Source organism: Gnatocerus cornutus, chromosome 8 (genome assembly GCF_029298725.1).
Source record: "Gnatocerus cornutus isolate USDA-ARS CGAHR chromosome 8, icGnaCorn1.1, whole genome shotgun sequence".
Lineage (NCBI taxonomy): Eukaryota > Metazoa > Arthropoda > Insecta > Coleoptera > Tenebrionidae > Gnatocerus > Gnatocerus cornutus.
The window spans coordinates 8,331,149-8,453,044 of NC_142240.1; the positions used below are offsets into that span (position 1 = coordinate 8,331,149).

The 121,896-nt window shown below is 36.8% G+C and overlaps 14 protein-coding genes and 3 long non-coding RNA genes across 25 annotated transcripts; 9 read left to right on the forward strand and 8 right to left on the reverse strand.

Annotated features, from left to right (window-relative positions):
* The first annotated feature begins 7,702 nt into the window (after positions 1–7,702).
* On the forward strand, positions 7,703–8,542 carry LOC148169440 (uncharacterized). The gene is made up of 3 exons (XR_015770615.1): positions 7,703–7,789; positions 7,841–8,404; positions 8,452–8,542. It is a non-coding gene; the product is annotated as an uncharacterized LOC148169440 (long non-coding RNA).
* Positions 8,543–8,627: 85 nt separating this feature from the next.
* Positions 8,628–9,873, forward strand: mRpL14 (mitochondrial ribosomal protein L14). The gene is made up of 2 exons (XM_088043221.1): positions 8,628–8,931; positions 8,975–9,873. The coding sequence occupies exons 1-2, from the start codon at positions 8,721–8,723 to the stop codon at positions 9,226–9,228; spliced, it is 465 nt and encodes a 154-aa protein (XP_087899347.1). The 5' UTR covers positions 8,628–8,720; the 3' UTR covers positions 9,229–9,873.
* Positions 9,874–14,829: 4,956 nt separating this feature from the next.
* crp (transcription factor cropped) lies at positions 14,830–37,693 on the reverse strand. The gene is made up of 3 exons (XM_088042775.1): positions 37,450–37,693; positions 27,758–27,926; positions 14,830–15,758 (listed from the first exon to the last, which is right to left on the reverse strand). Exons 1-3 carry the CDS (start codon positions 37,527–37,529, stop codon positions 14,925–14,927), a joined length of 1,083 nt encoding a protein of 360 aa, XP_087898901.1. The 5' UTR covers positions 37,530–37,693; the 3' UTR covers positions 14,830–14,924.
* On the reverse strand, positions 17,397–17,822 carry LOC148169443 (uncharacterized). The gene is made up of 2 exons (XR_015770539.1): positions 17,752–17,822; positions 17,397–17,693 (listed from the first exon to the last, which is right to left on the reverse strand). It is a non-coding gene; the product is annotated as an uncharacterized LOC148169443 (long non-coding RNA).
* LOC148169444 (uncharacterized) lies at positions 29,001–30,493 on the forward strand. Its single transcript, XR_015770538.1, has 2 exons — positions 29,001–29,549; positions 30,326–30,493. It is a non-coding gene; the product is annotated as an uncharacterized LOC148169444 (long non-coding RNA).
* A 3,258-nt stretch (positions 37,694–40,951) lies between the features above and the next one.
* Sfmbt (Scm-related gene containing four mbt domains) lies at positions 40,952–46,766 on the reverse strand. 4 transcript variants are annotated; one of them, XM_088042674.1, is made up of 8 exons: positions 46,677–46,766; positions 44,496–44,698; positions 44,203–44,446; positions 43,044–43,978; positions 42,276–42,987; positions 41,806–42,092; positions 41,593–41,757; positions 40,952–41,543 (listed from the first exon to the last, which is right to left on the reverse strand). In XM_088042674.1, exons 2-8 carry the CDS (start codon positions 44,688–44,690, stop codon positions 41,373–41,375), a joined length of 2,709 nt encoding a protein of 902 aa, XP_087898800.1. In that variant the 5' UTR covers positions 44,691–44,698; positions 46,677–46,766; the 3' UTR covers positions 40,952–41,372. The 4 variants fall into 4 exon arrangements, with proteins under 4 accessions (XP_087898800.1, XP_087898801.1, XP_087898799.1 ...); XM_088042675.1 differs by lacking the exon at positions 46,677–46,766 and adding an exon at positions 45,324–45,410; XM_088042673.1 differs by lacking the exon at positions 46,677–46,766 and adding an exon at positions 44,985–45,129.
* LOC148169446 (serine hydrolase-like protein) lies at positions 45,405–46,572 on the forward strand. Of its 2 annotated transcripts, none has more exons than XM_088042679.1 (2): positions 45,405–45,563; positions 45,657–46,572. In XM_088042679.1, exons 1-2 carry the CDS (start codon positions 45,509–45,511, stop codon positions 46,502–46,504), a joined length of 903 nt encoding a protein of 300 aa, XP_087898805.1. In that variant the 5' UTR covers positions 45,405–45,508; the 3' UTR covers positions 46,505–46,572. The 2 variants fall into 2 exon arrangements, with proteins under 2 accessions (XP_087898805.1, XP_087898806.1); XM_088042680.1 differs by having other exon boundaries at positions 45,448–45,563; positions 45,635–46,572.
* Positions 46,767–46,821: 55 nt separating the features above from the next.
* On the forward strand, positions 46,822–47,884 carry LOC148169447 (serine hydrolase-like protein). The gene is made up of 2 exons (XM_088042678.1): positions 46,822–46,903; positions 46,979–47,884. The coding sequence occupies exons 1-2, from the start codon at positions 46,849–46,851 to the stop codon at positions 47,827–47,829; spliced, it is 906 nt and encodes a 301-aa protein (XP_087898804.1). The 5' UTR covers positions 46,822–46,848; the 3' UTR covers positions 47,830–47,884.
* Positions 47,829–50,431, reverse strand: LOC148169448 (protein arginine N-methyltransferase 9-like). The gene is made up of 3 exons (XM_088042677.1): positions 50,199–50,431; positions 48,274–50,136; positions 47,829–48,227 (listed from the first exon to the last, which is right to left on the reverse strand). Exons 2-3 carry the CDS (start codon positions 50,134–50,136, stop codon positions 47,910–47,912), a joined length of 2,181 nt encoding a protein of 726 aa, XP_087898803.1. The 5' UTR covers positions 50,199–50,431; the 3' UTR covers positions 47,829–47,909.
* Positions 50,432–57,943: 7,512 nt separating this feature from the next.
* On the forward strand, positions 57,944–61,075 carry Alg7 (Alg7 dolichyl-phosphate N-acetylglucosaminephosphotransferase). Its single transcript, XM_088043712.1, has 4 exons — positions 57,944–58,149; positions 58,206–58,320; positions 58,367–58,812; positions 60,474–61,075. The coding sequence occupies exons 1-4, from the start codon at positions 57,965–57,967 to the stop codon at positions 60,958–60,960; spliced, it is 1,233 nt and encodes a 410-aa protein (XP_087899838.1). The 5' UTR covers positions 57,944–57,964; the 3' UTR covers positions 60,961–61,075.
* On the reverse strand, positions 58,847–60,464 carry Mgat3 (beta-1,4-mannosyl-glycoprotein 4-beta-N-acetylglucosaminyltransferase). The gene has a single exon (XM_088043713.1). The coding sequence runs from the start codon at positions 60,227–60,229 to the stop codon at positions 59,015–59,017; it is 1,215 nt and encodes a 404-aa protein (XP_087899839.1). The 5' UTR covers positions 60,230–60,464; the 3' UTR covers positions 58,847–59,014.
* A 774-nt stretch (positions 61,076–61,849) lies between the features above and the next one.
* On the forward strand, positions 61,850–66,075 carry Rsph1 (Radial spoke head protein 1). Its single transcript, XM_088042780.1, has 5 exons — positions 61,850–61,921; positions 61,969–62,134; positions 62,179–62,373; positions 62,421–62,636; positions 65,806–66,075. Exons 1-5 carry the CDS (start codon positions 61,850–61,852, stop codon positions 66,066–66,068), a joined length of 912 nt encoding a protein of 303 aa, XP_087898906.1. The 3' UTR covers positions 66,069–66,075.
* On the reverse strand, positions 66,062–75,116 carry LOC148169452 (uncharacterized). Of its 2 annotated transcripts, none has more exons than XM_088042779.1 (4): positions 74,921–75,116; positions 74,515–74,870; positions 74,143–74,469; positions 66,062–66,264 (listed from the first exon to the last, which is right to left on the reverse strand). In XM_088042779.1, the coding sequence occupies exons 1-4, from the start codon at positions 74,962–74,964 to the stop codon at positions 66,131–66,133; spliced, it is 861 nt and encodes a 286-aa protein (XP_087898905.1). In that variant the 5' UTR covers positions 74,965–75,116; the 3' UTR covers positions 66,062–66,130. The 2 variants fall into 2 exon arrangements, with proteins under 2 accessions (XP_087898905.1, XP_087898904.1); XM_088042778.1 differs by having other exon boundaries at positions 74,143–74,475.
* On the forward strand, positions 66,391–73,365 carry LOC148169453 (uncharacterized). 2 transcript variants are annotated; one of them, XM_088042784.1, is made up of 2 exons: positions 66,391–66,492; positions 72,862–73,365. In XM_088042784.1, exon 2 carries the CDS (start codon positions 72,865–72,867, stop codon positions 73,231–73,233), a length of 369 nt encoding a protein of 122 aa, XP_087898910.1. In that variant the 5' UTR covers positions 66,391–66,492; positions 72,862–72,864; the 3' UTR covers positions 73,234–73,365. The 2 variants fall into 2 exon arrangements, with proteins under 2 accessions (XP_087898910.1, XP_087898909.1); XM_088042783.1 differs by lacking the exon at positions 66,391–66,492 and adding an exon at positions 72,643–72,813.
* LOC148169454 (BOS complex subunit TMEM147) lies at positions 75,070–76,156 on the forward strand. Its single transcript, XM_088042782.1, has 3 exons — positions 75,070–75,270; positions 75,318–75,450; positions 75,497–76,156. Exons 1-3 carry the CDS (start codon positions 75,194–75,196, stop codon positions 75,968–75,970), a joined length of 684 nt encoding a protein of 227 aa, XP_087898908.1. The 5' UTR covers positions 75,070–75,193; the 3' UTR covers positions 75,971–76,156.
* On the reverse strand, positions 75,957–78,578 carry LOC148169455 (DDB1- and CUL4-associated factor 8). Of its 2 annotated transcripts, none has more exons than XM_088042777.1 (8): positions 78,467–78,578; positions 78,069–78,359; positions 77,441–78,023; positions 77,217–77,392; positions 76,996–77,161; positions 76,641–76,943; positions 76,356–76,589; positions 75,957–76,308 (listed from the first exon to the last, which is right to left on the reverse strand). In XM_088042777.1, exons 2-8 carry the CDS (start codon positions 78,350–78,352, stop codon positions 76,174–76,176), a joined length of 1,881 nt encoding a protein of 626 aa, XP_087898903.1. In that variant the 5' UTR covers positions 78,353–78,359; positions 78,467–78,578; the 3' UTR covers positions 75,957–76,173. The 2 variants fall into 2 exon arrangements, with proteins under 2 accessions (XP_087898903.1, XP_087898902.1); XM_088042776.1 differs by having other exon boundaries at positions 78,414–78,578.
* A 4,241-nt stretch (positions 78,579–82,819) lies between these two features.
* On the reverse strand, positions 82,820–121,685 carry LOC148169456 (uncharacterized). Of its 2 annotated transcripts, XM_088043472.1 has the most exons (9): positions 121,072–121,685; positions 117,787–117,831; positions 98,487–98,594; positions 87,645–87,704; positions 85,305–85,420; positions 84,090–84,341; positions 83,981–84,040; positions 83,524–83,827; positions 82,820–83,466 (listed from the first exon to the last, which is right to left on the reverse strand). In XM_088043472.1, exons 1-9 carry the CDS (start codon positions 121,532–121,534, stop codon positions 82,913–82,915), a joined length of 1,962 nt encoding a protein of 653 aa, XP_087899598.1. In that variant the 5' UTR covers positions 121,535–121,685; the 3' UTR covers positions 82,820–82,912. The 2 variants fall into 2 exon arrangements, with proteins under 2 accessions (XP_087899598.1, XP_087899599.1); XM_088043473.1 differs by lacking the exon at positions 83,981–84,040.
* Positions 121,686–121,896: the final 211 nt, after the last annotated feature.

Sequence of the window (121,896 nt, forward strand, 5' to 3'; positions counted from 1 at the left end):
AAACGGATTATTCAGGGATTTTCAACTAAACTCTTAGCGGAGCGCACTTTTAAGGCGTGGGAGTGTGTGGCGTATGCAAATATTTTGCCAAGTCGAGAAATGGTAAAATATAAGAGAGTTAGTATTTTACCTGTTTTTTATACAGAATGTTCCAAAATACCCACAAATAACATACAGCAAAGTAAACTTATTCCCCGAAAAAAAAGTTCATTTTTGTCTTTTTTTAAAAGTTTTACTTTCGTATTTGAGGAGCTGAAAATTTGTTGAAGAAGTTTAGAACCTCTTGAGATCGCCAAAAATGTAAAGCAACTAGAAATCAAAAGATTTAAATAATCAAGGGATCTGAAAGATCTCAAATATCTCAGAAAGAAGCTCTGGAATATTTTAGAAACCTAAAAAGTAAAGATAAATTAAAAAATTTAATAATCCCTTTAAAAGGTACAAAAAGTATAGCGAAATCTTAAAGAATTTCCACTAATTAGCTCTTTGAAGCTGTACAATTTTAACGATTAAATCGTATTGATCACATTGAAACCACTATCGAAATTTTGTCGCAAAAGCGAGAAAATCAACTAAAGTAGGTCAATCTAAAAGTAAATGTGATGAACATTTTTACATTAAATCAATTATAAAATTTCATTTTCAAGAATTACGAAAAAAAAATCGTAAAATTGTTAAATCTAATTTTAAAATCCTGTAAAATAGAACACTCAATAATCGTTCATCAAGAAAAAAATTGTCGAATTTTATTATTATAGAAGTAACATTTGATGAAAATTTTGAAATTTTTAGTTAATCCTAGAAATAAAATGATTCTAAACTTCTTATTTCTTTTCTTAAAATTCCTTAATTTGGCACATTCAACAATCGACTTTAGAATAAGAAGGTCACCAAATTTCATTGCTCTAGGGTTAAAACTATTAAAGTTACAAAATTTATTAAAAATTTTGAAATTTTTGATTTGTCCTAAATACCTATAATATCTATAAACAACTTCCAAGTTCTTACCTTTTGTTAAAAAAATTTCTAATTTAATACACTCAACAAACGTCTTTTGAGTAAAAAGTCCACCAAATTTCATTCCTCTAGGATTATTTTTAATGAAGTTGCAAAAATTATTGGAAATTGTGGTATGTTTAATTTGTGTTAAATATGTACTTATTTATACAGGCTGTCCGGAAAGTCGCGCACCACCGTGATATTGTGTTTTCGTACAATACCATAGACCACCTGAAGAATGGTAAAAAAAAATCCATGTCTTCAATTTTTACATTAAATCAATTCTAAAATTTCAAGTTGAAATTACGAAAAAAAAACGTAAAATTGATAGATCTAATTTTAGAATCCTGTAAAATAGAACACTCAATAATCGTTCATCTAGAAAAAAATTGTCAAATTTTATTATTATAGAAGTAACAAAATTTCTTGAAAATTTTTAGTTAATCCTAGAAATAAAATGATTCTAAAATTCTTATTTCTTTTCTTAAAATTCCTTAATTTGGCACATTCAACAATCGACTTTAGAATAAGAAGGTCTCCAAATTTCATTGCTCTGGGGTTAAGACTGTTAAAGTTATGAAGTTAATTAAAAATTTTGAAATTTTTAATTTGTCCTAAATACCTATAATATCTATAAACAATTTCTAAGTTCTTAATTTTTTCCTATATTTTTTTTTAATTAAAATACTCAACAATTTGTTTTTTTTTTAACATTTTTTTGATACTCTGAGGAACCACCTAATTATCCCGTTGCAAAGTGGTGCGCCGATTTCCAGACATTCTGTATAAATAACCCTAAAATTCTTATTTCACGTCCTAAAATTCTCTAATATAGTCAACTCAAAAAACCTCTTTAGACTAAAAAGTCCACTAAATTTCATTACTCTGGCTTTAAAATTTTTAGTTTCTTTATTAAACAATTTTGAATTTTTAGGTTGATTTAAAAATACATATTTCTGCATTCAACAAACGTGTTTAGAATAAGTTTACTAAATTTCATTACTCTAGAGTTAAAATTTATTAAAGTTACGAAATTTATTAAAAATTTAAAAATTTTTAGTTCATCCTAAAAATAAATATTTCTAAAAATTTTACTTTTTATTCTAAAATTCTCTAATTTCTAAGTTCACTTAACAAACGTCTTAGAATAAAAAAATCTATCAAATTTCATTACTCTAGCGTTAAAATTATGTTTAATAAATGTCAATTTTATCGAAGTAAAACCACAAAATAAAATTCTAATTTATCATTCTATGCCAAATTTGAAACATTGTGTATAATTTACAAATGTCAGAAACGCGATTTAATTTCGAAATAATAAAAATTCTTATTTCTTGTCTTAAAACTCTTTAATTTAGTCAACTCAAAAAACCTCTTTGGACTAAAAAGTGCACCAAATTTCATTACTCTGGCTTTAAAATTTTCGGAGTTTCTTTATTAGAAATTTTGAAATTTTTAGTTTGATCTAAAAATAAACAATTCTGTAATCAACAAACGTGTTTAGAGTAAGAAGATTACCAAATTTCATTGCTCTAGAGTTAAAATTCATTAAATTTATTGAAAATTTAAAAATCTTTAGTTCCTAATTTATTATTTATCCTAATTTATCATTCTTTGTTATACGAGTATTTTGCGCAAGTTTTGAGACATTCTATGTAATTCACAAATGTCAGAAACGCGATTTAATTTCGAAATAATTAAAAAAAAAGTCTTCTTCTTTAGTCTCTCTTCTAGAATCTCTTATATTTCATTTTCCATTATCTTTGTTTCTTTCAATGTTCTCGAAATTCCGTTTGATTTATTTTCTTTCTTCACCTCCTTTGTTTCTCTTTGAAGTTCTATTTTTATTATTTTACTGAAGTTTGGTCTGTATTTTAAAAAGTTGGAATTAAAATAAAGTAAGAAACAAGAAATTCTAATCGTTTTAATAAAAAAACTCCAAGTCAAGCAATGGCTATTTATATAAGAAATTCATACTTAATGTTTTTGTGGGCGAGTCTACAAAGCATAATTATATACGAATTACGTACAAGACTTTATTTTCGATTGTAGTAAGAACAATTTTCTTTCTAAAGAATGAGATTTGGCGTTAATATTTGCTGTTTTTAGTGGTTTGGTTACGAATTTTGTTTACATTAAAAGTGCAATTGTATTAAACCCATTTGTATTTTACCAATAATTTATTTATAATTACTTAACTATCTGTATCATTACAGAGCCGTCCATAAAGAGCCGCTTTATGGATGCTAAACAATATAATAAAACATAGATTATTAAACAATCGGACATAAAAGTCATTTTAAAGCGGTGGCCGTCGCTCCAGGACCGGCCCACGATTCCCAACAAACTTTCATCGCTCCCTCGACTTGTCCTCGTCATCCAAATTCCTTTAATTTTCTCAAAAATCCAGATTTTTCTCGTCTCCGTGAAGAAACCATTTATTTCCTCTGATTGAAATATTTGTTAAATATGCCCATGACATGTCATTTATGAAAGCTTCCCTTCGATGCGGTGGGAATACGTGCCTGGGCAAACGGGTTCCGGTAATTTGCGAACAAGTAACTAACAATGTAACAAAGTTAATAAACGCCATGACATACGCGTCCTCTATATAGAAAATTCGACGACGACGCTACCGTCGCAACGCTAACTACTTTCCTGCTGTGCGACACACTGCAGGGGGCAGATGTCACCAAGTGCCCAAATTAACTGGACAAGTTCGATTTAACGAAAAGCACGTTCTCGCAGGAATTAGCTGCACGATGAGTATTTAGTTACGCAAATGGGAAAATGGAGATGCGCTTATTAGGAGTGGAGAAATCAAAGATAAAGAAGATTTTCTGTTGAGTTCAATGAACGGCTGCGACATTCCATGACTATGTTGTCTACAAATCATAAAATCTATGATTCTGAATCCAATTAAAGCTCGTTAGTTAATCTGGACGCCGCATGTGGAAAGAGGCAATACTGCAGCTCTAATTATCTCTAATTGTAAACCCTCATTATGAACTTACCTCCTCCAATTCTGCATTCCTGGATTTATGAAAAAGCGCATTCAAGCATGCGGACGTATGGAATCGTGAAAATCATCGAAATTTCATCAATAATAATAATATTCAAACTTCTTGTCCTAAAATTCTCTAATTTAGTACGCTTAACAAACGTCTTTAGAGTCTTTAGAGTGAGAAGTGGACCAAATTTCATTACTCTAGCATTAAAATTATCGAATTTACGAAGTTTATTGGAAATTTTACTTCATCCTAGAAATAAATAATTCTAAAATTTTTACTTCTTGTCCTAAAATTCTCTAATTTGGTGCACTCAACAAACATCTTTAGTGTAACAACCCTACCTAATTTTATTACTCTAGCTTTAAAATTATCAGAGTTACAAAACTTACTTATCTTGGAAAAATATAAGTCTAAAATTCTTAAATCTTGTTCCAAAATTCTCTAATTTGATACACTCAACAAATGTTTTTAATGTTCAATAATTGTCTAAATTTGTCGACTCAACAAAGGTCTTTAGAGTAAGAACTCTACCAAATTTTATTGCTTTAGTGTTAAAATTATTAGAGTTACAAAATTTATTGGGCAATTTGAAATTTTTAGTTCATTCTAAAAATAAATAATTCTAATATTCTTACTTCTTGTCCTAAAATTCTCTTATTTAGTCTACTTATCAAACATTTTTAGAGTAAAAAGCTCACCAAATTTCATTCTTCAAGTGTTAAAATTGTTAGAATTACAAAACTTATTTAAAAATTTTGAAATTTTTAGTTTGTCCAAAATATTCGTACATACATATAAATAATTCTACAATCCTTACTTCTTATTCTAAAATTTTCTGATTTTGTACGCTTAACAAACGTCTTTAGAGTAAAAAGTGGATCAAATTGCATTAGTCTAGCATTAAAATTATCGAAGTTACAAAGTTTATTGGAAATTTTGGAATTTTTAGTTCATCCTAAAAATAAATAATTCTAAAATTTTTACTTCTTGTCCTAAAATTCTCTAAATTAGTGCACTCAACAAACATCTCTAGTGTAACAACCCTACCAAATTTCATTACTCTAGCTTTAAAATTATCAGAGTTACAAAAGTTACTCATCTAGGAAAAAAATAAGTCTAAAATTCTTAATTCTTGTTCTAAAATTCTCTAATTTGATACACTCAACAAATGTTTTTAATGTTCAATATTTGTCTAAATTTGTCGACTCAACAAAGGTCTTTAGAGTAAGAACTCTACCAAATTTGATTGCTTTAGTGTTAAAATTATTAGAGTTACAAAATTTATTGGGCAATTTGAAATTTTTAGTTCATTCTAAAAATAAATAATTCTAATATTCTTACTTCTTGTCCTAAAATTCTCTTATTTAGTCTACTTATCAAACATTTTTAGAGTAAAAAGTTCACCAAATTTCATTCTTCTAGTGTTAAAATTGTTAGAATTACAAAACTTATTTAAAAATTTTGAAATTTTTAGTTTGTCCAAAATATTCGTACATACATATAAATAATTCTACAATCCTTACTTCTTGTTCTAAAATTTTCTGATTTTGTACGCTTAACAAACGTCTTTAGAGTAAAAAGTGGATCAAATTGCATTAGTCTAGCATTAAAATTATCGAAGTTACAAAGTTTATTGGAAATTTTGGAATTTTTAGTTCATCCTAAAAATAAATAATTCTAAAATTTTTACTTCTTGTCCTAAAATTCTCTAAATTAGTGCACTCAACAAACATCTCTAGTGTAACAACCCTACCAAATTTCATTACTCTAGCTTTAAAATTATCAGAGTTACAAAAGTTACTCATCTAGGAAAAAAATAAGTCTAAAATTCTTAATTCTTGTTCTAAAATTCTCTAATTTGATACACTCAACAAATGTTTTTAATGTTCAATATTTGTCTAAATTTGTCGACTCAACAAAGGTCTTTAGAGTAAGAACTCTACCAAATTTGATTGCTTTAGTGTTAAAATTATTAGAGTTACAAAATTTATTGGGCAATTTGAAATTTTTAGTTCATTCTAAAAATAAATAATTCTAATATTCTTACTTCTTGTCCTAAAATTCTCTTATTTAGGCTACTTATCAAACATTTTTAGAGTAAAAAGTTCACCAAATTTCATTCTTCTAGTGTTAAAATTGTTAGAATTACAAAACTTACTTAAAAATTTTGAAATTTTTAGTTTGTCCAAAATATTTATACATACATATAAATAATTCTACAATCCTTACTTCTTGTTCTATAATTCTTTAATTTTGTACACTTAACAAACGTCTTTAGAGTAAAAAGTGGATCAAATTTCATTAGTTTAGCATTAAAATGATCGAAGTTACAAAGTTTACTGGAAATTTTGGAATTTTTCGTTTATCCCAGAAATACATAATTCTAAAATTCTTACTTCTTGTTCAATAATTGTCTAAATTGGTCGACTCAACAAAGGTCTTTAGAGTAACAACTCTACCAAATTTTATTTCTCTAGTGTTAAAATGATTAGAGTTACGAAATTTATTGGGCAATTTAAAATTTTTTAGTTCATTCTAAAAGTAAGTAATTCTAATATTATTAGTTCTTGCCCTAAAATTCTCTAATTTAGGACACTAATAAATGTTTTTAAAGTAAGAAGTTCACCAAATTTCGTTGTTTTAGTGTCAAAATTGTTGGAATTACAAAACTTACTTACTGAATTTTTTAGTTTGTCCAAAATGTCCATACATGGGTACATATAAATAATTCTACAATCCTTACTTCTTGTTCTAAAATTCTCTAATTTTGTACGGTTAACAAACGTCTTTAGAGTAAAAAGTGTATCAAATTTCATTAGTCTAGCATTAAAATTATCGAAGTTACGAAGTTTATTAGAAATTTTGGAAATTTTAGTTTATCCTAGAAATAAATAATTGTAAAATTTTCATTTATTGTCGTAAAATTCTCTGATCAACTAATATTTTTAGAGTAAGAAGCCCACCAAATTTCATTGCTCTAAAGTTGAAATTTTTGGAGTTATGAAATTTATTATAAATTTTGGAGTTTTAAGTTTGTTCTAAGTACATATAAATAATTAACTCTTGTTATAAAATTATTATCTAATTTGCTCCAGTCAACAAACGTCTATAAATTAAAAAGTTTACCAAAATTCATTGCTTTAGTGTTAAAATTATCGAAGTTTCAAAATTTATTGAACATATAATTCTAAAACTGTTACTTTTTGTCCTAAAATTCCGTGATTTATTAAAAAGCGCATTCAAGCATCCGGACGTATGGAATCGTGAAAATCATCGAAATTTCATCAATGGGACACACTATACGAGTGCATAATACCTCGAAGAGAATGTTTGTGTTTAGTATTTAAGGATTTCATTGTGTAAATGTCGGGTCCAATCACCGGTCACGGCTGACAGGCATTGAAGAAGGTGTGGACGGACTCTGAGGACTTGTCAAACACGACGTCATTCAAGCCGAAAACATGCACTACTTCTTGAGACCGCAAACAGATCGCTGGATTTCTACTTGTGGGAAAAAGGCGGAAGGCCGGAATTCGAGCCAAGCACAATATAAAATTACAAATCATAGATTCTTCTGTCTGTTTCTCTTCTTACTTTTTCGCCTTGTAGTTCTTTTTAGTCCTCTGAAAGACTTGAACTTGGCGAGCCTTGGCAATTTGTAATTCCCGCTCCTTCCTTCATCTAATAACGTGTTCGTCCATGAACTTTGTCTTCCGAACTAAACCAGAAAGGTGTGAATAAAACGAAATAGTTTCCCATGATTGACTCTGCTGTTTAAGGTAAGTCTTAATTAAATAAATTACTGAAATAATTTGGCTTCACCAATTTAGGTCCGTGAATCCGTTCCAATATTTGCGCTGTAAGATAAATCCCAATATTTTAATACAACTTTAGAAATCAACACATTCCAATCAGAGATTATCTCCTTCCTATCAATCACTGCAAAATCACTTCAAAATTGGTGATAAGAGCCCATGCTGTTGATATTTTTTATCATTGCATCACAGAGCTTTCTCCTTGACTTCTTTTCTATTCATATTCATATCTCAAAGATTGAGCGTCGCAACAAAAATTCATCAATCTAAGCGGAACCTTGAAAGTTTTTCCGGCATTCAAGATTAGCTTTATCGGATGTGTTGATAAATCTTACTTTGCGTTTACTATTCACTGAGCTCAGTTTATTTACGATGAATCAAAACGCGAAGCTTTTAATCCTTCATTTCACTGTTATAATTCTGTTGTTGACAATAAGTGACGCGCGTTGGGTCAGTTTCGACGATTATTTGGGGCTGAAAAATGCGAAGAAAATACCCCAAAGTGCGAATATTATTAGAGTACCGTGTCAGAATGGCTATGGACGAGTTGGAAATTCCTGTCGACCAAAGTTTCGTTTTGTAAGTTCTCAGTAAGTAAAAAATGAAAATTAATTTGTATTTTGCAGTGAGGGCCCGAAGAAAACCTCCAGTTAATTTGTCGAAATATTATCAATATTTAATTGTACTTATATTATAAATACAGACGAGATTATCATTTTTCTTCGTTTTATTTGTTGTTTGAATACCGCTGAATTGTCGGCGCGCCATCTATAGTCACACTATTTCAAAGCAGCCCTCTGGTGGCCACTAGTCGTACAAAAAACAAATTACAGATTTCTGTTTTATCTCCTTCAATCGAACGCGCCTAACCTCAAATTTCTAGAAAAAACTAAAAATGTTCAATCCGCAATCCTTTCTGAGGATATCCCCGTTGATGGTGCCCCCATTCTCGAAACATTTTCACATTTCTGCAACATGTAACGAAATTCGAAAACTCGCAAGACTTCGAGTCGTGGACAACAGTGAAATTGGGAAAAGGGCCATGGCTGAGGGCAAACCACCCCGTTGCATCCACGTTTATAATAAACAAGGAGTTGGATTTATAGGTATGTCAAAAAAATAGTTATCTGGTTTTTAGTCAGTTTTTAGGAGATAAAGTCTTGGTTGCAATCAAGGGCGAAAAAAAGAAGGCAATTTTAGTGGGATTGAAGCAAAAACAGAAGACAAAGGTCCCCAAGTTTGATAGTAATAATATCGTGTTGATTGACGACACTGGGACTCCTTTAGGGACAAGAATTCACGTGCCTATTCCTACAATATTAAGGACAATTTTGAAAGAAAAAACTCATGCGAAGGGGGCTGACTACACGAAATTATTAGGAATTGCTTCAAAGTTCGTTTGAGGGGATAATTTTGTATTAAATTCAAACGTAGAATAAATTTTAGGGGTAAGAGCACGACAAATATAAAGATTTTCCCAATAGAAAAACCCAGACTGATTAGTTGTTAATCAACGACAAATTTAAATAACTGAACGACAGAGTATGAACGATGAAACAGGTGAATGTCAGACATAAATAATAATTTTAACGACAAAAAAATATGTGATCGACAAATATTAATGTTTTCAACGACTGTTATTGTTTTCTTTGACAGAATGGCTAAAATCGGCGACAAACAAATTTCACCTCACAACCAGTAAATAAATTACCAGTCGTGCAATCTATTAAAAACGGCAAACTAATGTTTTCCAACTGTAGTGCAAGATATTTTCAAAATTTGTTTGTCTGATTTTGAGTTTTTTTCTATCTCCTACGTTCGGCCGTTTGCTGGTTTTATTTTGTTGTTCTGCTGTGCCTGTCGAGAAATTAAAATTTGTCGTTAAAAAATTGTTTAGTCTGCCATTGTTGCATTTTGTCGTTGAAGTTATTAAACAACCAGGTGGAATCAATTAATTGCCTGGAGAATATCTTTATTGTCTTGATAAATATAACTTGCCGCCCGATTTTTTTTATTTTACTGGAAAATAAAATTCGTCCAATCTTTTATTTTGTCGTTCTATATAAATAGTGTCTTGCAACCAGAGATTTGGAAAATAATAGATCCGGTCACTATGGAAATCTGGACATACGTTACACAAAACATGAGTATTGTCTCTCTCGCCAGGATGGAACCAATCAGGGATCATGACGTAGATCGTTACTCGAATTTCAAATGGCAAATCCAAATTGTCATAGCTAATGTCAATAAAGAACTTTCAATGCAAAATTTTGTGAATTTAAAGGTTTTAGACGTTATTTCTTTTGTATGTTGCTAAATTTTGTGACAAAGTTCTTTCATCACTAGTTTGATTTCGTTTTGCTGTCTTTTATTGTTGAAACTTTCATTCCTTAATAGGCCGAAGCTTCTCTACATCAAGTGGAGATTCCCGCGGCAAAACTGATCATTTATAGCTCCACAATTAAACGATATTGATACAATTTTTAGTGTGCATAACATCGTTTTCAATAGGTTTAAGATCAAACACTATTGACAAAATCAGAATTACCAACGTGTGACTAACTTTTCTAGTCTGACATCAGAAATCTGGCAAAATGGAAAAGCTAATTCAAACAGCTTAGACTAATTGTAAGAACATAGAAAACTTCACATTAGACCCAGACTTCTGAAGAAGAAAATGCAGTAGGTGCCTTTTAAGATGTATTTGCAACTATTAACATCAATTTGATTTTGTTCCTCGTCAGAGTGTAAGAAAAGAGCGCAGTCTTCTCTCGGACTGCCACGATCTTCTTTTACTCTTTTCGACTCATTGTCAATCTTTTCGCGTCTGTCTAAATCTTAAACATAATCTTATTTGCTACAATGCCACCTGATTTCCTAGCGTGTTTCTCTTTCTTTTCTTACTTGTCGTCAGGAATGTCTATATTTTGTTAACCAGTTCTGAGCTTCATATTCTTTTAGTGTTCTCAACAATCTAATTGTCCATTTTTAATGTATTTTTCTACTGCTTCCATTTATATTTCTTTAATACCTTGAAGTTGAAGTGTCTCCATTTATCCAACTTAGTTAAGTTCACCTTGGATTTTTATTAACTAGGATATCTCTTTCCACTGAATCTTGCTCTTTTCTCTCTTAGTCAAAATCCATGTTTTTCTTCCTCTCCGTATGTTTGGTGACTTCCGTTGTATTATAAATCATTTGCTAATCGCATAATAATACACTTTCTCTGCACTTTGTAGTCTATGGTTGATTTTCATACAGTTCACCAAACGCTCTAGTGCGGTTATGGCTTTGACTTTTTAAATCGTTTACAGCCACCTTACCGCAAACCCCTATAAACATAAAAACATCAAGTGGTTGGGTCTCATCTGCCTTGAAATGAACCGTAATAAATATTTTTACCCAGCTGGTCAGTCTTACAAATCGAAACAATGAAATTCCTCAAAGTAGCTAGCGTTTATCATTCTGATAGAGCAGTTATTTGAAACTTTAGGTACAATTACAATTATTTTTAATCATACGAATACAGGATTTTTTTTTTAAATGTTTCTATTTCATGATAATTCATTATCAACATTAATTTATATAAAGCGATGAATGATTATAAATTATCATTAATTTTTGAAACTATCTGATTTTAGACGTCTATTTATTGATTGCTATACTTAATAGAGCTGACCGATAACAATAATCAAGACACAACATTCACAACACGTCTAGGAATTCTGGATTACCGGAAGTTTCAATGTTTTTTCGGCATATTTGATCTTTGACCCGCATAAACTGCAAAGAAAGGGCTAATGAGGGGATGAGATTTTCTTGGACAGTGGATAAAAATGGATGATATAATCTGATTATCTCAGGTATATAAACTCACCAAGACGCCAAGTTTTTGGGACTTTCCAGTTTCTTTTATTATGTCGGTTTAAAATTAAAGTAAAAGGGCAAATGTGGGGGTGAGAGTTTACTTTAGTGCTTACACTTTTGAAAAGAATCAGTTTCTAGTAAAATTCAGCTTCGTCAACGTGTGTCTTTTCTTTTTTCTGTATTTTTTTTGGTTCCTGAGTTTCGAGTTCGAATTTCAAACAGTCTTTCTCAAGACTAACAATAGCAGATCTTTATTTTCATAAAGGTATGTTTTATATATAATTAGAACTACATTTATTATAATTAAAGAATCATTATGTGGAGACATTGGAATTACAACGAATTTGATCTTCAAGAAAATGGCGACAACATGGAATTTATCGAAATCGATGAGGTGGTTCAACCACAGGATGAGAACTTTAATGGAGATGTTGAAGTAATTGGCGTTGAAGATGTTGAACCCGAAGTAGATATCGGGCCTCGTATGTCTCGTATGCATTTACCATCGGAAGCTAAAGAAATAGTTTTAAATGTATACGAATATCTTAAAAATAAATGAAACAGAATAATTGGCTAATTGGCTATCTTGTTATAGTTTACGTGAGATAATAAGATTATTCCACAAGTTTACTGTGTCAATCAATCGAGTTATAAAATAATTATTATAATTTTATTTGTAAGTTTCATATAATTGCACTTCAAGTCGTATTTTGAGGAATTTCATTGTTTCGATTTGTAAGACTGGCCAGCTGGGTAAAAATATTTATTACGGTTCATTTCAAGGCAGATAAGACCCAACCACTTGAAGGTTATTATGTTTATGGGGGTTTGCGGTAAAGTGGCTGTAAACGATTTAAAAAGTCAAAGCCATAACCGCACTAGAGCGTTTGATGAACTGTACCTTGCTTCTCAATTCCTCCACAGACAACGACTTAGTTCAAAAACATGCCAGTTGTAATATTCCATCAATTTATATTTCACTAGTTAGTCCTTAATTTGTACCATTTATATTCTTCGCTTATTACAAAATCTGTTTCGACAATTGTCGCACTAATTTGTTCAAATGCGTCTTGAGCCAAAAATTCCTCTTTGAACTCACTTTCTGTCGTCTATAGTATGCGACGTCGGTGGTTTTATGGTGCTAAAAGAACTTGTGTTACAGTACGTTGGATTACTCATTTTGCTGTGAACTGTTACACATCACAATTTTTGTCAAGTTTTAAAATTAGCCAATCAAAAACTCTCCATCCTGGCGAGAGAGATAGGTATACATTGTATCCAGTGAATGCGTGCAACAGACAAAGACGAAAGTTGTAAAGTTAGTCGTAGATATGTTTCTAAGACTTTTGACTATGTCCCCCCATCTATTAATTCCCAAATCTCTGCTTGCAACTGATAATTTGGTCGATTTTTCAATTGTTTCCATCGTAAACACTTACTTTAATTTCATATTATCTGTCGTGCTGAAAAATGCTGCCCTAAATTTTAAGAGATGTGTATTGTTGGTTGCCTAGCATGTGAGGTCGGTACAGAAATGACAAGAGTGCGGTGGTTTTTAGCGGTAAATTTGAAATGTTGATTGGGGGCAAAGACGAAAAAATATTTGTAATGTTTTATTGAAATATTTCTGTTTTATACAAGCGACACAACATAATGATCGAAGCACATAACCATAAGTTAATGTGTGCAGTGATTATTTTGTCGGAGCAGTTGGCGAAACGAGCAAAGTTACTGCAGCATACAGGTTTGCCATCGAAATAAAAAGAAGTATATGTTGCAATAACGTTGTAGCTTCAACAAAAGACGCATCAGTGGTTGTTCTTGACATAAATAGTATGTGAAGATCAACCGCTGGTAAATCATACAAGTTTATGGAGTGCTGTATGAAAAGCAACAGTTTTGAAACAGATACAAGCCCGCAAAATAGCCTGTGGCTAGTACATATACTAAATTAGCATTATAATGTTATCAATTTTATATAAATACAATCACAGTAATAATGGGAACCAATGAAAGAAACGTTTAATTTAGTTTATCAACTTACTTTACATCCATCCAATAGATACAAAGTAGACTTATGAAGTACATCTATATAATTATTATTACTATTTCTACACCCAGTCTTGCATAAACTCTGTAAATACTTAGGGTAATGATGAGAAAGCCTTGCCCTGTCGAAGCGAAAAAATGACTGATTAACGCGTATAAAAGTAAACAGCCACGACTGAGTGCAAATATTTTCCTAACTTTCGATTGGATGATGCAAGTAGACATTCAACTCCCAATAACGCGACTGTGGGTGGTCACCTTCCACTTACAAACCCCCTCAACAATTTCCTACTCGGTAAAAATATACTACTATAACAACGGCCACCGCACGAGTCCTTTCCCAAACCTTAGCTAATCTAAATTTATTACTCATGTTATCGCAGTTACTCAGAATTTCAGTACTGTCCCGAGGCAAGCTTGGAACTAATTAGTTCAAATTTTAGTATAAAAAGAAACTCAGCACACACCATATCCAAATGTACACACTCATGCAGGTAATGACAGAAGTTACAAATTCACAGAGAGGCAACAAGTTACAAACGGGATTTTGCCACCACATTATTACTACGCGAATGTGTTCGGCATGTGCCCTGATCATCGGAACTGAACGTCCATTAGCTACTATGTAACGAAAAACGATCATTAGTATTTTGAAACTTCATTATACGTATACTAAGTTCTTTTAGTATATACATCAACGCAAAGTTGAACGAAATGACAACTCAAATAAACAACAAACGATTGATAAAATGAAACATACATTTCTTAGTAGTGCTACGGTACAACTATCTCTAACCGCCGCTAACGGCGCTCCCCTAAAAGTAAAAATATATGTACAAAAGGAACACAATTTCACTACAATTTCTAGTTATGATAAATATATTTTTGGCGTTTCAAATAAAGAGAAACTTTCCTTTTTTTAAGTAACAAAAATTCGTAAAAAAACCGTCATTAAAATCTGAATTTTCAAAGAAAAATGGCCGGCCGCCGTCCTATCCCTTCCGACGTACAAAATTTAAGATGTAATCAACATAACAGTTACTAGGAACACAACGTCGGCATTTCGCGGCAGCGGCCCGACCTAACACTGTTTGCTTTTGCTGGTGGGGACAGATCCCGACTTCCCTTCCGGGATTGGCGGCACGTTGCAGGCGTGTGAACGTGCAAAGTGGATGATGCGGGATCACGAGGCCTGCTTAACCACAATAACTCCCGGTCGCGACTGTTGGCTTTGCTGTACCATCGCGGCGCTGAATTCCATCAGCGTGTTCATCCTCTCGTTCTTAGTCAACGCCAACGGCACCTCCTGTGTGAGAGGCTCGTCGCCGAAGAGGTGATCGCCTTCCAAGTGTCGGATGGCCTCGACGATGGTCTCGAGATTCTGCCGCGACGTGTTCGACGCGTATAGCCTGTTGGGGGCGGCGTCCTCGTGGCCGGCGTTCGGCGACGGAAGACGCTCCACCTCCACTTTGGGCTCTGCTTTGATCGCCGCCTCCAGCACCGACGGTAGCCGTTGCTCCGGTTCGGGACTCGGACTGCGTGAATGCTGCGGCGAGCACACCACCGTCTGCGTGTGTCCCACCGGAGGTAAACATTCCGCGCTCACTAGCTGCAGCGACAGCTCTTCCGACCCCTCCACTTGGTAGATCTGCGTTTGTTGTTGGTGGTAGATTTGGTTCTCAAACTGCCTCACTTGCTCTTCCAGAACCAGACGCAGCCCCCGTTCGCGTTCCAGCTGCCGTCGCAGCTCCGCGGGAGATTCATTCCCCACATTCACGCTGATGAGACTCACAGGCTCGGGGGACATGGAGCCTAAACCTTCATCGGACGACTCCGCCGACAACGTGGGCAAAATTATTTCAGTCTTGCGCTTCTTCGGAGGCAGCTCGCCGCCACCGCCGCTTCCACTCTCATGTTGGCTCACTAGTCTTTTCAGTTGGCAGTTTTGCGACAACAGTCTCGTCTTCTCCTGCTCCAACGAATAAATATATTCCGCGGTTTGCTGTAGGATTGCCGCCTGGAACAACAAATTTTTCGTTAATAATGCACTCTTGGAATTCGGTGCCCCCATTCGACGGCCCCCGCACGACCCAAACGACGCAGTTTCTCGCTCCAATGTCTTTGACATTTTCAAGGTAAAACGGCGCGTACGTACATGTGATCGACCAACCGGCGCTAGGTGCCCCCGTACCATCCGAGATATAAATTGTTTTGACACCAGTACTTACGTAACAATAACATGCATCGAATTTTACAAAAAAAAAATTACGTAATGCGGTTTCAGTGTGAGCAAGCTTTCCAATTTTAATGGCAAGTTCTTGGAAAAACAATTGCGGGCGTTTCTTTTACCGTGAAAATTGTAAGAGGTCGTCAATTGCTGGAATTTATTTGAGGTAGCATACTTGATGAGCCTGCATTATTAAATCGGCGATAAAGCATTCATCAGAGAAATTATTTATCGCGAAAAAAACTCCTCCACGTGAACAGGAGTATTGTTTTATTAATTAACAATCTCGAATAAGGCAAATTGGTACTACATAATAGTATATTAAAAAACGTGTTTTATAATGGCCAATTTGGTCCACGAGTTCCCGGTGTATGGGGCGAGTGCACCAATGCCATTATAACACAAGTCCTTTATACTATTTTTTCGAATTGGCACCCTTTTTTCAATAAAACATTTAAATTTTCCAATTCTAGGACTTTTCGTTTTACGCGATTGGTAATGGTTTTGTAACCACGACTTGCCACTTGATTTTCAAATTCAATTTAAAATTTGACATTTATTGAATTTCACTATCACTGAATTTTGACTTAACGTAACCTAACCTCACATCTATTATATTAAGGTACAATTATTGTTGGCCGCAAAGGACAAATCAATTATATTGATACATTTTCCAAATTGACCAAGATCTTGACAGGAAACAGGTGACAGCCAGATTAATTAGTTCTGCAAATTCTTAAAAAACAAAATTTCCTACTTTGAGTTCTTTTCTAGATACCTATTAAAGCGGCAAATTCGAAAAAGTCCGTTTTTAAACAAAAAAAACAACAACACCGCAATTTTCCTCTGCATTACAACCGGCAACGTTGCCTAGGGAGATTTTTAGTGAGAAAATAATTGTCAAATTTTTGACATTTCTGAAAATTAGGCAATATTTCCGTTAAAAACGTTTGTTTTGGATTGCAAATCAAAGGATTTAATAGTGAAAAGACTCGGCACAGCCTGAAAGGCCGTTTTGTGTAATCAAATTGTCAATTAGGCAGCTAACCTATTTGATTTTATCACCAAAAAGTCACCATTGACGACGTTGCCGGTTGTAAAGTGGTGGCAAAGTGCGGTGTTGGTGGTTTTTAAAAAAAAAACGGACTTTGCTTATAGTTTACTATCGAATTAATGGAATGTCATAATCCCAAGACAAAGAACGAGTTAAATTTAGCCTCTTCTGTTGAGAGTCACAAAATAGTCAGTCTTTAACCTTAAAGGTGAAGGGTTACAGTCTGGGGAACTATAACTTTTATGACTGTAACTTCTGGTTTTGACGAGTCGCCGCTGATACGAATTTTTACAATCAAGTCAATCAGGAAATTTGTCGTTAATCTCTACTCGACATAACAAAGTACTGCAACGATGTCAACAAGGTACTTCTGTGTGTATTAAATTCGCGTTTGCAGAATTTCCATATTTGGAGCCAAAACAGGAAAATAAACTTCCCTCCGTCAACATATGCCGAGCAAAAGATTCTTCTTGTGCTGCAGCAGCTGTCGTGTTCGCTCAATGGCATTGTTCAAGCCCCGATGGTCGAAAAACTGTGTTAACACAACAACATTGCAGCTTTTTTCCCATCTATTGTGTAACCATAAAATAAACATCGTCGCTAGAAAAAAAACCATCTCCGTCTTCAGCGGTGCAAATTACGTTGGTTTGTAACTACTTGCATCGTGTGGTCTGCACAGGTAAAAAAAGCGGTAAGGTAAGTCCGTTCTATAAATAGCAACAAGCGTACTCATGTTCGATGGACGGTGCTGCCATCAAGCGGTGTGTTGGAATGTGGAAGCACCGAAGACAACGTGAACCATCCACGCTCTTGTTAAGGACGTGCGAAACCACGTCGTTTCGGATCTGGAGCCACTTCCGTTGCCGGATCTGGAACCGCTTCCGCTGCCCGCGGCCGTTTCCGCTCAAAAACCAAAAGCAGCTTTTTTCCGCGGAGGTGCGCGGAAATCTATTTTAAGAAGCGCTTTTTCATGTTATCACGCGGCTAATGCGCTTAACCTTGGCCGCGAATGGCGCCAGTCAACGGCTGGCTATTATTTTCCTATGTGTCAGCTGTTCGGTTAGCTACGGATTTGCGTTTTTTAAACGAACGGAAACAGCCGGTGTATGAGCTTCATCGTCCATCTTTGCCTCCAACGAAAGGTTTTTTGTCGCTCCGCGTTCGGAATGCAGTTTTCAAGGTCACGGACGACGCTCGCCCGGTTTCCCGCCATTTTCAACATGGCGTCCATCGACTTCTAATTATAAATTCGCATTATGCGATACGGCTCCACGGTCCAAACTTCTAGACTTATAGCAGAGTGTCGAACTACCGAGCAGCTGTTAGAAGGTTAGAACGCAGGTGAAAGACCCTGATGCATCCGGCATCGGTCGGTGCGGGACAAGCGGAGGCGTTTAAAAGGCACTTGCCTATGCACAAATTCGAACGACAGCCTCCGCGCGGGAAAACGCCTCCAAAGCCGGCAGAAAAATTCGCGTTTTAAAGAACCACCCCATAATTTAATGCAATTTTAACTTATAAAACGGTTAATTCGATAATAAAATCGTGTTGAACAAAAAACTGTCAACGCAGTTAGATAAGCTTAATAAATCAGAATTTGCAAGCGATTAAAATCGGACGCAATGTTCAAGTAACGACTATTTAAAAATCACTTATTTAACAGATCCTTTGTGGGGCCCCTCCACTGTCGTTGCACTGGGGCCCGTAAATTCTCTCGGCGGTCCTGATCAAATATTTTCAACTCGACTCGGTCTAAATCCAGAACGCATTTGTCGATATTAAAGATTTAAAAAGATGATCAATGTTTTCCAATTCAATTATATCAATGAGATGCCGCTGCTCTATAATAAAAACGTCGATGAGGGATTCCTTGAAAATGGGACCATAGCAATCAATAACTAACAAGCGATGGTATCAAAATAGCGGCGTTTGAATTATTAATGTTGTGCAGCGAGTTTCCTAGGACAATTATTTATAACAAACACCCAAAAACGGTGGAAAGAGGAAACGAGGATAATATAAAAACTTAAATTCGAGTCGGAAATGCGGTCCTTGCAATATCCTGAGGCCTGGAAAAGATTGCCTCGGATATTTTTATTTGTATCAGCAAATATTTCCACGTTTGATCGAGAATCTAGACGCTGGTCGTCTTTATTTTCAAAGGTAAAAGATTTCTCTGTTCTAAAAAAAGTTGGAAAGACCAAAGTTGAATGAATTAAATTGAACTCTCAGAACGTGCTTATGTTGCAGAATAGTTGATACTCATATTCCCGCATTTCTATTAATTGAAATGCCATTAAACTTTCAAGAACTTTGTCCCCCGTCGTCATTTCGAAAGAAATCAAGTTAATCTCCCATCAAGCAGTTTCGTCGCCATCGTCTGAAGAAACGAGTACATTTAACGCCGTGAAAGATGAGGAGAAAAACATTCGCAGATAATTGCAAAGAGCGTCTAAATTTATGCAAACCGATAAATTCCCTCGGCCGTAACAGTAAGAACCGTTCCGCGAGCAGGAAAGTGGCAGTTTCGGATGAGATAAAAGAGGAGTAAGAGGGCAGTTCCGATGGCGGATTCGTCCAAAGTAGAACGTTAACCCCGTGACGTCAACGGTGCGGGCCGTATATCGAGCGTCCCGGCGCGTCGTGACGTCACTGCGACATCAGCTGGGCGTGGCGCCGACCCTTGATTCTTCGACTCGCCGAAAGAGGACGTGACGACGAAAGATGGCACATTTTAGATCGCACTTTTCCAAAAAATGCAAATTGGCCTAGGTTAGGTTCTTGATGGTTTACCGTTTCCATTCATCGGGTTTGTTGTTTTTATCGGATTGAACTTTGAACTGGCGGCGTCATAGAATTTTATCATGTTCCAAGACAGACGGGAATTAAGTGCGTTCCTGGTACGTCGAATCAAAGAGGGGATTTATTTAGAAGGTAGTCGACGGACGTTTCCGGTTTAAAGTGCAGCTGTGAAAATAAACATTTACTTGAAGGCTCGCGTCCACGGCCGCAGCGCTTCGAACGAGTTGAATAAGGACTTTTTTGGAAAACTCGAATTCCGAGAACGAAAATAAAAGTTTGTTGTTAATTCGTGTGTTTGCGTGAGCGGTGAGATCAGCCCGCTGCACTATTCTAGACTTGCACCTTTTGTGAGGCCCGTCCCAGAAAACAGCTGATGTCGGTACCGCTGCTGACATCAGCTGAGAAAAATTCAGGTCGCACCGTGCATTCCTCTGTCTCTTCGTGGAAGAAAAGCTTAGAAATTTAAATTTCTGATCCAAGGCCGACCGACAAAAACCCAATTCGGGCACACACGCTTTCAAATGCAAAACGTATGCAAGGGGGAAGAAACTCGTTAGAGCTAATACAACAAGCCTCTCGCTTCCTTTGATTACAATGAAGCTCTTTGTACCTAGGATGTGTCTCTAGCACTTGAAGTGATATTAATAGAGGCACCGATCTTCCACTTCCATCCGTGCCAGGCACTGGCGAGGAAACGCGTCCGTGGCGACGGGGGCCAAATCCAGGCGCTTATTTGTAAATAAACCTGTCCTTTCGCAACACTTCCTTGTGGAAAAACAAGGTGGATTTTGGCAACCGACGACGCCAGATATGAGATCAGCTGTTTGCTGTTTACATGACTTAATAATTGTTCCGCTTGTTTGCTCCGCAAGCTATCGCGTTTATTTTTAGATGACACGGTCGCGTAATTGCAGTAAACAGCTGATTATAATCTGCAAAATCGCCGCCACACAAACGTTGGTGCGGCCGCCGCATAAATTCGCTCATAATTACTGTGAACGTCTAACGAGAGGGGGCCTCTCTTGTCTCTCGACCAAGTTTATCGATCCCACGGTGACCCCTCTACGGACGCATTCCTTCGCTATGATACAGCTAAAAATACGCCGTGGCGGATCAGATGGCGGCAAAAATTGCTCTTGTCCGCAACCTCGCCAATAAACGGATTTTTAATGGGACGAGGAGTGTAACTGTGGCGATAACAATCTTCCAATCTTTTAAACATCAACTGCAGGAATGTTTATCCATCCAATAGGTAAAGTACCGCTTCTAAGCCGTTTACGACGTCCACAAAATGCAGCATTCCAGCATGAAACAGCATTTTAATTCGGTCTTAATTGCCGCATTTAAAGTCGGGATTACGACATGCGATCGAGTTAAATTGAACTCGAATTTCTATCGGAACGTGTAATTTGGGTTATGATTGTAAACACATGTTTTCTCGTCAAATTACGAAATGGGTCTGTTATCAGGCTCCCAATTTTTTCAAGCGTACTATCGAGCTATTACACTGTTTATGTGAGATTAGATAATCGGATCCCACCTATTTCGCGGCACGAATATAAACAGGCAAACAGGTGAATGGCATTCTTGAGAGTACCAGAAAATAAAATGCTTAGACGTTGCGCGCAGCGTAGAATTGAAAAAACCACCTTGGCATTTCAATTGGCCGTGTCTATGAATAGGTCAATAGCTCCTGAAGAATCAAGGACAACTGGCACGTAAATTCAAACGAGGAAATGTCCTTCTTTGCACAGGTGTCTTCTATGCGATAATGAAGAAGCTAATTGTCGTTACACATGAGATGTGCGCAAAATCCGTTCGTTCGTTCGAGCACCATCAATGATGGCAAAACAAGAAACATTCCAAGAATGCGTGACGTAACCGCCGTGCAACGTGTGACCGAGTGGTGCACACCTGGCATTCCGCAGGAAAAGATAACGAAAACCTCGATCGCTGCTCCCGCAGGACTAATCCAAACACTCTCACAATTTCGTCCTGACAACACTAATCTGCCTCGGCTATTAGCACTTCAAAGGTGCTAGAACGTGCCCGTTTGCCTTCCGTGTAAAAGGAGACGTCAGGAATGCCGAAGCACGACCGTTGCCGTGGCAACTAGCGGACGCATCAGATATCGTAACCTTGGCCAAAGAACACGAAGCGGCGCATCTGAAGAATGTCGTCCTGCAACGACTCGCCCGGTGGCCACATTGTCGCAATAAACGTGGGAGGAAGTTCTCCTGCAGGGCGAAAATTTCCTTGTCGCAGCAGGAATTAGCCGAGAGCGAGCGACGGCGGTGAAAGTCGGCGACATGCGAATAATCGGAACGCTTTCTTAGGTGCACCCGGAAGAGGCAGGAACAAAAGGCGAAAGAGGAAATAACGAGGACTGCTGTCGAGAACGCGGCGGCGGGTTCAGGGCTGGTCACGACGAAATGGCGTGGGTATCGATCGAAACACTAAAACGAGGACGTAATAACGCCGCTACGCTCCTCTTCGCCCCGAGGAAAAATCAGAACGGCCCATCAAACAACGCTTCCAAAAAAAAACAAACCGCTTTTGTTGTGTTTCATATAACACAATTCACACGTCATTTTAACAATTCCCAACTTTGTATTCCCGCCAATAAATTTTTACGATAAATCATCACTTTATTTCGATGCTCATTATTATCCAATTAACACCCAGCGGCATATTTACAGCTTGGACATTCATAATTTGAAATCGACCACGCTTTACTAGTCGCTCAGATATTGTAAATCAATTAAACTAGTTATTTATGGTTTTTGTTTGGCTTCTAAATCTACATATCTATAAATAAAACGCGACGTGGGCATTTTTCATATTTTATTTCGATTTAATTAGCGATCGTACTTTTTTTCCAATTAGAATTACCGAAAGCGACTGTCATTTGGTTCAACCTCATTATCTCCTCCAAATGAAAATTCAATAAATCAATACCATCACACACAGCGGCTCCATCAGTTGGGCAATAAATCAAAACCCATGAGCAAAAAAGTGGTTTTATTAATATTTATAATTACCAGCAACTTGAATGAATATCTCTATTAATAAAATGGGTGAAAAAAAACTCAATGTCGTTTCAAACATTAAAAATTGTATGAATTGTAACAGTTTCTTCCTCTCGCCACCCCACTCGTGAAGCTAAAACCGGGAAAAGGTCAAAGTGCAATCGGTCACAGGATGCAAACTCGGTTCCGGGATGGAAGAGAAGCGCATTGTGCAGTATAAATGCATTTGCTGCAAGTTTAGTTCCTCCGTTTTCTTTTCTAAACGAAGGCAAAAGCCTGATTCTTGAGGTGGTTTGAAAACAAAGCATTCAGCTGATTATGATTATCGTGAAATTGGTCCTCGTCCGGGAACCGATGACGCATTGGTCTGAGCGCGGGGGTCGAAAAGGGTAGCGTCCCGGCGCTGGCTGCCCTTGAACAGAGGGGTGAAGTTGGAATTGTGGCGACGCAAAGTGCGATCGGCCTTGGACGCCGCCCCGACTGCCTCTATCGATCCGGACAGGGTGGCGTTAAAGGTCATATGGCGGCCTGGCTGGCTGTCCTGAAATCATCGAACGATCCATCTCGACAATTTCGCGGCGTCTGGGTCACACACCTGATCCCTCGAAAAAAATCAAAACAAATCGCCTTTTCCAACATAAATCCCTCTTATAAATTACCAGGAGCGCTCGTCGGAGTCGGCGAAAAGTTGCCAGGATAAATTACGCCCTCATGACGACGAGCGAGCTCCAGATTCCAGAACCCGGCACTAATTAAGTTAACGTGTATGTGTGTATACACAGTGAGATAAACACACGTACGTACGCTATGTATCATCAGCGTTGTTGGCTCAGCCGCCTGTCAGTGGTGGGCGATTGCGAGGGTGGTTTTCCAAGGGGTGTGAGCGCTAAACGTGTAACTATGGCAACGGAACGTGGCGGGAATGTCAGACTCTGTGGAGCCCCTCTGCCAACGAACAACGACCACACCCGAAATCCCGTCGTCGCAGCACGTGTGCCATATTATCTTGGAAAAGCCGGCCGACGACGATGGGAAAACCATCACAGATCAAATCAATTTCATTAGAACGCAACAAAACCGAAATGTCAAACGCACGATCCAGAAATTTTTGCCTCGTGGACGAGGCTTGAATGACTATACAATTTGCATCTATTGTGCACTGGTGACCTTCCTGCACGAGGCGTGGGCGCCAGCAAATCGATTTTATTGCAATGCATTTTGTTGCCAAGACGGTCACTTTAATGATTTACGCTGATTGCATTCGAAAATGACGCAACCAATATTTTTAATCGTGCTGGTTGCAGAACTTTACACCTATTTTGCGCTCGTTTTTAAGTGCCCAAAGACCACGCCTTGTGGTCGTGGAATTCCAGATAAATAAGCATTGACAACCCGTGAGAATGTGCGGTAGTACTAGCAGCGTGGGTGTCGCAACTCCAATAAGTGGACACGCGAGTAAAATAAGAGTTGCGCCACTTATGGGTTTGGATGCAGCAGAAATGGGCTAATGGGAGGTGCGAGATGTAATCGATGACGATGTTACCATACCAACCAATTTGCTCTGACGTCAAGCGTCCGAAGTCGAAGAGTTATAACAGTAATGGTAGTAAAGAAAGGTCGCCGTTTTATATTGTAGTTGCGATTATCCTGGTAAAATTAAGTTTGCAAAGGACGAATCCTGCCGCTCCTGCTGTCGTTTTGGCGGGAGTCCAAGCCAGACGTGACGTCACTGGCCCGCATCAGGGAGAGAGACGGAGTCGCGCGTAGCAGGATTGCCACAACTATCGGTTCGTCTCTCTCGGGTGTAGCGTAAAATGCAGCGTACTACTGCATACATAAATGCATCGGGTAGTCAATAGGAGCTGCAGTGCGCAAGGTGAGCGCGCACATAATCCAGTGTACTTGGACGACGTACGCGTACGTTGACATTCCTGAATCGAGTAAGACGAGTAGGTCTTGCACGACTAATTGGGAATAAAAAAGGATCCAGGAGTCCCATTCATGAATGAGCGACCAAGATCGTCCCATGCGTTCAATACAGCACTGTCCCACTTTAAACGAAATCCAAGACAAAGCCACAGACTGAGGCTGATGAACTTTACGTTCGAAACCTTGATGGCTTTACGACGCGGTGCGTGCGAAAGACTACGTCCACGAGAAGAACGACTAGACCGTGAAGGTCTCGCCTCGCTGAACGAAACAAACGAGACCTCTTAATGAGTGAATCTTCATAACCCACTCACCTGAGAAACCCTGCTCGCTCGAACCAAATTAAATTAACAACAACGTCCCCTTCCAAGAAGTTGAATTATCCAACGCGACCATGAAAAAACGGTAATGAATGGATTTTAGTTAACATATTAAAGAGTGTCAGGCGACAGGTTACGAAAGATAAACGACAATCGGATAACAACAAAGGTCGCACTGATAAAAAACGACATGTCGAGTTTTATGATGGAGAAAAACGTGGAACCAAAGCGACCGAAGGCTGCGCATACAGACGCAAAAAAACCGCAGCGACCTTGCCAAGCGGAATTGGTTTTGGCGGGAAACGACCAAACGAGAACGAGATAATAAATGAAAGGCAAGACGAGACACTGTCTGCTTGCCAAACGAAAACGTTACGTGTAACGATCATTAATTAGACAGACGAAGAACAAAATAACTGAGCGAACAAAGCCCGCAAACCCGATGAATCCTTTCGCTCTTCTTGGTCATTTCTCTTGGAAAACCACTCTAGAAACAACAAAGAATTACGATTTAAACAATCGGTTGACCTTTCTAGGCCTTGACGAGAGAAACTACCATGGAAATTTCTTATTATTATTTTCTTGAGCGACCAAACCAATAAATCCGCGTTGTGAATTTTAAAATTCAGGTCGATTTTTGAAAGCTGTTGAAAAACAAGAACTGTCTTCCGCTGCGTATTAACCAACTGCGTAGTTATCATCGGTTCGATACCTGTCAAGGAACAGGTAAAAAAACTGTTATTACAATTAATGGTCAAGGATAAACCGAATCACATGGTAAGCGGCTACGCGTTAAAATTTCGATCATACAGAGTGCACCTTCCCCAGCTCCTTTGTCTTCTCGTGGAATCAATAGATCAAAACGAACGGTTCGAACGCGTGTGTAGCAACAGCTGAGAGTGAACGTGGTAGGCGTTCGACCTAAACAAGGCGATGTCTGGATGTGGAGAGGCCTAGTGAAGGCTGTCTACATAAAGTGAGTCACTCCGACGAAGCGTCAAACGCCAGAGCATCCATTTAAGTCTTGGACAAACAGTTAGTTTAGACATCCATTTTCGGTCACATGGGGTGGATGAAAACCTGGCCGTCCAGTCTAGACGTCGAAAATCCTCGCAGGACCAAGTTCAAAATCGCAATAAACCAGTCGACGAACTCAAAGATGTTTAATCGGATTTATCGTTACGTGACAGGGGCTAATTGGAGTTCGAACATTCAGCCAAACTAAATATGAGAAAGCCTTCACTAGCCGCCGTGGACCTCTACGTTTAACCCAAATGGAGTTCATTCATACTCGACCTACCGTAATGTACATCGTACGCACCTATCGCAGACTCGTACCGGTCGCATTATCGTATTCAGTCGCGCATAAACAAACAATTCGACATTAGTATCCTGATTTGTGATCATTTCCCACGTGGAGAAGATTCTAGTCTTGTTTTCCCTCGCGGACGCTGACGAACCGACTCCTTTGTGCGATTTCATTCATGGCTTGATGAATTCAAATGTAACTTTTACAACAGATCAATTAATTGGATTTTCCCAAGGCTAACCGTCATTCACGTGGCGAACGCAGTTGCATGCCAGCCAGGGTCGTCACATTATTTAGAACTATGTAATCGATGACATTACACAACCACGCGATTCGCACCCTCCCGTCGAACCGCAAAACCACGCACGAGATAACCCATCATTTCAGGGGCCTTGGCTTGCAGACACATTTGTAATAGGCTTCAACAACAGACAAAGCCGACCAGACTGTATTAAAATACCCTGACCCAGTTTCTGACAGTCTGGCGACCGCTGAAACGCCGAGAATAACGAGCTACGCCCCGAAAATTCTGAATATCAATACCAAAGGACAAAAGCATTGTTCTTGCTCAGGAAGAAACAAAAGCGGGCCCGCGACGAACCCCTGCGGAAACCTTGGAAGTGAAGGAATTATCGGTTAAATATGTGACACAGCAGCCTCAATGGAGCAGTTTTTGTCGGCGGAAGCTGTGGAGCGCGTCACCAGCACAACGCAGCTGGATTTAAATGTCCCGGACATTTAAACCACCATCAGCAGCGTACAATGTGCGTCCGGCACGATGAGCAACATCCGTGAAGCGAAGCATACATACAATCAGCTGGTGGCCGTGCTTTGTGATTTCGTCGGCTCTTTAAACTTGTTTGTCTTGATGTTTTCTGGCCAGTGACCTTCGATGTAGTACCGCCACCAGCAGTCGGAGCCGTCGGAGCTGTTGACCACGTCTAATCGTTGTAGTTTTGCACCGGATTGGCCGACTTATCGAGCCGCCACCTGTTCTAATTTACGACAATTACCACCGGCCATCTGCTTTTTGAATAATTATATAGTGCGAGATCGATAACGCGCTTTTTGCGTGGTTCGTGTGCCCAACGGTGTGTATATATTATTTAATAGATGGTCTAACACTCCGAAAATAACCACGTCTAGACAGCACCGGCCGTGAAATACCAACAGTACAACAGACGCAATCAGATGATCGCCTATTTTTACACTTTCAGATCAGCTGATGCGCAACCGAATTAATTGCAAGCGTGGAAAATGAGGAAAAAGTCGCGACCTCTTGGGTTTTCTAGATAACGCGCCATTGAAGCAATACGGTGAGTTTTCGTGACAAGACAAGAACCTACCTTGCTTAATTTTTCTCCCTCATGATGCGGCAACAAGGATCTGAGTGATTGAAAGCCATTATTTATGCTCTGCATTCTCCGCCTTTCGTTGCTGTTGGCGATTTCTCTTCGGATTCTCTTTTCTGCCTCCATCGTCGCCGTGGGTGGTTCACCGCCCTTGTTTATTCGACTGAAAAGAATTCAACCAACGTTAAAACCTTGACGAGAAAAACACACACGCTGTAATCATATACCTAATGAGATGTGGAAGTGGCACTCTTTTGAGCTCTTTTTATGAAAAATCTTTGTGTACGTCACAGCTGCTCCAGTTCTCGCATTAAATTTTCAGTAAGTTTGGAATTGGAGCAAGTGACGACGGCCTTCTACTGGCATTAATAAATAAGCCTCTTTTATGAAACTTTCTAGCCCCGGCGCATCCACCAAATGACAAAGTTAAACACATGTGACGCAACGCTACAAGAAATGCTTTTATGAACTCGCAATCGATAATTAGGTTGTCAGAGTAACAAAAGTAAAATTCTACGCTGCGATAAACAGAAATTATGCTGTTATGGATCGATCGTAACCCGCGTGACAAACGAGAAGATTTCGTGCGGACTTGTAAAACGGATTGAATGAAACGACACTATGACGTTGCGCAAGTAAAGAATTCCACGTAGAGCAATTAAAAATGCTCGCTCCTGATTTACGTTATTACGAAAGAAGTTTATTTAGAGAGATTTATACTGATCAAGGCTTATCGAACTCAATTAGAAAATAAAACAGAAATAGCGAGGTATTTTGGAAGTGGCGCCGGTGGGGGCGAGCCGACGCATCCATCTGGCGATCCAAAAATTATGACGAGGTGTGAGGGCAAAAATAGCAGCATGGCATGTCGGTGATCAGCTGATTGCCGGCGATATGGGTCGACGTCGCCAACTCCCATATCGCATGCCACGCAAAGGGTCGTACATCAAAAACGAAACTTTCTAATCGGACAAGGCCTCAAATACCACATGCACCCATTACGGTGCTAATGACATCGTAAATTTCTTTGACGTATCAGGCACGATTAGAAAATTAGTGCCAAACACATACATTTTACAAATTACAAATGGTACGTCGTAATCGCTGCAACTAACAGCTGACACCGATAAGTCGAATGATTAATTTCGCACGTGAAGACGTACATATGACACGGATCTACCATCGTCGGTCTAGACCGAAGTCATACAAATAAGCACAAAGTTAGTCGGGCGTCGCTCCGCCGACGCTCTATCATATTACGGAGCGACGCGTCGTCTAAAATTAGCTCAAGGTCTGCTTTAATGCAGTACCGCCGAAGATTAGCACGCCAGACGGCAAACAACGCTCACAAAACGCCCATGTTGTGTTCGGTGAACCCCCAGAGGGGTGGGCCACGCCGCCCACACGTACAGAGTGACACACTTTGCAAACTATAATGTATCAGTGCCCTTCGAAATTTGCATTGCCACGAAAGTTGATTTTTCTGTAACTAACGAGTCGGCCGTCGCTTCGGAATTTATGAAAACGCGTCCAAATCGATACCAACCCGACGTACTACGCAGTAACGAGACACAATGGGCATGTCCTAGTTAAATAGAGCGCACAGTGCGAGTGGGTATGTCGGTGGGCGTCATAAGGGGGTCACGACGCCACAGGGACGCACGTCGGTTTCAATTCCAGACGCCCACGGTCTTTGCACGACTTTCACACCTGTGCCTTGCAAGCGGCGAAGGCGGCCAGACACTCGAGAACTTGGGAATTTCTTCAGTTCTCAGAGGTTTTGCAAGTAACTAAACGTAGATCGTTTTGAACCTCCTCTTTCCGGAAAGACATCAATTACCAAAGTTTGAAGCATTATGTAACTCTGGCATGCAATTACGAGTTCGTGGTACAAAAAACTGTAGTAGTAACCGTGGGTGAAACCCGAATGAATGATTTATCACAAAGCACAACCGTCCATTATTTAACTTTGTAAATACAGGGTGTCCCAAAACTTCTCATAAAATGTTTCCTTGAATTCTTCACACAAAAATTTTGCTTTAAAAATTGTGTTCATTAATGAGAGATCTTCTTAAATTAGTGTGGCAAGGTATTTTTGCGTTGCTATGTAATGTTTAAAAATAATTTTACCTAAACATTTGAGTGGACCACTTTTATCGTAAAATTTTTTGACATTTGATAAGTGTTATTTAAATTGTCAAAATGTTGTATTCTGTGGGTGAATATTGTGACATGTACGCAGTGTTGGGCGGTTGTAATGGAAATTTTACCGCTGCAAGTAGAGAATATGCAGAACTTTACCCTCTTCGTCGATTACCAGACAAAAATGTCTTTCAAAGACTAGATCGTTGTCTAAGGGAAACAGTTATTAAAAATTACAATTTATTCCCAAACACCAAATTTCAACAAAAAATGCTGACGCGCGTTTCGATAGCAATGCTATCATCATCAGAGCGATGATTAAACTACAGCATTTTTTGTTAAAATTTGGTGTTTGGGAATAAATTGTAATTTTAATAATTTGTCAACATCAAGAATTGATCCAATAAATTTTTTTTTAAGGGAAACAGGACAAATACGTCCACGATATGAAATTGGTCGTCCTAGAAGTACAAGAACGCCCGAACTAGAAGAAGCTATTTTGGAACATGTTGAGAATTTTCCTGGCCAAAGTATTCGTGGTATATCAAGAGTATTTGGAGTGAACAGTAGTTTGGTTGCGAGAATACTGGAAACTGAACGGTACCATCCTTATCACTACACAAGGGTCCATGCGTTAGAAGAAGGGGATTATGAACCTCGTGTATAGTTCGGGGACAGAAATACCGTGTTTATGACTTAATTGGGGTACTCGCTGCTCAAAGAGGCGAAACCACAAGATAAAGAAATCAACAACGGTGGTGGTTTCGTCCCTTTGTGCAGTGAGTACCCCAATTAAGTCATAAACACGGTATTTCAGTCCCCAAACTATACAATATTGTCAGTGGCTTCTGTAGCTCAATGACAACTTTATTAATCAAATTCTTTGGTCTAATTTTTAATATGCATAACAATCATTATTGGGCAATCGAAAATCCGCATGTTTTTAGAAGTAACAGGCATCAGGGTTTTGGAATCAATTTGTGGGCAGGCATAAGTGGCAATAGACTAATTGGACCTTTTGTTATACCAAATCGTATGAACCATCAACATTTATTACATTTTTTTAATAATGAACTAGAAGATCACTTGGATGAATTGCCACTAGCTTTACGAATAAACATGTGGTTTCAACTGGATGGCGCTCCTTTTCATTTTGCTGTTGGCAATCGTTGGATTGGTCGAGGTGGACATGTTCATTGGCCGGCTCGATCGCCTGATTTAACTCCGTTGGATTTTTTTCTTTGGGGACATTTTAAAAATCAAGTGTATTTTACTGCACCAGAACTACTGAACAGAGTGAGAATTGCTACTGATTCTATTACACCAGAAATGTTAGAGCGTGTTCAAGGGAACATAAGAAGACGTGCAAACGGTCATAACTTTGAACACCTTTTATAATAATTAATTATTATTTTGTGATGTCCGTGTCGATAGGTTTTTTGTTTAAGTATTATTTATCGTACAATCTTTATGTTTGCCTTTAGTTGTTCAATGTGTTGCAAATAAACATCTACCTACTTTATTTTTTTCTTGTTTGCATAAAATTGATTTTGTGGAGTTTAAAACTAAACGAAAGCTTTTTCAAAATTCTTCCGACTTTTTGATAACAATAATAATTTAGGAGAAATCGTCGATTAATTGTGTCAGTAATGACAGTTCATTTCTACAATGGACCAGACAAATTACATGAGAAGTTAACACGATAGTAAGTTAAGTTACCTTTTACTTCTTTTATGAATGGCATTGGTCAAGTTTGGAGCCCTACTATTTGGAAACTATTAATCGAAACAAAATTATATTTTCAGTTTTAAGGATGCCAATAATTCAGCTGTCGTATCTTGAGAATTTAGTGCGCACCTTTTGGGACACCTGTATTTAATTATGGGACAGTGATAATAAACATGCGATCTATTCGCGATGAATCACGTCGCATTCTTTCGAAGTACACATGTATAAAAATAAATAAATTGTGGTGTGGAAATCACCTTCGACGGCCTTGCAGTACGTATTATTCAACAATAAAACGCTCTCTTCTTTTTGTACTCTCCATGCATCGCGGACCATTCCGAGGCGAAGAATGCGGCGGTATTTTTACTTGTCTCGGTATAATTACGAGCCAAGGATTTCGCCGAGCTGCTTATTAATATGCACTTAATAACCGAACAGGAATTCGAAACATCTGCATATGCCTTTCTACAGCGCCGATCAAGCTTGAATTGAATTCCTGCGACGCCCTGACGTTCTCGAGTGCTTACTCATCGACACATGGCACCAGCGGCCCTTTAAAAGCTGTTCTCTATTTGGTCATCTAAGCGCCTTTCCCGTGACTCAACAAGTGTTGCAATTTTAGCGCTACTTTCATCGGCAAAAAATCCCATTGGAAACGGGGAACAATCCTCTCTCGCGCCTTTCATTTCACCAACATTCTTCAGGTTACCAAAAACGGAACTGGTAAAAACAACCTCCATACATGGTGTTTCTAGCCCGGCCGGCGACATTTTAAGTGACCGCTCACATTTTACCCTCCTTAATTTTTTCCTAGCTATAATCAGGTCAAATGACGCAACGAATCGATACGACTTATCAGAATTACGTGATAAAAAATTCGATTCCGCAAAGTTTTGAAATAGAAATTGGGCGATTGTTAAAGGTGGCTCGCCGAAGCACCTTGCCCCTAATTTTCCTGTCAATCACACGGGCACAACCGCTTACATAATAGGACGGAGGTCGAGTATGCGATTGGTATTATTTATAAACAGCAACAGCTGAGATTATCGATAACTGTTTTAAGGTGAACGATTCGTGCTGCGATAAAATGTTTTCTAAATACAATAACTTGCGGCGATGCCGATGGAATGCGGGCGAGTACGAATAGTCTTCATCTAGTCGGAGAGGTAAGATTTCGGTTGTTATCGCTACAAGAATGGTGACGAGGCAATTTTCATCTGGCTGTTTACCGAAGATTGCATAATAGCGTCTATTGTCGGACCCGGGCCCCTTTTAATGCCTTTATAAACTGCCTTCCGTTTCCTTGCGATAACATCGCACCTGGCTGCGTCTCCACGACAAATCTCCCCTTTTCCTCACACCATTGCACCTTACCAACCTCTGGGAAGAAGAAACATGTATTTTGAAACCAATCTCTTCACCTGGACCGAAACTTTTTCATAATACAAACCGGACCAGGTAAAAATTTTACAATCGCGACAAAAGACTTGGCCTTGCACGACCCTCCTAACAAGTTTAAAGTTGCAGCTTGAGTCCCAGTTCTTTACATTTGAAGCACGCATAGATTCTACCTGGGGTCAATACGGTCCACGTGGAAAGAACAAATCGAACCGATCGTGGGTGTGAGAACTTTGATCTTCATTAAGATCTCAACGCCTTCTGCTTCCGAATCTACATATCAGACTTTATAATTACGAGTAATGGAAAAAATTTGCATTAGTGTCGTTGGCATCTGATCGGGCTATAAATAAAACCAAACAGATAAAACCGGTTGATCTGTGAATTTTTGAATATGCAAAACCACATGCGGACACTTATCGTTCATCGCTCAATGGAAATTCGAAGCCTCATTACAATTTTCACGTCCTCCTACTTAACTCTTCGCTCCAAATTTAAAATTTTGATTGACGCATCTAAATCAATCACAACTACTTTAGCGTCACGGGAGCGAAATTTTAGCAAAGAAAATAAACCCGATTTTGGCACACGTTCAAAAGTATTGACGAAATGCGCACTGTTTGTTTTTTCGGGTAATGAACCTCGTCGAATTTATCACTTTTACCTCCAACACGACCATCAACAAAGAAATTACGCATTAGAAGTAATAAGTGTCATTTGCTTCCGGTAATTTCTACCAATTTCAAATAAAATTAATTACGTGTATATACGCTTCCTTAGGTCGTTTACTTGACGCATAACATCAACAATTCAATGCTTGTATAATTAATGTGACGAGGGGAAATTGTGGAACCAAACAGCAACATTACTTGACCACCGAGAAAATTGATTATCGGAAAATTACACAAGCACGTAAGAATCGATGAAAATTTACGCAGTACGTGGACCCATTATTGTTTTTGAGCAACAGGCCAATTATAGAAGTTGCTATGATCACATGACATGGTTCTGTACGAAGACGGCGGTGTCATTGGTCCACGTTGGTAGCACGATTAGGCAGTGACTGCGCTTTTTTTCAGAGGTCAAACTTCTAATGACAGGGCGATAGGAACAAAGTAACAAGTCCACTATGAATCACAGACTTTCCGATGAGAAAAAAAATTAAGACCGTTAAAAATGGACACTTCTACACGCAACCAGAAAAAAAACTGTCCCGACAATTTGGTACAAATGTTGGCTAAGTTTGCGAAGCAGTAAAACTTTATGACGGTTGTGAACATCGCCGATAGTCTAAACACGACTTTAGTAAATAAAATTAATTTCGAAATGTAATCAGTTGAACTGCTCATTTCGGAAAAGGTTGATAAAGATGTTAAATTATAGTGGTTCAAAGATAAAGTGCCAAGTTTGGCGTAAACATAAAAACCTTTGCCAATTGATAGTTATGACAGGTTCAATGCCAAATTTTACTGCAAAATAACTTTCTGTGGGTCTTTCTGTTTATTTTAAGAGGCTCTTAAAATTTGTGACCACTCAAAAGTCCTTTAAATAAACTGACGCTCAAAAAGTGATAGAATTATCAGACTCCTTTTCTGATTTTACAAGCCCGGATAACTGAAATGCATGGTTTATTTTCAAAAATCGCATTTAAAAAATTCTATTTTGTTGCTTTGCTTTTGTTTACTAAATAATCTAATTTTTCTACAATAAAGTATACCGATCATTTCATTTTTCAAAAAAATATAATAAATATGCAGGCTCAAGTGCTTATCTTACATTATATCCTATACAGGGTCCGGCAACACTTGTGTCCACCCTCAAAATCGTCTTTAATTTTAAAGATTAAATTTTGAAAATTTGCATACGCTCAAAGTTGACAAAGTTCTTGACGCAAAAATTTGTTTTTATCACTGATAGTTTTGTCGTCGCGACGCCTTAAAAATGTAATTTTTAGTTAATTGTGAAGGTTTGTGATATCAACCCCTAATTTAATTTTTTTTCAATATAAATGCGTTAAAAATATCTCAGTTGTCAAGTTAGTTTCCAATTTCACTACGTCACTACGGGAACTACGTTTACACCGATCTGTCTACAACATGTGTCACAAATGACATCTATCCTTTGGTTCGCTTTAGATTGCAACAAAAGTCTCAACTGGTGAAAATGTCGCTTTGTCGATGTTAATTAACGATTTCTGGTGTCCATAAAGTGCAACATGCCCATGTTAATCAAAAATTAATCTTTATGAGAGTGAACGAAGTGACTTGTGAAATTTTGGTGTAAACGTAGTTTGCCACTACGCCGTCATAATTTTGAAAACTAACTTGATAAAACAGCGTTTTTTTCGCATATTTTAAACACAATTTGCATTAGATTTAAAATACAAACACAAATATTTGTATGACAGTTACGTTGAAAAAAAATTTAATTCGCGAATATTTCCGCAAAAACTCAAAAATTGATAAAAATTATACTTCTTAGGCGTCGCGACGCCAACCAAACCGTGATAAAAAACAAATTTTTGCGTCAACTTCTAGAGCTTTGTCAACTATGAGCGTATGCAAATTTCCAAAATTTTATCTTTAAAATTAAAGACGATTTTAGGGGTGGACACAAGTGTTGCCGGACCCTGTATAGACAATGACCTAAAGATAAAAAATAGCCAAATTATACACCGAATATACACAAAATAACCAGAGAATTTACCAACAGAAGCAAAAAATTATTAATAAATAATTAAAAAATGGGGGACAAGATAAAGAGCATAAACAATAACAAAAGGGGTATAAACTAAAAAAATTACAAAATAAAGAGAATTTCTGACGGTATCTCAATCAAACAAAGAGAGGAAAAATAGTAAAAAATTATTATTAGTGTTAGTAGACAAACAACGAAAAATTAACAATAAAAGACAAGATACAAAAATTAAAGAAATACCTTGCAAATACAAATATAGAAAACCACAAAGATTGTCAAGAGCAACAGTAAGATAAAACACGAAAAGGAAAAAACATGGAAAAAATTTAAGAAGAAAATAGCAGAAACATTTTTCAGAACGATGATAAACACTGTCTCTTCTGCTTTTACATCTTTAACCCGGTCATTTTGATGTGATTATATCGAATGACAGAAACTAAATTAGTTGACAACATCAAATCGAATGTTCACTTCATTTTTCATTTTTCATTTTTTTTTAACATTTTCTGCTCTGCACGGATAATCCGCCGCCAGGATAATCGAGGTCCTACTGTATTGCCATATTTAAGAATTTCAACTCTGTAAACTAATTTGAGCTACCAAATTACTTCTTTGAAAAAATGGTAATTATTAAAAAAAAACAATAAACAAGCAGGCCATGACTTCAATGAGATTTTGGTAACCCTGAATAAACAATCGATGACTGATATTCACATTTGAAATATCAAAGATCCTGAAATTTCCCCAACGTAAAAAATGGGCGCGCAATTAACTTTTTGTAAAAATTTTGGATTAGATATCCAATTTTTTCACCTAAATCCAAGTTGTCGGAAATCGTTAAAAAAGCGCTAGAGACCTGCAAAATTTCCGCTTGGTTGTTACGAAACGGACCTGCCAACATGTAGAAAAAAGCAAAGCCCACTGCACCCTGTTTTTAGGTCATTTGGTTGGCAAAACTAGACCCACATAAAATCAAGTATGCAGCAATATAACCTTTTAAATAATTTTTTTAATGATGGAAGTATTAATTATGAATAAATTCAATATCGACGTTATTATTCTGTAGAATAAAATGGAATGAATGGGCAATGTCCCATCGTAAATCAGCGTCCCAAGCGTGATAAATCTTTTTTTCCACCCACCACCCATGAGCGCAACCATCGCATCGCAGCCTCAGATTTGACATGAATGAAAACGGAATACGCAACTTCCTTTGCGTAAAATGTAAACAAATCCGCGTTAAGCAAGTGTCACTAACCCGCGATTTCCATTTTGGTCTGAAATAGTAATAAAAAATGCATCGATAGAAGCGGGGGCCGTAGAAAGCGTCACGGGCGTGGTACATTTGCATCACCCACGTGGCTTGAATAACACAACCTCAATCTGATTCACGATCTGTAATTAACCCGAACCCAATTCGTCAGCTGTTGGTTCAGATCACGCTCCATCGCGATCATATGTTCGTCTGAATTATCTATAAACACCTACGTAATCGCGGCTAAAGGCCGGTGCACAACGCTGCAAGGTGCACCAAGATGGGCACCGACGCCACAAAATGGCGAACAGCTGAGCCGGCGTTGCACGCGAAATTTCGATAGGCAGCGTGGAAGCGCTCGCTAGCGTTTGTTGTTGCAGTGCATAACGTTGCCACTCCACGCACCATCAAAGTCAAAAAGTACACAAACGTCAAAATCATGTGTCAAGAAAGGCGGTAAACTCACCTGGACGCGTTGCCCGCAACTTCTTTCTTCTCTTCAACACTTTCGTACACTACCCTCTCGTCGTCGACATAAACGGACATAATCTTCACTGTTGTCACTGACAATGCGATTCGTGATTTTTTTCAAACACTGTCAATTAATTTATACCTCCACTAACAAAATAGTACGCTGCAGCGCGGGATGACAAACATACGCTACGCCTCACAGCGGTTTTCTGGTAGCGGCGTTTGGCGGGAAACAGCTGAGGCCTGGTTGACGCCAATGTAATATTCATACGCCGACTGAAAATCACTGAAATTCACAATCTTTACTCGATCACTACACCAAATCACATTAGATTCACACACTAGATGCACACGAGTCACTGATTTACCCAAATTCATTTTACAAATCGATTAGGGCTCATTACATAGTGGCACTATTTACGACGCGGAGGAAACGGAGTCGGGAGCTGATGTTCGTCTGCCAGCTGGCGGTGAGGCTCCGCCCATAGAGTATAGACCACAGCGTTTCTACGCTACGTCCTTCCCGCCAACTCTACCGCGAGCACCAGTGGCGGGGCGCAGGCCGGGGCCACGAATTAAACTCAAAAAAGCGTGCTTATGCTGAGCCCATTCGAAAAATTGACATCTTTTTAATGCATTTTCCTTTTTTTTGTCCTGTGCCAGAAAAACTAAAATTTAATTTAGAAAAAAAAAGCAACTTCTAGGTTTCCTGTCAATTTCATCTCTTTAATATAGGAATATCAATACAATTACATATGAAAATTGAACTACAACGGCGGACGGACATTTTTTTCCAAAATTAAACTCAAATCCACGACAAATTTTTCAAAGATGCTAAAATTCACAAAATTTTAATTGACAGAATTAAAAAAACCGAAGCTTTATTTAGAAAAAAAACAAAAAAAAGGTTTTTTTTTAAACCAAAAATTAAATTTTTTTTACACAAAACGCCAAAATTAACAAATTTTCAAATCATTACAATATTTAAAAAATGCGGGTTTTTTGAAAATGTACCAAAATATGTAGTGTCAAATTTATTTAAAAAATATTAATAGAATTATGAAAAAGTGTAGAATACGTAGTGCCAGTTATTTTGAAACTGTTTCCAAAAAATTCACAGACATAATTAACAAAATCAAAAATTATGTCAAATTTAAGTTTCATATTAAAAAATTATTAATCAATTTAATTAAAAAATAATAATTCTTGATTACAAAAGCGCGGTGACGTTTCTCTGCTTAAAATTCCAATAGTTGTCGCAAATTACGTGTAATTTATTCATTTTGCCTGCGATAAAACTAGAATATAATTTAGAAAAAAAACACACTTTTGAAAAATTAATTAGTCAAAAAGCAACTTTTGGTCAATTTCTAGAATTATTATCGATTCATCTCTTTAATATTGAAATAATCTTTCGATTATCCATAAATTATTATAAAATTACAATTTCTGAAAAATATACAAAAATGGCGGGAGCGCATATTTTGACTCAAAATTCACGATAATGTTTCAAGTTGTAAAAACCGACGACTTTCTAAATATTCACATAGTTATGTTTATTCAACAATAATAAAATTTTCAAAAATTGTAGATGCGCCAATCTTTTTTAATAATTTTTTTTGTTACCGATTGCTGCGATTTCATGCATTTCGACTCTTTGCCCGTGGATTTAAAGTAAAAAAATCCCATCAATAAAATTAAAATACAGAAAATTTAGAAAAACAAAAAAACCTTGATTTTACAAAAAAAAATATAAATTTTTCAAATTACATTATTAAAACAATGCGGGTTTTTTGAAAATGTACCAAAATATATAGTGTCAAATTTATTTAAAAAATTTCAATCGAATTTTGAAAAAGTGTAGAATATGTAGTGCTAACGTTATTTTGAAATTGTTTCCAAAAAAATCACATACATAATTAACAAAACCGAGATAAACTCCAAAAATTATGTAAAATTAAAGTTTAAATCCAGTTTAAAATCCATAGAATTGAAAAATAATTCTTAATTACAAAATCGCGGTGACGTTTCTCTGCTTAAAATTCCATCAGTTGTCGCAAATTACGTCTAATTTATTTATTTTGCGTGCGATTGAAAAACTAGAATACAATTTAGAAAAAAAAAATTTTTGAAAAATTAATCAGTCAAAAAGCAAGTTTTGGTCATTGTCTAGAATTATTATCAATTGCTGCGATTTCATGCATGTCGGTCTTTGCCTGTGGATTTAAAATCAAAAAAATTACATCAACAAAATTAAAATATCCAACATTTAAAAAAAAAAAAGCGTTAGTTTTTCAAAAACAAAAATATCAATTTTCTTACACAAATCGCCAAAATTAACAATTTTTCAAATAATTACAGTATTAAAAACGCAATTTTTTGTAAAATGTACCAAAAATTGTGTAAAATGTGTTTAAAAAATCCATAGAATTACAACAAAAAATATTTTTTTTTAAATTGTTTCCAGATATTTACATAACAAAACCGCGATCAACTCCGAAAATAATGTAAAATTAAAAAGTTTCGTAAGACCGACCCAAAAATTGCGAAACCGCAAAAAAAACTGTAAAACATCAACAAATCCACAGAAATAAAATAAAAATTCTTAATTACGAAATTGCGGTGACGTTTCCCTGCTTAAAATTCCAACAACTGTCGCAAATTACGTGTAATTTATTTATTTTTGCGTGCGATTACCCGTTCTCTTGCGTCAACAAACAAACGACTCGGAATATTCCCGAACACGCACCTCCATCCACGCGCTCTCGCTACGCCACTGGGCGCTTCCCTTCCCTCCAAAACTACAATTTCCAGCGTCTCTAATCAGACGCCAAACTGAAGCGGATAAAATTCTTATCAAAAACTCCCGAAAAACGCAACCGCCGCCAATGATTTCGAAGCATTGTGACATTTTCTGTTTAGTAAAGAATTTCGCAACCCATTCATTAAAAAAGTATTCATGCAGTTTTTTTGTCGCGTACTTTCATTCAACGTAAATCTGTCGCAGTTGTATTATTTAAAATAAGAGAAAAAATGAGGTTCATTAATTTCAGTCGGCGTTACGCGACGGATTGGAATCAATGGAGATAAGAATTACCGGGTGATTCTTATAAGAACGACCATCTTGAATCGCCGCGGCTTAAACGGTTGTGTAATGTTAATGTTAGGAATGCAATATTTTCATTTTCAAGTCAATAACCCGCGAAACGTTAGATAATATCGAAGATACTGTACTAGTTTGTTTACTGAAGGTTCAAAAACGAGAAACTCACGCGAGCAGTTTTATAAAAAGTGTAATTCTGAATGATTTATTTTCCGACTTTAATTACGATAGCAAACACGTCTTTTCAATTACTCAAACGAAATGACTTTGTTGTCATAACATCTAGGGTTTATTAGCGTTAGAAGAGATATTAATAGGACTTACCGGTGTAGTTTTGCTGATGAATCCATTTTCCGTAACTGCGCCTGAAAATGAAGAGGACACGGAAAAACGATTTTTTTTACGATTTTGTATTTCAAATTTTCCCTAGTCAATATCAGGTTGGTTCACAATGTTGAATTAATATTTGTTCTAGTAGTTTTTACACAAATAAGTATCCACCTGGAAAAGCAACATAAACACCTAATTAATGTGAAAAGCTCGTCGAAATAAAGTGTTTCGCCTAATTCATTTAATATGAACCTGTAAAAAGTGAACATGCGATTTGGCTGTACAAAAATACATGAACTTAATAACTCTTTGTAACTAACCACAGAAAGTAGAAAATACAGTTCCAAGATATATAAATAATTTCTGGTAGTGATCTGGTCAACACACACACAAAATTTAAACTAAGAGATAAATACCAAGCTTATATAAAATATTTTTTTAAAACCTATTTTTATATACACACAAACTGTCAACAGATTTAGGCACTATAAGAACTTTTTGATATTTGCTTTCATATGGCGATTTTGCGCTGGATTTACTTTAATTTTTAGCTGTTGTATGAGATCGAAAATTTTAAGCGATGGTCCTACTTTACCACCGGTGTAGTCCAAAATATCCTCTTTACTGAGATTCATCATGGTCTTCCCATCGACTTTCTGTAATCATACGATCAGTACCACCACAACCCACCCATTTCGATCCCACCTGTTTGCTGAACGAATCGCAATAATTAGCGCAGTCATTCACTCTTAAAAATTGAGCTACATCGAACACGTTCCATTCTTCCGGGCAGAGTTCGCTCGTGTCACAGTTTCCTCCTGAGTTATCCACTAAACGAGGTATTAGTTTTGTACTTATTGGATTAGTCGTCTACAAAAAAACGCGTTACAACTCGTTCAAACTTAGATGATTGAGTACATTTATGTAGGATGTTGCTTTGCGTTCCGGTGGTGGATTTGCATCTGATGAGATTGGTAAACTTTGATCTGGACCAGCAGGTTCTTGACCTGCTTCTGGGCCTTGATTGTCATCGACCACTTCCATTTCTTCCCGATTCGACGAAGGAAGTTCTTCAGGATCCAAAAGCTCGGTTTTGATCGCTTTGGGCACTGCGGGGGGTTTCTGAGGGACGTCTTTAATTTTCTTTTTTCTTCCTCGCTTTTTCAGACCTTCAACAAATTTATTTATAATAAACTTGCCTGGCGCTGAAACGGAAAACGATAATTATCGCTGTTTTTAGCAGTATTATTATTCCGAAGTTTTTTCCACTTGTTGTCGATGTAATTGAAATGCTAACAAGCGCGTTTAAATATTTATTGACAGATCAATGATGTACGGGAACCTTTGGAGTTTGAAAGCATTTCAATTACACCTTCGGCGATGTTTACCTTTCGCAATTTTCACCACGGGCGCCGTGGGCTTGGAAACCACCGGCGGTCCTTCGAGTTTATGCCCGACACTTTGGCACCACCCGACCGGGTAAATATCGGGACTTTCGCAGTCTAGCCACTGGTCGTATTCCTCCTCCCAACCATCAAAATGCACCTTCAATAACCTTCCCGCCACTTTCGCAATAGTTGCCACACAAACTAACCTAGGATCCATAAGATCAGCAGCCTCAATTTTCATCCCTGGAACGAAGCCATGCATCGGCACAAAAGAACTAAACAACTCCGGCCCCGCAGCCACATTATTAGTTTCAGCGAGATAAGTTCTCCAATTGAACGTTTCCGGATCGTAACTTTTCGGTGGTGTCAATGGAATTCCGTGCTTTTCGCAGAAACCGACCGGAAAAATGCACGGGGATTTCACGTGGTAACAAAACCAATCGGCGCCGGTCATGTCCGATTCGTAGGTGTCTATTCGGATCATAATGTAGCCGTGACGGAGGACGTTCATCACCGTCGCGACGCAGATCGAAGATAAGTTGAGAGGGTCGATTGCTTCGAGTTTCATTCCGATGCAGAAACCGCCCTCACTGCGTTCTTTTGAGCCGATTTGGAAAGGGGTGAAGAGCTCGTCGGTGGCGTCGTCGTCATCGAAGATGTTGTGGTTGACGCGCTCTAGGTAGTTCACTGGAGCCACCAAATGGTGCCCGACCTAGAAGAAAAAACACAGTTTATCAGTGTTTTCTTGTAGCCCTGTTAGATGCTCACCTTTTTCGCCCATCCGACGGGGTGCAGCAGCGGCGAGTCCTCGTGGCACCAGAATCCGCCATCGTCAGAGGGCAAGTCGAAATATTTAACGTTGAGCCTTTTCCCCACAATTTTGTGAACAATAGCAACCTTAACTTGCGAAATCCTGTTCTTGTCGACGACTTCTAGATTAAGGCCGCATTGAAATCTGGACTTGAGACTATCACTGGCTTTATTGCTAAAATTGGAAGGCAACGTCCGCGCCCCCGTTAGCCTCTTGCTCAGGAAATCCTTCCAATCGCCGTACTTATCCTCTATCGTCTTTGGGGGGATAAGCGGTTTCCCTCTCGTGGCGCACCACCCCACAGAATGCACCTGATTCGAGCATAACGACACCCAAAAATCCTTCGAATCGTTGGACCCAAACCCTTCATACCGCAGCAACGCTTTATACCCCACAATCTTAAGAACAGTAGCCACCCAAAACGAGTCAGGGAAAGCCTCAGAAACATTATCGCAATCGGTGTTCTCAACTTCGACTTTCATTCCCACCATAATATTCTCCCAAATGTCGGACATGGGGGCATGCTTAAAACAAGTCACGGGAGCGGCGACAAAATACTGGTCATTTAACTGCGAATCCCAGTCATGGGAGTTGGCGAGTTCGGCGGATTTCCGACGAATAAGAGGTACGGTTTCGTCGATGGGGGGCAAAACTGGTGGAGGCGGCAGTTGCGGGAGTTCATCCGCGATGGTGTTGGTAAAATCGTCTTCGGTTGTCAAGGTAAAGCGGTGTTTGGCAAAGTGGTGCGTTTCGGGAGATTGTTGTTGAGAGAGCGGCAGTGGCTCGGGGATGAGACCGCTGTAGCCGCGGGCGCAGGCCATGCTGCAGAAGCGGCGCTCTCTGGTGTAGAAAGCGTGCTTCACGCCGATGGCCCCGCATTTCTCGCAGACGGCTGGAAGCAAAAGCACACAATTGAAGGGCAAATAGTTCCAAAAAAATTGATCAAAAAAGACAGTTGTTTTCATAAAGACCGGTAACGAGAATTACACAATTTTGAACTTGCAAGTGAAGGGTGATTACAAATTTACCTTACTTTCACTTAGAAACAAATTAAATTTTGACAAATTACACAATGATAGTTTTAATTCGCATTTGTATGGACCACAGGTTCCTTACCAATGCCATCTTTTTGTATTGGTATCACTGATGGGTCTGTATTGCTATGATAAGCTATTGGTGTTTTGAGCACCAACCCAGGATGCTTGATTGGTTTAATTTTCCTTGTGGGACATGGTAAAGTCTGTGTCGCCGTCGTTATCATATATACAGGATGTTGACTGTCATCATCCCCATAACTAGAGTCATTACTTTCTTGCTTCATATCAATATAATGCATCATATCCAAGTTTTCCATTCCATCCTGTAAGTCAAAAGTGTAGTAATTGTTTCACTGGAAATAGAGAGACTACCGTCTGGGAGCTGTGTATGGTGTGGATATCATCCATAGACTGATTAGACATGCTGTGTATGGATGGAGTAAAGTAAGAATTGTCTTGTTCCAACAACATGTCTGGATTTTCCCCTGGCATTAGTTCCATGGATATTTCAGGGTTGGGTTGGCCAGCCCCCATCCAGACCATTCCCATGTCAGCTACCCCCGGCATCGTGTACACTAGAATCAATTTTATAGTGTAATTATATAACCTACAATTGCAACTGCATGAAAAATCAATCAACGTGTAATTTATTATTTAAAGCTGCTTTACTCGTCAAATAAAATTTAGTCTTCAATCAATAAAGAGGCAGGTGGTACTGAATTACTTTAGGAAGAAAAGCGAGCAGCAATTACAAACAAAGAATGTAAAGTAATTAAGAACGAGAATAATAGCGTGCAAATTGCGACAAGCAAAAAGTTTAAGCATTGAGAACAAATTTGGATTGGATTAGGAAGTAAATACCGTTCATTTTGTTGTTAGAAACTACACATTTTCATTTAAAAATTCTAGACAATTTCGCACTACGGCTCACACTCAAACGCATCATTCGTGATTTTTGAGAACACTCGCTGGAGAGTTGATACCAACACAATAGAGGTTTTAGAGAGAAAAGTCCCTAGATTTATGACGTAACTTGACAGCGCTCTGGCGCCAAAGTTTAAACGCAGTGTATAAAAATTATTCACTGGATGAGTTTAAAAATTAGGCATTTCGCGTAGTTTTAGATTCTTTTTACATTTCTGACCACAGAAAACAGCATCTTGACCACAGAATTGAAGAATTTCTGAAAAATCAAAGTACCTTATTTCCCAGTGAGGCAAATTCCAAGCACCACCCACTTAAAACTTATCTTTTGAAGTTTGTCCTTCTAGAAAATGAAATGCTATCAATTATTGGTTTGTTGCATAATACTGCTCATCATTAAGTATGAGTTGTCAATTTAAAGGTTAGTTATAAGATGACTTAACAATTCATTAGCAAACAATATGGAGCTCGTCGTTGAGGAAATTGAAATTCCGGTGCCATGGGGTCATATAGCAGGTAAAAAGCATTCAAATCACTTATTATTATTCATGTTTTCTTCAATTTAATGCATGACGTTTAAAACCTAGGTTATGTATGTTTTGTTTACAGCCAAACAATGGGGTTGCATCGACCACCCTGTAGTTTTGGTAATTCATGGAATAATGGATAACGCAGGGTCTTTCGATCGGCTAATTCCACTTTTACCCCGTTCATTTTGTTATATCTGTATTGATCTACCAGGACATGGAAAATCCAGTCATTTTCCACAATTCTTGCCAATTTATACAATCAATAACGTTATAGTCTATAAAATTATACTCCAGTACTTCAAACGCGAAAAGTATATCATCTTGGGGCACAGTTGGGGCGGGCAAATCGCATTTCTTTTCGCTCAGATCTACCCGGAATACGTTGAAAAACTAATCATGTTAGACACCATCCACCTCTTCCCCATAACTACCGGTCAGTTCCAACCGAGTCTCAGAGACAGATTCGATGCTTGCATACAACTAGAAGAGAAAATCAGAACCGGAACTAAACCAACGTACACATATCAAGAGGCGCTGCAAAAGTTGCAGGACCAGAGGAGCACAGGCCACATTACTCGCGAAGCTGCAGAGGCTTTAATTCATAGAAGCATATCTCCAGTTGAAGACGGACGATATGTCTTTACCTTGGACCAAAGAATCAAAAACTGTATTAACCCAATTCACGATTTTCGGTACATCCTGGACACTGTTAAAAAGTTTCCGGTGAAATGTCCAGTGCTTATGGTACTCGGCCGTGCTTCAGAGTTACAACAGATTTACATGAAACCGATCACCAAGTTGTTGAGGAAGTACAAAAATGTAAGGATCCAACAGGTGGAGGGGCCTCATGATGTACATAACAATAATCCAGAGGTGGTGGCGCCGTACGTGACGAGATTTTTGTTGCCCCGAAGGGCCAAACTATAGGCAATGTTTGTTTAAGAAGAAAAAATATATTTTTTTACATATTTTGTTGAATAAAATTTGGTTATGGAGCTCGTCTCGTTCCTTTTCTCCCTTTTAATGTCTGACGCGAATGTTTTCGCACTCGTTACATAAAATATTGGAGCATGCGACAAAAATATACAAAAAAATCTACCTAATGCTGATTTTTGGGTTCTCTTTCTTCAAAAATGGGGGTTACATCACTGTCCCGCGTACTTTAAGCAAGTCCTTGAAGTTTGTTCCCTTAAATAACTGTAGTTTAACTGCTTTTTTCGACCATTGAACTGTGAGGTTAGCTGGTGACTAAACATTTTATTAAAAAAGTAATGGAGTTGAGCGTTAAAGAAATTGAGATTCCAGTCCCCTGGGGCCACATAGCAGGTAAAAAATCGAGTTGACACTCTCGTTTTGTTCACTTTAATGAGCCACAATAAAAACTATAGGTTACGTTTCTAGGTAAACAATGGGGCCGCGCCACGCACGACCCAATCGTTTTGGTAATTCATGGAGTAATGGATAACGCAGGTTCCTTCGATAGACTAATTCCGCTCTTACCACGTTCCTTCTGTTATATCTGCATTGATTTGCCCAGTCATGGAAAATCGAGTCGTTTCCCTGAATTTTTCCCCATTCAAACAATCAATAACATTCTAGTCTACAAATTGGTACTGAAGTATTACAAACTAGAGAAATGTATAATAATGGGGCACAGTTGGGGCGGCCAAATTGGTTTTCTTTTCGCCCAACTGTACCCCGAATGTGTCGAAAAACTGATAATGTTAGACACCATCCACATTTATCCTGTCACAACAGGTCAGTTTAAGGACGCCCTCAGAGACAGGTTTGACTCTTGTGTAGCATTAGAAGAGAAACTGAAGACTGGAAACCGACCGACTTATTCGTACGAAGAGGCGCTGCAGAAATTGCAGGATCAAAGGAGGAGCGGATCTATTAGTCTAGAAGGTGCAAAGGCGCTGATTCCCAGAGGGATAGAATCTGTGGGGAACGGACGATACGTTTTCACTTTAGATCCTCGAATGAGGAATTTTATGGTTCCTCTTCATGATTTCCGCTACATCCTGGACACCATTAAAAAGTTTCCGGTGAAGTGTCCGGTTCTGGTGGTACTAGGGCGGTCTTCAGAGTTCCAAAAGAACTACATGAAACCGGTCCTCGACCTGTACGAGACTTATAAAAATATAGAAATTCACGTAGTGGAAGGGCACCACGACGTTCATAATGACACCCCAGAAGTAGTGGCACCTTATGTAAAGAATTTCTTATTAACACAAAAAGCGAAACTATAGACGGTTTGTTTAAAATATATTTTTGTACATTGTTGAGTAAAACATGCTAGAGGAACTTCTCTTTTAATTTAAAAACTGGACTAATCACAATACACCTTTAACTGCCCTTCATATCTCAAGACGTGGAACTGAACAACATCGTACTTGTTAACATGCTTCCGGGGATGTAAAAGCATGCAATAATTCTCAGCGTAGACACTATTAAACATGCTGTATCTCGACTCTTCGTTTGTTATCTGCAGTTCAAACCAGTAAAGAATCCCATTGCAGTCCGCATCTCTGGTTGCAACACCTTCAGCGTGGAAATCAATTTTGTCAAAGTCGGAGATGTCGAATTTCACCACGTCGGAGCAGAGGTCCTCAGGGTTCGGGTTCTCGAAATTCGGGTGTTCAGTTCCCTGGAATCAAAGTCAGTTGGTAGCACTGGAAATAAAGTCGACTTACTGAATACTCGTTCATAACTTCTGCGATTTTGTACCCAAAAGCATTGCTGTCGTCGACGCGGTTGCAAAAATCTAAATACTCTGAACTGACGAGTTGGGCGTAAACGCAGAGCTTCCGGGGCAAAAACTCGCAATTCAACGACTCCTTGTGAAACGTAAACTCTTTTTCCCACGTCTCCACGTGAATGAGGTCCCTAAAAATAATGTCAGGCTTCTCCACGTAAACCATGTAATCCTGAACGGTGTCTTCGTGGACGAAAACCATCTTGTGGTGAAGCAAGTTGTTGGCAGCTCTGAGAAAAGTGAAGAGATTCAAGTCGTTTTCGTCCTTGTAGATATTAAAGACTGTGGCCCCCTTCTTTGCCATGAGAAAACCAAATAGAGGGAATGGGTTTAGATCCAAGACCTTCAAGTTGTCGCAGTTGGTATAATCCTCTGACGCTTTAATGACGCTTTGGATCAAATCCTTATCGTTGAGGAACGTGATGACCTCTCTGTTCACCTTGAAACAGTCTTTGCAAGTGGTCTTGGGGCTCAACACCTCGAAGTTGAGGCGACCTTCCACCAGCCGAGGCTTGACTCTTACAGTGTCACCTTCATCCACTTCTATGGGATGATCCAAATAGAAAACCGCTTGTTCCCAACACTTGTTCTTCTCATTGTAAGGATGCGTGGAGATGACAGTTTCGTCGTCCAAGAACAGATCAAACCACACCGCTAACGAGTAAACTGTCCCTTTATTCGTGCAGACTAACTCAATCTCTTTCATAAAGTCGTCTTGCTCCCGGATCTGCGTCAAGTGGTTGATGTCGTACAACCGCAGGGCTAGAAACTGTCGCGACTTCGTCAGCGCTCTCACGTCTTTTCGCGGCTTTAAAAAGTCAGAATCGTACGGTTCTTTATCGGCATCTATTATACACATTTCGGGGAGTCCTATCTCTGGAAGATCTCCAAAAACGCGCACTTTCTTCGCCAGTTGGAAGCTCTCAAATCCCGTGACGAAGACTTTAACAGCCGCTGGAATGATCTTGATTTTGCCACCTCCAAATTGTTTGACCGCGTGATGTATAGTCTCTAGACAATCTTCGCCAAACACTCCAGCATCGAAAACTTCCGTGACGATGAGCTCACATGGATCCGGAGGGTCGTTAAACGTCCTCGAGTTCGCAGTGAGCAACTTCACTCTCTCGGAGACGTTGTTGAGTTTGAAGACCTTCGTCGCGACGTCGCTCAACGTTTTGTTCTCTTCAAAAGCGACAACTTGGACGTCTTCATGGGCTTTCAGCGCAATTAAAGACAGCAGTCCAGCACCTGCTCCTATGTCATAGACGTGTCTGAAACCGCGTTTTATAGCTTTCGTGATGGCTTTTTGGTAGTACTCATTCCGGTGTCGGTCATTGAGCATCCGGAAGTGCCACCGCGGGATCAGATGCCAAATGACATGAAGGTAGTTCTTCTCGCCGGGTAAAAACCCCGCATCAGCTGCAGCTTTCAGGAATTTACGTGAGGCGTTGTATTCTCCTTGGGAGAAGAGAATGGCGCCGAAAGAGTTGGACAAAAGCGCGTTTTGGGGGTAGATGTTGATGACTGCTAGGTAGCACTTCATGATTTCTTCTTCTATCCCCTCAATGTTGCTGTTTAGAAAATCATTGAGGGTCATTACTAATTTCGTTAAATTGATTTGCTCATCGAGTTTAATTTCTTCGGGGTTGGTCAAGTTTCTAATGTACTGAATGTAATGTTTGATGGCTAAGCCCCCATCTCCGGCGGATATGGCATCGTGAGCCAGTTTTAGGTAGTGTTGGGGCCTCACTCGAATGGTGAGCGCTTTTGGAAGTGGGGGCACCCTTTCATCGTCACCCATCTGGAAGAAAATGGAAAAAACAATGTTTTGGGAGATTTTGGGTGACAAACAATATAACCTACCTTTTTATTGGGTGCGAGCGCTGCGATCAGCTGATCGGACGTTGGAGGTAAAACCAATCTCACTTTCCACTAGGAAATCATTTGAATATATTTTAGTTTGTGTTTTCAAGTCCATTTTACAAATTTTACAACTAAATTATGGACAAACTAAACTTTTTTTAAAGAAATTAATAATCCGTGAAAATACTGCGCAACATGAATGCCAAGACCGCATTTTTTTTTGCGAAAATCCATGGTGCAAATCGCTTCTCCATATCTGTCGTATTTCCGGAGATATGGAGCATTGAGTTCATTCCAGAGGTGCAAAATTTTAGCCCTCTGGCGACACCCCGAAAGGTTAATCGTCCACAACTCAGTTATTTGTCGACGTAGGGAAAAAAATATTACAGCTTTGGATTTTGCGTGAAATTTTGCGTAAAATAAGTACAATAAGCTTAAATTGGCTTCACTAATAAACGAGATATTGACCAAAATGGGTTTTCAGGTCATTTTGGGTTGATTTTCAAAAAACTTTTCCAGAGCGAAAATCACGTTTAATACAAGGTGTTTATAAATGTTTCTAGCATCAAGGGTGGCTCTGGAATTTCTGTGGGACACTACTTTGCCGCTTTGTTTTCATAGTGACTATAACTATTTTGAAAATTATTTATAATGTTACTTATGTCAACGACGTTTCTGTTACGGTTTTGTGTCAAAATTTTTGATTTTCGGGTTTCAAACCACAACTAGAACAGTTTTCTCCTCAAAACTAACTTTGCTCTATGATTGAGGTTAACTACAAATGTCAGTTTAAAAATCTAAACTCACATTTATAAGGAGCGGCAAATTTCTTTGACATTTCATAGCCACCCTTGATGCTAGAAACATTTATAAACACCGTGCACATATTTTTAGCATCTGCGATTTTGTTTCTCAAAACGATAATATCGGCAGTCATAAAATATAGTCTTTGTCTTTTGCATTTAAAACTTGTATTTTTGTCCTTGTCACTTATCACTTCGTCACGTATCGTTCAGAAACAAAATCGCACCCTAGATTTCAGATCGATAGGACAAGTAGTTTATGAGAAGCCGTCAAAAAACGAAAAATTCAATTTTTTTGTTCAATTTTTTTTCCAAAATATCGACCATCGAATTGGACATTTAAATGCGCATTCCATAGAGAAAAAGTCGTAGAAAAACCATGGCGGAGACCGCAAATTTCTGCCAAAGTTTCTAATCACAAATTTACCAAAATGTGCAATGACCAAAATATTTGCCCAGTCCCGTTGACCACGACCTCGCATGTGACACAAAACAGTCTTGGGGGCCTGCAATGATTATAAATCTTCCAAGAACTGCCCCAACTGCTGTCAGGATGCATGAAAAGACGGCAGCCAAGTAAATTAGCTCGACATATCAAGGCCCAATCTCAATTTACAATTATCAATTTGATATCTTCATTAATAACTCAACTTTAGTCAATAACTCATATTAAAACACTTTTTTATAACTCATCAAACATTTTGTCCAGTCGTAATTCCGACTCTAATTCTGTGGCTTAGTGCAAGAAAGGCCAATCTCTAAATTTTGAGATTTCTGTTTTATAGCGGAAACAATGCCGTTTTATTGCTTTAAGATCAAAACTAAAAAAATCGTATTTTGAAAGTTACAGATTTTTTGAGGGACCAATCTCATAATGTAATACGATTTCTTTTATGCAAAAACGGCCTATCTCATACATATTGCAATTTTAATAGGGCTTACCGTGAATTGAATTGCCTAAAGATTTAATTAGCTTTAACTAATTTAACTTAATTAGGATTATCAACAGAAAATATCCCGTAAATAATGCCATTGAGCTTTTTTTTTCAATTTTAAAAAATTGGTGTTCATTGGTTTTTTATTAAATGGCTTCAATTTCATACTGCAAGTCGAGGCAAAATAAATTATATAGTATCCATTCATAAGGAAGAAACTTTTAAAATTCTAGATCTACACAAATTACATCACAAAAAAACTTGCCCCATTTCAATAAAACCGTTACCACTAAATTCCGAAAACAGCGAGTTAACTTTATTAGAAGGGATTTATGATTTATCGATGGTTTAATGTCATCTTCTTCTGCAGAAGATGTTTTTAGATTAAGTTTTGTAGTTAGTTCTTTTTTTAATATTTCATTTAAAAAAATAGCTCTTAATGTAAGTTTTATAGTCAAAATTATTTGAATTAGAATTGAATAAGTTTTTAACTTTAAACGAAACGAAAAATTTCTAAAATTTCCGTTTTTACGCTGCACTATTCCATCAGATATGCATTTTTGAAAGGGCCAATCTGACTATTTTAGCAAATCTTAAATCAATCTTAATCAAAAGGGCCAATCTAACATTTTTTTAAATTAAATTTTAAATATCTTTTTTAGAGTTTATTTGTTTAATATGTAGTATAAATAAAAGTGATTAAAAATGTAGAAAAGAAGAGATTTTTTCAACGTTAATGCTGCAACTATTCGACAACAGTTGAGGAGTTATTTTTCAAAACTCAATAAATCCAATTTGGTCCGTATTGGTTTTGATGTGAAAATGGGATTATTTTGGTGAAACCTAATAATGTGTATTTTTTATTCAGTGAACAACCTCTTGCTAAAACATTGTGTTACCCTCTTATGCCAAAATAGTTCAAGTAAATTTAAAAAAACTGAACAAATTATCGTTTTTTCTAATCCCTTGTCAAAATTTATGAAATGGATTTATTGAGTTTTGAAAAATAACTCCTCAGTTATTGAATCCATAATTATTACCTGAATACCATGTTTTTCTAGATTGGCCTTTTTTGCACTAAGCCACAGAATTAACCTCAGTTAAATTAGAACAGACTCATCGATTAGTTCACTTCAAATTAATCAGCGAAATTCACAATTACCACTAATTTAACACACAGAAATAGCGCATATCAAGGAAGAAGATTTGTTCAGTGATTCGGCTCACTACTCTAGTTCAACTTACCTCTTTCAATTAAAAACTTCACAATCACAACTAATAGTTATTTTAATAAATTGCACAACTGCTTATTCAATTCAGACTAATCAATTTTCCCCTAAAATTTACAAGTTCCCAATCTTCCACTGGATGTTTATGGGCCCCAAACGCATAAATATCGCTAATTAGGCATGGAGTCCGGCCACTTGAAACTGTGTGTTTATATTTTATAGGAACCTGCGAGGCAACAACGATAAAATAACTATTTTAATCTTAATTACAAAAGAATAAATACCCTAATTCTAAATACATTTAGAAAAACTTAATTAGCTACTGAAGTCAAAATCTAAGTCAAATTTTGAATTGATCACACTTTATGAAAATTTTTCTAACTTTAACGCGAGGGGTTCTGCTTTATGTTGTATTTTTGTGACGAAGAAAATTTGGAAAGGAATGTTAGTTCGCACAAGTACAGAAAAGCTAACAAAACAAGAGACATACATAAACAAAATCAACAAAAAGTTTCTAGTCGTCGTCTTTAGGAAATATTCATTTTTTATCTCGAATAATACAGAGTGAATCAAGAAAATATTTAAGTTCATCTAATTCACAACTGTGAAAAATGTTACACAATCCTGCAATTATTCAATTTTAATAGTTCAAATTCTTCGAAGATATTAATATAAAATTTCAGTCACAGAAATCTTTCATTTCAAATGATATTTTTGTATTTTTACGAGTGATTTATCGGACGAATTACGTAATAATGCTGACTGGGCCGGCTGAGATAGAAGATGAATCCAAAGTCACTTTCGAATTGAAAAAATGACATACAAAATGGTACATAGATACCAACAAGGCGACAACACTGAAGTTCTCCAAAAAGAAAAAGTCCTCTCTTTAAATCACGACAGGATAAATAAAAATATTTCTTAAAGGGCTATCAAAATTTAAACATAAACAAATTTCAAAATAAGGATGATAATTGAAAGCAGTAACAACAAAAAAAAAACTGGAACTAGAACACAACGAAACTTGGTAGTTTCGTGGTCGTACCAAGTCCTAATCTATTATTAAAAGACTCCTTAGATGTGAAGGCAAGATCTTCAAGAAGAGTTTTAAATTTGAATTCGAAGTGAGATCCTACAGTTTTGCTTTACTAAACTAGATTGTGACCGAAATAGGTTTTCAGGAGGTCATTTTGGTGTGATTTTTAAAGAACTTTTTTAGGGCAAAAATGACGTTTAATGCCTTTGGGTTCAGTATTAGTCAAAAGAGGTGATCGAAGTCTATCATCTTCCAAATTTCAAATCGATAGGACAAGTAGTTTACGAAAAGCGGTCAAAAAACGAATTGGACATTAGATCGAGGAGTTTAGACAAAAAAAGGTGAGTAAAACGATATCTGTATGTCTGTCATAATTTCGGAGATTTGAACATTGAAAACTTTGGAACTAAAAATTCACTATCCGAAAGTTTAATCCGACATAATTTAGTTATCTGTTGTTGTATGTAGATTTTGAATCCGGATTTGGAATCTGTGTGAAATTCTGCGTAAAATGAGTATAAATAACTTAAGATTTATTAGGTATAACAAATTTTTTATTATAAAATTTCAAATTCCGAAAATTGTAAGAGAAGAATCTTAACAAAAAAAAATGAGAAAAACAATGGCAAAAACCACATCTTTTTTTTAAGGGTCTATGAGCCTGCCCGAAAATTTCGTGTTTGAAAAGTATGCAACTTTAACAACACCTTTGATTGACAGCTGCCAAAAGGGATTACCGAGGATTTGATAATGAGGGGATCATAAACTTTATGGAAACGGTCGCTTGACCTGCACATTTCCTAAGAAACCCAGCGGTTGGAACAATAAATTCGTGTTGGACCAAAGATGAGTTAAAATACCAGGATTTGAGTTTCTCTGCGTTTTGAGCTTGTGAAATTTCTGGTTCTAGTAGACAAAAATTTTTTTTTGGACCTTTTCGACTCTGTTGTTTTCTGTGATTTAAAAATTAACTCTTCATAATAATACATCCCACTAATCATTAAAAATACTTCCCTAATTAATATTTTTTAAGCCAGAACCACTCAGGAAAAGCAAAATTGGCGTTCATTGTTATTATGCAAAAAACTATTTTTTAAAAAACCTGAATCCACTTGTGTCTTTAATTGTACGAATTTTACATAATAATCCTCGTCTCTAATCTTACCTGCTACCGGTGGATTTTATACGTTACCAATAAGACAATTTGCTTTCAAATATGTCGAATCTAACACCATAATTTCAAGAAAAGACTGTAAAACCCAAAACCTATAAATAAATACCTTGAAAAAATATTTAAATTCTTTCAATTTTTGGATACTTGTGTTTTTGACTGGGCTCGACTTGTAAATCAATGTACTTTTTTAAATTTCTAGAGTTTTATCGATTAAAGTTGGTCAGTTGCTTTTATCAAACTTGCGCGTCAGCAGTTTTTGACGAAATTTGGTGTTTGGGAATAAATTGTGTTTTTGATAATTTTTATTAACACCAAGATTTGAGCCAACAATTTTATTAAAAAACGGTGATGAAAAATATTAGAAATAGTTCCGAAAGTGAAAATGTAAATAGCGGTTTTAAGTCAGAATTATCGGATAAAGTTTTTGAAATAGAAAATGTTCCCAATAATACACATTTTATAATTGCGGAAAAAAGGTCTTTTAGTTTAAAGCTGGAAAATACGAAATGTAAAATTAATGCGTAAATAACTAAATTTTGTGTGAAAAACAGAGAATTATATCGAGTCCGGCAACAGTAATAATCACCCTCAAAATCGTTTTGAATTTCAAAAATAAATATTTGCAATTTTGCATTCGCTTTATCAAGCTTAACAATCTAAAGCAAAAATTTGCGATGCGTTAGAAGAGTAATTTTTAGCGATGTTTGAGTTTTTGCGCAAATACTCGCGAATTGTTTTTTTAACATAACTGTGACCAGCTTCATCTTAAATTTAATGTTACTTGTGTAATTTGAGCATAAATTGTTGTTTTAACAAGTTAGTTTTCAAAACTATGACGGACATCAAATTTTTACAAGTCACTTCAATTTTGATTAACGTTGATTGTTGCACCTTTTGGACACTAAATAGAAATAGTTAATTATTTACATTGAAAAATAAGAACTTAGAGCCCGATTTCAAATCAGTGGCGCAAAATTGCGTTGACGCATTTGCAGATACCTTTGCTCTCTACCATACTACCATCGCATTTACAATGTCAGGATTAATATGAAGGTTTACTGCCTTAATTACTATGTATTATCATTTTATACAGAGAATTAAAAAAAAGATACTTTGTTCAACTTAGCTCAACTTTACCTCAATTATTCGGACACAGTGTTTTCGCAAGAGCTTTTTCAATGAATAAACAATAATTTTACACAATACAATAATTTACACATTATAAGGTTTACCCAAAAAAAAAACAATTTCACGTTATTGAGTTTTGAAAAATAACTTCTTACTATACTTACTGATAAAACAGCATTTTTTTTAAAATTTTAAACACAATTTGCATACAATAAAAAAAACAATTTGTTACGCGCCTTTTTACCGGAAAGAAACTACGCACGTAACTTTTTAAATTCTGTATTGTCAAACTAATTCCAAAACAAAAGTCTTCTTCCTCAACAAAATTGGGCTCCTGGCAACGTTGTTTGGTGCCATCTCGATGCGTACACTCTTCGCGTTACAAATTGAAATATTTTTAACACATTTATATTAAAAATATATATATATATATATATTGAATGGTTCCAAAAACCCTCACAAATAGATAAAAATTACACTTTTAAGGTGTCGCGACGCCAAAACTATCGGTAATAAAGAACAAGTTTTTGCATCATCTTCTAGAGCTTCTTCGATTATCTATTAGCGTATGTAAATTTTTAAAATTTCACCTCTAAGACAATTTTGGGGGTGATCACAAATGTTGCCGGGCCCTGTATCAGAGATAAACAAATATTATTTCTCAATACACTTGCTACAAGTGTCTTCGATGTTTGTTGCCGAGAGCGACCAGTTGGGTCTTTACCTACTTATACCCGATAGCAGTTTATTACAATTGGGCGGAACGTCAGTGACCCCCTAGTGAGCGGTCGTAAATCATGAGATTTGCATAAGATGATTTGCGTTAGTTGTACTGTTGGTTGCCTATTTTTGATTTGTTTTTTTATTAATAACTTCAAAATTATAGCATAATGACAAAAACAAAAATGTCACCTCCATAAAGGTTTTAATTCTCCACATGTTGGTATTTTTTTTAACTTCGTAGGTTGCTTCATATTCCTTAAAAACGAAAAATGGGAATTTCAGTTTTTTATTAATTAAAGTCAAATTTTTCACTTTTTCAAAATTCGAAGATGTCACCTCCATAGCTCTACCTGAGACGCATACATACAGAGGTCGAGCGATTTTTCAAAGTCCAAAATGCGCTTCAAAAACGAAAAATCGTAAGCCATATACCGGGTATATGACCCTTAAGCAGTAGTTTCCGGAATATTGACCATTGAAGAATTGAGATGTCTTGAGGGTATGCAACCAAATATACAGAAAATGTCTTGCGTTTAGTTCAGATTTAAGAGCAAAGGTAATCTCATAGAATGCTTATTAGCATTGATACAATATTAATGGGCTTAAATAATCAAAAAATAATTGATAATGGAATGAAAATGAAGAATAAAGAACATTTTTAAAAATCGTCCTAGTGTTTTTCATTTCCTACAATTTTCTGTCACCATTGACGTTAAATGTCACTTTAATTTTGAAAAAATGGCGGCACACGCTGACGCAAATTACGAAAAAAACTGGAAAATGTTGTTTCCAATAATAGTGAGCGCCTTTATGTCCGTGATAGTGTACATAGTAACCGTACGATTGATCCCCAAAGTCCGAGACATGTTCATCAAAGCGAATCTTTTCGGAATCGACATGAGCAAAAATACAAGTGAGAAAGTGTAGGTTATGTTATGATTTTCCATGAAAAAACGCCGAATAACTTGTCTTTTGGCAGGCCTGAGTCGATGGGGGTCGTGACAGGATGCGTATTCCTCATAGCAATGTTTCTATTTATCCCAGTTCCTTTTGGAAGTAGTCTTTTTGACGAAGACAGTTTTCCTCACGACGAGGTACGGTGTGCCCTTATCACTCCACATAATTATTCATGATTTTTAGTTTGTGGAACTCATCGCAGCGTTGTTGTCAATTTGTTGTATGTTGCTGCTGGGCTTTGCAGACGACGTGTTGGATCTTCGATGGCGCCACAAATTACTGTTGCCTACAATCGCCTCACTGCCACTTTTAATGGTTTACTATGTCAATTTTAACTCGACTGTTATCATTCTACCGAAGCCGTTCAGAGACGTTTTTGGTCTCTCTGTTAAAGTTGGCATTTTTTACTACATTTACATGGGAATGCTGGCTGTTTTTTGCACCAATGCCATTAATATTTTGGCTGGAATTAATGGACTTGAAGTTGGACAAAGCGTGATTATTGCCATTTCTATTGCTGTTTTTAACATAGGCGAACTGTCTGGGCGGTTGTGGAAGGCACACCAGTTTAGTTTGTACTTTATGCTACCATACATTGGAAGTACCTTGGCGCTGCTCAAACATAACTGGTGAGTGCAGTTTGCAAGTTTTCTTAATAATTAATCCGATTGTAATCGTTTATTGTGGTACAAAGTTATCACTAATTGATACAGTGTGGGCAAATGTACAATTATCACAGCTTAATAATAGGAGGACTGCAAACGATTCATTATGATTAGGCAGGAAATGAGTAGCTATGCGTATAAACGTCTCAGTCTTGAAATTCCATCTTCATCCCTCGTAATAATCTAATTTTGAGTAAAAATTGGTGAGTAAGAAATCAAAATTCCAACTATTTTCCATAACGTAATAAGGAGCGAAATAGTTATCGCGGTACCGATGGGTCCGGACGAGTTCCGTTTTCCCATCGATGTAAAGTCCGTTTTCTATGATGTCCTCCAAGAACGAAGCATCAATTTGCTTCCGATCCATGCTCTGCAAGTCGAGTGTGTTTTTCGATGATAAAAACTCGAGGATTTTTCCAACGTCATAGCAGTACTCGCAGTACCACCCTCCGTAGTGGTTCAAGTCCCCCAGAATGATTCCCTTCTGTCTGAAACTGGACGTGTTGTGGACGAGAAGATGCAGATTGTTCCCGAGAGCCCCCCGGAGGTACGACACCGAGCAGGCGCCCCCAGAAATGACAGTTTTTCCTGGATGTATCCAGAAGAACCCGAACACGGACCAACGCAGTCGGAACCCCACTGGCTCCGGCCACTTGTTATAAAACTTGAGGAAATTAATCGCGAATTTGTTGGGAATTTCAAAGTTATTGCCGCTCAAGACAACGTCGTCGTCTCTGAGATTCTTGACCGCTCGCAGCGCTCGAGGGACTTGTCGTGTCTTGACGTAGAGGATCTTCGGGTGGTATTTCTTCACGAAGCGATTGTTTAGTTTTCGGTAGAGGTAGTCGGAAGTTTCGTCTTCGTACAGAACGAATAAGTCTACGATATCTCCTAGTTCGTTGATTCGGATTTCCGCGATGGTCTCGCTGAATTTGTCGACGGCGAAAATGTAGATGATGCGACGTTCGAAGGTCCGGGGGCCTGTGATTTTGACCGGTTTGCGGTTGGTGAGGAAGGCCCTCCAGACGATTTCCGGTTGTCCGCAGTCTTTGCCGTGCCAACCTGGGAGACAGTGGCACTGCCAGTTGTCTTTTGAGCGCTTCATGGAGACCAAATCTGTGCCGTTAATGTAGCATAAACTCGAGTTGAAATCCATAAACTTGGTGCGGCTATTTATACTCTTCAAAAATATTCTACTTTCTGGTGTGTGATATGTAATTTTTGGTGGATTCGCTTCATGGGACTCCACGAAGGAAATTTTCTTGTTTTCAAAGACCTCACTGTCAACTTTTAGGTAAAAGTACGACATTATTAACAACACTTGTGTGAAGAGCAATATCCACACGGATAATCGCTTGTAATTCCTATTTATTTTACTCATTTAAACTTTTACCTACATAACCTCACTTTCCGACCGTTTGCACCCCCGCGTCGATATGGAAATAAGAAGTTGGTGTCAGCGTTTTTAAATCTCATAATTTCATCGAGTTTGGAGTTATTTTAAAGTCGAGGACCTCCGCCCAATTTGAATGTTGACACAGTTGACACTGTCAATGTCACTTTTTTTTTGGTTAGTTCGTAACGATACCAACCTAACGCGACTAAAATCACTAATTCTGTTGCAGGTACCCCTCGAAGGTTTTCGTCGGGGATACTTTTTGTTACTTCTCGGGGATGACGTTCGCCGTGGTTGGAATTTTGGGGCATTTTAGTAAAACAACCCTCCTTTTTTTTATTCCTCAGGTTTTCAATTTCCTGTATTCCTTTCCACAGTTGTTTAGGTTTATTCCGTGTCCGCGACACAGGTTACCCAAGTTCAATTCAAAGACTGATAAACTAGAGATAAGCACCACGAAATTCCGTTATTCGGAGCTTAATATTTTAGGGAAATTTGTTATAAACTTGTTTCGAATGTTCCGGTTGATTCAATGGCAGGAAAGAGAAGATTATGTGATTACTAATAATCTGACTCTTATTAATTTAGTTTTGTTGTACTTAGGACCTCTTCATGAAGCCAAATTGACTATCATTCTTCTAAGCATTCAGGTGTTTTGTAGCGTACTAGCGTTTGTTATTAGGTATCCATTGGCGTGGATATTTTACGATGTCTAAAGATTCGTAGTGAGTTATATCAAACCAAAAAACTGTTGTAAATAGGTTATTTTTACAGAGAATGCTTTAATATTTCTTGTTATGCAGATTTTATTGAATAAATCTTTGTTAAGAATCTGTTGTTTTGGTGTGGAAGGTTTTTGGCATTGAATTAATTATCATCGGTGGTATTTTCCTAATTCTTGAGACAGGAAGTTACAAACGAAGTAAACAAACCACTAAAAACCCATGAGTTTATTACGAAATCACAGCCTATGAACGTAAACAAGTTTGGACTTGATTTAACCGAAATTTAATGAAAACTGGTCCGGCGCATCCACCATTTGTGACGATTTCAAACGCGAATAGTTCAGTTATTTGTCGTCGTAGAAAAACTACAAAAACAGATTTGGATTCTTTGTGAAATTTTGCGTCAATTAAGTGTGCCCTACGTGATATTCATTAAAAAAGTCCATCATTAAAGGTTTTATTAGCAGAGGCAAAAACTCTTAGAACTTCTGTGAATGAAATAAGTGGGTTGAAATGCATTTATATTTAAGATTTCAATATCTTTGTAAAGAAAATAAAACAAGCGAATTGAGTTACGACGATAAATTGTGATAAATTCGTACAATTTTCAATTGGCTTTCGACGGAGAAAATTGAGCCTTTTGTTCTAAATCCGTCCGATTATTCCTTTATCAAACTTCAATGTTTAGTTCTAGGCGTACTTCTAGATGAAGAGAGTCGACCTACACCTTCTTAGACTCGTATTTAATTAAATTAACAAAGGTAACAGTTTTCCTTTTTGTTCTTTAATTAGCTTTTAACACGAGAACGAACAAGTGTCGCGTCTCGCCTCCGTAAAAATAAATCTGATAAAAACGATCAAGCTTTCGAAAGTCACTGAAATGTCAACTGACGAAGAGGAGAGCGCTGCTGCACCGGAAGGAGGAGAAGGGCCTGAGCCGTACCCTTACGGAGTACTTCAGTCCTACAACTCGTACAAAATAAAACCACTGTTTTGTAGAAATACGAAGGAGGAAGAGATGAGAATTTGGACCGCCACGGTTTCGGAAGGGCTCTTCTCCCCAATGGTGATATTTTCGAAGGTTTCTATCGCCAGGGTAAACGCCAAGGGAAAGGTCTCTACGTTTTCAAAAACGGGGCGCGTTACAACGGCGACTGGAGAAACGGTACGAATACTTTTGTAATTAACACCCTCTTTAATGGCTCCCAGGGGTGAAATACGGAACTGGAAGTTTTATTTACCCCGACGGAACTAAATACATCGGGGAGTGGAAACGCGACTTGAAACACGGCAAAGGGGTTTATTATTACGCCAACGGTGACACTTATGAGGGTGGTTGGTACAAAGGATTTCGACACGGATTTGGCACTTATACGTATAAATCGGTAAATGTCATTCATACAGGTAATAGGCTTTTAACTAAAGATGTGAGATTTAATTTGGCTTATTAGGGAATTGGAAGGATGGGAGAATGGAGGGACCGGGGATTCTGGATTATGGATGCTATAAATACCACGGGAAGTTCGAGAAAAATTTGCCGAAAGGAACGGGGTGCTTTGTTTTTGAAAACAAATACATGCAGCACGGATTTTACGTGAATCTGAGAAATCCGGCGTTTGATTATGTGGGGGCCGAGGGGCTGCAGGTGGGAGACACGCACTTGGATAGTAAGGAAATTAACTAGGCAACTAATTTTGAAAAAAATATTCAGGTTCGGTTCAGAGATTTTTTTGAAAAATTATTTGTTCTACCGTACAATAGTTATTTGTGTGCCAAGGCCAAGGCCGAGCCATTTTTTAATGACGATAGCCGAGGCCAGAATGGCACTTTTCCTAATTTGTATATTAAACATTCCCAAGTTGCTATGGAAACAAAGCTATTGTAACATTTCGTATCGACATGGATATTCTAGCACTGAAAACGAATGCGAAAATAGCGAAAATAGCTCTGTTACAAAAACAAACTAGGAAAAATAATATAAAAACCTCGTTCATAAGGCCATTTAGGCACTCATTCATTATAAAACTCGCGGCTTGGATTCGTGCCTAAAAATTTGTCTTATGAAACTCGGTGTTTTAATATACTATTTTGACACAAGATTTTTTAGGCGACTTCATTAAATTTACAAGTTTTTTAATTTTTATTTGTTATTTATTGATTTAATCATTTATAACAACTGAATAATATGAATCCATCAGAAAAGTTCATATTTTCTTTATTTACATGTGCAGTTTCGGCATGTGTAGCTTCACAATTTGTATGAATTAGGTTTGATGTGCTTTTTGATGTTGTTGCAGCAGCACTGCTAGACATGTTCATTTTCAATAATTCAACACGCCTTTGTTGCACTTTACAGCAGTTTATCGATTTGATTTTACTCAAATAATTATAAAATTGGGGGTAATGTCGATATCTTGATGTAATATGCAAAACTATGGATAGATGGCGCCACCATAGATCGGCCAATAATGTTTGCGGCCTGAAAAGACTTACTTTTAGGCCGCTTTTGAGGCCTAAAAATTCCATTTTCAGTTTAAGTCGCCTAAAAAGTACTTTTTTTTGACGGCTACTATTTAAGACTTACACTTACATCCATGTTTTTAGTTCAATGTGCGTTCACTCATTGTCGGTCGTGGAATTTAACGTTTGGAGAAAAAGTAGTATTTGTTATTTGGCCGAAAAGTGGCTTTGTTGTCTCGCAATTTTGCATACGCTCGGCTACGCTACGCTTCGCCTTGCTACTGCAATTTAATTGCTCGACAAAAAGTACCACTTTTCTGCCGTATAACAAAATCTACTATTTGAGGTTCTACCGTACCATTTTTTTTCTTTACTTTTTTTTTTAAAACCTGGAAAGTTATGAAATTGCTCGAATGTGTTTTAGAAAGCTAATTTAATAACTTTTCTAATGACCTATAAAACCCATCGATCGGGTAAGTACTTTCCATGAAATTTTTGAAAAACGACGATTTCTCGCTGATTTTCCCCGTTTTCTGACTTGAATTCGCAAAGAAGAGCTTGAAATCTACAAAACCATTAATTTTTGCGAAAATTGTACGGCCGAATTGCAAGAAAACAGCAGAAATCTGCGCGAAATCATCAAAATTCTAGGAAAAAACCGCTAATTTCGATGCAAAACGACGATTTCTCGCTGATTTTCGCCGTTTTTTTGGCTTGAATTCGCAAAGAAGAGCTCGAAATCTACAAAACTGCCAATTTCTACCAAGATTCAACAGCTGAATTGCAACAAAACAGCAGAAATCTGCACGAAATCATCAAACTTCTAAGAGAAATCCGATTATTTCGATGCAAAACGACGATTTATCGCTGATTTTCGCCGTTTTTTGGCTTGAATTCGCAAAGAAGAGCTCGAAATCATCTACAAAACCGCCAATTTTTATCAAGATTCAACGGCTGAATTGCAAGAAAACGGCAGAAATCATCAAAATTCTTAGAAAAATCCGCTTTTTTCGATGCAAAACTACGATTTCTCGCTGATTTTCGCCGTTTTCTGGCTTGAATTCGCAAAGAAGAGCTCGAAATCTACAAAACCACCAATTTTTATCAAGATTCAACGGCTGAATTGCAAGAAAACGGCAGAAATCTGCGCGAAATCATCAAAATTCTTGGAAAAATCCGCTAATTTCGATGCAAAACGACGATTTCTCGCTGATTATCGCCATTTTTTGGCTTGAATTCGGAAAGAAGAGCTCGAAATCTACAAAACTATCAATTTCTACCAAGATTCAACAGCTGAATTGCAACAAAACAGCAGAAATCTGCACGAAATCATCAAACTTCTAAGAGAAATCCGATTATTTCGATGCAAAACGACGATTTATCGCTGATTTTCGCCGTTTTTTTGGCTTGAATTCGCAAAGAAGAGCTCGAAATCTACAAAACCGCCAATTTTTATCAAGATTCAACGGCTGAATTGCAAGAAAACGGTAAAAATCTGCACGAAATCATCAAAATTCTTAGAAAAATCCGCTTATTTCGATGCAAAACTACGATTTCTCGCTGATTTTCGCCGTTTTCTGGCTTGAATTCGCAAAGAAGAGCTCGAAATCTACAAAACTACCAATTTTTATCAAGATTCAACGGCTGAAATGCAAGAAAATAGCAGAAATCTGCACGAAATCATCAAACTTCTTAGAGAAATCCGCTTATTTCGATACAAAACTACGATTTCTCGCCGATTTTCGCCGTTTTCTGGCTTGAATTCGCAAAGAACACCAATTTTGATCTTATGTCCCAAAAAAACGCTGTTTTTAGTGATTTTAATTAGAAATTTTCCATATAATTCAAGAATTATTACATCAATTTTTTATTGAAATGCATCATTGAAAAGATTGAGTTTTGGACAAACGCATTGTTGTTTTATAGTTTAGAAGTTATAGGACAAAAAAAATTGAGTTTTTCACAAAATTGGGATTTCATCAAAAAAATCAATGCCGTTGGTCAATAAATCCTAATTTCTAGACACACATTTAGTTTTAAAATGACTTTAAAGTTAACGCAGCCCAGAATATTACGTTTTAGAAAATTTCTTGATGATGAAGAGTTGTTAGTTTGCTTAAAGAGGGTTTCATGATTTTGCAAGTTAAGCAAGACTGAAAGAAACGAAAATGAACGCGGGGCACTCAAGAAAATATCTCCGAGTCCTGACCTGATAAAGCAAAACGGGCTTCGGATTTAGAATCATGAGGCAATTCCATTTTGTAATGGCTTTTCAAAATTTGTTGACCAGTGTTTACAACACGAGTAGAAAATTAAAATGGAGCAAAAGAGACGAGGACAAATCACAACTTTTTTACAGTTTTTGTTTTGTTTTAGGTCCAGAGTATCGCGGTAATCCCCGAGGAATCGTTCCATTATGGCGCGCTCGGTCCCTAACTCCCTACAAAGAAGACCTTTTACCCCCCGAGCCTCTCGATATACCAATCGTGGATTCCCAACAAAGTATCTTAGATATAATCGGGTATTTGGAGCGTTTCGAAGAGGCAGAGCTCGGTAAAGCTGAAGCCGAAGAAGAGCAACACTTACCATCCCCAGTAACAGAGAAAGGCGACGCGATGGAAGAACAAGCGCCTACTTAAAACGAACTTTATTTAATTTATACACTTACAGAAAAAGAATAAATACACTCTTGAAAATCAGATTATCTTCCGGATCCTGACGTTAGCATGCTAATAAGAGCGGCTTTTTCCTTCTCCTTTTTCTTCACGATGTCGATACATCGGTTCCTCCAAGTACTTTTTCTTAATTTTATTGGTCTGCTTCCCACGTAGCGTCCTGGAAACAGAAATGTCATTAAAAAAGGCGACTTTGAGATTTAAATTTCTTTTTTTTTTTAATCGAAAATTTCGTTTGTGTGAAAAGATCGGAGTTCGTTGGATGTTTTATTAAGGGAGTGAGAGATGCGCCACTTGTTAGCAGTCGGGCGTTGGGACGCCCAGCGTCATTTCCTTCGTTACCCTCAAATGTGCCGGGACGTGGCTGCTCTGCTACCTCACGCAACAGGTGAGTTTGCATCATCTGGATGTTCACAATTTTAATTTACAAGCGACTCATGGGCATGCAGTTTTTATGGTGTGGAATTCCAAATTGCTTTTCAATTTGTTAACTTCGTCTCAAAATATTCAATTCGCCTATAAGTAATCTTTATTAAATTTGAAGATTTTTTATTCGCTTTGGGTGTTTTGCTGTTTCTTTGAAAAGTTAATTAATCTTATTAAACAACCAAAAGCTTCAAAAGGAAAGTCGACGAAAAGTTGAGAAGAAACCCTTCTTATGTCGTAATTAGTAATAAAAAATTTACGCCGCAAAGAAATGTTTAAAATTATTATCGACTTTTAATTGGGGTCTGTGGTCTAGAGACGATTTACTGAGCGATCAATTGAATTTTTTGCTATTCTCTAATTAATGAATTAAAACGCCTCTTCTAAAGTCTAAATCTAACAGGCGACAATACTAGAATATAAGGGGGCTCTAAATCTGAAAAACTGTAAAATGATTGCCCACTTCACCCCCACAAAAAACTGTTGACTTCTGCAATTTGTCCGCCTTTTATTGATTCAACAATTAAATTGGTCTTAAGATTATAAACAGACAAAAACAAGCCCGCCAGAACTCGTCTAATAAAAGTTTTTTTCCAAATACACCTTTTTTATAAACTTCAATTATTTTCGGCAAAAGAAACTTGTTTGTTCCGTCGCAGAAAAATTCCTCCGTTCAATGTCACGAAAGAGTTTCCCCGTAAAAAATAAGCAAAATACATTTTGATACGACTTGTTGGGAGTCAAATTCAATTACCCGACATGTACACGCATTTTAAACGACTTGAAAATTAAGTGTAAACTCTACGTTTCCTGGAATATTAATATTAGCTTCGCGAATTTTTGGGGGCGGAGAATTGGCGAAGGCGCCGCTTAATCTCCTTTATTGCTTCATTATAAATTTTTAATAATTTGTTCCATGATGAAGGTAGATGCGAAACGCTTCATTAATTAATTTCGTTCTCAAGTCGTAAACTTGCTGTAATGAGTGCCGTGAAAAATCCCGCCAAGGGAATTTTCAGGCGTCAATAATTGCATAACGTCGACGACAACAAAAACATTAAACCACAACCTCCTGACATGTCCTTTGAACTCAAAAATAGCTAATATTAGCCTTATGACTGTTCGTCTCGAAGATATCGCGTTATTTTTAGAAAGCGCGTAAACAAAGACGTTCAAAAAACAATACTTTGTTAATAGTTAAGAAAATTAATCGAATCGCGGTCGTCTTCCAACGGTAAACTCCAAAGCAATCTCGCTTCTAATTTCGTAAACAACGGAAGCTGGATTAGATTCCGTAAATTTGTTTACGAGAAAAATGGGTCATTTTATGACTTTACACAACGACCGATAAAGACAATTGTTATTTTTAGAAGCGGACGTCTGCGACAAAATGACGAAAAAATCGGGGATAACCGAGAACTCGAGCTTCAAGGAAAAAAGGTGATCTCTGATCGAGTCTTATCAAATCTACGTCAGATTTTTGGAATGGCAATTTGTTTTCATTCTAGAATTTATAGGTGCCGAGCCGATTAAAACCAATTTTGAAATAGTCATAAACTGTCGCCTCATGTTGATAATGTGGCAACAACATTCCGTAGTACGTTTTTTTATTTATTTAATCGAATTATCATCAACTCGTACAAATTCATTCCAAACATGGCAACTTTGCGTGCTTCGACTTAAAATTAGAACATGACCAACCCCATCTCAAATAATTTCTAAAAATATTTCACTATCATCAGAGGTAGGTGTTGGCCCGTGAATCGAAAAATTCAGGTCACATTGACCACTGATAAGTTTTAATATCTTCAAGGAAAATTTCACTGTTTTTGTTCATCGTCCAAAATCCAATAAAAAGATCACAATTTAAGTTACAACAAAAACAATTTCGTATTTCACATAATACTGATAATACGGAAGAATTCGCCACTCAGCACTATACAAAAATACGTCTTTGATTAATGTTTTTTGGAGGGACGGAAACATTTTAGTTACGTGGGCTTCGTATTATGTTCACTTTACGTCATGTTTTATTTAATTCCGCAATTATTGGGAAATTGAATTAAAGTAGCGCATATTGATGTTTGGTAAGTGGTTATGTGACAGACAATGGACAAATATATGAATAAAATATGGCTGGATTTGTAGCTAGGTAACTAAAGAGCTTTTATGAATACAGTGTGTGACCGCAATTCCAATTATTTTATATTTAGTCATTTTTGAATGTATTAAAATACGTATAATAACGTTCATTCAATTCTTTGAATTTTGCAAACTTTTATAATCTACTGAATTATTTATCTAGTTAACTGTTACTTTGTAAACGTATGATCCACAATATTTTTATTTAGAGTAGTCGAGAAAAAATGACAGGGCTTTGACATTTGTCATTTGATTTATTTTCAAAAAATGATCGAATCTGGGGTTTGTTACTATTGACTATTATTATTGTTTTTCCAAAACTAAACAAAACTAAAATTTTACTCCAACATGACTTTGAGTTTGTTTATCTCCTTCATAAATTTTGTGGATTACATGGTGTTTAAACGGCAAAAGTTTAGAGACACGTTTGCAAGGTAATCAGCAGCAAAAGAAATGAGGTGTAGTAAATTCGCAGCAGGTGGTGTCGATAATCTGCACCCTCATAAACCAATTTGAATGGACGAAGAAATTCAAAAATTTTGTTGTTGAATTAATTAGTAATATTTGTTTCGTTTTAACGTTGTTTTACCCACCTTCCTTCACTTGTAAATGGGCACAATTTTTTTACACAGCCGTAGATTCATGAACGACAACTTTAGCAATCAAGATGGATGATTAGCAAGTTTGATAACATTCACACTTTTAATTGCTGAAATCTCACGATTTTGTTGTTTTTCTTGATTGGAGAAAATTAATGACAACAAATTAATAACTGAGTTATGGCTAATTAAAGTTTCGAATAATGAATTTTCAGTTCTGAAATTTTTAATACTCAATGTCTTCGGAACTACGTCAGATAGAGATAAACGGTCTGAGTCATCGTTTTCCTCGCGCATTTTTCCTTTAGAATTCGCTCAAATAAGCAAAGTTCGATGGTCTCAAGAAAAAATTCGACTCAATCGATGAAAATTTTGTAATTTTTCTTTTTTGACTGCTACTCGAAAACAATTTGGCCAGTTGATGGATCTCAAGCTTTAGGCTGATGGATACCTCTAAGATATATAACGTCGTTTTTGCCCCAAAAAAGTTCCTTGAAAATCACCCCAAACGTCGCGTTTATTTGTGAAGCAAACTTAAATTATTGAGACTCATTTAACGCAGAATCTCACGCTGAATCCGAAACTCTCTTAATTTTTTCCATACATGAACAAATAACTGAGTTATGCCCGATTAAAATTTTGTGTAGTCGCCAGAGAGCCAAATTTTTGAAGGCCGAAAATTCGAAAATATCGTTGCTTCATCGTTTTTCTCGCATTTTGTTTGTTAAGAATTCGTTCTTAGATTTTTCGGGAAAAAAAATTTGATTTTTTCAAAAAAAATAATTTCATGATTAAAACACAGGTGTCCAGAAAGTCGCGCACCACCGTGATACTGTATCATCGGACAATGCCATAGATCACCGGAAAATGTTAAAAAAATCCATGTTTTCAATTTTTCGGGATATGATGGATTGAAGAGTAAAAGTTTAATGCCAAAATTAACAATTTTTGTACAATGATTTCAAGTTCAAATGAATTTGTTACCTATATAAAGGACATTTTGCGCAAAGGCATGGTGCAAAAAAAATTGAAAAATCTTGTAAAAAATGGCTGAAAACTGTCAATCGTTCACATGAAACCATAGTTACATTACTCGTTCAGGAGCCAACCTAAGTAACGCCAACAATACACAACATTATGGCTTCAAATATTGGAAATTTAAATTATTGGGGGAACAATTCAGTAATGTTGCCATTTGCCTAATTTAATTTTGGTCCTATTGCTAAAACAGAAAGTGTAACATTTTTTTAACAATTTTTTGGGGATCCACCCAATTATCCCCTTTCAAGGTGGGGCGCCATTTTCCGACATCCTGTATGTGATATGTGAACCTTCTTCGGTCGATTTCTCGCTCATTTTTGAAGCAAACTTGCGTTATTCAGGCTTATTTTAGGCAGATTCCACATTCAGGCTTAAAATTCATGTATGACAACAAATTAATAACTGAGTTATGGCTAATTAAAGTTTCAGATGATGAATTTTCAGTTCTGAAATTTTTAATATTCAATATCTTCGAAACTATGACAGATGGAGAGAAACGTTCTGCGTCATCGTTTTCCTCGCGCATTTTTCCTTTAGAATTCGTTCTCAAATATGAAAAATTCGACGGTGATTTTTCGCAAAAAAAATCCTGCTCAATCGATGATTTTTTTTCAATTTTTCGTTTTTACACCGCCACTCATAAACTATTTGACCTACCGATCTGAGATTTAGCCTGTTATTAAATCTCAAGCTGCTCTTTCAGCTAACGACCCAATAAGGTGCATAACGTCATTTTCGCCCCGAAAAAGTTTCTTGAAAATCACCCCAAAAAGACCTCTTAAAAACAGTTTATTGATCTATGTCGCGTTTATTAGTGAAGCAAACTTATGTTATTGAGACTCATTTAACGCAGAATCTCACGCTGAATCCGAAACTCTCTTAATTTTTTCCATACATGAACAAATAACTGAGTTATGCCCGATTAAAATTTTGTGTAGTCGCCAGAGGGCCAAATTTTTGAAGGGTCGAAAATTCGAAAATATCGTTGATTCATCGTTTTTCTCGCATTTTGTTTGTTAAGAATTCGTTTTTAGATATTCCGGAAGTAAAAAATGTATTTTTTCGAAAAAAAAAAAAACGATTAAAACTACAGGTGTCCGAAAACTCGCGCACCACCGTAATACTGTATCATCGGACAATCCATAACCATCGGAAAAATGTTAGAAAAAATCCATGTTTTCAATTTTTCGAGATATGATGGATTGAAGAGTAAAAATTTAATGCCAAAATTAACAATTTTTGTACAATGATTTGTTACCTTATTAACATTTTTTTGGGGGTCCACCAATTATCCCCTTTCAAGGTGGGGCGCCATTTTCTGACATCCTGTATGTGATATGTGAACCTTCTTCGGTCGATTTCTCGCTCATTTTTGAAGCAAACTAGCGTTATTGGGGCTCATTTTACGCAGATTCGAAATCCGAGCTAAAGATTCACGTTCGACAACAAAAAATCTGAGGTCTTCAACAACAAAGCTTCGAAATGAGTTAGTCGCTGAGAGTTATGAGCCATACCGCCCATGAGCTCTTTTCTTTTGCTGCTGACTGTACAATGTGTTGATAAATGTTTCTAGCATCAAGGGTGGCTATGAAATGTCAAAGAAATTTGGCCCTTATTACTAATGTGGGTTTAATTTTAATTTGTAGTTAACCTTAATCGTGTAGCAAAGTTGGTGTTAAAAAAATCTGTTTTAGTTGTGGTTTGAAGCTTGAAAACCAAAATCAAAGCGGTAAAATAATGCTTGACAGGAATTGCACTGCCACCCTTGATGTTAGAAATATTTATTAACACCTTGTACCAGCCGACTAGATAAATAATTCAGTCACTCTGTACATTCAAAATATTTAAAAAAATTAAATCCTTTCAGGACCTTTAAAACCTGTTTCCGATATGTTAATTATGAACAATTTTCGTGGCGCTTATTTGTACTTAGAAAAACCAATTTCTCTTTCATTATGAGTACAGAAAGTGTTTACAAAACTGCGTTGTTGAAGTTTGTTAACATTTACAAATTAATTAAAGTAATATTTGACTTGCGTTGCACGACCTATAACCCAAATTCACACTTTAACATTTAAAGGTCAAATTTTAGCTATCTCTCAAATTAATGCAAAATCAAAATTAAGTTCGATAAACTGTGCCTTAATTCCATCCAGTCGCTATCAAGTGTAGTAAAATTTAGTATTGTTTTCGACTTAAATTTGTTTCTCTATCAATACAATAAACAGACCTCGAATTGCACTGTTTTGATAAAAACGAAACGAGGAAAAGTTTCGGACAATAACACAAAAATGCAATAACGATTCTATTTTGAAGCAACATTTCTAAAAATAATTCCTACGATAATGCAGAGTTATATTTTTCACTCTGAATTCACGTGTATGGTCCACCAGATTGCCATCTAGCGTGGCTGTGTTCACATTATTTTTTACCATATAAATGTGGGAACTGGCGGCGCTCAATTCATTTTATTAGAAACCGCTTCTAGTATTAGAATCACAGTAAGAAGAGACGCTGCTTCAAACTCTCCTTAACTCTTTTTTTTTCAGGCAATGTATAACTCCAACGCATTATTGGACATCCTCCTCGTCGTCTGTCTGTGTCAGTTGTGTTTGTGCGCTCCCTACAACCCCCCCAAGAAAGTGTCCAACCGTGAAATGAAAAAAGACATCTTCATCTCGCGTGGATGGGGTGCTGGTGGCATGCCTTTCAGCGTCTTATACATGAATCCGACATATTCCCCGTCGAAACCTCCAGCGACTGGAACCAACTTCCGGCCACAACCGGCGTCGAAGAATCAACGCAAAAGCTTGCCCCAAGTGAGGACTTCGATGAGGCAGAAGACTTTGAACAGGACACCGCATTCGGTTATTCCGCAGCTGTTTCTCTCCTACGGATGGGGGCCGTTGGGGAAAAAGTAGATTTTACGTAATGGTGATGACAGCTTTATTCGACTGAATCGTGATCTTAGAAGTTTAGTTTTTATTAATTTATTTATTTTCTACGTGTGATGATCAATTAATGGATTGAAAGGTAATAAAACTAATGACATACTGGGGTTTTTTCTTTCGATTACATCATGAGCAAAACTCGCACACGTCTAAGATAGAATCTTGATATACAAGACATTTAAAACGTGAAGGTAAATATTAAAGACACAACATTAGACTATAAAAATAGAAGCTTAAACGTTATTTTGTCTCTTGAAATAACTTTTCGTTATTTTGTATCCACCTGAATAATAAAATCCATCGAATTGGAAAACCAGAGTTTCATTACTAAAAGGTCAAATTCTTGACGACATAACAAACAGGATCTGAACGACCCCAAGAAATCTCAAACTCATTGTATAGCTTCCATAGTAGGACAAATCAATCAAATAATTAATTAAATTATTAGTTTTAATTCAATCTGAGTTTGTTACGTAAAGTTCCTCGGCGTTAATCACTGAAGTTTAAATTAGATTTTTTGTTCCAAGTTATGATGAAATGCACAACACGTTTTTTCTTGTGATAAACTAAAGAAACTATTATCGTGACTATAAAATAAAAAACTGATTTCACGTCTGAATACGTCGAATTCGTAATAAACAAATAGTTATCGGGAATTCAACGCAGCGAATTATTAAATTCCTGGAAGTTTTTCAGGATATGCGTTTCCCTTCCTGCGTGCATTATTTTGTCCTGAAGAATGTCCATACAACTGTGTCTTGAATAGCGAAAATGTGAGAAAAAGCCCAATTACGCAAGAATTAGCAAATAGCTCATAACATTATTTTTCTTATTTAAAAAAATGACGACTTTTTAGAAATACCACGCAACTTTGCTTACCATTCATCTCCTTCATCGCCTTCGTGAAGTCTGCAGGGTCCTTGAAGCTGATGAATCCATATCCCTTGCTCTTGCTGGTGCGTTTATCCCTAATTACCTTCGCGCGATTGAAAGACGGATATTTGTTAAAAGTTCTTGTGAGTAGCTCGTCGGTGACATCATTGCCCAAATCCCCGCAAAAAATTCGAAAGTCGTCGTCAGGCCAGTCTGATAAAGACATGTCTTCCCACATTTGCCCTCCAGCGCTACGCATTAATTTCCTATTTTTGTTACCTTTGCGCCTGTAGTCGTCGTAGCCAAAGGACTGCAGGGCGCTGCTGGCTTTACCTGAAACTAATAACTTAGAATTATTCCATACTCGATAAGTAGTACCTTGAGAGATCGCCAGTTCTGCGCTCATTTTGTCATTCTTTAGTTTCTTGAGTTTCTTCTCCACTTCTGATTGTAAAGCCATAAAGTCTACGTTTGTTTTCGTTACAGTAGGACTTTCGGACGTTGTCGTTGGTTGTTTAGGGGCGGAATAAAGAGTAGGTTTCGCGGAGACGACAGCTTGTTGTGCTACTGCAGGCTGCGAATACACATCATAAGCTGGTTTCTTTATTTTAACCTGGTGGGGTATTAGAAGGGGTGGTGTGGGCGGCGGAGGGAGGTTTCCAAACCCTGACATGCCATAAGAGTTTGAAAAAGACGAATTCATTAGAGTCTGACCCGAAATTTCCGCCTCGAAACTAAAACACAAAAAAATGAGGTTATGTCATCAGAAGAGTTGGGAGTTTACCGATTCATTTCGTCTTCCATTTGACGAAACTTGTTAGTATTCATTTTCGTTCTGTTTGTGTTTCTTCTTGATGAATTAATTCGTCGGATATTCACAGATTAATTAGTTTATAAATACAAACCTTGAGTTGACGTTCTTGTGACGTTTGGCAGAAAAAAAAAATCACTAACAAACTGACAGCGCTCGCGTCGAGTTTAAACGTCAAACGTCAAAGTCATTTTTTCTAACCTCAAAGTGTGAATTTGGAATCACTCTTGGAATTAATTAACAGAAATGACTTTGTACCACTTTGGTAACTGCGTGGCTTTGATCTACGTTCCTTACTACCTCACGTACAAATATTCAGGACTGTGAGTTAAGTTAATTTTATAAATTAAAAGTAACTCTTTCATTTTAGGTCGGAGTACGGCGCCTTTTGGAAATGTATCCAAGCGGGCTGCATTTACATGTTCACACAACTCGCTAAAATGTTAATATTAGCGACGTTTTTCCCCGACAACGTTTCAGACCTAGGCAGCGATATTTTAGGGGTATGTTGCTAACTTCTCCTCTTCAAATCTAAACAGTTTTGTGCAGGAATTTTTGAAATCTACAGTAGACTTGGCGGACTTGGTAGGCCTCTATGTAGTGCTGGCCGGAATCCCTGGAAAGGGCCACAGTAAAGTGTTGACAGCAGGAATAGGTTGGGCCACTGCTGAGGTGATCCTCTCCAGAGCCCTATTGCTTTGGGTTGGAGCCCGCGGCGCTGAATTCGACTGGAAGTACATCCAGAAGTGTCTTGAATCGAATATTTCTCTGGTGCAGCACGTAGCCACAGCGACTTTGATCTGGTTGTGGTCAAGACATGACTTGAAAAATAACTTCAAGCCAGTGGTCACTGCTCTTCTTGTTTTTTCTTCATACAAGCCGCTGCTGCTTGATTTGTTGTTGAAGTTCTTGTTGGCTGGCCCTTGGGTTGGACTTTTTGTTAAAGCAGTGGTCACAGTAATAGTGGGTGCTTTTACGCTAACAATTTACGCAGGTTTAGCGCAAGTAATTGGAATTTTCTAAAGTTTTAATTACATATATTATACAAATTTATTTTCTAGTTCAAATAAACGAATTCATAAAACTAAATCACATATTTATGAAAATGTTAATATTTGAGTTAACATTTCACATGTACATTTTATTCAATATTAATTAAAAATTGGTAAAGTACCGTAACTATAACTTAATAAACAAGCTAGAAAACAATGTTGATTTTTCGTTGCTTATGACGTGTTGCAATTTGGTGCTATGTCGATATCATCCTCAGAGCCATCAGAATTACTCACACTGTCGGAAGCTGAAGAATTAGAATCTGAATTGGGTTGTAAGAAGTCTCTAACACTAAGCATATTGGTCACCTAGAAAAAAAACGATAGAAACCCCTCAGTCTGTTTTCACCTCTTACTCTTAATCTACTTGTGTTCCTCAGATGTCGCCACAACATCCACAGCATTTGGCTTTCATTGATTTCCGACGAATCAGTATTGCTCAGTTTAGTTTTCAGATTGTTCTTTACAGTGGTTTTCAACCCTGTCATCGTGGGTTCTTCTTCGCAGGACGGCACCCAAACCTTCACGTCCCAATCCAGTCCGCTGGTGCAGATGAACGGTAGCTGTGGGTGGGGTTCCAAGCAGTTGACCTGAGTAAAAAACGTTCGAAGTGAACCTCAGAGGACACAGCCGTTACTTACAACTCCGTTATCATCCGCAAGCAGCCACTGAACCAACGCTTCAGTGTTTCTCTCCCAGAAATAAATGTGGCCACAATCTGAGCCGCTTACGACAAATTCCGACTTTGGTCCAAAGAAATTAACTCCTTTAATAGTGGCCATGTTTCTGTGGCCTTGATATTGGTGGATGAACTTTCCAGGTTCTGTGTCTTTAACATCGAAGAGGTAGACGTCGGCGTCGCTGTACGACGCCAGGATTTCGGAGCCGTTATGATTGTACACTGCACACGTAACGTGATAGTTTTTGTTGGGTTTTCCTTTGCCCTGCAAGTGAGAAAGTTAGTTTTTTATAACGAGGGTGAGGGGTGGGTTTAACCTTGACGAATGGTGTATACGTGGCTGTAGGTTTACTACTTTTTCTTTGGTCGTAGATTCGGACGATCGCGTCTCTACCGCTGACACAGAATTCATTTGATCTTAGAGGGTGGCCGTGTATGCTGTAGAGGGCAATTGGTTTTGAATCTTCTTTCACAGTCACGATTCTGTAACAGAAAGCACGTTTTTATTCCGTGGGTGCACCCCTAAGTTGGTACCCACTTCGTGCTTTTGGGCCCCCTGACGTCGTGGTTGAGAACAGCGCCGTCTTCTCCAGCACTGAGTATGATTTGGGGCTGCTCAGGAAGCACAATTAGTTTGTGACAGGGTCCTTTATGAGTCCCCAGGAGTCTCGCATTGCGAACACCTTCCTCTCGCGACAGCTGTGCGAGTCGTACCTTTAAAAAAATTCATAAGCATGACCTCAAAAGCGGCGGCCATCTTACCTGTCCATCTCTGGCGCAAGAAGCAATATGGATATCCCCAGAGAGCGGTAAAAACTTGCTTTGAAAGACGTTTCCTCTATGTTTCGTCTTGTATTTCATTAAAACCCTACCTACTTTCCAATCCCAGATGACCACTTTTAGGTCATCTGCCCCACTCGCTAGCAAGGACCCATCTGGGTGAAAATTTAGACTATTTACACAACCGGCATGTTCTTCTAGTTTATACATTAACTCTAAACGTTTGACACAGTGCAGAGAACCGTAGCAGCGACGTTGGAACAATTCGCGCCCTTGTAATTTAGAACTGTAACCTAATTGTCTCTTATCAATTTCGTTTAGAGCAAACCACCAGTGTTTTGGATTCTCTTTTTTGAACAACGGATGATCAGAGATATCCGTGTCATCAGTATCAAAAATTATAGTTGAATCTTCACTACTATCAGAGTATAAATGTGTATCTTCACTACTGCCCTCAACCTCATCATCATCCTCATTCTCATCATAGTCTTCCCAATCATTATCATCTTCTTCATTTTCCGCCATGGGCTCCTCTCCATGGTCTTCATCCCCCATTGGATCATCTCTGCAAATTAATTAGTTTAAGTGCCTCCAGACATTTCACATTTACCTATCATAATCTGCATGTGGCGTACTCATATAATTCCGATTTCTCGCATTCGGCGGCGAATGAAACGTTACTGCAGGAATCACTTTATCAGAATCGCCCCCTCCTGCCTGGTTGTCAGTGCTTGTACTAGCTGTCTCTTGATCTGTGTTGCTCGAAGAACTAGACTCCTCAGATCGCCCCAAACCAGAATCACTGGCTTTGAATCTCTTTGCGCGGTCTTCGGACTTCGCCCCATCTGACGGACCCTTACTCGTCTTGACTGGTTTTATTTCCTTTTCATCCATTTTTATTCTAAAAATAATGGCAGAGACGTAGTTGCTTAATTACCGGAAAGCGGAAACTTACAAGTGGAGTTTTTGAAACACAAAAAATTTAGCCGATTTTGAGTCGTTACTCACCTAACAAATGCTTTTTAGAATGAGAAATTAAATACAGATGTGGGTTTTTATAAAATAAAGTAAATCTGTCAAATACAGCACAAAAACAAAATCAGACTATTGCCAACTGTGGAGCCATGAAGTTACTAAAAACAAAATTGTTAGAGTTGGGGGTGGCTTTACGCATCTGAAAAAAGTGTGGTTTTGGTGTTTTAAATTATTTTGATTTGTAAACGTAGAATCCACTCTAATTTAAGAGAAAAAATGTTATTCGAATTAATTCAATCAGAGCGAATTTCGGTTGGTACTGGCCTGGGGAGAAATACGTCAATCAATGTTTGTGCTGCGCAGGTGTTACCGGGAGTTTAATTTTGAAAATGATGAAAATATGAGAATATTTTGCGTCTTTATGTCTAAGGGGACATAAAAAGTATTAGTGTTGATTGTGGAACCGATTACAATAGCTTGCAGTTTTGGTACAGATGATCGAGGCAGAACTAACTCCAAAAGGGTAAGTAAGTCCTAGTGATTACATTCCTTTGCTTATATCTTATAAAAAGCGCTTATATCTTCTCTTATTTAACGATTTGGTTGTGGGATGATAAAAACTAGATTATTATTATGTATGTTTTATGTTATTTTCAACAAGGAATATAATGAATGATTATGGCCTGCCCCCTGCTTTCTTGGAAGTACATTCGACTCCGCCACTAGATAATTGGGACATTTTTATAAAAAACGAAATCCATTATATGAAAATTTTTTTTTTTATTGGGACAAAACATGTAGCCCAGTAAATAAGAACATTGCAGGTTGCAGGTATACGTAAAAAAATAAACAAAATTCTAAAAGTTTTGAAATTTTCGTCAAATGTGCAACAAGTAGAAAAAAAGATAAATCTTAATTTGCAGCATCGCAGGTGATTCGAAAATTAATCGCAATTTTTTCTTTACTATATGTGAATAACATTACAAAACAAAATGGACATTTGATATAAAAAAGAACAGTAGTTTTTATGATCTGACAATGTCATAGATCACCAAAAAATATTAAAAAATTCCATGTCTTTAATTTTTCGAGATATGGGTTGCATTGTAAAAGTTTAATAACAAAATTAACGATTTCTGTGCAAAAAAAATATGTTTAAATAAACTTGTTCCTTAAAAGACATTTTGCGCAAAGACATGATGCAAAAAAATTAAAATTTTTTTTATAAAAAATGGTTAAAAACAGTTAACAGAATTTTTGAATTAACAATCTTGATAAGTGTGGCAAAGTTCACATGAAACTATAGTTACACTACTCATCAGTTCATGAACCGACCTGACTAACGCCAACAATACAACAATATTGTTACTATGGTTTTGAATTATGGAAATTTAAATTATTGAAGAAACAGTTTAGCAATGTTGCCATTTCCCTAAGTTTATTTTGGTTCTACTGCGAAAACAGAGAGTGCATTTTTGTAACATTTTTTTGCTGCTCTAGGGGACCACCCAATTACCCCCTTTTAAGGTGGTGTGCCACTTTCCGGACATTCTGTATGTAATTACTAATATTCATAATGTTCCAGATGGCAAAAAAAACTACAAATTTAATAGGGGAGTAAGATGATGAAACAAAAATTAATTTTCATTCTATCAAATTTGCAGTACTTTTGTAATTCCCTTCTTGCATTTTATTAACAAAAAAACGGATTTCAAGTCACTTCCAGACCACTCACGATGCTGAGAATTGGGATTTATTATTATTGTTTTAATTTGTTGTACGATTGATAAATATTTCCAACTTTTGAAATAATTTCGATTTCATTGTGATTGTTGACTAGGCTAATTGGATAATCGGTATTCTGAAACTCCGTATTTTCCGATAAAAAAATATAAACCGCATTTTTTGAGAGCAAAATTTAAACAAGAAGAGAATTGGACTAATCAGCCCGCTCTCCATGTTTTTCGTGTCGGTTTCAAAATTTTAAAATGCCTCGGAAAAATTTAGGCATTTTTAAATAACTGGAATTCTTAAATAAACAGCATCGTAATAAATCTAATCAGTGTTTGTATAGAGAAGTTAAGACATTTTTTTTGCAAAAAGGGAATGAGGCAAGTTCTTTAGATGCTCTTGTTGTTGCACTAGTTTTTTATACCAAATACTCTTGATTCTGATTTTCTAAAAAAGGAGACTTAAAAATTTTGTTGTGCAATAAATTGTACTTTATGTTTTGTTGATTAACTTATTGTTTTATTTAAGTATATTTGACTTTTTAATGCACACTAGACTCTGGATAATTTGAAATTCAAGGGACCTGGCAAAATGTGATTGAAATAATCGAGAGAGAAGAAAAGAAAAAAATTAAATAAACGAGAGTTCAAAGGCATACAAACAATAGTCAGAATAAACAAACCAATCAGAGAAGAGAGCGTAAAATCTACTAACTCCACTTTGAAGAGCCCTTTATTAAAAGACATAAGTCAAAAAAATAAAATCTGATCTTAAAGCTGCAATGGAATTAATTATAGTGTTGGGGGAAAAAAGTCGATTTTACTTCAAATTAACGAGACCGAAATATAATTAATTTTTTCAATTTATGGAGAGAAATTGAGGGGACGGGGAAAAAACTTTTAACTAAGTTTAACAAACAAAAATGATATTAATAGATTCTGTCATTCTTTTAAATAAATACTTTACATTATTGATAACGCTTCTTAGAACCTTATAGTCAAATTTAATGAAAATCTTAGTTAGAAACTTACAGTTCTCAGCTAGCTATATTTCTTTGAGTTTTTTCTGATCTTCCGTTTATGGGGACCTCCAGATTATTGGGATGCGCCCTAATTAAGTCGACTGTATTTCTCTGTTCAGCAAGCGACGGAAATGATAATAAAAAGTACGAATCCTTTTCTTTAATGAAAATAATGTACATGTTATTGCCTAGACCACCATAGTATATTACACGTCAGAATAGGGTCTTATACACTTTCGATATTGTTTCACTAGTATTACAAATTTTCAAAATTGAATTTACACCCCGAACATTTATAATAATTCGCTCCCATATAAATTCAACTGTGCAACCAAAAGTTGGTGCATCTCGTCTGTCTTTCATTGGTTGCATTCTCTAAAGGACATTTATGCTACACACATATACCTACTGGATCTAAGCCTATGGAATGTTACAAGTATTCAAACAGAATGCCACCGTAGATCGAGAGTAGTTTTTACAATTCATAACATTTTGTTTAAATTTCTGGGAATAAATGCTAAAATTTACACACTGATATGACGTAGATTGTTCGAAAATGTCCACAGGCGTTAAAATGACTGTACATAAACTACGTTGTACGATATGTGCAATTATATAAAAAACTAAGTCTGTGGGCATTTTGTTTCCATTATACATTGAATTGTCACAATTACGACGAAAAGAATTTTCGTACAAGAAAAGTCAAAGGTTTGCTTGTACGAAAATCGGGTTTGGAGCATGTTAAGTATGATAAAATATTCACCTGAGATTTAATAAATAACATGTTCCAAAAGAAGTAAAAGTAAATATATGTGTGCAAATGATACAAAATAAGAAGGGAAAGGACCCTATTCGTTTAACAATGTCAGGTCTAAAAACAAAATATGGGTATGTCAGTCTAATGATCGTAGAAAATAAAATAATGTTAGAAACAATTATTACATCGTTGATGATATTATAACGCGTACAAACAATATATCAATAATATCAACAATCGCTTAATTTCAGTTGTAGGAACTTTTCAACATTTCTAGATTGGTCCTCACTTAAAAAAAGAACCACTAAATTCGATTATATACATTGACATACATAAAGAGTAGATTAATAAAATTCATATACACTAAGACTAAACAAAGAGCTAAGTTCTAGAGTACTTGTATATTACCGTGTAACATATATCTATCTACAACAATTGTACACGACCGGCGGGTGACATCCATTCAAATATATAATTATGAGACCCTGCTTAACAATGGGTGTCAACCGTCAGCTTTTTAACAGTAGGAGTTTTTTCCAATCATTCAAGAGCGAGCGCCGGTTGATTGATAGGAAAAAATGACGTATTTACAGTGATAAAGCAAGCCATAAACAATTTATACACAGAACAAAAACGGGACTACTTCTAGACGTAAGTATTTTTGGCATAAATAAATGTTGACAGTCAAAAGACGCTTAATTTCGTGGTGTTTACTCGACTAACCTACGTTAGGAACTCGTTAACCAACTGGAAGACTGTTAGTAAGTGACGACGATAACGGTGCTCGAACTAAACAATAAATAAGTAAACACTACGGCTGAAGATGCGTGGACTGACGAAATTTCGGATTTCTTCAATTGGAAAGTTCCTCCTTTGGCGCACGACACGTATTTGAGTCCGTTGGTCCTATCAAACACAATTGCACAATCAGTTATTCCATGTAGTGATCGGCGAAGAAGTTGACGTGGGGTCATTCCTGCTTCACCATCACGTTGGGGTTGAAGTTATTGTGAGCGCTGGTGGTCACCAACGACAAGGGGCTGTTTGCCAACGAATTGGCGATGGCAAACATGGCGCCGTTAGCATTGGCGGCGGAGCAAGGAGAACCGAGCGCCGCCGTCGGAGGATTTATTCGCTTCTCTTTCTGGCGGCGGTTGCAGAACCACACTCGTACGACCTCTTTCTCCATGCACAGGCTGTCGGCTAGGAGGGAAATCTCCTCCGAGGTGGGCTTGGGGTTGTGGAGGAATGCTTTTTCGAGAGCCACGCGGACGGTGGTCTCGATGGAGGTGCGCTTCTTGCGCCGGCGTCCGATGGTTTCTGGAGTCGTCAACGGGTTACTCAGCGCTCCAGGATTCGTCAGAGTACTATCGGCGTCCTCGAGCCATTTCTGGAGCAACGGTTTCAACTTGCACATGTTCTTGAAGCTCAGATTCAACGCTTCGAACCTGGATATCGTCGTCTGGGAAAAATCATTCCCGTAGAGTTTACCCATCGCTAGCCCCACGTCTCCTTGAGTGAATCCTACAAGAATTTGCGAATCAAAACCTTGAACATGATTCCCTTCGTTTCGAGACTTACCTAATTTGATCCGTCTTTGCTTGAACGTTTTCGCGAACTGCTCCAACTCCTCCAAGTCCGTGGTCTCCTCTGGTGACGGTTCTAGCAACCTCGAAGGCGTCTTAAGATGCTGAGGGGTGAGTCCCCCCGAGCTCGGTGTGCTGGGGGTAAGCAAACTCGGCGGTATATGCGAATTGTTCGGAGGGGTTGTCTGCGTTTGGGGGAGTTGCGTGTTGGAAGGGATACTCGTGTTGTGCTGATTGGAGTTTTGTTGAGCTTTCTGCAGTTGTTGGAACTGCTGCGCCGCTTGAGCGATTTGTTGAACCTGCGAGAACAAAAACTGATGAAATTCATAAATCATCGAGATCATGCAAACAACACATTAGAAAACGAAATCTTGCGTAATTGCACGTTACGAATGTGTTAAAAAAACGAAATGCATGCGGTGAAGCGAACAACAACGGTGACATTCACACACCTGCATTGAGTGCGGCGGTCGTGAAGACAGACCGGAGCGAGGGAATCCTTGCAGAAATCCCTTCAAAATCGTAACATAAATTTAGCGCGGAAATAAAGAGATGTTTTACCTGGTTCTGTAGAAAGAATTGCGTCTGCGGGTTCGCTTGCTGCAACAAGGCCAGATGTTGCAGTTGTTGCAAGTTTTGAGGGAGGTTTTGCGGATTCTGTAAAGCTTGAAGGCTGCCCAACATTTGGAGGTGGTTGCCGAACAAACTCCCGAGGCCCCCGAGGGCTGCCAGCGCCGCGTTCACTCCCGGACTCGAACTCGTCACCTGCGAACTGGGGGACGACAGACGGGGTTGTTCCGCCTCGCTGGTCACCTGCAAATGAGCGATTTTGAGATTTTGATTCACATTCGAAATGAGGAGAATAAGAAGAGAAGATAAAATAGATAAACTTGGTATACAGATAAATAATAAAAGAATACGAAAAGTTTTAGAATTTGGGGACAATTCAAAGAATCTGTATAGAGGAAAGTTCAAAACTATTGGAAACTAGTGGAAAAGTTAAATTATATCCAAGAAGAGGAATTAAATCGCAATTAAAAAAAATAAGACTTGAAAACTTAAAGAATCAAAAAGACGCATTAATTGGCCACAAAAATTAATTAAACTTAATCTTTGCATTTTTATCAGTTGCTCTTTGGTGGTTTTATCCAAATTGACAGTCTTGAGCACATAAACTGACAGTGATATTGATTGATTAACGCTTTGTGATGTACCTTAAAATTTTTCGTCGCTGTTGTGTTAATATCAGAGTATCCCTAAATCGCTAGTAATTTGGTTTCATTTGGGAATGATCGCCGGCTGTAATTATAAAATTTCCATGCCAATTCGCGAAATGAAGACATTAAACGTTAAATGATTGCAGTTGAGATTTCAGTTCAGGTAGTGCATCGCTGAAAACGGCAAACCAAGGCAATTATTACGGGTAATTTAACAGCTAATTACATTCATCTCAAATAAAGCCAGCGAAAAATTAAAGGTTGTGCCATCGTGCATTTTAATGATTCTTTGCCACATCAGAAATGTGCATTTTGGTCTGAAGTAATTCGTTGAAGTGAGCTGAAATTCAATTGTTAGGGGAGCGCGTCCCCGAAGAATTTAAACATTTAACTTTTTGAAGGGTGTTATTCGTTCGGGACTTCAGATTTATACTCGGAGAACAAATGTTTTCAAAAAGAACAGTTTACTAAACAACCCAAGGGAAGAATCGTCAATTATGAGCGTTCGTTCCGAGTCAATATTTAAAGAAAAGTAATATTTTCGACATTGTTGACTTACCAGGTTGAGGGCGCCGCCCCTTTCCGAATCCATGGAGTTTTCGTCGTTATGTTCACCTGGACGCTCGCTGGACACGCTCTGGTCGTCGCCGCTGACGTCGCCGTTAACGTCACCATCTGCAAATGTTAATTATGTAGCAATTTGCAATTGTTTTCCGATAACATTTTACTACAAGTATTGTTAGAAAACACAAATAAAATCGTATAATAATCGGCGATAACGCTTCAAAAGCTTCATGTGAAGCAATTTTCCAATACATCAGGACGCTGCTGTTAAGTCCTGCATACACCATGATAAGGTGAAGAACGCTTCGATAAGCTCGTGGGGCTCCGCATCAGAAATTTCACACCAACTGAATTTTGATATTTAGGGATGCAGCGGTCATTTCACCCGATTCCATCGACCAGAAAAATAGCTCCACGACGAAAAACTCAATATGTTAATAAATTCGGTGTTAACGCGTGTTAAGGGTTGTAAATGCGCCACGTCACCTCAAGATTGATGAGCCATCCCTCGTGACTGACATTGTTGTTAACCCCTAATATGTTAAAATGTGACCGCTTTGTTACCACCGACCAATCAATGCTCACAATCAACCCTTTTTAAAATCCACCCTTTAATCCCACGTGCGCCATTTTCAAACGGATTATTTTTTAGCCGGTAACTTTTTAATCGCGTGTTCTGCACGAGCGCAACAGCTTTGATCTTTTCAACGAAGCTTTTAAATCATTAAAAAATTATCACCGAAAATTTTTATTGTAAATGCGATGTAATAAAGTAATAAGGTTAATTAAGAGCTCTTAGAATTTTGAATGCTATCTCCGGAGATGATAACTTTCAATGCGTTGATAGGGGATTAGAAATCAAATTTTTGCTTATCATGCTCATTACAGTTTATGACGGGATGATCCTGATCTTGGAAGATTTGCTCTAAAAACGTAGTAACAGAGTCTATCTATAAAATCGTTATCAAAACTTTGTGTTTAAAATTAGCGTCACTACATATTTTAACACCAGAAGGAATTTATTTAATCATAAAGTTCAATTTTAGAAGAGATAAAACTGTCATCTAAACAACTTTGTATCAATTCGACGTTATCATTTCTCAGCTTAAATTTAATCTCAGGTGCTCAAGTTCTATAATTGCTTCAAGTATTTTCATCTTTTCGCCCGCTGCCCGTTTTCAGTTTTTCCAGAATCGAAGTTGGAGCCGCGACTCGAATACTAAAGAAGCATATTCAGATAGGCTCGGTCCCTACTAGCATTTAAATAGTGCGGATGAAGAATTTTTGCGTCACTGGCTATGTAAAATAGGGTTTGATTTTAAGTCGAAAGTACGTGATTCGAATCGGTCCAAGTTCGGTAATAATTTAGCACTGAAAATTCGCACGACACCTGAAAAACGGCGAATCTGAATGGACAGTATAAAATCGAAAATGTATTCAGATCGCATTCGTAAAAGTCTTTGAATAACAAAAACCGGCCACAATAAAAGTATACTACCACATTATGTGAAAGCTCTGCAGAAGAGAGCTTGGATTTGCGTGGAGTTTTCGTTGGAATCGTCCGCGCAGAAAGCTCGTAATTAATTGGGAGGCGCGCGATAGAGAAAATCACACATTAAAAAGTAATTGGAAGAGTGAAAGAGGCCGCGATCATCAATCAATCATAACGGATCGAGTTTCAACACTGTTCGATCAAACGGCATTTAAGGGAGGCGAGGGTGCATTTTAACGGGGTGTAAAAGCGAGAAAAAAACTGTATTAATCCATGAAATGTATCGATTAGAACATCTGGCTTGATTTTTTTTTTTTTTTTGAAAATTTTATTTATTGAAACGTCAACAGGCATTTAATTTGGAGGCACGGAGGGAGCTTTTATAATTCAACAAGCGGTGGCACGTGTGACGGAACCCCCGGCACGTGGCCGTCTTCTTTATTAAAAAGGGTTAAACACTACTTAGGGTTTTTTACGCCGGTAATATTTCCTTAGGGGCGACAAACGCCTTTAGAACATGACAACAAACTGTTCGGAAAATGTTAAAATGATGATTTTTAGGAAGCGCGGCGCCTGCTTGGGTGGCCTTCAAACAAAGAAATTTTAATGAGGGTGGGAAAGCGATCGTCATTAAAATCGAAATTCATAAAAGCTCGTTAGGTGGCCGATAAAAAATCTAAAATTACACTTCGGTAGCGGCGAGTATTTTTCGCTATTATAGAGAGTGGACCGTCTTTTTAATTTGTTCGTCTCGCCGCTATAAGTGTGATCAATTTGATTCTCAGCAGCTAATGGCAGCGGCAATAAAAGTGCTATTAATTAGTTGGTGATTTGGACGCTTACCGTCGTTGGAAGGCGGCGTCGACGGCGTCTTATCCATCCGCGTTATCGGGCGTTGCTCACCTGAAATACATTTCCAATTGAAATTACTCATCGAAAGCAAACAAGATAAACACATACAGATAACTACACTTGTGGCTACTTTTTTACATTCGATGATATTTGCATGTCGGATATTTTATGGAATATCGCGTGAGGGATGAATATATCTACGCAACATGAATATTTCAAAGTTCATCAGCTGAATGCATTCAATCCACCGCAGAATATTCAAAAATTCAAAACTCAATTATCGGACACATGCATGCCCTTTGCGGATGGTAATTAAAGTAACAATCCAATCTTACAAAGTAACTAAATTTCATGTATATCGGCTAGATCGTATAAATATACATTGGCGCGTGTTTTATTTATAAATGTGGAGACATAAGGAGAGCTTTTGCGGCCGAAATGTCCATCTAAGGCGTCTCGGATAGTTTACTTCTTACGACTCCCACGGGGCGGCTGACCCCATGCTATTATTTTTCACCCTTAGCTCGGCTTTTGCATATATCCTAGTCTACGACTCTATTTGTGTGTTGCACGACTGCACCAAAACCCAAATTCTATCAACCGAAAAATGGGAATCTCGGTCTTAATTCACGTTATTATTAATAAAAATTTCACCTCTTTTTTACGGCGGCTTTTATAATCTATTAACACACTGTTTTGTATATGTAACTTAGGTACCTCCACCATTTTTCACCTGTGAGCATTTAAAATTTTTTAAGATGACAAATTTATTGATCTGACGGATATTTAATAAGTGTTGAAAACTGATTAATTCGTGGCGAAAGTGGCAGTTTCCACTCGAAGAAAAAGTCGAGCAAAAGCAGTTAATTTAACGTCGTGTGTTTGTCATTTCTCGCAAATAATTTCCCGCTTGTTACATTTAATCAGTGGGACATATTATTTTCCAAATTAATGGCACACATTAGCGAAGTTATTAATTTATTAAATGACCGGTGCTCCCCAATAAAAAAAATTAACGATCTAGAAATAGCCAATAATTGGTCTGACAATTTATTGTTTGATTTTTGCGGTGATTAGCCAGCTTTCACGAGCAGATCGACTAAATAAATCGTCATCTTATAATATGAAAAATCGGAGAAATACTCACATAATTGGTTGATGTTAGGAACGAATCCGAAGTTGAAAAGATCAAAATAGTTTCTTTGTGGCATATTCGTCTTATTCGTAAGAGATAGTAAACATGTCATGCTGAAGATATTCTGATTAACTGAATATGTAAAAGAAATATTTACTATAAGTACGAAAGGTACCTATAATTAAAGATATCGATAAGATAAGAGAGCAAACACGTGGTTAAAAACTTGGAATCTTAGATTATAAACAACAGAATATAGGTAATCGTGAGGTATATTAAAGCACTCGTTGCCAACATAACCGGCAAGAAAAAACTAAGATTAAACATTTTTTCGTTAATTTTCGCGCCGGTTTACGGTCATCGTTCTTAGATCGAACTGAGTTTGAGACTGACGTGTGGTCAGTGGTCAGAGTCTGATATAGACTTTAATACATTCACCCTCTCGTGGGCGATCCTCTACACCCGCATATGTTCCCGCACCCCTTTTTCATTCCCCCCAAATTATAAAATTGTCGTTTGCGCCAACCACCGAATTAACGAAATAAATCATTGGACTAATCTTATCATTTGTCTTTAATTGTTTATCTGTCTCGGATAGAATTCTGTCGCCAATAAATCAACAATTATTTTCTCTGATTTAACACGGCAATATTAAACTTAAATAGTTGAAGAAATTATTTCAAAACAGATAACAGGTGTTTGTTATCAGTATCAATAAGTTTGTTCTGGATACCTAGATAATACTATTTAGATTTCGACATAATTGAAGGTTATTTTCAATAAATAATCTTCAAATAAAACTGTAGAGTATTATCACGTTTTATTTGCAAATTATTGCCCAGGTTTGTGTCACTAAATGATTGAAAAATGATAATTGCGTTTACTTAATACTTTATCTGTGTTTACAGAAAAAGTATGTATATGACTTCATACCTGTATAAATACTCTTTAAATACATGTCTAAATATGGATCTTCACACTTGATTGATTGCGATTTAGAGATAAAAAGGGCGAAGGTGAAACAAAAAAAACTTCAGTAGATCTACGATTGGCTTTTATAAAAATGTATGATCGATTTGCAGATTTGTGATTTCTGATTTAATATTAAAAGGGATCTCTATCGTATCAAGAACTTTAACAATTTTTTTTCTTAGCACGACCAAAAACAAATTGAAATTTTTTGAATTGCAAAGCTCTCGTAAAGATATCTGTCTTATCTTAACATTTTATTAAACTAATTCACCTGTTCATTTCGAGGTGATAAAATTTATTTATGACAAAGTACTAATTAATTATCGATGTCGTTGTTCAAGTACTCTGATTATTGTATTTTAAGCATTTAAGAGGTGTAAAGTCCTAAAATAAAAAGCATGACGCAACTTCTTATAAGTTGGCATTATATGTAAAATTATTATTGGTCAATCGTTGTAGAATTTACAACCTCTATTATCTCACAATCGTTAAAAATTTGGTAAAAGGATTAGCAACAGCGCTCATCGCTCTTAAAACATTTTTATTTTAGATAAAAGCTGTTGTTTATTCGACACGAATTCAAATAACTGACTTAATCTAATAAATTGAAGCTAATCTCTATTTATTGTTCTAGAAATATAGTCGAAATGACACAACAAGATCGATAAGGGTATTTTTATTAAATATTATAAGTATCGCATTTAAATCCTTTCGGTTAAAACGAAGGCGCTGTTATCTCGATGATGAATTTCCGGCGAATAATTTGAGTAGTGAGTTCCGGTGTTCTGAAAACGATAATCGAAAATTTAACAAGAAGGGTATCAGTATTAATAACTGTCAATTTATCAAAAAGACATTAAAGCGTTCATAAAAGCGCGAAATGTGAAACTTTCAAACATTAATTAATTTAATTAGTAAAGTTTCGGACGTTTACTGAACGTAGCTCCGTTATTTACAGCTTCAATATTAGATTATATATTTTATTTCTTTTAACATCTTTCATAACAGTTAGCGTTACAAAACTTTAGGTAGTTTGCTCGAGCAATGGTCGTTTCACTGTAATTAATCGAATACGAATACTGGGGGTACATTTGAGCAGTGTTTACGCAGTATATCAATAAGGGAGTCTCGAAGGCCCCCCTTGACCACGGGCCCTGTGGAATTAAAATATACACCCTCGACCAGAGTGGAACCAAGTTTAGAGTGCAAGGACTCGATGTAAACGCGACCAGGACGAAAATACACATCAAATTTCTTTCCTTCAATGCATAGAATATTCGACGTACCTTTTGAGTAGAACGGTCAGCTTTAGTATTGAAATGTAGCCCACGGTTAAAAGCCACTTTGATATGTATTTCAAATACATTTTAAAACAGTTCGTTATAAGGTAAAAAGGGCTATGGTTTATTTATGGGTGGCGAGGCGAAGGCTGTTAACAGAGAAAAAGGTGGCGAAGGAAATGGAAAAAGGATTCGGAATTTTCGATGGTCAGTCAAAAATTTGTTTCTCATTTTGCACAGTCATGGAAAAATTATCTTTTCTTTGAATTTTGATGTTTACTAGTTGATATTTGTTTTGAAGTTTATCACGAATCCTATCTTTTTGACAACGTTTATCCATTTATATTCCAAAAAAATTGAAACTATGGAATAAAACACTTTACAAGCTGTTACTGTACAAAGTTTTTAAAATTCTTGAATCTTCACTAACTGATTTAATACATTCTTGTTTAATTATTTAATACATTCTTGAGTTGGAGTTATTCGTTATTTTTTTTTTTTTTGATCCCATTTGTACCCTTTGTATATTTTTGGTATTTTTTTTTAATTTGCATGATTTTATGTCGTAGAGTCTCAAGAATATGTAACTTATCAGTATTATAAAAAGTTACTTTTATTGTGAAATTTTTATGAGGCTACATGCGTTCCACATTAATTGTACGGTCCATAACTTAAACTTTGAGATACAGTCTTAAAATAGCTGTTATTATCTTTAATTTTCCACTTAATAAAAAAATATAGAGACAAAAATATAATAATTTTGAAATGGCAAATAAAAACGAAACGTGATCACCAAACAACATTTTGTAAATAATTGAAAAACATTATTTCACCGAATTAAATGAGACAACCTTTGGAAAAGTCGTTCGATAGAATTAATCATTATTTGAACAATTTTATTTTTAGTGACATATTTTTTTCAAGTGCTTGTTCATCTTCAGATAAGGCTAAAACGGAGATTTAGTGTAATTTTAATCTAAAACCGAAGAATAAAAAGGACAGTATATCCTTGACTCTGTTTGCCTAGTCTTAATTTGTCAAAGCGTTATCACCTCTGAAAACTCGTCTAATAAAAAATAAAACGCAGTATTTGTAACAAAATATTGAGATTAAATATCTCACATTATTATTTGATTGTATTTAAATCGGTGACGACATTGTTGGGGTTGGGAAATTTTTAATGAAAATCGTAATCGATTCCATTCCAAGCTTTCAACCAAATGACTGCCTTTGATCGGTGCATAAGAAAACATTCAGACAATGCAGCGTGTTCTTTGCGGACTTTTTTGTGGAGGGTGGTGCTTTTCAAATGCCTCGATTTACATTTAGGCCGCGTTCTCAAAACCTAGTTAAAAAATCATCCAAGGCCGAGGGTTCCCGATAAGAAATTTCGGTGAAATTTGAATTGATGTCCAATTATTATAAATGTGTTGATCTCGCGATAACTACGTCAGAAAGATTACTACTAATCAGGTTAGATTTCAAAGGCGCCGGATGACAGGTCATAAAAATTCGAGAATCACTTGACGATAAATTAGCGTTTTGTCCCCTTTTAATTTGCGTACCCTCGAGGGGTGTGATTTACCTGTTTGATTGGTCGAGCTATTACCATGATAAGATCACTCTTTTAAATATTTTAAAAAGGGTGAATTAAACAGGCTACCTGAAACTGAACGCGTGTCAACCGTGGTAAGCCGCTTGGGACGAGTTAAGTGTTTCAAATCCCTATGCGAAAATACTTTAAATTCCATCTTCCCTTCTTCAGGACCCTAATTTACATCCTTTTACAAGAAGGGTGTCAGTAGTCGATGGAGTTTTATTGTGTCGACACGCGTCGGGAAAAATAGTTTCTATTTTTCTTGGCACGATGTTTGTTTTGATCTTTTCGATTGCACAATGTTTTCGGCGTTATTTTGACGATAAAGGACCGTGTTTATAACAGTGATTCTTCAAATTCAATATTTATCTAGATTGCAGAATTATAGTTCTTACCTTAGTTTAATCGATTTTTTTAAGATCCGGTATTTACGTAAACTATGAGGAATGCGTAAATACGAAGATCACATGAGGCAATAATAAAACGATAAAGAAATTTGATCTCAATTGGGACAAACTGAACCACACACTACTGTTCTAAGTCGTTATTCTACCGGATAATTACATAATTGCTTCATTTTTGAATTGACTACAGTTACTTGTAGCTGTGTTTCTTATTTTCATTTCGGTTTCCTGCGTTTTTACGTTTAATCGTTGGATTAATTAGTACTTTAGATTTCCAACTCGTCCATCATATAAATTTTATCCTTTTAAGCATTTAATTCAGATTGTTTTACAATTGCGAAGTTGCTGATATCTCTATGTAACTAACCATAAATTTACAAATTTACTGCCATTAATCTCTTAACAGAATATGAGAAATAATCTAAAATCTACATTATGACTCTTCGAAATTTTTCTGTGCTAAACTTGACTCCGGGATTTTCGAGCCACTAAATTTTCCAAAAACTGAAATCTTTATTTGTCTACAAGAAAAGATTAGTTCATTATTGCTTTGAAAAACAAGCGTGGCGGAAATTGCGCATATCAATATTGTTTTTGCTTACAGCGCGAAAATTATGAATCAAACTTTTCGGAAGCTGATGATTATTTGTTGTTTTTAGGCCGGAAAATTCACGGAATTTTGTATATGTTTTGCACAAAAGGAAATCCTTGAAGGATTCTAAAAATTTTTCGATTCTTTTGAATTCTGAATACACCATTGAATGGTAAAATTATTTTTTTATCGATTCGAACTCTTGTTTAGCATACTCTTAAATATCATTTTAATTATCTGTTGGCATTAAAACACACGTTCTTCTTTGAGTCGCACATTACCACTAATTCCCAACTATAATTCTGAATGAGCAAAAATTTCAAAGAGAAAGTTCAGACTATTGCAATTAAATAGAAAAAAATACATATTCAGCTATTTAAGCTATTATTAAGCGTATCATAACTGTTATGACATAAAGCGTGTCATTGGAAAAGGGGAAGACGGTAATTGATAGTTGCAGGATCCAAGCAATGCGTAAATAGGTTCTTTGAACAAAAAAAATCATGTTGTAAAATGTTGATATTAGATAATGTGCATTAAAACGACTGATTTGAGTGAAGATTGCGATTATTTCATCAATATTTATCAGTCGTGAAGTACGTGCGATTAGACATTTTGCGCAAGATTTGAATATTTTAATTGAGTGGGTTGGGCGATACGAATAATCTAAAAGTCGCGAAATTATATAAATAATAATAATAAGGTAGTTACTTTACATTTCATAATTTATGTTTGCAGTATTTGGCAAATATAGGAGTGAAGTTGCGCTTCGATTTCCGATAAATTTATTGACATGTTTGTTTAGAATTTACATTAAATATGAGTACGGCAATCAAACAGAAAAATGTGCAATTAGCATTGCGGTTAATGGCGCTTTGTTTGTCGCATATGTTTATGCTACTTCTTTTATTACCAAGTCACGAGGGGAAAAGCCTTCAAATTATCAGATAATAACATTAAAGCATGCTTTGTATCTATACTTAACCGTAAGTGGTTAATTGCTTAAGAACGGAGGAAGCAATTTAAAATTTTTCCGACAAATCGCTTATGCATCAGGGAAAAGGACAGTTGCAGCAGGAGTGGCCTAGGGTCGAACCTTTTAATTACGAAATGGGGATGGGACAATTTATTTGTGCACTTTGAACGGACGTTTATGAAGGGTTATTTATGAGTTTTTTCAACGAAAGAAGCGACGGACGTGTCTGATTTGTTAAAAATAAAAAGCATAGGCAACCAGTTATACGCTCCGGCATGTTTTTCCACGTACCACGTCGACATTTAATATAAAAGTTGTAGCTGTCCTAGCAGTTAGTTTATGCCCTCATCGAGGATGTTTTACATCAATGTCCTGCGGAATATTCGAGTCCGGGTTCGCATATAGGGTCTTGCGACTCGGTGAGTAGGTCGTATATAACGGAGGGAGTCTTGGGGATAACCGTCCTCCTTCCTGAAATGACCGGCCGAGCGGCACCTTGCCATGATAGTCCCCATTGATATACGGCCGTAGCAGGTTATACATTCCATAAAACATATATTGAAATGTCACTAGATGAGCGGCACATGGAACTGAATATGACTAAAATGGACGGCTGGCTTGCGGCCATAAATTTCGCAGGACTTGCCCGACGGCGGGCCCTTTCCGATAGATAAATTAATTTTTGATGACCATACATCTCGACCACTTACGGATAACAATCGCTTTTTAGCAAACGGCACAACTTTCAGACAAATAACAAGAGAAAAACGGAAACCAAAAATTCACGACACATTTTTCATGCATGCTAAAAATCAAATCGTCGGCTTAAGTTTTTAAATTGCAAAGTTCATTTTCGGATAAAATGCGTTTTCCATTTTGTGAAAAACCTAACAAAAAAGTTTCTATTTTCAGCATTCTATTTTCAGTCCTCAAGTTTTCAAATCTCAGATTTGAAGGCAAATATGCGAAAAATAAAGATTCCTCGAGCTCCGTTAAAAAAATTGAAAATGAACTTAGCAACTTAACGACTTAAGCCGACAAAATGTGCCTATTTTTCCGGACTTTATAACTGCCCTATTCTAAAATTTCTATTTGGAGAGTCCCGATTTTTTTTAATTGCTGAAAATTGATAGGTTCTTACTTTCTGTCTGGCGTAGTTTTGGAAATATTGAGCATTAATAATTTTAAAAATTTAATTGTTTAACTCAGTTTAGGCACGGATTTGAACGCTACGTGAAATTCTGCGTTAAAACGACAAGTAATAAGTTAAATTTACCCTAAAAATAAATGATTTATCGACCGAAATAGATTTACATAGTTTTTTCGAAGAAATAAAATTTTTGATTTCAAAAAAACAGATTTTTAGCAAATAATATGCAAGAAAAACGATAGCAAAAACTGCATTTGTCTATCTGGTACCAAACCTTTAAAAGTTTGTCCCTATGGCGACTACCCGAAATTTGAATTGGTCATAACTCCCTTATTTGTTGACGTACGGAAAAAAATATACAGTTTTCGATTCAGCGAAAAATTATGCGTAAGATAAACCGCAATAAGATTAATTTACTCCAATAATAAGAAAGATATCGAACGAAATAGTTTTTTTTTATTTTGTGGTGATTTTCAAGATACTTTTTTGAGTTATATGATCAGTCAAAAGAAGCCCTTTATTTGTTCAAATTTCAGATCAATAAGACAAGTATTTTACGAGATGCGAAAAATTCAGCGTTTTTTTACCGTTTGAGACAGATTTTTTTTTTAAATTAACCATCGAATTTTGGATATCTGGGAAATAATTCTAGACAAAACAAGTGCGAGAAAAACGATGGCAAAACTGCATCTTTCTATCTGTAGCAAATTTGAAGTTAGTGAGTATTGAAATTTTCGAAAATAAAAACCAACAGTTTGAAAAATATTGGCTATATCTCAGTTATTTGTTGGCGTACGTGGATTTTGAGCATAAAGTTCTGTAATTCAAGATATAAAAAGTTAAGTTTACATTAAAAATAAGATAAATATCGACCGAATTAGATTTACATGGTTTGAATCGGAATTTTTTTTTGTAAAAATCAAATTTGAAAAAAATGTAAGAGCAAATTTTTAGCAAACAAAGTACGACAAAAGCGACTGAAATTTTAAGTAAAATAAACCCATCTTCACGATTACAAATACATTTTTAATGTTTCTAGGGCCGGTTTACACAATAATTTAATTGAAATTAAGTTAATCTTACAACTAATTTGACGATTGGTCACATTTGATTGGCGGAAAAATAATCACATGTCATTTTAATATGATGTTAAGTATTTAATCGAAATTAAAGATTTAACATAGTTTCTGTAAACCGGCCCCTAAAATTTTATTTTTTTCTGTAAATTATGAGTGTCTAAACAAGAAACGAGATAATTCTTCTACAGAGCTAAGAGAAATAGGAATTTTTGAAATAGCCGTAAAATGGTTTCTGGTTGCTCCTAGAAGATTTTACTTGATGAAAAGTCTGTAAAAACGGAGTGATTCCAAATTAAATACTTGAGGGTTAGTGAAAACTGCTAACAGTGTTCACATTGACGACTTCAAATTTCGTAAGTGTCCATCTTGATTGCTTTTTATTAACACCAATTATCCAATTAGTTGTCAATTTATCAATTCAGGATCTGATTGGGCGTTAACTAATTATTATTATCTACCGCTTGGTCGATAAAATTTTGTAATACTTAGTTGCCTTTAATTTTTAATTTCAATTGCAAAAATACACGGAGCGTTTATTTTATTAGTAAGATTAATAACACAACAGAATTTCAAAACAGACCCAATTAAAATGATTTATAGAACACAGCTAATTTCAATGACACTGAACTTACTCGCGACAATTTGTTACATTTTGGAAAATAATTTCATTGTCTTTTCTAATGTCTGTACTTAATTTGCAAAGCGCGTAAAATGATACAGTTTACGCCATTATTTAAACTACAAAGTTGTCATTCAATGCAGTCATTGAACTCCAAAGTACATTAAAATTAAAGAGCGCAATTTTCACACCTGAAAACCTGCAATGTAATTTTGTAATTAAAAGACTATCTGTACTGCTTTTAACGTAACAATGTGAATTTAAGGAATGAGCAGTTGAGCTTGACTCGGTACTTTTAATTTTTTTTTTGAAGATCCGCTAAATATTGCATGTGTCCGAGAGTGTCCCTTTAAAAGACTCAAAGTGGGGTGGTAAAACAGTCAATCTTTATCGAATTCTCACGTCTGGCGTGGTCCATTTGTCCCTCCGTTTCAGATTGCCCTTCTTGTTCGCAAGAGTTCAACCCCCACAGCAGGAGACTTTCTCTTATTTAAATCGAATTATACTCAAGTTGAAAGGTGCTTCATTCTCTCGAAAAGTGACCCAATCCACTTCGAAAAACGTCCACTTTAGTTTTGTATAATTAAATGAACAAAGGCCAAATTCAAATTTATCGCCATCGATCGAGTCGGAGAAACATTGTACTGCGCATGCAATAATGATATCCGATCTAGCTAGTGTAACTAATTTTTTTAATTGTTGCGCTTATGTCTGGGTACAGTTAAAATTTGCAATTTCTCTGTAATTTTCATTTTATTACCGGAATTCTATAATTAGACGATGCAAAATTGATGTCGGACGAAAAGCAACATGTGACATTAACGAGAAGGGGTGACTCAGCGAATTTAGGGATTTTCGTAATAATCTGTCAATGGGGTATGTTTCGAAAATCAATGATGTTCGGAAATTGAGTGTCTCCCCAAAAGCGCCGACTTAATAGACAAGCGGGCTGTTTGTCACGAAATCAAAATGGGACAAAATAATTGGATTATGATTTTAAACTCCCTCAATATTATCTAAGATACTCACTCGGTGAGAGTGGCAGCCTCGTCTGGAGCGCAGTCTTGGAGTCTTCCGTGGAAGGCAGTTGCATTTCCTGTCGCCAGGTCATTTCTGGATCATTTAACCATAATTTACCTGCAAAGATGTCATTTTAGAACCCACGTGAGCATGAAATCAATAATTGGTGACGTTCTCTCAAAGGTAAACAGAGTCGGAAATTCTATGCTGATTCTCCGTCCGATTCGGGGGAGTTAAAGAGGGGGCGGTAGTAGCGCTAACTAGGGTCGCACTAATCAATAACCCCCCGCCGCCCCCAACCGGAACACACAGCTTCCACTCCGGATCGGCCACAACAACGATTCAGGTCTTCAACCTTTGCACTTTCATACGGCTCATAAAAGTACTGAATAAACATTTTCCGGGAATGCGAGCGTTTTTTCGGCTCTGATTTTTCTGTAACCCAAGGTTAAATGTGATCTTGCTCTTAATAGTAGAGACATAATCGGTTCAAAGAAACGGTCAACGCGGTAGCTAGTTGATTATTATTTTTGGTAATGATAGCTTTGCTGTATTTACAGTTTTTTTCGTGGAGGCTGTTTCACAGGGATTTGTGGGTTTTTATGTGTGACCGCTTCAAGTTTGATTGCCGGGAAAGAAATTATCGAGCTTTTCGTGTCGGAACATTTCACGTGAATATTTTACTTTTATTTTTCTCCGCAATTAAACATCGTTTTTTGGTTATTAGGTTCGATATCCGAAGGCTTTTGCCGCTAGAACATGATCAACTAATATTTATGTTTGAGAAACAACTAATCTTACTCCAACTTAGCAAACTTGTTTAAGATCCAATAAAAAACCCATTCCAACAAAAAAGCAAAAGGAATTTTCTACCTTCAGTAATGTTCCTTCAACAAAAAAAAAATTGAACTTGCCACTTATCTAGACCGTGAACTATTAGAAATTCCCCAAGAATTTATTATCTAACGACTGATTATTTATTTAAAACAAAACTAATTCCTTCATCCACCATGCACTTTCTCCATTTTCGCCGCCGTTTTACATGTGTATAACTTGTTCAGTCTCCAACCAAGGGCATTGAGGCGCAAAGACAAACAGTTCCCCCTTGTCTCCCGGTGTCTTCTTATATTCTTGTACCTTCTTCGTTCCTTTTTTCTCCCGTATTCTCTGATTTGTGTCGGCGATGTCCATCGTGTGGGCCGCCATGAAAGCGTCTGCGAAAAGCAGGCCGCAATTTACTTAGACCCCTCGAATCAAATTGTGAATCTTCAAAAGAATAGACCACCCCTGCACTAACCCGCGCCAAACTAAAATACCCCTATTTCACTTTTATTTAACTCGGTTTTATCTCTCTAAATCGGTGGATGTTGAATCTCGGACTACCAAGCTTCGGGAAATGGGAGATTAAAGGAGCTAGTGGACTGGAGATAGAAGAGGAGTTTTACATAGCAAATAAAGGGTTTTTGATTTAAAATTAGATTTAGTTCGTGTTTGGAAATTGCGTAATTAATCTAAATAGCCTTTTACATAAAGGCCTGTATTATTGGACGTCCATTTCCGCGTGCACTTAATGGGAAAATTGCATCTTTAAACTTTCCAATATTCCACCCCCTCATCGACTCAACAATTCTTGAACGCTCTGCTAATACCAGTAATTGTAAAGCAACTTTATAAGGTGGATCGTTCCGCCATCCCTGTTTTTTAAACGTATGCAGATCTAAAGGGGTAGTTTACATAGCGCACGCGTATCCCGCCCATATCTCTATCGATATTATGTAAAAGTCGGACGCGTGCGCGACCTAACGCGTTTTACATGTACATTTTTATGAGCATCCCTTCATTTCACACCCGATATAAGATTTCAACCCTTACTAGAAGGGTACCCAATGGCAACGCGTGCTCAACGGGTGCCTTCCTGGTTTTTCTAGACATTCGATCATCTCGTTTGCTTTTCTTATTTGTCAATTTTTTTTTGTTAAGCTTCCGGTTCATAAAAGCTCGCTATTGTGCGAGTGGAAAAAAGCAGAGGCCACGCCTTTTGTTATTTTAATTCGTAATTGTTTTTTAGGTGTAATTACAGTTCCTGCCGCGGGAATTAATTGTTGATTAGCATAGGAAGCGTCTAGTGGAAACGGCGATTGGCCACATGCCGTTACAAAAGTGTTATTTACCATTTTTTACGATTTGAAAGCATGTGGTTCTATTGTGCACACACGCCTGGTTGTGTATACCTGGGGTGGCAACCCTTAATGGCGAAAATAACCCTCTAACTGCCCCCTCCCTCCGCTTTTGCACATCAGCTGTGCTGAATAAACAGGCGAAGATTTGTGACGGCTCGGATTTTTTTATTCCTTTACAAAACCTTTCTTTAAGAAACCTGAAATAATATTTCTTATTGTCATGATGATGTCTGTCGTCTTAAGGAATTCAATCCGAAACATGGCGATTGAAAATTCAACAAATTAAATACGTTACAACGGACCTGCAGGCCCTTTGTGCCCTTATGATAAATGTTAAAGTGTGCAGCGCTCGTGTTGTAAAGTAGCAGATTTTTATGTTTGCTATTGTGCGAAGCGAACCCTTTTTTTTTTCAAATCGCGTGTTCAAATATCAGCTCGGAGCAGATTGGACCTTCCCGAACCAATGGAGGCGAGTTTTGCATAATTCACTTAAAAATGGATGTTCCCACGTTTTAAAATTCATATAAACCCCCATAAAAAACGGTTCTCACCCCATTTTTTGCGATGAATAAAATTGACAAGTAGGTAAAATCGCAATGGGTTTGAATAAAGGAGCACTTTACCCTAAAAAAACGGAGATTGGGGGAAATCTGATGATTTGACCCAAATCCTTCTTTATAAAAAACGACGTTTTTTAGAAATGTGCAACGGAATTTCTCAAGGGTTCCGAAAAGGTTGAATTTCACATTAAACCTTTCAAATTTCTCATATTCGGGGTGAAAAAAAGGGATTTTTAGAGAATAGCGTAAACCGTTACAAGGAGTCTTTTAACGAACTTTTTAATGGCGAAGATTCCAGAACGGGTGTATAAAATTGCTAAAAAATCGTTGCGTCGTTTATCAGGAGGTGACTTACAACGGACTTTTGGAACCGTTGATTTTTTTCTTTCTATGATGGATAACGGAAATTTCGTCTGAAATGAGATTCATTTCAACGGCTTTATCAAATTTTATGCTACCGTTTCATTGGAGCTTGTAATTATCTGAAGCAAAAACTTTAGAGTGTTTATTTTTACTTTTTTCGACGTCTTATCTTGATTAGCTTGAAAAAATTAATGATTCTAACTTATTTTTCTCGGTTTCTGCGAGAAAGTTTGTTGGAATTTTTATTTTCGTTGCTCATTATTATATTTGCTTCTGTTTTGTTGCGTAATCTAGTTTCAGATGAAGGATTTTATACTGACATATTATTATTTATAATACTCGAATTGCTACGTGTTTGAATAGTTCAAGCCTAAATGTTTTCGAATGGAAACAACCCAGAGCTTGGATTTTAAATTTTGGAATTAGAAATTGTGTCATTTTAGCAGATCGATTCTCTATTGTCTCAGATTTTTCGATTGTCAAATTCTCAAGTTCTTTAGGATAGTTGAGATCTTATGTTCTCAAGCTAAGAAATTCGCAATTTTAGAGCTGTTCGGGTTCAAGTTCATCAATTTATTCGTTTTTTCTGCAAGAGTATCAAATTTGATTCTTTTGATTTTTGGATTTATAGATTTTGAAAACTAAGAAAGCAAAGAAACGAGCGAGAAAATTTGAAGAAAAGTGTTTTTAAGAATTTAAAGAATCATAAATCACGGATAATCGAGTTGTTAAATAAATAATAATAATAAATAATTATCAAAAATACAATTTATTCCCAAACACCAAGATGTGATCCAATAATAGTATATTTTGTTATACGGCAGAAAAGTGGTACTTTTTGTCGAGCAATTAAATTAATTTAAATTAAATTGCGAGACAGCAATGCCACTTTTCGGCCAAACAACAAATACTACTTTTTCTCCAAACGTTAGATTTAGTTTCACGACTGACAATGAGTGAATGCAAATTGAACTAAAAACATGGACGGCAATGCATGTAGTTGTCATTGATGACATTTACTGTGAAAAATATTGGTTTCAAAGTTAAGATTGTGCAAGTGCTATAAAATGTAAGTCTCAAATAGTAACCGTTACAAAAAGTACTTTTTCTGCCTAGGCAGACAAAGTGTTTCCATGTCAACGAGCGCTTTTCATTACTTATAACAAAATTGCCAACTTTACTGTCTAAAAACGACTAAAAAATGGTGACTTTTTGTGACGTTTTAAGGCAACATAATTATTTGGAAAGTTTTTTTAATTCAAAATATATAAAAACTTTCACAAAATTTATCAACATCTTAACAATAACAGTTTATAATATTAAAAGAAATTAAAACAATCAACTCTTATCAACTACATATTTTGTAGTAAAAAAATCTGGCACTTTCATTTGTTTCTTTTTTGGTCTCAAAATTTTGTTTACCACTTGGATTTTAAGTTTCCTTAATTATAAAGGTTTTTATTGCAAAAGAATTTATTTCAAGCATTTTTGTTAATGTTTGCGAACACTATTATTCAGACAAAAATTTTAACTCATAATTTTAAGTTTTCAAACATTGGAAGCCAAAATACGATGTAGTTGATCTTTGATTTGTGTTTTTTTTGTAACGCACGGATAATCGAAACACGGATAAATGAACGAACACCCTTGCACGGAGGTTCTACTGTACTGAAAGTTTAAAAGGTTCTTCATCTGAATTGAAGGAATACAAAAATCTAGAGCATCCGCTGAATTCTGGATTGAAAGCAAAAATCCAAATTGTCTAGACGCTCTAGAGGTTCCGTTGCATATTTTGCATCAATATTCTATTTATTTTATTCCAAGTTGAAAAATAGTTTGCTATTGCGTTTTTTATTTGCACAATTGAATAAAGAATGCAGCATAACTATCTCGATCGTCACAATTTGAATACTGGTTATGTAAATATTATTGTAATTATCATCCAGTAGCAACCAAGCTGTCAACAAACCGCCCGAATAAAATGGTGTCAATTTCATTTCTCGCCGGGCAAAAGTAGTAATTTGAAATTCAGTCTGAACAATCTAAAAATTGTGTTGACAGGTAAGCAGCAACCCTCGCTTAGAAATAGCGTTCGTTTATTACTGGAAATAAAATTAAAATAAATTCGCCGATTCTCGTTGGTAAAAGGATCGAATGAAGGCAATTCTGGTCGTTGCGTTGGCAATTCAAGTTCCTGTATGCGGCATCACAAAGAATTTTGAAATTTCAATTTGAAAATGAAATGGAATTCAGTGGATTGCGGACCAATACTACGAAGAGCATTATCGAGTCTCTAACCAGCCAATCATTTGAAAACCTTATACAAGAGGAAGATAGGATCTCCCCATCCCAAAAAAGCTCGGCGGGTCTGGAGAATCAATGATTACATTTATATGGGAAATGAATATCCATTCCACCATAATAGAAACGCTGTCACCTCGGTGACCTCCAGCATTTGTCGCAAAATTACCCGTTTAGTATCAAATTTCTGCGGTGGGCCACGCAGCAAACATAAAAAAAAGATTAAAAATGAAAGTTTTCGTGGTAGATAATCCTCGTGAAACGCATAATTAATGAAATGATTTTAATAGAAATAGCATTATGATGATGAATAATTGTGTCCGTAATAAGCGCAGACCGTTATGGTGTTTTGCTCATGCAAATCATAACTGAGATATCCTTTTATATCACAATGTGCATAACTAATTCATTTATTCAACTGATTATTGCTGAGAAAGAAGCGCAGTCAAATGAGTTCAGAGAAAACGAGTTGCGTCGAAGAGAGCTTCTTGAGCGGCGTCCGCCGAGAACAAAGCTCGCGATAAAACACGTGTATTTATAATCGTAAACTAATATTTATATCTGGAGATGATTTTATTACGGGTCTACGCGGTGTTCTCCGCAGGGGTGCTCTAATCATTAGTTCTTAAACCGGCAGGTACGAGCCACTTGAACACATTCACAAAACTGACTTTGCCTAATTAAGAGCACGGCCAAATTTCTTATGAATATTCACCATCAGCAGGTATGAATGCATTCTACGAATCGGACAACATATAATTACCTGCATCTCCATAAAGAATAAGTATAACTTTGTTGTATTCATCAACGATTTTATTAACAGTTCACACACGCTACGATTCAGCGTTTACACATTCACAATTACCCCGTCGTAAAAAATACGTTTCTATGAGTTTGTTCATCAAATCTTGTGGTATTTTAACAAACCGATCCGCAATATCGGGAAATACTGGATTGGTGTCTTGTCACAGCCCGAGCGACCATATCGAGAAGTGCATTTCTTACTTATCTTCAATTTGTTTGGCAAAAACGACCAGACGGAAGGACGGGCATTAATGATTAATTAAAACGAAAACCGGTAGAGAATATTCTCGACAATTTGTTGTCAATGTAGCTTTTTTATAACTGTTATTGTTAAGCGTAAGGATTGTTGTGTATTTACAACAAAATAAAATTAATTTGCTCATTAGTAAACACTGCACGGAGCAGGTGGGTTTTTTGAGTCTCCTTGCAATTCTCCCATTTTTATCACTACCACAGTGCTTTTTTTAGTTGTTTATACGTTCCCATTCTTCGCCTTTTTGCGCACTTCTGAACGCTTTAATAAGTGAAGAATGTCTTTTATTTTGCCTAATAATCGTTGATTTCATCGCGTTTTTGTTATCTCGCAGTACTCAAAAATGTGCATAATAAGAGCAACAATGTATGTGAACATTTTTCTGTTTTACATTTACGACTTACGTTACATACTTAACATTGTAGTCGTAAAAATTATCTCCACATTTTAATTATCCCATATGAGTTCTGTATTTTAAACAAGCTAATTGCACTAATTTTTAATAAGCAGATCTCGAAATCGAAAGATTTCCATATCTGCTAAGTTAAGGCTTTTACTAATTGCTAACATAATTAATGTAAATTCACAGGAATAAGAATGAATATAATGATGATGAATGGATTCTAATTTGCAATCTGCATGGAAGGTTAAGAGTATCGAATGTGAAAATAATAATTATCTCTAGATCTGCAAAAATTTGAGTATCAACGATTCTACTCACACTTCTGCACCGATTATCTGGTTTAATTGTTGGTTAATTAAGACGAATGTCCATTATTTAATGGAGAGTAGATTTTATCGAATCTACCGTAACGAAAACCGTGAAAAGATTTAAGTAAACAGTCCATGTAAAAATATTCAAAAATGTGTTCCTCCACTAGCTTCGTCCAAAACACCGGAACTCGCGCCTAATTTCCATAATAAGCGATCAATTTGCGAATCTGTTAAAAATTCCGACGCCCAAATACCTCCAAATTTAGATTAGGAATCTCGTCCTAATTATCCGAAACTGTCAAAATATGAAAAATGAGCACCAAAACCATTAACTAATGGCGCTTTATCTTGTAAAAAATGTTAATACGGCACCCCCGAAGCACGTCCGGTGCGCTAAAACAGGTAAAGTTCCCGATAAAAATGATTGACATGTTAAAAGAATTTGAAATAAGGTCGAATTATGAAAACCCAAAGCTCTTGAGCGAGCACAAAAGCCACTTCGAGGTAATTAACAAAATTAGGGTTAGATCAGCTCATTGTGTTGGATGCAAGTGCAGTGAAAAGTCCGAAGAAATAAAGTAAAGCGTTAATGGTTGCCGACCGCATTAACCTTCTTAGGTCGGGGAAAACGGACGTCGATAGTACCTTGATTTAAGCGGACGTCCATTATAAGTCGAGGTTGGCGAAGAAGGGCGCAGGGCTACCACCCAAAGCCCGCTAACTACCCGCAGAAATAGAACTAGTAATTGAATTGTCTTGTTGGCAAGCTTGCTTCGTACAAGTGCTACGGATAGAGCGAGAAACACGCCTACGATTTAACTGCTCGACCCCCAACTCATAGAAGTTGGTAATTGAATTTTACCCCTAGATATATATTTGCACCACGATAAATTCTATTTCAATATGGCCAATCTGGACGCCGTGTCTTTTCCAAGCAAATTGGGATCGAACGAACCCTAATCGGAAGAGAAAGCCAGCGAACTTAATTGCGGCAATGAGAAAGAATCTAAAATCAAAATATCACGATTCTGAAAGGAATATCAAAAATTCTATTTTTTACAATAGTATATTATTTTACGAGCATGCTATAAGGTCCATTATTCACAAGATTAATGTTTGCGAGCGAGTAGAATGAATCAACTGAATGAATAAGGGCCATAACATGCGAGTGTTAAACTATGCTTTATTTACGACCCTTCACTGAAATAAATATGACATCACTAAATTCTTTGAAAGACTAATTTAATTTTTAGAGCGCGAAACACGTAGAAATTTTAATATAAGAAGTGTTCAAAAGATTTTACACGAAAATTAACCGAATTAAATTATTGACATTTCTTTTCATGGCTCCCTTCGCCCATTTTAAAACACAGTTGTAATATGACCAGAACTCAACGAATTTTGTCCAATCAAAACCGACGAATTTCATTAAATTCATTTTACAATAGTATATTATTATAGGAGTATGCTATGAGGTCCATTATTCACAAGGTTAATGTTTGCGACACGAGCTAGCTTACGAGCGAGTGGAACGAATCAACCGAGTGAATAAGGGCCATAACATGCTAGTGTTATACTATGCTTTATCTACGACCCTTCATTGAAATAAATATGACATCACTAAATTCTTTGAGAGACTAATTTAATTTTTAGAGCGCAAAACACGTACAAACATTTTCAACTTGTTTGCTTAAGAAATTTTAATACAGGGTGATTTTTAAAAAACGGCAGGTGTTGTAGAATTTTTATTTATGAACCGATCTCAAAAATTTAAAAAACAAATTAAATGGTTTTTAAACAAAAAATATTTAAAAAAAAAAATATCAAAAATGAAAAAAATTAGGCAATAAAAGTTAATAAAATCTAGGTATATGATGTCAAAAAAAAAAGAATGCCAATCCTTTCTGTTATTTGCTGATTATTGACATTACAATAACGGCATTCTTTTTTTTTGACACCATGCACCTAAATTTTATTGACAATTTTTTTTCAATTTTGATAATTTTTTTTTAAATATTTATAAATATAATATTTGTAAAAGTAGAACACATTACACATTTCTGAATCAAAAAAATTATTATCTTACAAATTATAAAAAAAAAATATGGCTGCCAATTTAAAATAAGAAAGTTGAATATCGCCCAAATGATACTAAGACATTTAGAAAAATTCTAAAATCATCATCATTTATAGTAAATTAAAAAGAATTTAATTTGTTTTTAAAATTCTTGAAATCGGTTCATAAATAAAAATTCTACAACGCCTGCCGTTTTTTTAAAATCACCCTCTGTATAAGAAGTGTTCAAAAGACATTACACAAAAATTAACTGAATTAAATTATTGACATTTCTTTTCATGGCTCACTTCGCCCCTTTTGAAAAACAGTTGTGATATGACAATAACTAAACGAATTTTGTCCAATCAAAACCGACGAATTTCATTATTGCGACGGACGTAATTATAGCCATCATTGTTAGTCTAAAAGAACACGTTTGATAAGAAAATTATCTGACAGTCGTAGATAAACATTTTTATCAATAGACCAACTTTTTGAAATGGTAGAATTTCAGCCCACTGCTAGCCAAAACGTGATTACAATGAATTTGAATTTCCGCTATGAAATTCGGTTGCGAGCGCGGTTCTATTGAAGATAAGATGCAACTCAGCACGCCTTTAAATTCTCTTTTTCCAGCTAATAAACTCCGCTGCATTTAATTCCCATGGTTATCCTGCACAATTAAAATAAATTATCATTTTTATTCGATGATGTTCAGCTAGTATACAAACTTTGCTCTCCGAAGAGTTAAAATTTCCACCAATAACTTAATTGGTTCGAAGCCATTAAAAGCCCAAAATTAATTCTATGGTAATAAGGTGTTTGGCGTTTATGTGGGCTATATAGCTCAGCTCCATCATAATTATTTCAGAAATTCTGTATTGAAAACGTCATCGCTTCTCAAGCAGGTGGGATAAAGAGCTCGTTTTTTTCGCTTATGAAAATTGACCGCAACGCAAATATTATTGGACAAAGAAGCGCGATTTACAAAGGGTCTAATTATTGTCGAGACTATTGGTTGGCAAAACTGGACAATGCGAACCAACACCACCTACTTCACATCTGCAATATGCACTGGGTACTTTTCGTAATGACATGTTTGATAAATATGGCGGCGTTTTCTGGAAACGATTAATTCGTCTTTTTGCCTGCAGTGGCGGAGATGTAAAAATGAGTGACGACCTGCAACATTGTGTGATTTTGCTTCCGTGTGGGCCAAGAAAAAAACGTGTTTGATTTCCTGGGAAAAATCGTTCGAGGTGCGCCACTGGCGAAGAACTATGCTAATTGTTGTAGGATTCGGATCCGAATACTCGTGAGCATGCGATATGATTAATCAGTCGGTTCTTTTTCGATCTCTTTGTGAATACCGACCGTGTATTAATAACAAATTGGTTCTTAAGTCGCTCCGACTTAAGCCTTTCCCTCTGGTGCACTATCGTCGAGATTTGTGCTCTCAACTAAGTTAATTAATTAATTTGACTAGCCGATGAGTTCCTAATTTCCCATTGCTTTTTCTTTTATTAGCAATCTCAAATATGACGTTTATTGATGATTAACTTCTCCGACAAATTAATGAATTTCTTCGGAAGATTTCATTAGGGTAAGTGGCTGTGATTTACGGCCGCCATGTTTTACATAAACTTACCTTACAAAAATACGTAATTTGCAGTATATCAACGCGCAGAGCGATCCACACACAAAGATCGAGCATATAAATTTTAAATCTGCATTCTCGCATTCTTTTCGCCGAGTATCGTGTCTGCAGGCTATAAAATGAGAGCAATATTTATCAAAGTCTACTATTTAATCATGCTTTGGTAATTTAGTTACTTCAGCTTATAGTTTAAATGAAATATCGAAGTGCTAGATGCGCGCAATCCCACACTTTATAAACTCGCAAAAAGCACACGAGCTTCCCAACCTGCGCCTGTGGTTTCCGTTTATCCAAATTCTCACATTTTTATGCAAATCACCGCTGATGATTTCATCAAATAGCCACGTCTAAATCGACGCTTTGACACACTTTAAAGATGTATTGAGTTTGTAAATCTTGTTACGTAATGGTAATGAGATTCTTAGGTTATTTTTGCAACGGCTGTTGTAATCTAAAGACTCGTGGTCATTACACAAAACATGAAAAATTTACTATCTCTGCAAGGTAGCCAAGATACTCGAACAAGTGTTCTTTTAATTGAGAAAATTTTTTCAACGTGCGAATAGAATAAATTCTTGCATTGTAAGCGGACTTTTAATGGCGCACTTTGAAATAAATTTTACAGTCTTTTTGGTCAGTTGTCAAGACAATACAACTCATTGATTTATGGTAATGACAAGTCCTGTGATCCATCGCGGCAACTATTGTTTGATATTCTAATGCTTTCAGTGAGGTAATTTAAAAATTTTAAGTCAAAAAGAGTTTTGCAATGTCACAATTGATTAGCCCATGCGCGGCTCAACTCATCTATTTCGTGGAAAGACAACATCAAAACAATAAAACCGAATGAATTATGCAATAAAATGATCCAGGAGGTAAAAGTCAACAACTCCATCAATTATCGGTTTATATCTTAATAACGAAGAGTCAATGAACACGATGCCGGTGTTCCGTAAGGAATTGTCAAGGACCTCCGAGTCAAAACAGAGGCTCTAATATCTATTAGCATAGCGGTCGTTAGAATCCCATAAGATTTTTTTGTCTCGATAAGTAGGTCCTAGGCATATAATTTAATGTTTTATGGGGGTTTAGTCATGAAACCAAGAATAACGAATTCCGAGAAGACAAATTCGTTGGTAACGAGGAAGACGAACTTATGCAACAATCAGTTAATTACGGTCTTGCACGACATGAGAATTTTTTTTTGATCTCTGATAATTTTGCATAACTTTGGACCGCAATAAAATTTTATTGTTTACGAACATCATGCACTAACAACCATTATAATTTACGACGGCGGCCACGCATCAGTTACCTTGTTGTCCATTTGCATATCCATATCTACAATGTTTAATTCTTCGCGAATCAACACGCACCACGAACATGTGCGAAATTCGAAAGTTCCACTTTTTTCACCAAAATTAATGTTATTAAATCGATTACTACTGAAACTCGAAAGCGTTTGAAATAGAAGGCATGCACTGTATAATTTCTGTCGATTCCTGGTAATTCGGTAAAAGCACAAGTCTCTCGATGCACTCTATTGCATGACAACCCCACCGGAAGTGCACCTGTGATTCGTTAATTTCATTATTAAGTATTCCATTACCGCAATTAAAACGGACACATATTCAGAAACGAATAAGTCGTGCATACTCATTACCGTCCGGATGTGCATGTTGACGAGGACCGTTGCAGATTTTTGATTTCCCGTCGGAAAATCGTGGCGAAAATATTAATTCCCATTTTTTTTCAGATAACGAGGGCGTCCCAACGGAGGTAAGTGATCTAAGTCGTTGTTTAGCGAAGCTACGTTGCTTAATTTTGCTTAATTGTTTCGATGACAAGCAGAAATCTTACGCGATGAACATTCAAAAAAAGTGGTTTCAATGTGATCACTATCGAGCGGGTATCTGTTTTAATCGCAGTTAATTTTATTATGAGATGATGCCGATTTCTTTTAATCTCGACGTTTTGGGGAGTCTTCAAAACATAAAAAACAACTAAATTATCAAGGTCCAAGGAGTCGCAACTTGTAAATTACAACAATTCTTGGGATTAAATGTGCCCTTTTCTCGCTGGGAATGAAAATTTAGCCGTGGGCAAGCTGTTACTCTCCACCGGACGACAAAGACCAACAATGAATATTATCTGAGGTAACTATCCATGAGCGCGCTTCGCGACATCGAATTACCTCTCGTCTTGAAAAACCGTCAAAAACGCACCGTGTGCAAACTGTTATTAGATTCAACGACAAAAATTCTTAACAAGATCCTTGTTGATCTGTTGATGGTCGAAATCGTTAAAGGTCGTTTAATACTAGACTGCAATTAAAAGATATTCATTTTTAGGGTCGGCTAACTTCGAGAATCGTAATTATAACTCGCGCAACGATTAAAAAAATATTATTGTATATTAAGAACGGAGGCGATTATAGAGATCGGTTAGAAACTTATGGGTTCAATTTGATGACGAGGGAAAAAGAAAAAATTAAGCTTCGGGAAAAAATCCGAGTGTATAATGCGTATTATTAAAATTACTACAAAGTGTACTTTCTATTCTAATGGAAGCGGCGCAGACTTTATTATTTGTGTAATTTTAGTTAGATAGAAGTCACGAATTAAGAACTCAGAGTGTGTGAAACGCTACAGATTTCCTACTGATAAAATACCAAGACAATTAATCTTTCTAATCGCGTTCTGTTCAAACTTGTAATAAATAAATATGGAGAAAAAAAGCACAAAATAAATCATTATACTTGCTAAACTAATTAGAAATAATTACGACAGGCGGAATACTCGAGTTTTGTTGCTAAGAATCCGGTTTTAGATAGCCAGAAATCAAAAATTCAATCTGTTTCGGTTCCATTTTTTCGGAATCTTTGGTGCTCCATATCTCCGGAACTGTGACACATTGAAAGCTGCAGTTTTCGCCATAAAGATATGGAAATATTAATTCCGTTATTTGTGAATCTACGATAAAGAATTACATGTTTTAGATTCTTCGTAAAATTCTGCGTAAAATGAGCATCAATAATTTAAGTTTGCTCCACAAATAAGCAAGATTCAATTAAATTTACGCACAATGAAATTTCGAATCCGGGATATGTGGCAGCGGATTCTTATCAGCCCAAGGGCGATAAGAACAATGATGAAAACCGCATATTCATATCTGTCTTAGTTTCAGAAAAATCAAACACTAAATATTTCGGAGCTTCAAAAATTTTGCTCACTGGCGAGAACCCAAAATTTCAAACGCTTTTAATTCGGTTATTTGTTAACTTACGTTAAAAATTTTGGATAAGTTTTGGATTCTGCGTGAAATTCTGCATTAAATGAGCACCAACTACTTGAGTTTGCTTCACAAATAAACGAGATATTGGCTGAATTAAGTTATATATAATATAAAGTAAAATTTTTTCGAGTTATAACAAATCAAATTAGAGATCTATAAACCGGTCAAATTTCAAATCGGTAGGTCGAATAGTTTACGAGTGGCGGTCAAAAACCCAAAATTTCAAAATATTTCATTATTTGAGTCGGAACTCAAAATTCACTATCCGAAACTTTAATCGCTAATTCTTTTATTTGTGAGCGTATGTTAAAAATTCGCATAGTTTTGGATTCTGTGTGAAATTCTGCGTAAAATGAGCCCCAACAATTTAAGTTTGCTCCGCAAATAAGCAGGATATCGATTCAATTAGATTCACGTACATTGAAATTTTGAATCCGGGAAATGTGACAGCGATTCTTATTGGTCCAAAGGCGATAAAAACAATGACGCAAACCGCATCTTTATATCTGTCTTAGTATCAGAGATATCAAACACTAAATATTTCGGAGCGTCAAAATTTTTGCTCTCTGGCGACAACCCAAAATTTCAAACGCTTCTAATTCGGTTATTTGTTAACGTACGTTAAAAATTCGCACAGTTTTGGATTCTGCGTGAAATTCTGCATTAAATGAGTACCTACTACTTGAGTTTGCTTCACAATAAACGAGATATTGGTTGAATTAAATTGTATATAATATAAAGTAAAATTTCTTTGAGTTATAACATAAATCAAATGAGTGACTAGAGATCTATGAACTGGCCAAATCTCAAATCGGTAGGTCGAATAGTTTACGAGTGGCGGTCAAAAAAACAAAATTTCAAAATATTTAATCGTTTGAGTCAGAAACTTTAATCCCTAATTCTCTTATTTGCGGGCGTATGTTAAAAATTCGCATTAGTTCTGTGTGAAATTCTGCGTAAAATGAGCACCAATAATTTAAGTTTTTGTTTTAAATCGGTCTAAGAGCGAGAACGGCATTTTTGAATATTTCGGTGATCATTTTTTTTTAATTTTCGAAACTACGACGACGATAGAAATATGCGGTTTTCGCTATCGTTTTTCTCACACAATTGCTGCGAATACGAAATTCAGTTTTTTCATTTACAGTGCACTTAAATCTGTTTCGGTGAAGAGCAACATAAAATTTCTGTTGATTTAAATAATGATGCGTTTGCTGCACTCACAATTAGTGCTAATTGTAGTTGTGTTTGCTATGGCAAAATTACATCGTCTGAAGCTCATTCGCAAGGAAAAGAGGCTAAAATGAAAGTCTAGGAAGCAAAAAAGTTTTTCTGTTTTTGTCAAATTAGGCGCTACTAAATTATTCCGAAAAATTTCTAAACAATTTCGCATAAATGTCAATCAAATTGTAAATTTTTGTAAGAATGAAAGCGTACTTGGGATTGCGCAACTACTCGAATTACTTAATTGGCAAGGAAGAGAATAAAGCTAATGCAAATCTAGAAAGGAGATAAAAAACAGTGAATGTAAACATGAAATGAAGTCACTGTGATGTGTACAGGACGGAGCATAAATTGTAATTAAGAAAAATATTAGTGTCTAATAAACATAATTGGTGTGTTTTATTTTAGAAATGAAAGTTATATGCGCTCTTTGGTTGCTTACAAGCTATGCCGGCAATGCTAATTAGAGCTGAGAACAATGACAATAAATATTTAGCTAGGGAGTCCAATGGAAGATTTAGTTAGATAAACACCTAGAATTATTCCATTTTCAGAAGTTATTAGGGTCTTTAACAGTGACTGCTTAATTGAGCGTTTTTCACTCGTATACTTCCTCATTAATAAAATCTTGCATTCATTCAATAGAAATTTTACGAGCTCAATAAAATTAGAGCGCATTGTGTGCAAATCCTATTAGCGAATTTCGACCACCCACGTTATATAAACCGTCAAATTTCGATAAAATTCGAAAAAGAATCCGTGCGCAATTTCTCTTTCCGGGGAAGAGCAGCTTCTTGCGCCAAAGAGGCAAAAACGTGTGTAAGCGACATAATTGTCGGCAAAACATCGTTGCACAATAAATAAATATTGATCATGTCTAGTGAAAGTTCGTGCGCTCGTCTTCTTTTTTCACTCGGAAATCGCACGAATCGGAGTTAATTTGCGTATCAAGTGATGTAAAAATGACAAAAAGAAAATTTTTACTCTGAAATTAAGCTAATTTGATTTTAATGCCGCGAGATGTGACAATCATGCCGTAACACCTACCACCATAACATTTTAATTTAATAATTTTGTTTATGTTTGTATAAAGCTAGATAATGTTACGCTGGTTTAACAAATTTGACTGCGGCCTCAAACCGTGACCGCAGACTACTAATTTTACCACCGAGTTTTTCGACAGTTAACTTTGTTTCTTAAGCGAGCGATTTTTTCATTTTGAGTGCTCGACCGGCGTTGTATCAATAAAATCCGTGAGCTCGTTAATTGTTTCCTTCGGAGCCGAAAACGCATTACCGGTAACGCCAGTCACATTACGAAAAAACGCGCGTAATTTACGGAATTGTTTATGGAAATTATGAGCAAGTTTTTGCTATAATTTACAAATGGTAATTACAAGAAAAGATTTTATTCAGCACTAGATTTCCCACGATCGTTAAGCAAACAAAGCTGAATATTATTCATTCGCTCATGTTTTTATTTTAACCTTTGCTTTATTCAGGGCATTTATGCATAATTGATTGCGATTGTGCCTCAAAAGTGGATTGACGCAATTTTGCGACGACTAAACTGGTAATGTCAGCGTAAATCAGAAAATAATGGCATTTTACCTTTATGGGTGCTGACGTCAGAGCCGATCAGCGTTGTTTTTATTCATCTAAACTTAAAAATCTAAAGTCCCGCCTCGGGTTTAATAAAGAAAGTTCGCCTCTGGCGAAACTGAAAGTTCCGATAAATTCGGACCCACGAACTCATAGTCCAGGTAAAATCATGCGACCAAGTTAATTAATTCGTGCATAATGGATAGGTTTCGCTGTTGATTTAGAAGCCACGAAACAATATAAAATCATACGTTTCTTCTCTTATTAATTAATCGTTTTAAATTTAATGATCTTGAATTTTAACGAGGGTCCCTGTCATTAAAATTATTATAAATATTAAAAGAAGGATTGTGGGCATATGCTTAGTAATTTAAATTGGTTGTATATTTTCAAGGTACAGTTATCTGATTTTGGCCCCTGCTAACCGTAAATTTGAGTGCTCAGGTGGAAAAAATACGGACGTCCTAAATCATACCGAGTTTGCAATAAAATAGGGCCAAATTAACATGTAATTGTGACCTTTGCGAATGTAAACATTAAAATTTCTGGCATTGTTGAGACGATGATAAGGATCGCGTGCATATTCATTAGTCCAAACACTTAACAAAATCAAAGCGCGCGAAAATTTGAATAATTGCCTCGACCGGGTCCTCGAGAGCATTAGTATTTTTTCGTGATGCTAATGACGGGCAGCATTAAGAGTCCCCGCCAATTATTCGGCGGGCCCTTTCATAGTAATTGTATTAATAAGCAAATTACGTCGTAATGTGGTAGCGAAATGTGTTTAAGAAAGCGACTTTTTACAGGATACACGCTGTCCGTTAATTTACCGAGTTTTACCTGCGAAACCCGACATATTTTAAAATGCATTAAGTCATATAGTAAGGCAGCTGACCGAGCGGAGGTCGTGTTATTATGCTCGAAGATGGGTGATAAAAAATACAAAGCCAGCAGAAACCCACCGAAAAAATTGTCTCGTCCCACTTGAAAGTAAACAATATTTTGCTCTAATTTGCGCCGAGAGAGCAATTCATCATGTCCCGCAATTAAGACTGCTTCACACAATACGCAAATTCTTTGAATAATGATGATTGCTGAGCTCACCGGAAGGAAAACGTTATTATGCTTCCATTAACAGTTAATAAAGACGCTGCGAATTGATTGCGATCGTAGAAAGCACATGTTGCGTTCGAAATGCTTTGGCGCCATTTTTTCGACGGACGCAGGTAGACGTCCAAAGATTTTTCTCATTAGTTAAGGCCAGGTAAAGAAGCGAAAAGGGGCTGTGGGGTGGATATCGCATGCGAAATCAAGGAAGTTTTTTACGAGCACAAATTAATTTCTTAGAACCGACCAGGAGGGATACAATGAAACAAAGTTGCCTCTGTTCTGTAGAATCTAGAAAGAGGCAATTCTTACTTGTTTGAATTATTCGAACAAATCGATAATTGCAAAGACTGTAGCCCTCTAGGGCGCTCAGTTCTTCGAATTCATTTGTTTCTAAGATACTGATCAGTTGCCAAATATGTCAAAGAGACGATGTTTTAATGTTTCTATTGTCAGTGGAAATTTTGTTGTTTTAAAAGGATTCTGAACGGACAGAAATTTTGTATTTCATTTTTTTAGTTTTTGGTTCTGCTCAGCCCTTTTTAATTGTTAAATTCTGGGCCAGTGTTCGAATTTTCTTAGGCGAAGCTGATTCGCGTTTCTAAACTTAGATATTAAAATCCCATTACCGTCCCAGGATGTAATTATCGACTACTGTAATTTATTCAACAAATAATTTTCATGGGCGAACTGCCACCAGCAACTTAACCCGGGTCAATTATAGGTCTCTAATTGGTGTAACAAATCCTTTAATTCCTATTTTTCGCGCTTCCTCTCCAACGAGGTTCCCAAATTACCCATTTAAACACGAAAAGTTTATTATGTAAATTGTGGGCACTAACAAATCATTTAAATTTAAATAAACTTTTAAACGCATGAATATTCAATCGTGAAATTAAAATCGTGTGTCGGATTTAGTAAACTCCCTCGACGCGCTTGTGGGGATTTCTCCCCGCGGATATGTATATATGTTATGAAAAGAACATTTAAACCTGTTGCAGCCCTTGGAAAGACATCGGGGTTTCTTCAACACGCGATCCCTTTCAATAAACTACCTACCCCCCAAGGTTATGACACTGAATATTTAGTCACAAGGGTAAAAAACTCTACAAATAAGGGAAAGAGATTTATTGCCGGTAATAACCGATTGCAAATTTTCGGCGAGCCCTTTGAATCGTTTTATGAGTTTTCTTACCGTATTGCTTCTCACCGGACGGGGTCACCGGCGAAGTTGCGATTTCTGAAAAAAAGACAAACAGTTTTAACTCTAATCGGCAATTATAATCTAATTAGACAACAGTCGAATTACATTCGGAATCTCGGCTTTCTGTCTACCACATTACAAACCTGAACAATATTTCTTTTCGGACGTGTTATAACACACACGTTACGCCTCCCCACAAATTAAAATATTTATGTTTTGCATACCGTCTTTGATTTATGCGAGTTGGGCAATTCTTTCTGATCGCATCATGCAACGGACAACAAAGAAATTTCTTCAAACGATTCTTCTTTGGTTTAGAAATTTCATGCAGTGATATTCCGTTCAAAATATGCAAAAGAGAAAGGTTTATGAACTTTAAATTAAAACAAGCTCACGTGACTACTCGGATCGAATTTTCATGCGGCAACACCTTTCAAATAAACCGGCAAATATTAGTTCGTTTTTATTTTAATTATATGGTATGGTTCGAGGAGATGTAATAATTTATAGTTTTCATTTACGATAAATGGCGTGCAGTTTTCACTTGAATTAGATTTTTTGATTACTTTAATGTCTACATCCTTTGGGAGTATTTATGACGGGTCAGGACTTAATTTTTTTGACTGCCATTCTAAGACCTCATTAAAATTTATCCGCTCTTGTTCTGCACTCTCAGATTCGCCACAGTTTTGGGATTTACACTTTTTTATTTTATTGCAAATTATTTTAAAACATGTAATAAATCAAACTGAATTATGCAAATCTCGAAGAGGCTTAATTGTTTATTTATGGATAATAACACAGGTCGGAGTACCTAAATTAAAATCTGGGAAAAGAGCTGGGATAATTAAAAATTTCCATTTAAAAAGTGTGCAGTCCTTTGGAGAAATTTTTTATGGTGGTCCCCATAAAAACGAAAGCTTTCGAGGACGGACCCAACGGTCGTTTTTTGCAAGAAATTACCATTGTCCAAGAAGGATAATTTCGCCCGGCGACCTTCAACAAGTAGTGCTTTAAACTTTTTATTTCTTTGGGTCTAAAAATTAGAAATCATAGCTTTTTCAAGGCTATTTTTCTTTATAAAAGCACAAAAAGCGGACCGTAATAATAACACGAATAAACATTGTCGTTTCCCGGCGAGGAGATTTTATTAGTTTGTAATATTCGGAAATTGCAAAAACCGCCATAAAGGAGTTAACGGTGGCGACAGGTACTGCATCAGTACATAAGTCAACAACACCATAAACGTTAATTATTGTGTAACAAGATTAACGACGATTTAGAGTATATTTCCATATTTGGTTGGAAAAAACGTCTAGTTGATTGTTTACAGGTAGAAATAAAGTGGAAGTTTGTTCTTCGAGATGAGCGATGCGTGTGAACCGATTGTGTCAATTTTGGGAGTCGAGGTGTGTTTATCCCGTCGATCGTCCGTTTTTCCCATGTAAATTTATGCAAAAGCGTGTGCATTAGCCGTTAATTTGACGGCAACATTCATTATAATATCAGCTATACCTACAGCTAAATACATCAATTACTGGAACGTTTACATATCATTCACTAAACGCCCAACGCCGGATGATGGTTGCTCAGCGAAGACATGCAAATAATCCCATGATCCGATAATGGACCGATAATAATGACCATTATCATCACTCACTGAAAACTAATAATGAACCATTAATACAACCAATTTATTTCATTATAATAATTCATTTCTTAGGCCTATGACTCAGCTGTCTTGCTCTTCGCCGGCCGCTCCGCTAAAACATTGTTGTCTTCGGTTATAAGTGACCACTCAACGGGGATGAATATTTCACTCCTGTTAATTTTCTTTGTGTAAGGGATCAAATCCTCCCCTGGTCAGCGCTAATTATTAACGATCCCCGCAGGTGTATTTGCGGTTTTCCGACCCGAATTTACGATTGTTTCAGACATGTGACGAAATATTCTTCGAAAGGCAATCGACAAATAACTGTAATTATGACCACTGAAATTGTTCTCGGCGGAAGAATGTGCACATCCTCACAGATTCTACATTTAAATATTGAATAGGACATGTTTCAATGGAGACGGAAAACGTGCCGAAGGTTCCCACTTTTGCGAGCTTATTCTACCTGCGTCAACAGAAGAACTCCGGCAGGTGTCAAAAAAGCGAAGAATGAAACAGGCACATTCTCGGTTCACGAATTTTTACATGTTGCTCGAATCGCAAAACGAAGCGCACTTTATAAGGCAAATTACTGAAAATTGACTGACGGTAAAATTGGTAAATGGAGCTCTCACAATGCACTGCGCGAAATTGTAAATAAAATGTAGCCATTCTCACCGAAGGAGTTCCCACAGGGCCAATATTGGGCCCTCGTTTTTTCTTTGTATCGACGAAATTTCAATGTCTTTAATTTTATAAGTGGGTATATTAATGATGATTAAAGACTTCCTTCTAGTGTAAATGAAACGCGAGTAATTGGAAATGAGTTTTTTGTGAAGATAGTTGGTCAAATGGGGGCAATTTATGGCGAGGCATAATGTAAAAATAGCCAACAGCCTTTATATCATTGCTTTCCCTAGTTCACTAGTTTATTTTATTATACGCTACTCCTAGAATTATCTAAATATTGCATAGCTACATAAATTATCATTGTATTTATTCAACAAATTATGTAACGGTGAATGTGAAACACGCAGAATTTTTGCTTGTCTAGTCGCTAAATTTTTAATAAATCAATTTTTCAATTTAAATATGCGGCGAATAGTGGTGGTCATAATGTAACCTGCCCGCAAACTGAAGGCTTCTAAATTTGAAAAGAATAACTAATGATGTGTTTCGGGGAAGTAGAAGCAGTTTAACAAAGAGGCGTCTTAGTTAAAAATATCTCTATCTAAGGTAAGAAGCAACAAATAGTATTGATACATATGAAATTGAGGTCGCTGCATATTCCATTCACAAAATCCGGTACACTGCAGGAAATTCTTTGATGGCAAAAAATGGTGACAGTTGTGGTCGTTGTTTTAGTATAAATAATTAGAAAAACATAACTTGGAACACACAATGAATGTTTATGTCATTTTCTGAGCACTTCATAGAATTAATAAGGATGACATGCCCATTATGCGGCGACAAAGCCGGCAAACGACACCAAAATAATGCCGATAAAATGGTAAATACATGTCCATTCACTTTACACAGTTTCTTATCTGACAAATAATAATTCGACGCACAGAAGTCGCTATTTTTCTACATGTGAACATAAGAATGTCGTGATGGTGTCTTACCGTCGGTCCGGACGGGCGCGGGACTTGGAAGAGACCTGGGGGACTCTACTGGTGGTCCGACGCCTTCTTCTTCCGAGCTGCTGGAAGGGCTGCTCCCCCGCGCGAATCCCTTGTTCCTATTGAAGTAGACTCCGTTGTTTTGGAGGAGCATCATGTGCTGTTGCGCGGCAAAACTATTAAATTGTTTGAGTTGCGAGGCGACCGTGGTGGCGGCCTTCGTTTTGAACTTGGACATGGTGAAGTCGAGGGGCTGATCTGTCTCGAGGATGACGTGCGAGGGCGGCTGATGCAGCAACATCGGCATATCGTCCTTCTGCCTATTCCAGAACGTTTGTCCGAAGTCGATGTTGTTGTTATTGTTTTTGGGGGTGTTATTGTTGTTCTGGAGGGTGGGTGACGGGTTCGACTCGACCCACCTCCGGACCGTGTCACTTTTGAAATCCGCCAGATTCGATACCTTCATGGGAGTCACTGCTCGGGCTCGGTCATCACTGCACTTTGATATGTCACTGTCACTACGCGGGGTAAGTCATAAGGGCTGGAGCACAAGGATGGCGCAGATTACGTTCTTTGCCGTGCTGACGGCGCTACCGTCTATAGCCGTATAACAACGCGTATTTGCATCGGTAGGATGCTGAGAAGCGGTGGAGGGGGGCCCGAATCCGGGGCTCCGGGTGGTGGGGACGCCGGTTGACCAATCAACGCGCGTCGTATTCCGATATACAATAGTATATAAATTGTATGGATTATTTATTTATTCTACATCTTATGTATGTATTTATGTGAATATATGTATAGGAGCAAAAGGATTACTGTTTCTCCTTT

Bases quoted from the DNA above. Each gene is read 5' to 3' on its own strand.
- mRpL14 (XM_088043221.1), top strand. From the start codon at position 8,721: ATGTTCAATCCGCAATCCTTTCTGAGGATATCCCCGTTGATGGTGCCC. The intron at 8,932-8,974 runs GTATGTCAAAAA...GTCAGTTTTTAG, and splicing joins ACAAGGAGTTGGATTTATAG to GAGATAAAGTCTTGGTTGCA.
- crp (XM_088042775.1), bottom strand. From the start codon at position 37,529: ATGTCCGTTTATGTCGACGACGAGAGGGTAGTGTACGAAAGTGTTGAA. The intron at 27,927-37,449 runs GTGAGTTTACCG...AATTCTTTTCAG, and splicing joins GTTGCGGGCAACGCGTCCAG to TCGAATAAACAAGGGCGGTG. The intron at 15,759-27,757 runs GTAGGTTCTTGT...TTGTTGTTCCAG, and splicing joins AGGGAGAAAAATTAAGCAAG to GCGGCAATCCTACAGCAAAC.
- Sfmbt (XM_088042673.1), bottom strand. The intron at 42,093-42,275 runs GTAAACATCGCC...TTTCCGTTTCAG, and splicing joins CGTGGTGAAAATTGCGAAAG to CGCCAGGCAAGTTTATTATA. The intron at 41,758-41,805 runs GTACTCAATCAT...GTTTTTTTGTAG, and splicing joins AAGCAACATCCTACATAAAT to ACGACTAATCCAATAAGTAC.
- LOC148169446 (XM_088042679.1), top strand. From the start codon at position 45,509: ATGGAGCTCGTCGTTGAGGAAATTGAAATTCCGGTGCCATGGGGTCAT. The intron at 45,564-45,656 runs GTAAAAAGCATT...TTTTGTTTACAG, and splicing joins GCCATGGGGTCATATAGCAG to CCAAACAATGGGGTTGCATC.
- LOC148169447 (XM_088042678.1), top strand. From the start codon at position 46,849: ATGGAGTTGAGCGTTAAAGAAATTGAGATTCCAGTCCCCTGGGGCCAC. The intron at 46,904-46,978 runs GTAAAAAATCGA...TTACGTTTCTAG, and splicing joins CCCCTGGGGCCACATAGCAG to GTAAACAATGGGGCCGCGCC.
- LOC148169448 (XM_088042677.1), bottom strand. From the start codon at position 50,136: ATGGGTGACGATGAAAGGGTGCCCCCACTTCCAAAAGCGCTCACCATT. The intron at 48,228-48,273 runs GTAAGTCGACTT...CTTTGATTCCAG, and splicing joins AAGTTATGAACGAGTATTCA to GGAACTGAACACCCGAATTT.
- Alg7 (XM_088043712.1), top strand. From the start codon at position 57,965: ATGGCGGCACACGCTGACGCAAATTACGAAAAAAACTGGAAAATGTTG. The intron at 58,150-58,205 runs GTAGGTTATGTT...GTCTTTTGGCAG, and splicing joins AAAAATACAAGTGAGAAAGT to GCCTGAGTCGATGGGGGTCG. The intron at 58,321-58,366 runs GTACGGTGTGCC...CATGATTTTTAG, and splicing joins ACAGTTTTCCTCACGACGAG to TTTGTGGAACTCATCGCAGC.
- Mgat3 (XM_088043713.1), bottom strand. From the start codon at position 60,229: ATGAGTAAAATAAATAGGAATTACAAGCGATTATCCGTGTGGATATTG.
- Rsph1 (XM_088042780.1), top strand. From the start codon at position 61,850: ATGTCAACTGACGAAGAGGAGAGCGCTGCTGCACCGGAAGGAGGAGAA. The intron at 62,374-62,420 runs GTAATAGGCTTT...TTGGCTTATTAG, and splicing joins GGTAAATGTCATTCATACAG to GGAATTGGAAGGATGGGAGA. The intron at 62,637-65,805 runs GTAAGGAAATTA...GTTTTGTTTTAG, and splicing joins GGGAGACACGCACTTGGATA to GTCCAGAGTATCGCGGTAAT.
- LOC148169453 (XM_088042784.1), top strand. From the start codon at position 72,865: ATGTATAACTCCAACGCATTATTGGACATCCTCCTCGTCGTCTGTCTG.
- LOC148169452 (XM_088042778.1), bottom strand. From the start codon at position 74,964: ATGAATACTAACAAGTTTCGTCAAATGGAAGACGAAATGAATCG. The intron at 74,871-74,920 runs GTAAACTCCCAA...TTTGTGTTTTAG, and splicing joins ATGGAAGACGAAATGAATCG to TTTCGAGGCGGAAATTTCGG. The intron at 66,265-74,142 runs GTAAGCAAAGTT...TTCTGTTTCCAG, and splicing joins GGCGATGAAGGAGATGAATG to GACGCTACGTGGGAAGCAGA.
- LOC148169454 (XM_088042782.1), top strand. From the start codon at position 75,194: ATGACTTTGTACCACTTTGGTAACTGCGTGGCTTTGATCTACGTTCCT. The intron at 75,271-75,317 runs GTGAGTTAAGTT...CTTTCATTTTAG, and splicing joins ACGTACAAATATTCAGGACT to GTCGGAGTACGGCGCCTTTT. The intron at 75,451-75,496 runs GTATGTTGCTAA...AGTTTTGTGCAG, and splicing joins TAGGCAGCGATATTTTAGGG to GAATTTTTGAAATCTACAGT.
- LOC148169455 (XM_088042777.1), bottom strand. From the start codon at position 78,352: ATGGATGAAAAGGAAATAAAACCAGTCAAGACGAGTAAGGGTCCGTCA. The intron at 77,162-77,216 runs GTGGGTACCAAC...TTTCTGTTACAG, and splicing joins AGGGGGCCCAAAAGCACGAA to AATCGTGACTGTGAAAGAAG. The intron at 76,590-76,640 runs GTAAGTAACGGC...TTTTTTACTCAG, and splicing joins TTGCGGATGATAACGGAGTT to GTCAACTGCTTGGAACCCCA.
- LOC148169456 (XM_088043472.1), bottom strand. From the start codon at position 121,534: ATGAAGGTATCGAATCTGGCGGATTTCAAAAGTGACACGGTCCGGAGG. The intron at 117,832-121,071 runs GTAAGACACCAT...TCTTTTTTTCAG, and splicing joins CGCGCCCGTCCGGACCGACG to AAATCGCAACTTCGCCGGTG. The intron at 98,595-117,786 runs GTAAGAAAACTC...ACATCTTTGCAG, and splicing joins GTCCGGTGAGAAGCAATACG to GTAAATTATGGTTAAATGAT.